Source organism: Columba livia, chromosome 6 (assembly GCF_036013475.1).
Source record: "Columba livia isolate bColLiv1 breed racing homer chromosome 6, bColLiv1.pat.W.v2, whole genome shotgun sequence".
In the NCBI taxonomy this organism is placed as follows: Eukaryota; Metazoa; Chordata; class Aves; order Columbiformes; family Columbidae; genus Columba; species Columba livia.
The window spans coordinates 4,408,613-4,552,791 of NC_088607.1; the positions used below are offsets into that span (position 1 = coordinate 4,408,613).

Genomic DNA, 144,179 nt, shown 5'->3' on the forward strand with positions numbered 1-144,179 from the left:
TCTGTGGCTTGTGCTCTGTCCTCACAAGTCAGGAGGAGAAGACTGGATACTTTGGAAAGGGAAAACAGAACATCTGTGAAATCGCTAAAATGGGATATCCAGGATATTCTTCTTGCCACTGAATGTAGAGAACAAACAGCCCATTTCACACACCATGTCCAGTGGGTCTCAGCTCCCACAGCTCCCCCTGTCACTGCACACCCTGCACCAAAGGGAACAAAGCCACCTACTCCAGATAAAACCACCTGAAAAGTTCGATGGGAAGCAGTTTTTCATTAAACGAATTTTCTTTTTAAAATACATAATTCAGTAAAGCAGTGAAAAAGAAAATTGTTTTTTATTCCAGTTTTAGAAAATTAAAATCCTAGCTTTAAAATAGAAAAAGTCTTAGTTTTCAAATTTTAAAAGAACATAAAACTGAAGAATGAAACTAGAATTTGTTGTGAAAATATTTGTCTACAAGAAAGGACCGCAAGCACAATATAATAATTCAATTTCTTTTGGGACAGTGATTTAAAAAGCCAGGATCATCACTAAATATATGGGACTGGATCACCCACAGCTGGAACTCAAATATACCAAAATATATAGATACTGAGATATGAAATTATGCTTATTATTATATTAAAGTTATGAGAAATATATGTGAAATGCAATTGCAAAAGCAGACTAAAGAATAGGGTAACAAATTGTCACAGAGACACACTAGAAGTCAACTTGGGCAACAAGCTCCAAACAGACTTTATTCTAACCAGAACGGTCTAGCAGAAAAGCAACTACAAACAGCGTTTATCCAAAATTATTCAGCACTCCAACAACATTATAGAACACAGGTTTAGATACTGAGTGTGAGCTTGGTTACTACTCAGCTAATTCAAACTCAAGGGAATCAGATCCCTGTGATGATTCAAAATGCACATTTTCCCATTCTTACAAGGTGGAGGACTCTCAAAGAGCACCCAGAAGATCATGTACCAGGTCAGTGAGGTGTCTCAGTCCCTGAGGAATGTCCCTCAGATGGTCAGTCTAAGGAGAACCTTCCACTGTAGACCTATTGCTCGGAGGAAACCAACTCCAAGGTGGTCTCCAGTGGTGACCCCATTTTATAGCCTGGTGGAATCTGGCTGTGGCCATCACAAGCACAGAATCATAGAATTGTTTTGGTTGGAAAAGGCCTTTAAGATCATCAAGTCCAACTGTTAACCCAACATTGTCAAGTCCACCTCTAAACCATGTCCCTAAGAACCTCATCTCCTTGTCTTTTAAGCCCCTCCAGGTATGGTGACTCCTCCACTGCCCTGAGCAGCCTGTTCCAATGCCCAACAGCCCTTTCTGGGAAGAAATTTTTCCTCATATCCAGTCTAAACCTCCCCTGGCACATCTTGAGGCTGTTTCCTCTTGTCTTATCACTTGTTATTTGGGAGAAAAGACCAACACCCTCTATGCTTCAACCTCTTTTCAGGTAGTTGTAGAAAGTGTGAAGGTCTCCCCTCAGCTCCTGTTCTCCAGGCTGAACCCCCCAGGTCCCTCAATCCATCCTCATAAGAATTATCAGCTGGCCTAATCAGCCAAGAAGACCTGAATTTCTCTGTTCACATCCTCGCTTGTCTCCCATACATGCTTCATGGTCCAGAATCTTCTTGGGGCCCCCTTAGCTGAGGCCTCTGTTCTGTTGACTGAGTGTCCCACCCCTCCTGCTCCCCCATCGGGGCGGAGGAGGCGGTGAGGAGAGGGTCATTGGGGCACAAAAAGTGTTAGAGCCATCAACTGCACCATTGAAAGATCCAACTGCTACACAGATGTGATGCTTTCTCCTAGATGACTGGACAAGGGCAAGAAATAAAATATACATGATGAAAATATAATCTGGTATTTTCAACACGGGAGTAAGGATCCACATTTCACACGAGCCAACTGCTGCACATTTCCTTCAGCACTGAAGGTTATTTTAGAGGTATGGAAAAGATGAAAGATAAGATTTTACTCTCAGATAAACTGATTCTATTAACAACACTGGGTTGCATGTGTGCAGCTGCTAGCACAACACATCCATCCCAAAAGTCAGGATCACTCCAAAAAGAGTGGGGAAAAGGGTCACTGATGAAAGCTGTCCCACCTGGTTTTCAGCTGGGCTGAGTCCAGGGAGCTCCCATACACCTGAGGAGAAACCTCTTATAAATTGGCACAGGCTATGTGTGGAGTTATATTAGTTATATATCACTAATAGATAGTAATTGGCACTAATACATAGTGATATATAATATATATTTTTATATATTCTATATATAAAAATATACATATATAGTTCTTTATGTATATATCTATATATATAACTAATACATATTTTTATATATTCTATAAACTAAGTGATATATAAACTATATATACTATAGTGCATATATACTCTATATATAGTATAGCGTATATATAGACACTATATATATTAACCAATACAAAGAAAGGAGGCTGAGATTTGTGCTGGAGAGGGATCCTACATTTTTACAAACTAAAAAGACCAAAAAAAATACCATGAGAGGGAATATAGCCCAACACATATGGAATGAGGATGATTTACCACAGCCCCACATCCCATGCAGCTTCGTGTATGCCCAGGGTCAAAGTCCAGGCAGGGCTCCGTGTGCCCCCCCCGCATCTGCACAGCATCTCCTGGGGGAGGGAAACCCTTTCATACACAGGCTGGGTAGCAAGGGCTGGCTGCCAAATTTATTTATGTTTTTAAACAAATGCTCTCTCGGATAATCTGCGTGCGGGGAGCCTAAAAAACTGTTGGAGGGTTTAGCGGAAAGTGTCTTGTAACTTTTTTGAGGGAAGCAACAACAACAAAAAAGTGAAAGGAAAACAGAAAAGCAGCGAGTTGACTGCTCTGCCGATCCCACCTGCCAAACGCCGGCGGAGCGGAGCGCTGGTCCGTCTGTCTGTCTGTCCGTCTGTCTGGCTGCCGAGCCCGCCGATCACATGCAGCCCCGTCCTGCCCCCTCCCTCCGCAGCCTCCGTCCCGCTGCGCAACTTCGGCAAAACTACCCCAAAGCGGCGGCTCTTTGCTGCTCCAGCCCTCTAGAAGGGGAGTTTCCCGGCTGCCAAGGCTCTCTGTTTTCCCCTCTTTCCAAATAAAGTTCTGGGATTTGCAGAGATTTATGCAAAAGCAAAGGATAATGATTGCCCCGAGCAAGAAAAACTCATGTTCTTCTCAGCTCTGCTTCGCTCTCTGCGCCTTTGGGCTGGTGCTGCTGGGGGATGTGTCCCAGGCTGTACCCATGGACGATCAGGATTATTACCTGCAGGAGATTAGCAACAGAGATCATTATTATTCCTTCCCGTATCCTGGTGAAGAGTTTTTTCCTTTCACGGAGCAACCTGGAGAGGAAGGACCCGTCCGTGCTGCAGAGACAGAGGAGCACCCAGGGTTCAAACCCAGCAGGAAAGAGTTAAAACCGAAGAAAAACAACAAAAAAGGAAAAGCCATTCTTGAAACTCCACCAGGTAACTTTCCACCTCCTCTCCCAGAGCTTGGAGTCTGCTGAATCTCATGCTGACTGTGACTTTTAGCATTAATGAATATCCAGTTAATGGCAGTCTTGGTAACAATAACAATTAATGTGCTCGTGGTGAGGATGATGACAACACATTAATTTTTAATATCCCACAGAACAGATCTGCTGAACTTCTATAGATTTTTTTTAACCCTTTCCTCATCAAGTAAAGACATATCAGAGTGGTAATGTATTAATTATGCTTCACTCTAGCTAGTATACAGACTTTTCCTTCTTAATTACACTTGACAGCTGGCTTGCTATTAAAGCTGCTGTTCTATAAGCAAGAAAGACCGATTCCCCGGTAAAAACTGGTTGTATATGGTGATGCTTTACATTATCTCTTGTCATTTTAACCTGAGAGGTTCCTGATTTAATTTTACTTATAAACCTGTGAATTTCTTTGAGATGTCACTTGACAGCCCTCCAGAGGAAGATATGTAAACAAAGATCTTCTTGTAAAAGACTAAGCCATAACAAGCTCAGTGTAATTATTGACCTGTAAAATAATGAAATTAAATAGCCACAAAAAAGCCTTATAAAAACAGAAAAGCCACCCTTAATTCCATTTTCTATTTTCTGCATTTGATTGGACGCAAATATGCAACGATCAAAGTTTGCAGAAACTTGATGAACTTCTACCATCCAGTTTTTCTCATTACAAGCTAATTGCACCCCCCCCTTGAAAGAAGAGTAATTTCTTTCTTTGTTTCCTAAATTAATGCTGGGTACTTTTTGGTTTGGGACACTTAGAAGTGAGTTTGGCCCAGCATTGTAAAATCTGAGGGCAAATCCCACATCCCTACAGCTGAACTCCCTACATCTGAACTTCAATGGCTGGAGCACATGGCTCAAAATTTGCAATTCAAAGCCGTTATTGCATGCAGAGAGCAAAACAGAGGATCAGGGGTTGTAGAGTGACATTAACTTTTCCCAGTTACATCTAAAAGAGAATAAACAAAGTACTTTCAATTTAATGTTAACACTAACAGAAATTAATTAGCAAAGATACGGGGTTTTATAATAATAAACAGTGATAAGAAAATAACGTTTCTGAAATCTGGGAAGCCATGTGGGACAGGCAGTTTGGATTGCTGGTGTAACTCAAGGCAGAAGTCAAGGATGACAGTAAATATATTAATACCTCACCCAGGGGAGCAGAGACAGGGGACATCTCCACCCTTGGCTTCCTTGGGCCAGCAGCAGCTTCCTGAGCAGGTACTGCCTGGCTTATTAGGTTTTTTATCTTACCATGGGCAACACATGGATTTCAAAGCTACTTAGTTAGATACCAGTCTTTTTCTTGTTCAGCATGTTGGAGACAGCACGGATTTCCAGCCTGTAGTGGGATATTCTGGGCTTCAGCTCTGTTTTCACCTTCCTTGGTGCCTTTTTCCCAACTTCACAGGCACCGTGGCATCACATATACTTCACCAGACATGGAACACTGTGACAGCGATGATGACAGCATCCAATATGTGAGGGCAATGTTCATTCATCTCTATAGACAGGTGTCTTTCTTGTTCCCCACCTGCACTGAGCACTTTACAGGGGCAAAGGAGGCAGAAGCCACGTGGGTAACAACCTCCTTCAGGGTGCAACGCTTGTCCCTTCCAAACCTGCTTGGGTGGATGCACTGGAGACAGAGCGGTACAGAATTCTAACTATATTACACAGCATGCTGAGGTCTTACAAGCAGTCTGAATTTGGTCATCGCCTAAGAATGTTTGATTTTACACATGGAATGGCACTCGTTTTTCTGTATAGGAAATTAGGGAATTGGAAAAAAAAGACCTCCTCAAACCTTCCTCGGAAAACTTCCTATTGTGTGCCAACTAATTGACTTGTGCAAGTTTTGTCTTCTAATTTGGTGCTTTTTGCTTTCCACTCAGTTCAAGGAGTCATTTCTGCATTCAGCCAGGTGAGGTCCTTCCTTGACCTCCTCTTCCTCGGCATGGCCAAGCACAAGGTCAAGGGGATCATGGGAGAGGCTCGTGATGCACCACGCAAAGTAGCTCGAATAGCTCAGTCCCTCCTTCCAGAGCAACCTTGTGCTCTTTTGACACAGCTACTGAGCTCTCACCAGCCACATGCAATAAGAGGTTTTAAAGCCTATGAGCTTTTTAAAAAAATAGCCAGAGGTACAATAAACAACTGATCCCCTCCACCAAACTTTCTCTTCTTGCTCAGTGCATGGAGGCTTGGCACCAACTCAACAAACTAGCTGTTACACTTTAATATGGGAAAATTCAGTGTATTTCCTTGGGAGCAGCTGAACTATTTTAACTGAAATAGCCATAATAAGCCCTAAGGCAAACACCCAGCAAAGAAAATGGTTACCATTTGTTAAAGATTTAAGGAAAACCAGGAGGTTTTTAGCAGGAAGCGTCAGGCAATTTTAACTGCAGACAGTGCTAAAACTTCTGGCTATAATATTTGGAATTTCTCCTTTCTTCTCTCCCAAAGGCAGGCAAGGGCCAGGTCCTGCCGGTGCAGTGACACTGATGCTTGGTACCATGTCACCGCGCGTCGCTTTGAAATGAATATCTGGAAATCTGGGCCCTTGTAAAGGTGCCAGAGGTGCCTAAATAATAATACATGCCTACAATTTCTCACATTTGGCCTGTTAAGGGGACAGCTAGAAATAATAATAGCAGTTGCCAAACAGATATCCATGAATAGGAGCTATAAACCTGGCTGTGTAAATACATATGTTGTCTCTCTATATATATTTATATGTTTGTACATATATCTGGAACTGGAATTAATTTATTGGGCATGCAGTAAACACAAAAATTTGCTTTTTGTGAGGCTTGCTGGCAGCCGGGGCATGCGGGATTAATTAGTTGTAACAAACAATAGTCTGGCTGGGAGCTGGGATGAAGAAAGCGGAGGAACGGGAACGTGTGATCTGCCCTTTGGCTGAGCAGCTGGTGCTGATCAGCCCCAGCTTTGAATCAAAGTCGAAATCAAACGTAGCAGTTCTGAAGGACACGGCACGTAACAGATGCCACGAACTCAATTTATTTAAGCTAATTACTGAAGGTGGTGAGAATATAGATATTTTCAATCTGTAAGATATTGATGTAGAAAGAAATCCTCTTGATGTCAGAGAGGTTGCAATGTGTTTTGGGTTTTTTAAGTATTATTAGAATCAATATTTGCAAATACTTGATTCAGGTAACAGTTAAAAATATCAGTCTGCCTCCTTGCCCTGTAAATGACTCATAAATGAAGTGGTACCAGGTCATCCTTGGGAGGTAAACGGTTGGATTGACAGGTTTCTGTATATACATATTTCCATTTTCTAATTCCATCCGTGTTTGTTTAGGCTTCTATCCAAAGCTCATTCAAATCACTGGAAAGAGTCTTGTTAACCTCAATGTTTTTCTTTTATGAGGCCCTTAATAGAGTTTAATATATGCCGTCCCAGCTGCCATCTGTGGGGCAGATCCCTGCAGATGCTTTGGGGTCTGTCTGCAAACATTCACCGTGCGGAGGTTTAGGGGGCTGCAATCCCCATGACATTGCTCAGTGCTTCACGTTGCTCTGGGTCACCACCCGACAGTTCCCACTGTCAACCCGATGGCGCCCAAATCAGCCACAATTACATCTGTAATTACTCTTCTATGCTTCTGTCAATTTTTGGTGTAGCTGCCGCATAACTCTAGAAATGCAGTGCTACAGACTCTTTGTTCCGTATCTCCTTTCATGGTTAATGTGATACCACGCTTGCCAAAATACTGCCTACATAGCTCTCTTTAGTCCAAGACTATCTGTCAGTCTCATGGAGAATGCAGGAAGTTGGGACCTACCAAACATTCCTAAGATACAAGTTTGATTTTTAAAACTTGTATTGCTACAGTGTTTGTGTTTTGGCCATGCCTCAATTCTGATTGCCTTTAGAAAATAAGAGAGTGATGTTTATTTATACGGCAGTGCTCAGAATGGGTTTACTGCACATTTCTTTTGTATTTCATAGGTCTTCCAGTGTTTGATCTCTGCACAATCCAGCATATGTGTGTGTGTAGTTACCATGATTTCCTTTGTCTTGTCTAATCTATTGCTCTCCTCAGGCTTGATGAAACTCTTCAGATGCATCGCTGTTTACTTGCTCCAGATTTGTTTGGTTTTGTGTAATTTTGCCACCTGTTCAACAATGTAATTCTTAAGGGTTTTGGTGTGTTTATTTATTTATTTTTTAAAGTTATGTAGTGCATTAGGAGTCTCTTGGATGGGTCGTGATCTCACTGTCTGAGGAGGAGTCAATAAGGAAAGGCAAAAAAATGACGAAATGGCCAATGCAAGCAACTATGTAAACTGTCTTGCAGAAATATTTTGAATGTATAAAAGTAGACTTATATTGCGTTAATTAAGATGCTTATCAAGATATGAGATAATGAAGGCTTGGTGAGAGATCAGTAAGTGAAAGAGGAGGAAAAGCTGAATCAGAGAGATGTTATTCAGGAAAAACTAGAAAGATTTTGGTACAAAATGGCGATGAAGACCTGAAGAGGGTGTGAAGTTAACAACATGACAAGTTCATGGTGTTATTGGCATTTGAATGGTGAATTTGTTGACTAGGAAGAAGACATGAGCGTGATACCTAAGGTATTGAACTAATAGCTGAAATCACTGAAGAAGTCACGTGGATACACCAGATTTCCAGCTAGAACAGATGTAAACATAGAAGAAAAAGGTGGCCAAAATTGTGGTTTTAGATGGGATTAGCTAAAGCAAAGATACAAAGAGGGGAGACTGCAAACAAGCAGACTAAAGGCGCACCAGAGAGCCAGGAGGAAGTCTAGCAGCAAAGAGAGTCATTAAATTCAAAGTTTTCCAAAGACATTTGAAGTCCAGCATGTTGAACTTTGCTGGCATGATGAAGATGGGGTGACGCCTCAGAGCTCTGGCTGGGAAGAAGAAGTCATTAGGAATCTTGGCAAGGTGCCTCGGAGTGGAAGGCAAGGGCTGAAAACCAGACGGGACGGGTGGCTGGTGTGGGTCTGCGGGGAGCAGAGCCCGCGGTGGCTTTCAGCAGCATGTTGAGGAGCTTGGAGGAAAGGTGTGGAGGAAAATGGGGCAGGAGCTGGGAATACAAAAGAGATTCAGGGGAAAAAGGAGGCTTTTGGGTGAGAGAACTGAATCAGAGGGTAGAATGAAGGCTGGGGATGACTGTGTGCATGGACTGGGTTTTAAGTGAAGGCTATTGAATCATAGAATATCATGAGCTGGAAGGGACCCACAAAGGTCATCAAGGCCAACTCCTGCCCCTGCATTGACAACCCCACAGTTGACACCGTGTGTCTGAGGACGTTGTCCAGTCTCTTCCTAAACACTGTCAGGTTGGGGCTGTGACATCTCCCTGGGGAACCTGTTCCAGTGTCCAGCACCTCTGGGTGAAGAATCTTTTCCTCATGTCCAACCTAAACCTCCCCTGGCACGTCTTCTTGCCATTCACTCGGGTTCTGTCATTGGTTGCCAGTGATAAACAACTCATATAGGAACTAAGAAGAAATAAGCACAGAATGATCCACATGCTCAGTTAATTACCAGTGCTGCTGTTTTCTATCCTGTTTTAAACCTTGTAGCTGGCTTGCACTTCTGAGAAGCCCAGAGAAAGTGGAGCGCTCCTGTGTCCTAGAATGTAAACTGTCATTTCAAAGCTTTTGCCAAAACTTCATATGCTACCAACTTTTACAAACTAACTCATTTGCCCTAGGTGTACATTCCATAAATTTTAATATGGCCTGTATCACGTCCTGATTGCCAGATGTGACAAGCGAAGATGAAAACATGTGGCTTTTAATGAGCCTTCTTTCATCTACCAGCATCTATTTTCTCTTCAGCACTTCTACAAATATGTAGGATTATGAAAAGTAACATAGCCATTGCATTTGAGAGCCTGTCCTTTAAAGAATGTCACAACAAAGGAGGATGAAGGATGACTAAGAATGAATAATGAAAAATGCCCTTGAAATTGGCCAGACCTTTTTGATTAACATTTTCCTTACCCATGGCTTCAATGGCTAATGAAACGAGAGAAAAAAAATCAGAATAAACGTGTTTTATTATGCTAGAGGAACCTGCTTTCTACGATAATTCTCCTAGCAGTTTTTTTCTGAATTCAGACTAATTTTTAAGGTGAGAAAAATACCTCTCTAAAAAAGAGATGGTTTCACTGAACAGATTTTAGTAGTATGAACCTGAATCTAGACTTGTACCTGAAATGTCAGCATATTACAAATCCCTCATTATTCAAATTCATTCCTGTTTTTTGATGGTATTCTCTGTTCAGTGAGCTGGCTAGACAGGTCAATCTGATGGTTCACAATCAAATTTCACTTATTTCTTTTGGTTTTGCAATGAAGATTTCCGTCAGCTATGTGAACTTAAAACCTGTCAAAAAGATGAAGTAATGGAAGTTAGGGTGCAGAAGCAATGATTTATTGAATTTTCAGTGTCTGAGCCTTTTCTTCCTGGAATTTTTGAGCCTTGCCCAATACATTTTCTATGTAAAAAGCAATACCAAAAGTTTTATTGTCTGGGTACAGAGCTGAGATTTGATTGTCCTATATACTGGTTTCATGTGCTTGTGTTATTATTATGCAAAAGATGCACCAGATTTGGTCTTCTTGTCAGGCCTCTGGTGAGGTTATGTCTTGTGATACTTGTTTTATAAGCAAGGCTTTCTGAAATGAACATACTTGTATGTGCCCTTAACACTAGGCTTTTGGGTACTCAAGGCAAACAGGAACAAAGCTCTTATGTAGCCAAAATTATTTACCTTTTAAAATGCAGTGATTAAACATGGAAAACACTCTGTAGCCTTTACTCAGCTCAAACAAACATTCACCGAAAGAAAACAGAGGTGAGAGAAATAATCACTCATGTTCGAAACAGACAATCACCTTTACTCTTTCTGTCCCCGGGAGCTGCCTTAATAGACAGTTTGGTCCTGTTTAATTCAATGGGTCATGAATCAAAGGCAGCATTTGAATTTGCTTCATGGTTGCTTTTTTTTTTCATGGCCATTATAGCTGTGCAGTTATATCTCCAGTGTAGGATTTACTTAGTAACCGGCTTGAATATACTATCCATGCGCAGGCAAGAATAAATTGCATGGAAAATGGAATAGAGGACATTTTGACCAGCCCCAACATGGGTATCTAACACTGCTAATGTCTGATTTTTTATGCAAGCACATTTCTAATTTCCTTGTAACACAGCAAAAGGAACATTTACGATCCCATTCCCCTGTGGTTTTATCATCCCTGCGCAGGGAAAAACAGGGTACTCTTGATTTCTGCTGTCTGCTAGAAGGGATGAAGCACCATCAGAGAGGAGCAAGGCATTTTACTCTTCGTGCATTCACCAGGCAGTGCTAAATTAACTTGACAGGTGTAAAAGGAAAACTGTTTCTCTCTTCTACCCATAGCTAAAAATGGGAACAAAAAAAAGGTGAGAAAAACAAGAAGGGGAATGACGAGATGCCAGATGGTGGCTCTGAGGGTCAGGGTGCCTATGGAGACATCAGGGGAAGTATATGGGGATCATTTAAAGCATCTTTGGAGTACTTGGGTTTAGCTGTTAATCCCTCTGGCCCTGTTTGAATTAAATTTAAAAGGATATTCTGGAGAATATGCTGATAGATATCTAAGTCGTCTTTTGGAAATAAAATAATTTCTTTCTGGTGGGTAACATACTGCAATTGGCAAGCAAGGATTTGTATCGTGTTACTGGGAGTTTGGACTCGATGATCCTCATGGTTCCATTCCAACTCAAGATATTCTATGATTATAGGTTAAATGGAGATCAGGAAAGATAAAGGCTTCATTCCTTATTTCCGCAGTGATCAACACAATTTTTCTAAATAGCAAGAGGCTTTGAAGTAACTTTCTGGTTCTGGAGGGGTGTTTAACAGAGCTGTCTTATAAATGGAAATCAAGCTCAATACACTGTGAAGTATATTTCAAAATCATGTCTTGTAAAAAATTATGTGAGGTACTGCTACTAGGTCAGAGCTGGAGAAACACATTTTATTCTTGGATTAGGCAGAGTGAATGATTTCCTATTCTGACACACAAGAGAGCCCCAAACCTGCAAACCTGTGGTGCATGGTCTGTGTGGGGCTGCGTCGCAGCGTGTCTGCTGGGATTTGCTATTGCAGAAAATCACACAAAAAGAGGCAAGTTTCAGTGGATCGTGGCAACCTCCAGTAACTATTGCTTGTGCATCTGATTTAGTAGTGAAAGCACGCAGATACCGTATTAATCTTCTATTTACGTGTGGTTATTTACGGTATGGGAAACCTCTAAATGTACAGGTCTGTAAATAATAGCAAATAATACCGTTCTACTGCTTTCACACAACCATTAGCAGGATGCTGTGTTTCTAAATTTGCTGCTGCATCCAACAGTCCAAGTGAGGAATGCAATCAAAGCTGTATACAGAAGTTAAACATATTTCAGGTATTGGCAGCTTATGCTTCTTTTTACTTCTTTCTGCTACACAGTGTGCTCACTGGTTTCCAGTTACTAATAATGAAAATATTACTTTCAGAGTGAATAGTGTACCTGATTAATTTAGCTCTTAAAGATCTATTTGGTATTTATCTTTTTCTTATATTTTTTTTCATTAGCATGAGTTGCCTGACAGACTTCTTGTATGACCATACATCAGCCCTAGGCTGCTTGTGAATTACGTGAGGTATGTACCTGGCAATAGTGTTGTTCTGCTATAATCAGCAGAATTCCCAAGGACCAGCTTGAACTAACATCACAACTTCAGTCTTTATCAAGTCAGTATTAAAAGGTTATGTGCATGTTTATATTTATAAACACCTAAAAATACAGGAGTTTTGAAAGATGTGTGGTCTTTATTTTCAAGACAACAGATTAAAATCTGAGAAGCTCCTGTCCTTAGAAATATAGCCATGGGTAGTGGTCATTTTGGTAATGGTGATTGAAACTGTAAATGATATTTTTCTACTTCATCCATTGGGAGTTAATACAAATATCAAAATAATCACCTCTCATCTAGCCCTTAGCTGGATAATCATGCTCATCTTTGTTTTCCAGCCCTGATTCAACTTCTTCTGAGCTTCATGAAAAGAGGAGTATCTCCTGCAGCATGGGCTGGGAACATGTGTGTGGCTCAGCTTCATGTTCAGCATCTTTCCCTGTAAAATATGTGTTCATGTCAGCAATGAGAGTCCTTTAGCCATCTGGGCAATCGTTTGAAGTCCAATAAAGGGAAATATCCTGTTCCAATGCCATGTCTGGTGGCCATGTTTCTCCCAGAGTGTGGAATACTGGACATGTTTGCAGTGGACTGATCTGTTCAGGAAATGTGGACAGAAAAATGCTCAGTTTTGAATCCTAGTACATGGCAGACAGGTCTTGACCATCCAGAAGGAGACACTACTGGATATGCCCCAAAGCTGGACACTAGGTACAGCCTTCAGCTGTTCTATGATGGGTCTCAGTTGGGCTTAAGCACCAGAGCCCTGTGTCCAGCTTGTTCTTTTGGACCTCAATAGCTCATCTAGACAACATCTAACAGAGCTTCCTAAATCTAATTTTTTTGCTTAGATTATGGGGCTTGAGCACTTCCTGTAGACAGTTTCTTCCTCACACTCCCACATACCACAAATTTATTACTTTTCTTGGCATTTCCCTTCTCTTTGACTCCACAGGGTTTATCCTCCTGGCTGGGACCTAAAAGGGAGCCTGAGGGAGAAGCCCAAATGTTGGGCTTGGCTTTCAGAGTTTTCTTTGGTCTGTGGAGTGGCTCAGGAGGTCTGTGGTCTCCATTGTCCCCAGATTTGCCTTTTGCCTGTTTCCTCATATGAACTTTAGAAAGCAAAACAGTCTCCCCTTTCAAGGGGAGTTATGTTTGACAAGAGAGTATGGAGTGAGGCCAAGCATCTCCTCCTTCTAACGCATCCAAGGTTCACTGTAAACTACCTGAGTGTATTAATCATTGGAGATGATGTTGTTTGTAATGGAAGCAACTGAAAACTCTCTTTGTCATTCTTTGCCAGAAATTAGAGTATTTTTATGTTCTCCTCTTCAGGGATACAGTGTTTTATGGTGACAGGTTTATGGCTTCTCTCTACTGTCAGGGTCCTCCTAAAACATCTGTCAAATCAAGGGAAAAATTCAAAGTATCTTAGAAGACCTGATCTCAAATGTGGAGGTAAGCACTCCTTACCAACACCGTTACGACCACCCCTTATGCCAGATTTGGGTTTAGCACACTCTTGTTTTCCCCCAAGATAATTTTCAAAAATATAATGAGTTTGCCCCATACTCATTAGACAGGATCTGAACACAGGACCAGACTTTAACCTTCTGAGAGATTTTTCATTGGCATAGAGCAGAAACTTTTGTTTCAGCAGAAATAAATCACAGAATCATAGAATGGTTTGCATTGGAAAGGACCTTCAAAGCTCATCCAGTGGCACCCCTGCCATGAGCAGGGCCATCTTCACCAGCTCAGGTTGCTCAGAGCCCCGTCCAGCCTGGCCTGGGATGTCTCCAGGGATGGTTCATCCACCACCTCTCTGGCCAACCTGGGCCAGGCTTTCACCAGACTCAGGGACAATTATTTCTTCCTCATTTCCAGCATGAATCTCCCCTCCTTCTGTTTAAAACCATCACCACTTGTTGTGTGATAACACACTCCTCTAAACAGTCTGTGGATCTTCAGGATTTCAGAATTGAGCAAGGAGACAAGCAAACATGCAATTTTAAGTTCACTGTTAACTCACATTTTGTATCATTTGAAGTTTCTGAGACACATCTTTGAATCAGTGAACCTTCTATGTGCTAAATGTTTAGCTTGTGATTATGAGCCTTTGCTGGACCGGGGCTGAATTGTTAAACAAAACAGAAAAGATGTTTAGACAGAATGAATTTTGGGAATCTTTTGCAGGCTACGCAAAGCTGCAAGATCATTAGGGAGCTGGAATAAGGAGGAAGGACCTCTGAAGACTCAGTCATTTGAGTTGGAGAGGTGCCCACTCTTGGAAATATTTATCTGAACCTTGCTTGAACTGTTTCAGCTCCCTCACATGGAGTTGGAGCTTCTTAAGAGCTTCCCTGCTGAACCTCCAGTTCTTCCCTCGGATCTGCTCAGAAGTAGCAAGAGCCATGTCTTTCTTGTGGTATTTTTAGCATTTTGCTTTCTGTGGGCAGGAAGCTCAGAGGCTTGTGAAAGTGCTGAGTGCACAGAATTTAAAAGATATTAACTGAGCTTTTAAAATCACAGAATCCTGGTGCTTGCTTGGGCTTGGGGTATTTTTTTAATTTTTTTTTTTTCGTTGTTGTTCCCTAAATCGCCTTTTCCATGACTAGCTTGAGGGCAGGTAGAGATAAGGAAGTAAAATGGATGGACTATGATATGTGCCATTGCCTTTCCGGCAATGAACATCGGAAAGCTTAAAAGTCATCTGGAAGCTGAAATCCCTTGGGAAGTGGAGCAAAAGCTCCTGGGAAGCCCAGCTGAGAAATCTGAGAAAAGGAGAGCCTGACTGCAGAGTGTGCGTGTGTTTTAACTCCTTAAAAATCATGCGTTTTTCAAAAATTAGGGAATAATAAGTTGTCTGTGCAAGCTGGGCTCTGTGCTTAGATATGCATCGATGGTGCATTTTCCAGTGGGATTCCTGTGCTCCCCTGGGGTTTGTGTCTCCAGAGTGAGCCCAAACACCAGCCGTAGCCCTGGTCGCAGGGGCAGCATCCATCATGCACCCCAGCAATTCCTCTAACTTCTGCTCTTTAGGATTTTTTATTTTTATTCTTTTTTAAGGAGGGTAGTCACATTTCAACCCAGGCCTGGATTTGATTCTCTCAAATCTTAGAGACTGAATTCTTTGTTGAAGTTTTACTTCCTTTTTCTTTGAACTCTTAAATACTTTGCTTTCAGGGTGCTTCTCAAGGGTGCGACAGTTTGGACGTAGGGGGCTTTAAAGGCAAGAAGAAAGCTCTGTTACATGAGTTCCTAAATCTTTTGCTTTTCAGGACTTCTGGGAATATCCAAAGGACCTCTGGTTATTTTCTGTGTGCACTTGGCCAATTCTTCATCCCTTCACTAAAACAGTTTTCCACTGTTTGGGACTTCGAATGTATCAGCCACTTCAGACTTCAGTAATGCCTTAGAGCTGAGCTTCAATCAACCATGCAATTAAAAGAAAGTCCATCAGAAAGAGATTAAGTGAAAAGCAAAAAGACAAGTAAACTTTTTTTTTTTTTTCTTTTACTGAGCTCTAGAAAGTACAATCTGATTTATTTTTCAGGGTTGGGAGGGAGCACAAAGTTTGAGTTCAGGTTAATTGTAACCACAAAACTTTCTTCCGAAATCATTGTCTGAGCAGTAGCTCCAGGCACTACAGTGACTTCTTTTCTTTATGAGAAGTGTTTGTTTTTATTCGTTCCTCCTATTATGCCATATGAAATAATAACAACAGATGTGATTCTAGAAAAAAAGTATATATGTCTACTCACTGCTAGAGCAGAGGCACCAGGTCTCCATAAAACCGAGACTTACACTTTATGAAAGGTTTTAAACCCGAGTTGGATTGATTTTAGGTATTTCCTGTCACAGGGTTCTCTATATAGGTCAAGTATTTAGCCCAGATGTGCAACCTGGAGGAGGGTTAGGCAGCAACTGAGACCAGCCTGTGCGGGATGACGACTCAGAAATAAACTCTGAGGTTTGAACTGTCCTTACCACCCACTCAGCGATGCGTCCTCACAGTTACTGCTGCGAGAGGAGGAGGAGGAATATTAATTGCAAGAGGTATAAGCACAGTTGGGTGCTGGGGGATGATGGTTGGCTTGGCAATCTCTGCTGAAGTGGTCAGCCCACCTTTGAGGGTATTCTTTCTCATGCAAGGAGGTGTGTTTGCAACTATATGTGTTTGTGTACATGCAGAGAAGGCAATTGTTAATGTCACTTCTGATTAGCAGCATAATCTTTGGGAAGGTTTAAAATTGGCAAGGATTAGTTTTTTTCACAGACCAGCAGGGGAGGAATGACTCTGGGAAGGATGATGCTGTGCTGTTCACCTAGGTCTCACTGCTACATCTATTCCACATGCTGTTGGTAAATGCCTATTTTTAGTTTTAATCATTAAAAAATGAAAGATGACATTTCCACTCCCAGCTAAGATGATTAATGTCGGTCCGCTGCCTAAAGGCATCACTTATACTACTTCATCATGCTGGCTCTGAACTTTGCTGGCTCCCACCAAGAGCTAAGTCAGAAAGCTAAACTGGTAGAAACAGCTTATGATGAAACCCAAAACTGCATAGCAAGGTGACTCTATCTTCATCCCTGATTTACCTGTGTTAGGCTTTGGACCGCTTCATCAAAAGAAACTAGTGCACCTGTTTCAGTACCATATTCAGCATGTTTTCCACTTTACAGAAAATAAATACAGTTTAGTCTATGCTAGATTTTATCTTGATTAAAAGTTGAATAATGTTAAGTATTGCTGACCAGGAAGTGGCTGATTTCAGTCTTTCTCAAGTGTAAATTTAGTTCTCAGGAGTGGAGGGAACTATAGTAGCGGGGATAAAATTTAATGGCTCATCAGTGCTAATGAGACCTCCTTTACAACCTCGCAGGCTGTTCCTGCTCTATGTGTGTGGGCTTCATGTGTGTCCTAGAGAGAAGGTGGGAACTGGGTGATGTCAGAGTGGTGCCACCTATTTCTGTACAACTGCACAGTATCTGTGCAACACCTACCTATAGATATAATTACTTCTGTAAGATGTTGATACTACAGCTTTTGAGCAGGCAGGGGGAAGAAAAAAATGTGACCACAAGCCAATTTTATACAACTGTTTTTATGCAGTTGTACTATCTTTGGTAAAATATGCTCAACTGGAATCATTAAACCGGTCAAACTTTAGCACTTTTGGGGTGTTTCATTTATTAGGCCAGGGTGGTATCTTAAGATAGTACCTGTTTTTTGTGTTTGTTAATGGTATTCCAAGTTTCAGTGTTTATTTTTAATGGCTAGACCTAATGTTCTTCTTGGAGAATCTTTGATCTTGCAGGATACCTCAGTGATTTCATATTTCAAAGTATTTCTGGCACGATGACATTGGACAGATGCGTTTTTAATGGTAATTTTAGTCCCATACCCAGCCATTGTGTGAGCGGTCTGTCTCAGTATTTTTCTCCATTGTTTGGCTAAGCTTATTTGTTTGGCTCTTGAAAAAAAAAAAAAAAAAAGGGAAGAAAAAAGGATGGTTCTCATTTTTGATGGCTGTGCTCAGTTTTTGTGGCTTTAGCTGGAATTACAGAAAGTCTTCATCCTGTGCTTCAGAAAAACATCACAGGAGACATTTTAAAATTAATAGCACAGAAGTCAGCCTTAGTCAAAGCTCATAATAAAAAGCTGAGAATTGATAAGGTATTTTTCAGGCTGTATTTTTTTGCCATTAAAGGGAATAATATGTCTTTTTCAGAGTGGCTAAATACCCATATTCTTTTGTAGAGAAAGTGAAGGACTTGTCGGGTTTGGATAAAAGTGAGAGGGTACCTTGTATCACGAGCATCTAGAAAACCTTTTCCTGGGGCTATGCCTAGACTGATACTTATTGCCTCCATATGCTGGTGGTCCATGCTGAATGCAGCTTGTCCTCCCTCTGAGCAACCTGATCTGGGTGAAGAGGTCCCTGCTCATGGCAAGGGTTGGACTGGATGAGCTTGAAGGTCCCTTCCAACCTAAATTGTCCTGTTTGTCTGATTGTTTCTTCTGTTAATGGCCTGGAGACCATGACCTCTTTTCTCTGCCTTTCTCTTCTCCTAAAAAGATGTGGGGAGAGAGAGATGAAGACAAGAGCTATGGACCGTGCTTCCACCCACCTGGAGGAGGCCGCTGCCTGCAGGCACCTATGGGTATGGTTGCTTCTTCCCTCAAGAAGAAGGAACAGGTAGCAAGAACCAGAGCCAGGAGAAACAATGGCAAATGCTTCTTGTGCCCAAGCCTAATGATTTTGTACCTGTGGGATCAGGCCCTTGTATTGCCCACATCATAAACCATGTCATCTCCCAGGTGGGCTGTATGATGGCAGCAGTAGGCAGCTCAGGGAATGTCATACAGTATCTGGAATGTAGATGAGCCTCTTGAGTCTGAAAGCTTGGCCAGAAATCTCTCAGAGAACAAGATTTCTGGAAACTCCTGCTTCCAGCTGTGCCAGGAACAACAGAAGCTCTTCCTGCTAAATGTGCTGTTTTGTTGCATCTAGAACCAGCCACAACCTGGGTTTGCGAGGAAGCAAAAATGTGAAAAGTAATTAAAGAAAAAAAAAAAGTGAAACAAAGTGCGCTTTCTCAATCTCAGAATGTTTAGTTTCATCTCAGACCTGACCTAAAGATAATTCTTACTGTATTCTTTATTTACCTTTAATCTTTCCTTAACCTTGGAAGGAGGAGAAGAGATACTTTCACATTCCATAGAGTCTGGACCCTGCAACTTTTCAAGAAACTGTTGTGCCCAATCCTGCCAGCTGGTGCTCAGTGGTGGTGTAGAGAAACCATGGGAGTGTTCAGTGCCTTTGTACAATGGGATGTCTTTGTGTGTCACTGGTATCAGACACAACTTTGGCGGCCTTGAAAGTGTCTTAGGGCTTTCACTCTGGTTCACTACCCCCAACTCCAGTGGTTATGGCTTTAAATCCACACCTTCCCTGCCCAGGACTGGCCTTGCGCCATCACACAGGAGATATTTGCCACTTCTCAGTAACTACCTCCCTTCCTAAAAAGCATCTCCCCTCCCCACAAGCTAAGAGACTTTCAAGACGCAGCTCCTTGGCCCTGGATAAGATGGTTGCAAAGAAGAATCATATCTCACCATCCAAAGCAGCTCTGAGATGCCAGATAGGTGACATTTGTGGGAGCCTCACTCCGGCTTTGCTCTCACCTAGAGCACATGCAAGTGTCACTCCTGATTTATGGAGGCCTTGAGTCAGACCCCTAACAGAACTGGCTCTTGTGGCTTTTAACCAAAAGCATTTGTGGCTTTTTATTTTATTTTAATCTTCAACAGCAACCATAAAGAGAAGTGAGAGAAGTGTATGTTGCAGTGCTATGATAAATATTGCCATTTCCATCTGAGAGAAGTCCCTGACATCTTAAACCCCCATGCAGTATCTGTTGCTTGTCCTAGAAAAATATACAGCTTTGATGCAACATTAGAGAACAATTAATGTTGTCTTAGGATAGAAAATTTTGGCATCTATTTAATCCTTTATTTGATCTTTGATCTGGGACTATAATTCAGTATTTTAGCTTCTATATAGGGGATTTGTTATAAGTGCACATTGCTTACTTTGTTCTTTTAGTACCCTGGGAATGGGTTTATAAGAAAAAGCAAACAAAAGCAAACTGTGTGTGCTTGAAGGACCTTCAACTGCCTCTACTGCTTTAATTAATCTGGGGTGCATAGGGGCTGGTGTCCTGAATTCAGGCCAGAAAAGAAACTGGAATGTGTTGCTTGCAACACTTTGGATGTGAACAAAGTCAGAGAACTGCTCAGACTGAAATCCGCGGACCTGTTTCCAGGGAAAAAATGGGCCATACCAAGTGTAGAGTGTGACTCATGAACATCTGTGGAAATTTCACACTTCCACAATCACATCGTCAAAACAGCAAAATTTAGCTAGACCGTGTTCCCCCCCCACTAATGTCCTAAGACTGTAAATATAACAAATTATTTAGAAAACTGAGAACCTTGTTCTGTTTCATTCAGCCCCCACAAAGGCTGTCTACCACAGAAAAACAATCAAAAGATCCTTTCAGCAAGTAGCAGGTGAGCAGAAATATGCTTTTACTGTTATTTCACCTTTCAGGTGCATTGCAGTATTAAAATACTTTGCATACTTGTGAACTAAGTGTTAGTTGAGATACAGGAATTACACTGCCAGGGTTTCCTTTAAAAGTTTCTGCTGTTGGGAGATGAATTATCAACCACACTTTTCATAGGAAAAGCTCTAAAGTTAGCTGTTAGGGTAAAATTTATTGTATTGACCTCTTTAAAAATTTTTATCCAAGCCCGTAAGAATAGTATGAATAGCATAAGAAGTATTAAAGTCGTCTTCCCCCAAAACAGATACATTCTTGTACCTGTATCAGTAGCTTCACAGATTTGCATTTTCTTTGTTAATTATATGTTTAAGTGTTTTGCTTAAACAAGGCCTAAATTCTGCATTTAACCTGGCATGGCCCAGAAAAAGAAACAGGGAATCAAAACCTAAAACTAAATCTGTCTTATTTCATGGGATTTCACCATGAAATACCTGATTGTATTGTGTTGGCTACATTGGAAGGGTAATGAGGTCTTCATATTTACCATAGTGATGTTCTTCTGTTGAGTTGGGTAGTGCAGGCTCAAGCCCCAAATGCAAAGCTATAGGTACCCACAACAACAACAGCAAAATCCTGGTGCTAAAATCATTCTCTGTGTAGAAAAATTTGTGTTAACTCACTGTCAGCTCTACTGTGACCTCTCCTTGTCTTCTCTGAACTGCTGCATCTCTTGCGTAACATCCTTTCTCCCCAAACAAACGTTTTGAAATGCAAGGAGATTATTATGTGTTTAAAAATGACAAAGCTCCTGGAGCTAATACACATTTAGAATCATAAAAAAATAAATAGTCAAGGTACATTCTGCCTCCAAATGTCAAGGAGACTGTCAGACTGCACAGGGCTGATATTTGAGACATTTCTAGGTCTGAGAATCACTGTGCGTGAGGAGTTAGACAAGAACAGACTTGCAGGAATTGAAAAGGATTATAGGTAAAGATTTTAAAAATATAAGTGAAGAGGAAACCTGATGCTTCTTTTCTTTCCATTTGAAAATCTGAACATATTCTTAAATTGATGGAAAATATTATTTAAATAAAACAATCATTTGTCTGCCATGCCTCCGAAAGAACAGCACAGAGTGATTTCCTAAATGCATCCTTATTAGATACAAAAGCTATAATGACAACCTATGCTTATCTGACAATCTTTATTTAGACCAGAAGAAAAGAAAATAAGTGACTAATTTAGGCAATGAAGATGAACAGGGTTGTTTTCCTTGCCCTATTTATACATTTATCTTCTATTTATGGAGCTAATATGTTTCTAAGAATGCCCATTCATACAGTTTTATCATAAAGAACAGCTAAGATTGCTGCAGAGCAGCTACAGTTACACTCCAGGTGTAGAGACAACCAAGCTGGCTCTGCAGAAGGTGGGTTGTTTTGATCAGAATTTCAATGGAAGATGTTGCATCAAGTAGGGTACAGCCATCGTGAGGCTGAAACTGCTTTCAAACCTGGGCCAACATCCTTGCACAGAGTTGCAAGATGAGTTGAGTTGATGTTGGCTTGAGATGGGAGCTCAGCAGCTCCTTTGGGTAGTGCTCTCAGTATTGGCAAACCCTAAATTGTAACTGGTAAGTTGAGGTTTCAAGAGATGAAGTTGTGGTTGAAGTAAGTCTCAAAAGTCTCCTCCTCATGACTTCAAGGGATGGGCGATTGCTCAGTGTCAAACTATCAGAGCTGCCTTGCTGCCCTTAGCTGGGATACAATCATTTCTCCGTCTAGCAGAAGCATAATGGAAAATAATGGACACCGAGGTACCGCCATTTAACATAGCTAATGGAAAGCTATTTTGAAATGGAAACCTCACAAGAACAGCGTTCAAGATACACGTTATTAAGTCTGAATCCAAGCCCTGTCTCTGTTTCAGTCTTGGAATTAATTAATTTGATCCAGATATTTTATTAATGGCTTGTTTCTAAAGTGAATACCTATTCATGGTTGAAAAATAACACACAAAATTGTGGTTGGATAAAGTCCAGGAAGAGAGAAATGTCCAGAACTCCGCTTCTTCCCTCCACCTGCAAGGTTAATGCCTGTTTTTTGGTCACTCTAAAACATAAATACTCTAGCTGCAGTTTGTTAGTAAGTTGTTATGTACATAATACGTGGATTTAAATGTCAATTTCTGTATTTTATAATGATTACTTTTTCAACCAGTTAAAGAAATTACCAAACAACTGGCTCATTTCCAGGTGAATCTATAAGGTATGAACTGCTCTGATTACTCATGATACCCAATTTCTGTAGCTTCTGCGGTGTTTTTCAAACTGGCACGGAGAATACAAAATCATTAAGACAGCCTCATTGATTGTGTGGCAATTTTCATTGTTATACGAAAGATTTCTTAAAAGATAAAATATAATAAAGCAATACTTTTAAAAGTACAATCTCCATGAATGCCATAAATCAGTTTATTTTCCTGTATGCCTTTGAAAAAATATGCTGTCCTAGTTATCTCTAGTAGCTTTAAGAAGTGGGGGTGACACACAGCAACAAAATAATTTATCTAAAATTAAATTCACAGTATGAATCAGGATTTTTTTTCAGTGGTGAAATGGCTTCTTTAGGTGGATTGTGTGGTATTATAACGAGTAACTTGGAGTCAATCAGGTGAGACCACACTGAAAAATTTGCCTCCACCATCTCTGTATATTACAGATTGATGTTTTGGTCTAATATATTCCTCTTTTCACCCTTTCATTGATGGTGGAATTCATAAACGTGTGGGAAAAAGTAATATTCCTAAAGTGTTACTAGTCAAATATTATGGCTATAAATAGGAGACCTAATTTCATTTGAAAGCAAAATCAAAGGTCTTGCCTTGTGGAAAACTTCACAAATCCCATACATCAAAGCTACTGCAAACAATAGGCTTGATGACTCCAAGAACATCGTCCTGGTTCAGAGCTGCACAGACGGAAACATCTAAAGGTCAATGGTCTTTTATGGAGAATCCTGCTGCTCCGTTGCTGTTTTGGGAATTCTTTCCATTAATTTTCAGTCAAGTGTTGGACCAAAATACTTGATTTTTCTTACCAAGTTATAAGAAAAAAAAATCTTTACATGGTTTGGTAAGTTAATGAAGTGACAACTTAAGGTTTAATTCACTTTGAGAAAAAGCAAGCTAGGTGCTCTGCTACTAATTTATGTAAATAACAGGGAAAAAAATCCTGGATACTGTTAAATGGATGGTAAAGATCCTAATGATCTCACTTGAAATATCACAAATCTTGAGAACGTTGAGAAAGGACAGTGTATTGTTAAGAACGTATTGCAGTTTTCATCAAAGGCATCTATATTGCATACTGTACTACTCCTGCCTTCTCTTAGAGCCTAATCTTGCCTTCATTGAAAACTCCTGTGAAATTGAGCATTTCATAATATTGACCTGTTAATCTGCTGTGTTCACAGACAACACAAATAATTTGTCTTTGAAAAATAAAGAGCAGTCAAGCATGTTTAACTGAGATCCATATGGACGATTTTGAGTCTATTATTAGGCTTCGGTTTCTCTAGAAACAGAGATAATACACACAAATATATGCAGGTAATTTTTCTCAGTCTGTAGATGCCCATCTTGCAGTCTAAGGAACCTTCCCTGAAGTCCACAGTTTTATAATAAATTATTAACATTTCAGTCTGAATAAAACCAAACCCACTTCTCGTGTGTAAACTGACAGGTGTATGTCACTCCGGGTAACTTCAGGCAGGTCTGACAGGCAGCTGTCAGGCTTAAAAATAGTGCTTTTCCTGCAGGTTTCATGAAAATAGGTCTTGTACAGAAGAGGAGAATGGTGAGGGAGTGTGGATTGTGCAGCCATATGTCCTATGGAGCTGGCTCTTCACTTTGTGGGAAATGTTCTGCCCTTTTATTAACTCCTAGCCATACCTGCAGACTAGTTCAGTATAAACATCATATTAAGTGATATTTTCTGAACTGGGTATATAAAAGCAGCTTGCTCTTATTTTCAGCTCAGACCTGGCACAGGTACTTCTAGGTGGCTTTTGAGCACCTGGGGATGGTGAGACTATTCACAGAGCAAAATATACCAAAGTGCACAAGAGTTTGCAGGATTACACTGTGAGATTGATTTCCAGACCTGTCCTGAAATTGTTAAAGAAAGGCAGGCAGTGCCCAGCTGTATAATTTACAACCAGTGGAGATCTGTCAGAGCCTGGGACTTCTTCCAGTCAGAGTACGATGAAAGATGAAACGCTCTATAAGGAAATGTGATTAAAACAATCAGCCACTGAAACAAAAATCCTCTGAGCTGCTTCTTCCTCTGACTTTCCTTATACATCCTGTCTCTTCTCTGTTTTGGATAATTAGATTGAAGGGTCTTTGAAATGAGGAACTGTCTACATTTTGTCCCTTGTGTAAGACTAAGATCTGCGTTGGTACTTCAGAAAAAACATTACTATTTAGGATTTGTCTTTACTGCCTCTGATTTGCCCTGGATTTGTGTGAGAACTTTCCTAAGGATGAACAAATACTAATGTGAACCGAGGGCACGTAAAGTTATACCTGAGGGGTTTCAGGTTGTCATGAGCTAAGGAGGAACATGAAAAATCTCATATATTTTGCCAGTTTGTGCTTAGTAATGCAAAACTACATGTCAAAGTTAGACTTGTCGAGGATGAGGTTCTCAGGTACATACCCTCATGATGTTTTGGTGAGTGATTAAAAATGTATATGTAAGAGGGCTGCAGGTATAAAACATGGGAGGGAGGTCTCTGACAATTCTCCAACAACCGTGGCACAAATGAGATGAGGAGGGATGGTTTGAGGACCAGAGGGATAGTTTGGGGACTGAAAATGTTGCCTGGGCTCCATGACTGGTACTTGGCCCCTGTCTGTGTCACAACCTGTTGTGCAAGTTACAACAAACCTCCCACACTCAACTGCAGAAAAAATTCTGGTCTCTACCCAAAACCAGAAGTGATATGGCCATGGCAGTGCAAAACCTAGTCTAACCTAACAAGTACCTGAGCTAAATATGAAGCATGACACTGCTTTCCACCTCTGCCCCATGTGGACTTTGACTTCAGGGTCTCTAAACTGTGCTCTGTTGTACCATTTAGCTGCTCCCAAAGTGTCTCCCTGTGCTTTTGTCCACCTCCTGCGAAGCACTGAGAGTGGGTCTTCCCCACCTCACCGTGGTATTTTGAGGATAAATATGCTATACATTTTGGGGAACTGTGGTAGCTGAGATCATTTTAGACCAGAATATTTTTCTGATAATCACCAAGTAGACTCTTTCCAACGTCTTATCTTCCAAAGCCAAAGCTCCAGGTTGTGATGTGTTACATTACTGGATAGTTGCGAAAGCAATGGCATCTGCTTTTCTTTCTTCAAGGCTTTGGAGCTCAGATAGATGGCCCCTTGTTTCAAAATTGCCCTTTTTGTGCTTAGTCACAACCTCTGCAGAGCTCAGCCGGTACGGTCCCCCCAGACCTCTGTAACAGATGCTATTGTGCAACATGAGGGACTGGGATTTGAGTTTCCAGAACAGAGTTTAATTAGAAACATAACTTCATACAGTAGCTTGGAATGAGTACAGCAGGGAAAAAAATCAAAACAAGAGATGAAAAAGAAAGTGCCAAAAGAGAGAAAAATAAGAGGCTGTTTTACTGGTATTCTGTACTGAGAAGCACTTGACAGGAAAAACTGCCTATCTGTGAAAAAAAAATAAGCTTATATCAAGCAGTAGTAACTATCTGAGATCCTCAAAAAGCCAGATCCTCAGCTAGTGTAAATCAGCATTGCTTCATTGATTTTATGAGAGCTGCCATTTCTCATTGACTTCATTGAGACCAGCTGAGGCCCACAGCCAGTTTGGCACAAGCAAAGTCCAGAAACTTTGAATACTTGTTTGTTTTCGTGTTGCTTTTCCTTTAATTAAGTTTTAATCAATCTTTTGTTTTGTAGATTGTCCTCCACTTGGTCTAGAGACATTAAAAATTACTGACTTCCAACTCCACGCCTCTACAGCAAAGCGGTACGGCCTTGGGGCCCACAGAGGAAGGCTTAATATTCAGGTAACATCATTTTTAATCCTGAGTGGGAGAATGGCTTAAGGTTGTGCCGTTGTATAAAGAGAACCAATGGATGGTTATTGGTTCTGACTACTTTGTCAGCTCATGTAATTCAAATGAAGGTGAAGCACCGGAATTATAGAAGTGAATAAGGTTGATGGATAACCTTTAGATTCGTGGGGTTTAGCTAGAAAAAAACCTCCAAACTTAGTGTGCTGAGTGTGCAAATCCAAACAGACTTCTATGAGGCAGCCCAAAAATGTTCCCTTCTCAGCTGTAGGAAATGGGCCCAGCTCCCTTAACAACCAGCCTGGAAAGAAGCTCACACAGCAAGTTGCTTTTTTGTTGTTTGCCTGTAGTTAATGACAATAGTTAATTGAAAGTGTGATTTTAAGCGAAGCACTTACCCTAAGGCAGCTTTTCAGAGGCGATGATTATGCTACCGAAAAATGCTTCAATTCAGAAGTCACTAGCATGCAATCTGGTTTAGATTCTTTTATTTAATATTACAGATGTGCTTAGGTGCTTTGCAGGACCAAATTCTATTTTCCCATTTCTTGTGGTTTTGTTTCCCACTTTATTAGTGCTGTTTTCTGAATTACAGTCTTTTCCAGTGTAAAAGTGTTACTTTGGTGTAACAAAGTACAATATTTAAAACTCAAAATTCATAAACGGGATGCGAGCAACAAGCCAACAGTGAAAAATCTCCAAAGTTTATTTCATTTATTACTCGTCTTTCATTATTAGACCCTCCATTATGTATTTTTTTTTCTTCTCCAGCTGAAAGGGGTTGCTAGTTAATGAACTAAGACTGGGTCTAGGAAGGATGAGCTCGAACCAGCTGTGTGATTCCACATGATGCCCATTGCAGTGTAATGGTGGGCAGCTGCTGGAAGGAGGGACCACTGTTGGTTAAAATCCCACTGTTTGTTTAGAAGAGTTAATTTTGGTCCAAAAGCTCAGTAAGCCAGTTTGCTCTGCAAACCCATAAGCAGCAGAGCCAGCTGGAGGTGGGAACGGGCTCTTCTCTTCCAAGTCATTGTGCAGGTACAGAGGGGTGAGGTCTCACCTGCAGCCTTGATGTTTAATTCCTTTTGAGATGTGAGTAAGGTAGTTTGCTTCTTTATTCTGTATTCCTTGCTGGGTAAAAAATCTCTCATGAACTCAGAAATTGAATGTGGACGATATTCAGGTGGGTTCTATAGGAATGTTTAATTACTTTACTACAGTTTTTTTTATATAGTGGTATAAAGCCTAGGACTGTGATGCAAACCTCTGAATTCCCTATTGGGTGTGGTTTCTCCTTTTTCATGCTGGTGTTGAAGTCTAGTTTATTTAAACGGAAGAATATTCATACTGGTTTCAACTAGCAGATCATCCAGCCCCGTGTCCTATCATTACCAGTAACACTACCTTAAAATAGGGAAGTGTAAGAGTCCTACCTATGGATGACGTTTCCTCTAAATATAGTCCACAGCCTCCAGCAGAAGCCAAGGGCATAGTCTTGCTAGGAAGCAAGCAGAAGCAAGTTGCCACTCAGCTCATCCTTCCCCAAATCTCCCAGGGCTCAGTTTAGACCAAGTGTGGGCTTTTTGGTGTCCTGTCTCCAGGGCTTCTCCCATCCTACCTTCACCTGCTGGGTAGCAGCCATACCTGGGTTTTCCTGGTTTTAGCTGTAATGCTTCTGCCAGTTCGGTGACAGCAGTTTCTTTTGCATGTTTTGGGAGAATAATGTCTCCACCTCTGCAGCGTGGGGGCTCTTGTCCCCTCACTGGAGTGCCGGGTAGAGTCTTTGATGTACGAACCCACTATCTTGTGCAAATTGCTTTTTTAGTCTTCTTTATTCAAAAGATGGTGCTTTTTGTGGCTGTGAACAAAGGCTTTACAATTTCATGCTTCTGCTTGATACAGACTTAAGTGTTGTCATTTTCCTGAGCTGTATAAATTCTGCATGGATCGATACTCCTTATTATCCAAAAGCTGGTTTTGCTCTGTTTTGGTGTAAGGACTTAATTGACCTCAGGACTGTGGAAGGCTCATATATAAATAACCCACTGTATACTATAAGTACAGTAATTCTTTATACACTTAGTTGCCACTATGGCTGACAGTGTTAAAAGTATGAGCTTGCATCTGTTTTTTCTTCAGATATTGCTTAAAATTTAGCTTAAAATTAATAGCACTTCAGCGTTTTTCAGAGCTACTTTGAATATGTGGTTCTCTTCCCTGTCATGTGGCTTTTGGTGTTTAATTATACTTTGCATTAAAATTTCTGAATTTCAGTAGTGCTTTAAGAATATATGCTTAAAACCAATGATAAAATCCTATTATTATGGGTCCTACAGGGGTCTGATGTGTCAGATGGGTGATGAGGTCCCTGATGATTTCTGTTCACCGCTCTGTGGGGCAGGTTGCAGCATGCTGGGGAAAGGCAAAGGCACTGGTATTTAAGCAGTTTTCATGCTGTTTAACACTGCACATGAAGAAAAACACTTTTCCCAAGTCAGAGAGACTCTGAGAGGCTGATGTTTCACCACAGCACTATGCTATGTATGTGGTGATGAGCAATTTTATGGGCTGCTGCCTTTGTGGCATGGTCTGGGGGATCACCACATCACAATATTCATGTGACTGTTGTGTTCTTGCCTGAAATAAGACAAAATCCAGTCTCAGTTTCATCATCTGATGTGAAGTCAGCTGAGAAGCTTATGGCTCACCCCAGGTAACTGGCACCACTTCGGTTTACCGGGAATCCACAGAATAATGAAGTTTTTTCAAAGGCTTCTAAGGCTTATTCTTTTCTGTTGACATTTTTTTGAAGCGTATGAAATTAACCAGTTGGTGTGTGCTTTATTCCAAGGAGGAACAGGCTCAGCAGGAGATACGACCTTATCTTATAAGGTATAAGACCTAGGATCTGCTTCTCCTGTGACCTGTGCTGTGTAGGACCTGGTTTTCCTCCCAGTCCTGTTTGGATGTGGTGATGAATGTGGGACCTCTGGAGGGCAGGAGCGATGTTTTGGGTTGTAGAGCCCAGTTTATTGAAGATCTAGCCTTCAACTGCAATTGTGGCATAACCAGTAGCAATTTAACATCATCAGGAAAAATAACAGCATGAAATAATATTTAGTGAGGAGCTCTGCCTTCAGGGTTAAAAGCCATTAGTATTTGTCACTTGTAGAATAACAAGCAGTGGTTAAAACCTGAAATAGTCAAATTGTGTTTCTTCCCCTTCCTTAATATCCTGGTTGGAGAAATCCAGACACTGAAGATTAACCAAGTTATACAATCATGTATATGCAAATAAGTAGGTTGCATTGCTTTTTGTCACTTCGGTTCTTTGTTTCTCTAGTGCCTTTTGAAAAGCTGTGTTATCAAAACACAAGCAAAAGACAAAATTATTCAAGCTCTTCTTTCAGCCCGTGTGTTTTAATTCTTCTCTTTCCTACTGGCAGTGGTTGCTATAAATACCTGTGATGAGTAATTTTTTTTTTCTTTTTCTCCCAAATTTCCTATGGCAAAATAATATTTATGATCACTCTGCTGGGAACTGAGAAGAATTTAAGCAGGAGCGGTTTGATATTAGGTATATTTTTACTGCTGCTCTGACTTGTAGCAGAAGACTGAAATTCTTCAGTTGGATACATTTAGGCAGTGAATCTTTCTCCTCATTATAAAAGAAGGCTTTTGAAACAGTGATTATGTGAGCGATTATTTATTCTGTTTTGCACATGTCTAACTCAGAAGACAAACATGAATTAAAGTCAGAAACAATCGAATTTGCAAAGGAATTGTAACCTTTTGATTTCCCTTCATTTTAACTTTTGGGTACATAATAAGCAGTTGGTTTGTTTTATCTGAATTACAATTTTACCTCCTCACATTTTTAGGTAACTTACTCAAGAGTGACAGAAAAAAGTCCCTTTTGCTAGGTCAAGACTCTGCATATTGAGAAATGTTTTTGCATTTGGCTGCAAGTGAAACTTCAGCTGGGTTAGAATTCGAGTTATTCTGGAAAATTCAGAGGGAAGAAGGGTTTGCTTGAGATCTAGTCCATCCTTTCAGTTTCCATTAGCTCCTTCACCCTCCTACTTATGAAGATAACGCAAGTGTTCAAAATATATAGCTTAAAAGTTATGTATGTCGTAACTTGAATCCATTATCTCTGTTAATTCAATGTAGTTTTTACTTTCAAGTAAACATCCTACTACAAAAAGGTATCTTGATCTATATCCTTTGAATACTTGATGATGATTGTTCTCATCTTTAAGGAATTAAATTTTTTTCAAAGAAATTTAATAGCAATTTTGACTACTAAACTGAGATTTTATAGAAACAATATTTAAAGTGCCCTTATGGCAGATTCAAAACTTCAGGCACCGTAAGGCAAAAAATACAGACTTGAAAAGAGAATTTTTGACATAAATTTATTAGAATTATTTTCCCTCTGAAATATTACTAATAAGAACTTCTCATTGATTAAACTCCTATTTTTCAAGTAGTACTCTGTGCTCATTATATACAGACATTTGCTTCTTTTTACCTAGTAAAATATTCTTTTAGCCTCAAAGAGGCGGCTGTCGTGAAGTAAGAGAGCAGGAAGAAGTAGCAGCAGTTTCTACTTTACTTTTTGGGGTGGTATCTTTGCCCCTATTTAAGGCCATAGTACTTGAAGTTGTGCATAGCTGTAAGCATGTCCTTTAGACTCCACATATTTGACATACAACTTAAGCAATATCTTTATTTAAGTCCAGTTGACACCATGGAGATTTGAGTATGTAATTTAGAGGGGTTTTGCAAATCAGCTCTTCTTCTCTCCTCTGCTTCCCTCTCCTCACTGTAGTGTTGAGAGGTTTAAACCCTGATGAGCATCACATCAATGGGAAATATCCTCAATTTGAATGAGGACTGAGGATCCCAGCTGAAGCAATGATATGGATACTTGGTCCACAGAAATGGGTGGAATTTCCTTGGTGTGAGGGGGATTAGAACGGGGCTGCTTCAAGGCGCTCTGTAGGTTTTAACACTTCCTGGCAAGCATTGATTTTAAACCCTAAGGCTACTTCAAACTCCAGTTCGTTTTGAAATGCAATGAAACCTCCTCTTGAAAAAGATAATAATTCAGGTCAGTGATCATATTTATATTCTTGTGTTTTCCCATTGTTCAGTTCTTCTCGAAGAATTTATCTTCCATTGTTAAGAGAGTTTTTCTCTGTATCTTGTACCTCAACTTTTATACAAACTTCACTTTAAAATATCAGAGTTAACGCATAGAAGTAAGTGGTTTAATGTAGTTTTGGTAGATGGAGGAAAACAAGTAATTTTTAAGCTGCCCTATCTCAGATTTTAATACCTGAGAAAACAAGAAGTTTTAGGGATTGAATCTGTGGATTAACAGGATGATCAACTGATCCTCTCTTTCTGAATTAGACCCACCCGACACCCATTTTGGTAGAAACCATCTGTGAAAAGGCAGTTAGACAAACATGTCCATCTCTGCTGCTGTAACCAGCTATGACTGTAATATCTGCTCATACTGCTCAGTGGGAAGCTGAAGGGTAACTCAGGAAATTTAGTTGATAGTTGTGTTCTTGGGTACTTCATTTGTGTTTTACATATAGACACACTCCAGCTGAAAATATACCACTGAACTGAGCTTTAAGATCTGTCTCTAATATAAACCTACAAAGTTCTCCAGATTCTTAATTTATACTTGGGAAATATTTAAGGATATCCATTCTTGGAATTGTATGGATGGCAATGATAAATCCACATGAAACCCAGATGAAATACCATAAGAATACATGTCACCCCAGAGGACCGTATGGAAAAGCTTCTGTGCTCTCTATGGTGGTAGCCAACTTGGTGCCAAACATTTCCTGGGCTTTAGTAATAAGATAAATATCGAAAGACCTCAGTTGCTATGCTTCCTTAAGTGCTATTTTAGATGTATTTGGAATACAGCTTACTCAAAATACCTTGCAGCTATTTCTTTGAAAGTGTTGAGAAGGCTGTTTGTTGGGGTTTTGCCAACATAAATTGGGGTGTAGATTGCTATACAAGTTGGAGTACACTTGAGCATTCCTGAGTTTTAACCTTTGACAACCTAGTGATGAAAATAATAATTCTGGAACTGAAAATTGGTGGGAAATAGTGTTTCCATATGCCTTATACTTTCCTTGGCTGCTTCCAGGGGAATTCAGATTGCTCCAGCACTGACCATTTTTTGCATGGGCTTTCATAACTCTGAAGAGAATTTGTTCTGGATAAAGGCTCTATCAGGCCACAGGTGCAGCCAGGTGGACTGAATTGATACTCTGTTTATGCTTTCTATTTTATATCTAATGGTTCTTAGGTTTTAAAGGGACTTTGCAGAATTTCTCTCCCCACTTTGAGTAAGAAAATAGCTATTGAGAATGACAATCTCAAGGGTCTTAAACTGGAGCCAAAGGAGTAAGTGGAATGAATGATGACTTCAATTGTTCTTTTCTTTGTCCCATGAAAGATTTCCAGTTTCTGATTTATGAAGATGTTTTTGCCTTCTTTTCAGGCAGGTGTTAATGAAAATGATTTTTATGATGGTGCTTGGTGTGCAGGAAGAAACGACCCTTATCAGTGGATTGAAGTAGATGCTCGAAGGCTAACAAAATTCACTGGAGTCATCACACAAGGAAGAAACTCTCTTTGGTCGTAAGTACACGCTTACATTTCTCCATGAGATTCTGAGCTTTCAGACCAAAGAATTCATGTCATAGTGTTTTGGTTCTTCAAGGAAAAAAGAAAGAATGGAAATGCTGTGTGAAATCAAATACTTGAGTGAAGGAACAGTAAAAGGCAAAGTGACTATATATGGCATAAAATACAAGTTTAAGGGTAGCAAACTTCTGTAGTCATTATCTACACCTGGCAAAGGAATCAACAAGATTACCATAGATTATTTACCTTGATGCTCACCTTGTCAAATTTGCGTGTGTTAAACTTTCTCATTCTTTTCTAAATTTAACTTGATTAGTTTGGATACTACTTTCTAGATATTAGTTTAGAATAACCACTTTGAGATTTCCTCATATATAATCACCAAGTAATTGGTAAAATTCCAAAACAACATGATTTATTATGAAAACCCACACAGTGTGTGTCGACCAGGACTGAAGTGTTTGGTAGCAGGCACGTTGTGTTGCGTTGATGGAAATAACTGTTTCGCACAGATTTGTGTGCATTTATTCATTCGTGACCTCCTCCTGAGTGCAGGTGCCCAGATTGCTCTATAATACAGCCAATGTGGATGAGGTGAGAATTGTAGATGAGGAATAAAGTAATCAGCTGGCATAAAGAGGAGCTGGAGGTGATGGTTTAATTTTTTTCCCCATCTTTACAGCGTTTGTTCAGTCTCTTAATTTCTTGTGACATCTTGATGAGCTATGAAAGCAAATAATCTCACTTGTGCTGCTGGACCTTTTGACTAAGTATGCAGAAGATGTACAGCCTTAGATCCACTCTGGCCATATCTCTTGCTTAATAGAATGAATGTGGCATATAATAAAAAGAAAACCAGAAAAATACCATTATAGCTAAGAAAAGAGTATCTTTTTTTCCTTCTATAGTTTAATTTTCTGGACTTTTTGTGTGTGTTTCTTTTAACATCACTGTGAGTGTAGGAGCCTTTTTGGCATTAAGGTTTCTATATTTATTCCACATTGTTCTGTGTTAGGTAAGATAATTACTGTAGCAAAGTCTTATTCTTTCCTGTATTCATACTCTTGACACCACTGTTCCCATCAACACCAGTGCTGCACTGCTTTGTCTTGTATTGCTATTTTTAGTTCAGCTCTATTGCGAGTGTACAGCAGGACTTGACACTCTATTTATAGTTGGTGTTCACAGTCGTCTTTTTCTTTGGTTTGGTTTTTAAATTACTGGATCTTGCTTTTTCCCCTCTTCCCCCACAAAGAGTTGGTGGGCAGAACCCTGAGGGTCTGCAGGAAGAGCAGAGTTGGTGCTGGGAGAGCAGGTCCAGGCTCCTCCTGGATTGTTAGTTGGTTTTGGCGAGAAACGGGCATGTTTCTACCTCATAGGAGTAAAGATGGTTTCAACTGGACCAGCTGTGCTGTGGGGCAGGCTAATGTTTTCTGGAAAATGTGTCCGGTAAAATCAAGCTCTGTCCTATGGAGGGGTTGAGGCAGTAGGAGGAATAGTCCCAGGAAGGGGTGACCTTGTTCCCCATGTCCAGCTTGCACTCAGGGGGCTGCTGTGGAGGTGGCTTTTCTTAACAGATTGTGATAGCCACCATCTCACTTGGTGTCTCTTGAAACAGCCTTAGTTGTGGGACTGGCTTCCCTGGAGTCCACCTTGTTTTTCTCTCTGCTTTCATCAGGTGGAACAGATAAAAACAGAGTAGTTCATGTTTGTGCACGCTCTGCTTCTCCAATGTGTAAGTCCTTAGATTTTACAAATAACTTGGTACTCCCTGAGGTACCAAAGTAGATGTTCATGCTATCAAAAGGTTTAGGGCTGATGTTTGCCGCCCACATCTGGGCCAAGAGTGTTGTCCTGGAGTTTCCAGAGTCTCAGCACTTGGGAACATCATACCTGGGAAGGTGGCAGATGCTGCTCGCTGAATTACTCATGTTGTTGCATCTGAAAGATTATCTTCTCAGCATGACTTTCTACCCCAATTCCCCCAGTCAAGAAAGCAAGAAGGAAATAAAAATGAAATCCTAGTGTGGAGAAGAACTGCTCAAAGGGAAATTGAATCGAGACAACAGTAGAGACCCTGAGCTTGGAGCAGAAGTTGCCTTAGGGTGGGATTCAGAGGCACTGGTGGAACCTTTGGTGCTTGTGCCAAACTCAGGAATCAATGACCTGACTATGGCCATAGGGCTTGCATAGAGTGATTTGCCTTTTGTGAAGCCAGACCAGGAAAAACAGGCTGGTAGGACTTTTACTGTGTGGGCAGGTTCTTTTGTGGCTGTTTTGCTGTAATGGGCACTGGAACTGAAGGAGACTCATTCGCTTCCTTCTTTTATACTTAGCTACTGACTGTGATGACATCAAAAAGGACTATTTATGATACAAAACTTCGTACAAAAAGATGTCATTCTGTTACCTGAGGCACTCCTCAACTTCCTGAAGTTATGCAACAAGAATATAGTGCTTTCATAACTAATAGAAATATATGTTGGAGAATAAGCTTATTTCAGGTAGGAAAGCCAAAAAAATACCCCTCTGATCTGTGTTGTATTAGAAGCAAAAGCCTGCCAAGCTTGAAAACCAAGGTAAGGCTTTTATTTAAGCCTTGGAGACTTTCCCAGCATTATATTTAAAAAAAAAAGATCAAGATGCTGAGATATATGCTAAATTCATCAATGCTTTTATGAAATAAAAATAGAGAATCAGAAAAATAACATTTTTCCCCCTTTTTATTGAACAAGAAACTTTAACGAAGTGGAAGAATTTACTCAAAGTCCTCTCTGAGCCCTTAAAGTCCTCTCGTGGTCCCCTTAGCGTCCTGCTGCTGACTTACTGAGGACATGTAGAGTGATACGGGAGGGCAGGCAAGGACACCCTGATGAATCCTGCAGCAAATAACTTTCCACCTCATTGCAGGGCTGCAGCATTTGAGTTATGAGCAGGCTGGCCTTTGTTTCTGTTTGTAATTCTGATGCTGTAGCCAGAGCTGCTGCGGAGGTGGAAGCAAATCTTTGCTCCTTTATAGCAGCCCTGGCAACCTTAGTCCAGTTCTGCTGGTGTCCTGCTCCACCCATAGACTCACATAAGCCTGGCTTATTGGATTTTGGGACTTTATGGGCAATGAATGAATTGAAGGTTACACTTGACACAATGCAAACAACACAAAAATGCCTGGGGCCATCAATTTCTGTATGCTGGCAGGAAATGATCCACCTTAGTTATTGCTCTCCTGGTCTCACTTGGGAAGTTGCTGTTTCTTGTCTTGAAACTCTTGTGCTTGAGACATGGGAGCCTTGAGGAGGAACAGGCCAAGGTGCAGCAACAGCTCTTGAAAGCGTGAATGACCTGATTAGAGAGAGAAGGAAACCATTTGTGGTTAGTAACGAATAGTTGAGTTGTTTAATAATTTCCTTTTTAAGGAAAAACACTTCTGACTCAAATTCTGTGCTCAGACTGCCTGGCTGTGAATTCTGTGATAGTCACAAGGAATCAAATCTTCCTGCCTTTTTGTTCTTTTTTCCTTGTGTAACAAGGAAAAACAGACTTTGAACAAAAACTCGTGGATTTGAGGAGTCCTTCTTTTTATCAGTCAAAGCATGTGGACTCACTTGCTGTTGTTGGGAAACCTCAGGCATTCTTGGGATACCTGGAATCATGGCAAAATGCTCTATTACCATCATAAATGTTTATATCATCCAGAAGATCTGCAGATATCGAATTTCACAGATGAAGTGGAGCCCAGATGCAAGAACCAAGACTTCTTTTTGATTTTTGCACTGAAGATATGCAAATCTGAGAAGTGTCACAAGTCTTGGTTGATATGAATAATGCCTTGACAGTGGGCAGAATATCAATTCCTTTGTATGAACAGAGAGCATCTGGAGATGAGTGTCTCTGGGCAGTTACCACACTGATTCACGAAGAATATCCAGTGGTGGGTAGAGGGACATAAGTGACATCTCTTTGCAGAGCTGTTTTATTTGCTTTCTCAGGCTGGAGAATGTTGTGTGAGCAATGTGCCCTTTTAGAAAGGCTTGTGACATCCTCCTCTGAGGTGGATGGTGCCATAGCTGGGCTACAAGAGGGTTTATGGCTGAATATTTGGGGGAGAAATACAGCATGTCATTCTTTATATTGTTGCCAATCGACCTTTCCGTTTTCTGAACTGAGTATCTTCTAAACAACTGCTCAAGGCTGCTGAGTGGGACACTGGAAGTGCTAGTGTGGAATTGTGCCATATATTTAAAGAGATGACGTGATAGTTTAAAATATGCAGTCTCTTGACAAAGGGGGGAAAAATATTAATCACTCTTAGCAGTTTGGCAAGAATCTAAAAAGCATAGGAAGCTTGTTTCCCACAACCCAAACAATCTTTTGATAATTCAACATCATCTTTTGTATCAAGAGAAATCCCACATGTCTAAATAGACTCAGTGTGTACTGACTGTAATATATTCTTTGAACTGTTTCAACACAGAGGATGTTTTGGTTTTTAGAAGAGGATGCGATGTTTCAGTGAGTAGGATTTATTTGTGACTTGATGTATTTTATTAAAATTAGTCTCTCAACCATGTTAAATTATGCACTATCACTGCATGTCATGAAATAATGAAATGACAATAATAAAAAGCATGGATAAAATAATCTGTGCTGAATGCTCAAATTTCGAAGCAAAATTTGGAAATTTTTTAAGTGGAGAAAAACAATACCAAAGAAACCCACAAAAACCAAAACAAACAATGTATTTCCAAGTATGTTGTTTTTCAGACCTCTCAGCCTCATCAAAATATTTATGATTTTAAACATTTATGCAAGATATGTATTTAAGAAAAAAGATGGAGAGGTGGTAATTTTCAAAATCTGATTTGGATAGAGGTTAGTCCATGTGCCTTGCAGAGCATAAAAAGGTTTTAAAAGGCTGGTTGGTTGGAGGAGACGACAAATCGATGGTGTTGCTGGGTGGAAGAAATAATGACAATGACTTACACACATTACTTGCTTCTAAACTGACCCACTTTTAAGCTGGCCATATTTATCCATCACTTACAAAGCTATGTTTTAACTACAATCTTGTGTAGACACTGTTACACACTCCCTTGCTTGACTTGTGCTACTCTATAGGGATGGCAAATAATAACTATCCAGTGGATTTGATCATGTGTCTGGTCATGCTTTTGCTAAAAAACAAGATATTTGTAGCTGAATAGGAGAATAACTTTGCGGTTTTCTATAGTACACCCTCATCTTCAGCCTGCTCTGCATGCAGCATAGCCCTTCATCATCCCCCAGTGCACCTTTTGACAAACTGTCTGTAGGGAATTGTGGGTCTGTAGTAAGCTGGGTACCTTCCAGAGATAAAGTGGAGGATAAATTTAGGTCAGTGCAATTAACTTTCTTCTAATTTTGGTGGTACGGCATTCTGCTCTTTCTTCAGTCACAAAATTAATGTATTGCCCCAAATTTTAGTTTATTGCTGCAGCCACTGGCAGTTTCTCAGGAGCTGAGATTTGTTTTTATGGGCGGTCTGTATGTGAGGATTACAAGGTGGCGAACTTCCTTGCTTAGAGAGGGTAAAAATCATTGTTTCTTCCTCAGTTTGTTGGCCATTCATGATACTAAGATAGTGGTCTCAGTAGTAAGTTTGTCTTCAAGAAGATGTAATCACATCAGCATCTTCAGTATTCTAGTAATCAGTGTATAAAGAGCAGTGATATCCCATTCAGTGTAAATACATTAGCATTTGGGAGTGTAGAGTGGTTACTCGTAGGTATTTGAGTTGTTTCTACAGATACTGAAGAAAACAGAATTTTGCACTGTATATAACAAGAAGGGACAAAATACAATAATAACACAATGCTGCATTTGAAAGTGTAGTAGGATAAATTCTAAATCCTGTCCAGCTCACAAGGGCAACAGACATAGGTGACATTGACTTTCAAATAGTGGTACCTCCTGTCCCCACACAGAGGCTGTGAAAACACACCCTGATGAAACTTCAGCAAATTCAATGAAAATGTCTCAATGCTTTATCCATATCATGTAATAAAATAAGCAGCTGCTGTGTGCTGACTTGCATTGTTTGGTGCGTTAAATCAGTACAAACTGTTATTTGCTCTGACTGGGTGAAAGGACTGTAGAGATTGTTACAGCTTCCCTGAAGTTGGACTATCACAGAGTGAATTGTTCCAAATCTACCGAAATCATATCAAGTATATGGGTGGGAGTTACAAAACAACCTGAATTTGATGCCCAAAAATCTCCCTTGATATATTAATGTCACTAGTTAGGTATTACACTAGGGTTTATGATTAGTTTTCTAAATAAATTATGTTTCCCTTTAACTCTGGCTTGGTGGAGCTGTCTCACGGGCGTTGCTGTTACAGCAGAGTCAGTCTTTGGCAGCTTCAGCCTTGAGTGCTCTCTTCTGTTTACCCAGCTTCAATTCTTGTCCCATGTTAATCTACCACCTCCATTCTTGTGCTTTACACAGGATTTTGGTGCAGCATTTGTCACTGCTGATGAACGCTCACCTGGCTTTGGGCTATTGTAGAATCATTTTGGTTAGAAGAGACCCTCAAGATCATTGAGTCCAACCATAACCTAACTCTGGCACTAAACCATGTCCCTAGGAATGTCATCTACATGTCTTCTAAACCCCTCCAGGGATGGTGACTCCACCAGTGCCCTGGGCAGCCTGTTCCAATGCCCAACATGCCCAACCCTTTCCGTGAAGAAGTTTTTCCTGATATCCAATCTGAACCTTCCCTGATACAATTTGAGACCATTTCCTCTTGTCCTGTCACTTGCTGCTTGGGAGCAGAGCCTGACCCACCCCGGCTCCAACCTCCTTTCAGGCAGTTCAGAGATCAGGAGGTCTCCTGTCAGCTCCTGTTCTCCAGCTGAACCCCCAGGTCCCTCAGCCATTCCCATCACACTTGTGCTCCAGCTCCTTCACCAGCTCTATTGCCCTCCTGGGAGCTGAGTTTGTGACCAGCTCAGGTAATCCTGTGTAGATGGAGTCCTGACAGCATACCCAGAAGTTTATTTATACTTTCACAAGTTTGACAAAAATGTCAAAACTGATGATGTTCTGTTGCGGGTGTGATTTGTCACGAGGTTCTTGCTCCAGTTCTGACTCTTGCCAAAGACTCAGTGACTCACTATGCAGGGCTGGGAGGGAGCAGGTCACTGCTGTCCCCAGGAGAAGGGCTCCTGCCCAGTTAACCATCACTTTGCACTGGGAAAAGGTGGCATTGTGTGGATAGAACCTGGTTTGTGCCATTGATGCTCACTAGGGGTGCTTAAAAGAGGGAGGAAAGGTTTTTAACCTCTACAGTGGGAAGTTTGAATTCAAGTGAGCTGCAGCCTTTAGGAAAAGGATACATCACATGTATGCAGACATCTGTTGCAACAGATTCACTGATTAATCACAGCCTTGACTTGTATATTTTGCATGTGTGTTATGAGTCGTTGCAATGAGAATGATTGTGTCTGGGGTCACCTCGAGGACATTGGGCAGATGCTCCTGTCCCCTCCACTCATGCCCTGAGGAGCCTTCCCAAACCAGCATCCCTTCTGTATGCACCAAGGGACACTTGGCCGCATCTTCATGTGCGTTTGGTAGATGTGAGCCCCTTCAAAATTTAAATGTGCTCACGACTGTGCACACAAAAGGCAGTATTTGCTGGTTACAGTCAGAGCTTTTCATTTTTCATTCCTTTAATATTCACAGGAAGGAGACAAAAAGACATTAGTGAGGCAGTGACTATAGTTCAGATTTTTCTCCTCAAATATGTGACTGATTCACAAAGGTGTGATAGGCATGAACAGGAATGGAAAATTAGAAATTAAAAAGTAATCACAGCTTGGTTGTGCGCAGCAGATACAGAAAATAAGAAAGGGGAAAGTCTGGTGTAGGAAGAATTTCAAACACACACAGATCTCTGCAAATAATGGCCCAAAATCACAGGTGTTAAGACCATCAAATCTCTGGGGCAGAGGATGTCTGACCCCACATAGGGGGCCTGGCACCTTCTGAATGTACAGCAGCAAAAAGAAACACATATGTCTGCCACCAGATTTTCTGGAAAGGTGAGGAAGTTGGAGATCAGTATCTTGTGAAAACCTGTCTGGGAGTGGCAGCCATTGGGTGGGAAATGCACTTGCAACCCCAACTCCTCACTGAGAAGAGAGCTTTGGAAAATTGGGGCTTAATTCATTCTGAGCAAGTGAAATTCTGGCTCTCAGCTTTTCTCTGTAGGGCCTCCAAAGAGCCACATTTCACAGCAGTATGTTAATTTAAGTTAGCTAGAAGCAATTTTAAAAATTAAACATTCAAAGATATTCAATTATTAAAAAAAATACCCCTGCTTGCTATTCAAGCTCCATCTCTTAAATCATGTTTATTTTAATTAGTTTGTAAAACTTGCTGGGCTACCTGTGGTTAGCCTGAGCATTTTTTAACTTGGCTTATTTTTGAAACTGTTGGGCAGTGGGTGATTTAAACTTTTATCAGCATAAATATTATTATAGAATATTAATATTAATGGCTTTACATTTAATTGCATGAGACTACAAATTACTTTTTTCTTTCAAGCAGAAATCCATTTAATTGCCAGCGTGCTGATTCTTTTGCCTGAATACGGTTTAATCTAAGGTTTGTCTAGCATTTTTTTGGTGGAGAGATTCTGCTGTTTCAAGTATTTTTGGCTTGTCAGTTTATATATAATGGGAGGATACACATCTGTGTGCCTGTCTCTTTCTATTCTCTATTAATTTTCAGGATTTCTAATGCAAGTAAATCAGATTAACCTGACAGTAGAAGAATAATATGGTCAGTGGGGGCCAAGTCCATTGCAGATGACGCCAACCTGAACTCTGCCAATGTTTGCTTCTTATCCCCAGCATCTCTACCACTGTGGGCTTGAGCTTCTGCTGACCAGCCCCTGCCAACCTTCCTTTTTTATCTCCAATCACGAGGGGTATAGTGATGTGGAAAAGCATCCTTAGAGACCAGGATAAGTATATCAGGTTTATTTCACTTGTTGCATATTCAGCTTTCCATAACTGAGAAGCTTGGCTTTGAAATATTATGTGCAGCAGATGCTGTTCAAACAAAATAAAACCGTATCCAAATAGTCAGAAGTCTCAGCTGATGTGCTTGCCTGCTGGAGGCTGGGCAGCCAAAACCCTGGCATCCCTCCCGCCTCTCTTTTGGCGCTCACTGTGTGCTGTGCTGAGTTGGGATTTATCTCCGTGTTCAATACACATAAAGAAAAGTACAAAAACTATTCTGGGGAAGGCAAGGCAGAAATATGTTTTGCTGTTCTGGTGCTGTCCTGATGTCTTTCCTTCTGCTCAGTAGCCTGATGGTGCAGTTAGATAAGGAAAAGCTGGTTCTCAGGACAGGAACCTGCCAAGGCTGTAGATCCACTCTTAATTCTCCCTTTTGATTCAAGTTTTCACTCTATCCCTAGGCGAGTCACTTAATCCCTCTGTTTGTCTTTTTTTGGATGGAAATGATCAAGCTGGACACTTCCATGCATCACAAGAAATTGAATTTAAAATCTAAGATGTCCAAATAAGCCTTGTCTAAAGCTAATGTGTTACAGACAAAACCCAACTAATAAATAAGAATAAGAAAACCTCACCACATTAAGTAAATTTGAATTGTATTTGATTTTTGCATTTACTTTCTGTGAAAAGATGTGATTTATCTTGGCAATAGATACGGAGCTTTTTCAAGTAGGTTCATCCTGAAGAGATAAGGATTATTAATGGGAAGCACCTGAATCCAAATAGTTTCTGTCAAATCTGTACCTCATGATCCTTTTCTAGCACTGATGAAATTTGTGAGGCAGCAGTGGTAAAAGGAATTTGTGCTGGAACATGAGATACAGGTAACCTTGAATGCTTTTGAAGGTACTGCTATGTAATAATTTCTGTATTGCCTAGTTTACTGCAAGAAAGAGCTTGATAATTAATGCATTCTTTTTTGAATACTGGTGTAGGTCTTTCTCTGAATTATGTCTCCTTGGCTCTGTAAAATCGACAAGTATTTGAGGAATATAACTGTAGGTCCAGACAGATTTTATAGAGTGAGTTCAGAAGAACTTCTCTAAAACAATGGTAGGCACGTCCCAAGTACTATAAAGTTTTATAGAATATTTTTGGTTGGAAGAGACCCTCAAAATCATAGAGTCCAACCATAACCTAACTCTGGCATTAACACGTCCCTAAGAACCTTATCTAGGTATCTCTTCAACCCCTCCAGGGATGGTGACTCCACCGCTGCCCTGGGCAGCCTGTTCCAATGCCGAACAGCCCTTTCTGGGAAGAAATTTTTCCCAATATCCAATCTAAACCTCCCCTAGCACAACTTGAGGCCATTTCCTCTCATTCTGTCACTTGCTACTTGGGAGAAGAGACCAACCCCCTCCATGTTACAACCTCCTTTCAGGTAGTTGTAGACAGCAAGAAGGTCTCCCCTCAGCCTCCCTTTCTCCAGGCTTTCAGCTTTATACAGACAGCTTTATCATTCAGTGCTGATGGGTCCCCAAAAGATTCCGTGTGATGTGCTGCAGAAATTAATATCTGCAAATCCCAAACCCAATGAGCTGGATATTCCCATCATCAGGTGACAGCACAGATGATGTTCCCCAATACTTCTAGCTCAAGACTTTGCTTTAACTGTCATGTTTCTGTGGTGGATTTCCCCAGAAGCTTTAGATTTGTGTCTACGTGAATAAACTGAGCACCACGTGTGTATTAAACTCTTCAGTTCCAGGAGTCGCCGTGCCGACTGTGAACAGCCTGGCTGCTGGTTCGAGCATGTGCAACACATCCGTAGGCTTCCTGGGAGCACCAGACCTCCTGCGCTGCCCATGTGTAGACAATCTGCAGCTTTCAGGAAGATTTAGTGTCTGAATGCTCCTCTGGTCTGTATCTTTAGAAACGTCTCGTATTTAAAGATAATCTGCTGCCTGATTGGGATCCCTGTGCTAAGTTTTCGAGGTACCCTGAGTACATGAATACATGCAAAGTTCCCCTTCCCCACCACAGGGAATGTGATTTTAAGGCAGAAGGTGCCATTTCGGAGGGGAATCTGAATTTACAGCAGCCTTCTTAATATTGGCAGAAGCTGTTTTTCTTATGATGTTGGGGGAAAAAAAGGAGGAAGAATTTAAGCCCCTTGAGGCAGTTTTGCATTTAGTGCCAGTGGGAGGAGGATCTGATCACCTGTGATGGTTTTATTCTGCATCTCTACAAATGCAAATTGGATGCTTGTTGTGTACAGGCAAGCACAGTTAATGGGGTGTGGTGTGTGACCTCATATCTTAGCCTGATTTATCTTGTCCTGTGACCCTCTCGTAGTCCTTCTGTACTGCAAATGTACAAGACCAAATGTAGTCCCATTTGTATTTTAATTGGCAGACTGCCTCTGAAAAGCAGATTACTTGTCACTCAAGATGGAATATGCATGACTGATTATTATACATTTTATTTTGAGAGAAGTTTGACCCTTTGTAACTGTAGGGAGTGAGAATATTAAAATATGGTAAATAAAAGTCCTAGATTGGAAGTATTAGTGTAACAGTAACATCTTCTTATGCCAATACAATGAGCTGGTTCTTTTAAAAACTGTCTGTATGTGCCATGATTTTCTTACATATATCTCAATTATACAGAATGTCCACTGTTGTTTTGTTTTCATGCGGTTGTGATATTCTGTTTGAAAATCTTTTTTCAGGCCTAGAGTAATGAATATGGATGTCTTGTGTTTGTCCTCCTAATCTTATTTGTGCAGTTGAAGTAAAAAAAAAAAATCTGTAATACTTCAGAAGCAATAATGTCTTTTTGGTTTGTAATATTGCCTCACAGAGTTGGCTGGGTTGGAAAAGACCTCAGAGATCATCAAATCCAACCCTTGGTCCAACTCCAGTCCATTGACTAGATCATGGCACTTAGTGCCATGTCCAATCTCAGTTTAAAAACCTCCATGGACAGTGAGTCCAGCACCTCCCTGGGCAGCCATTCCAATGCCTGACCACTTCTTTTGGTCATTTACTGTGATTTTGAAAAATGGCCAAGAATATAAAAACAAACAAGCAAAACCAAACCAAACAAAACCACAACCAAAAAAACACCCAACACCACCATTTAACGTGCAATGAATATGTACACAACCACCCCCATTCAAATCCAATGTTTTGCTCTCAAACTTGGTTAATTTTTCAATCAGGAAAAGTTATTTTTCTTCTTCCTAGAGTCTTGATGTTGGCCATTTCCAAAGTTTCTTATTTCCCCCTTTGCTAGGTATAAATCTACCTTCAACTTACAATCACAGTGAAATCTGGTGCAACTGCCAGGATTTTGCAGAAGTTGAGGGAGGAAAGTAAAGTATTTTACAAGAGTTAGTAGAAAGTTTTACAATGCACTGAAATCACTGTCTATTTTGTTGTAAATAATTTTACTGCATGAAGATCTGAGTTGCCAGCGTGGCACTTCACGGATCTCTGGCAGATTCCCTACCCCAGGACGTTTTCTGCTGACAGGCAGACAATTAGTGTTTTCAGAAAGCTGCTAACTTGTTAAAGCTGTTTAACAAATGTTGAAGTAGTGTTTGCATTACAGGTGGCAGATATATTAATCTTTTCAATACAATAATAAAGAGTTCAGTCTGCTTGGCTATAGTCAAGATTTTTCCATTTAAAACAGCATGAATTAAAAAAAAAAAATCTATTCATTGAAGAAGGCTGGTGAAAGATTTGCAAAAGACTGGTTTAGTGTGTAAAACAGAGCTGGATTTGTCCACTGATTTTCTTGAAATCTTGTGACAACTCATCTTTGACTTTTGAGGGTATTAGTAAATTACAACCAGAAGTGCTTTTCTAAATTCTGCTAAACACCTAATCTTTGGTTTATTCGTGTCAGTGTAAGTCTGGACATCAGTTTGCATTTTTTGTGTAAGTGGGACCACTGTTAATCAGAAAATTAAATAACAGATGAAAATCTAAAGTTATGAATTTTCTGCTGCCATGCACTGATTTAGGGATTATCTGATGGTCTCTATTTTGTAAAGCCTGAGTGAACTTGTGCTGGGCTTGTGGGTGATGAATTTATTCTTGTTCCCCCCCTGCCCCTTTTTTTGGTCTTCGCTAGAATCCTGACTCTCTTTTACTGGACATGTATAAGCTAGTTTGTCTCTTTAAACACAGTGAGGTCAACATGTGTGTTCATAGGTAGTTTGATAATATTTGTTGATTTTAAAAGAAAGAAAAGCAAAGAAAGCAGCATTAGTATGGGTACAATACAAGGGGAAGCTTTGCTTAGGTGTGTCTGTCCTTCCAGATGATCCCTTTTCTCCAGTCCATATGCTCTTCCATAAGTGCCCAAATTGCTCCTATTCTTTCTAGTCCCAAGAGATTCTTCTTTCTAGTCCCAAAAGCTTTCCTTATTGTGGTTTCATTCCCAGCAATCTGACTGTATAGCTTAGGTGAGAACCCGTGTCCAAAAGCAACTGCTCTGGAGTGCTGCTGGTTACGCACCATCAGTTTATATACGTGAAAATAGAATTTAATCATCCTGGACTGACTTGATGGTACAAAGATACCTCCAAGCCACAACTCTCCGCCAAGTCACTGCCTATTGAAACCAGCAAGGTGTTAGGGAAAAAAATTACTGCTGTGGTTTCAGACCAACAAATATGAGAAGAGAGTCAAGGCATCACCTTCTCTATAGCTGTATACAAGTTACCATGGGGAATGCCCAGACATTACAAAAGCTACAGAGCTTTAACTCCACTCTTAAGTTAAGAAGCAGCATTTTATTTCTCCTCATACTCTTCTTTAGTTGAATGCAGACAAGACATAAATTTAAGTTTGAATGAAGATTTTTGCTTTTTTAGATTAAAGGGGATTTTGCTGTAAATCAGATAACAGACCACTAGAAAGATCAGCCTACTGAAGATTGATCTAGAGATTGTAGTAGTGCGCTGGTCCTGTGATCAATTGGACTCTGCTGTGCAGAGACAGAATTATCTCTGTTCCTGTCTATTGCTAACAAATATGAGAATGACTGCAGGCTCCAGTCATTCTTGTGTTGGAAGAAATGGAAATTTTGCTGGTTGAAATCCACAAGCTTTTCATCCTAGAGGGCTTATTATTTTTTTCCATCTTTTCTGATAATAACAGCAGAATAATAAATTTTCTGTAGCTGAAAAGGTAAGATTTTTGAACACTGGATGTATCTGTTCTAGATAAACCACTTATCCCCAAATTTGCTTATAAAATGAAAAGACAACAGTAATCCCACACCTCCTGGAATCCCAGAATATTGTCCTGTTGTTATTTTGCTTCAACGTGCCAGGCTTTTTTAATTATCTGTTGAATCTAGATTTGCATGTCACTTTTTCAGCCAAGTGTCGACATGACTTTGCCAAGTGGAATTTCCATTGCTTGCAGTCTTCCAAGCTTTATTACATTAAAAATAACTTGCAGTCATTCTAAGTTATGAAAAAATAACTTAGATACTCTTTGTCTTTTTCAAGGAGTAACTGGGTGACCTCTTACAGAGTATTGGTGAGCAATGACAGTCATGCATGGACTGCTGTCAGAAATGAATCTGGAGATGTGGTGAGTATCACAAAATAGATGTTTTGTGAAGATAAACAGAGGTGGGAAAGTGAGGGGTTGTCCATGTGGAGTTTTCATTTGCCAGATTCGTCAGTATAAGGCTACAAAGCAACGTCTCTGAGCGATCCCACTAATCATGTAATACAGAGGGGAACCCAGAATATCCTATGCAACAAATCTATGTGTCTGCCTATGGATGCAAATGCCACCCTGGCAGTGATCTTGCCTGTGATGAGACATGTTTCTTGTTGCATGGCCTGTACAAGTGTTAGTGTCAGTCTGCTGGTCCCTGGGGACATCTCCTGCCCATGAGGTGACCTGCCTGGACACCTTCCTGTGTAACCTCATCTGGGTGTTCCTGCTCCATGGGGAGATTGCACTGGATGAGCTTTCCAGGGCCCTTCCAGTCCCTGACATTCTGTGATTCTGTGAGGAGGGAGGGTTTGAAGCTCTGGCTCCTTTTCCCCTTTATCAGAAGCATGTGGGGGGATTTTGGTCTTTGAAGAGCAGCTCTGGTCTGAGCCACTATCAACCTGGGGCAGCACCAGATTACTTCATTTGTTTCTATTACCAAAAGTGATAAAAAACTTTTTGCAGAACTGATCTTGCCATTTCCATATGTTTGGCCTGCATAGATTTTTGAAGGAAACAGTGAGAAAGAGATCCCAGTTCTCAATATGTTGCCGGTGCCACTGGTTGCACGTTATATCCGTATAAATCCTCGGTCCTGGTTCGAAGAAGGCAGCATCTGTATGAGACTGGAAATCTTAGGGTGTCCTTTGCCAGGTAAGAGTTTTGCTCAGTTTATGTTGTGCCCAGACTCAGAAATTTTATTTCCTTTCGATAACTTGCTTTTGATATCATACCTGTCTTTAGTGAGTAGAGTTATGCAAAAAGAAACACAAAATATTTGTCCAGATACATGGACAATATCAGGATACCTCTTCCAGTGCAATTGCACAGTATCAATAAGTGGCTTTATTTATATTGGGCTGAAGTGCAGTGCAATTAATCTTACTGCAGGTACATGTAGTAAGGAGGCAATAGAGTTACACACCAGGACAGTCACTTGCAGATATCTTAAGCTTCTAGGCCAGGAAAGAACCATTATAATTATGTAGTCTGATTTTTTTTTTTTTTTCCCCTTTTAATTATTATTTCACTGTGCAGGCCATAGGACTTCCCTGAATTAATCGGAAGGCAAATGCTGTGGCTGAACTGGAGCTTATCCTGTACGGGGGAGGGAGGGGAATCACAGATGTAAAGAATTTCTAACAAATTTCAAACATTATCAAATCCAGCATGACCCCTGGTAGGTTTCAGGTGAAGGTAGATGCTCCTATCCTTGGTTAAAGACTCTGGAAAAGACACAACCTGAGGTTAAGCATAAACTTTGGATATTAGCTGTTTCTCTTAACATATGAGTGCAAAATGCAATTAAGGTTTTGCTAAACAGTGTGTACAAAGTGAAACCTTGTATGAGGCCACTTAAATAAAGGGGGGTGGACATTCGGTACTGAAAATTATGGCAAAAATGTTCCTATTAAGCACATTATAAATAGTCTTATGATGGATTTGTGTCTACATATGTATGCATGTATATAAATATTGGAAAACCTGTTTGTTCAAACCTTTTCTAAGTTGCCCACTGCTCATTCTGCACCTCTCATCTGCCTTTTCTTTTCCCTCTTTGGTCTTAAAATTCTGGCACTTGGGGATAGCTCTCTCTTTTTGTTACAGGGGGCTATGAATAGTATTTGCAGAAATATTAAAGCCAGAAAGAGAACTGCCTTTTCCGAGCCTGTCATTACCACTTTAGCTGCTCATGCTGCTGCTCAGAGACTCGCTGCCTCCAGTTCCATGTTGATGTAGGGTCTTCACATGCCAACCAGAGGTAGCCCGATTTTTGTCCTCAAGGTGTTTAAATACTCATGAAAACAAACAAACAGACAACAAACCAGTCTGGGGCAAGAAAAGGACAATTTTCTGATGAAGAGAAGTATGGGGCAAGTACTGTCATCAAACTTAGTCTGCAGGTATTTTACGGTTACTCAGGGGAAGTTTGGAGTACTTAGAAACTGCATTTCTGAGGGTAGCAAGTATACCTTGGCCTCGAGTGGCAGTGACCAAGTGTGTCCTGTGTATGTGAATATTCATGTTTTCAGTAGGATTCTGATTTATTTCAACTGTGGGTTTAGGAAGCTTCAGCCCTGTGAGTTGCTTGTTTCTCACTGTACTTTTACAATCCTTTCCTATTCCATGAAACTGTACTTAGAGGAAAGAGCAAAAATGTTGATATTTGGACAGGTGATTTTTATTAAGTGCAGCAGTTATTCCTACTAGATTTTAATTTGGTATACACCCCTACAGGGCTAAACTCTGCTTGGCAGTGTCAGCATTTGTCACCCTTCAGCTTCACGTGGCTGTATCAGTGGGTGAAGGTGCTACCGAGGTACAAACTTACCTGCAGTTCCACCAGCGTTGCAGTGGGTGCAGTGGTCATTGCCACTCGAGGCCAAGATATACTTGCTATCTTGTCACAGGTCTTGGATTAGATTGGAAACAGCATCAGTGCTTCTTCTTGGTAGTCATTTATGGAGTTAACTGCCTGCAGTGGCTGATTCAGTTTATTCTTGAAAGAAAATACCAGAATCATTCATTGAGAAACACAATGGGAATGGGATGTGTTTATTCAAAATGTAATTGGACTGAAAGAACTAATAGGTTTTGATAAGCTGCTGACCCATCTTTTTTTTTGCTCAGAAAGAACTGACATTTCTTTCTTCCAGCTCATTTTATTCATTGCACGCGAGGCGCTCAAAACAAAGCTGTTTCCCAGGTTGCAGAGGCCTTTCCGTGCATGTTTTCTTCCTGTAGGACGTGACTTACTTTTTGCAGTTCCCTGTAAATGGGCTTCTTCTCCCATTACTGGTGTCATCTTACTTCTCCCGGTTTAGATGACTGACTGGTTTGGCCACAGGTCCAGCCCCTTTGATAGAACTGCTGTATCACGCTGTATTGACTGTGTGACTAGAAACCAAGGGTTTTTTTTTTCCTAACAAAATTTTCCTCTGTAAAACTGAGCAAGTCTCTTAAATTCATCAAAATCAGGAGGTGGAGCTCTAGCAGTTCACACTTCATCCTTTCCAAAGCCCCATTTAAAAAGTTATGTGATGCTCAGTTTCCTTGGATACTTGGTATGTTTTCTATTGTATTTGTACCTTGAATGTGAACATACAAGAAATCATGTTTTCAGTAGAAGCAGTTTGGTCATCTTTTTGAGATCCCATGCATGTGTCCTCCTGAGTTAATGACAATGCAGGGACAGATGGGGCACAGGGAAATACTCAAGAAAAAAAGTGGTGTGGGAGGAAAGTCAGTAATTTTTCGTACCTGCAGATTTATTTTCATGTCTTTTAAACTTGTAATGGTAGGTTTTATGTCTTTATTAATCTCTGCATAAATTAAGTGATTTGCATTCAGTCTATACTACATGTCATCTTTCCATCATGTAGGCTCACAAGGGAGGGTAAGAAAGGAATGCAAGATAAAGAAGAAACCTGAATAAGATATTAATTTAGCACTGACAGAATGTGATGAAAACGGTTAAAGGCAGCTAGGACCCATTTAGATAATTGGAACAGAGAAGTTAATTGATTATCCAATCGGTATTATATAAGATGATTGTAATTTTTTTCAGCGAAATGTTTATATATATTATTCATAGCATATGTTTTTGGTGTATTGTGGGTTAGTTTTGACAAACAACTTTTTCTAGACTGCTGTAGTAGCTCTACAAAAGAAGCTGTATTATCCAACCATGTCAGTACTTTCTTTCAAGCAACAGAAATGATTTGCTGTTGCACCAAGGGAAAAACATTTGTCTGTGAAGTAAAGATGCCAGAAAGCCCTACCTATAGCAGCAAATAGGTGCTGCCACTTCTTGCTGGGGAAAAACAGGACAAAAGCACCAGCATTTAATTCCCTTTCCAGTTTCCAAAAATGTTGGTATTTACATCGATGTAGACTGACATGTGCAATCTTTTGCAGTTGCCTCAGAGGGATGGATGTACTTTCCTTGCCTGTTCTTTCTCAGACCTAAAGAAAATCAAAAAGAAACTACCTATGATCAAAAGTGCTGAGAGACAGGAGAGAGGAAATTAACTGAGCTCTTCATGCATTTATTTATAGTGTAGAGTATTCATGGCAATAGTCAATTATTTTAATGGAATACATTTGTGATTAAATTTAATTTTTAATAGTTCTTATATAGAAAACTATCACTGGTATCATGATTATGCCATCACTTTCAACCCAAGATAAAAGACGAACTGCTCTGTAATGGAGTCCTGTGTTTCGCAGTGGATGCATCTTTCAGTCCCGTTTTCATTTCTTGTCTCTTCTTGCCAGGCTCCCTGTTTAAGTCTACGAATGTGCTCGTTTTGCATAAAACTGTAACTTTCTACAAGTAATTTTCACTACAAGTGAACGTGCACATAGCAGGACTAAATTCAGCTGATTAGTCCTGAGAGTAAATTTTTACTTAGAGTGACAGTCTGTCCTTGTGTTCTGCTTTTATCATTGCAAAGCTAAAACTTAATCTTGAGCAATTGAAAACTTTTTTTCTTGAAGCTTGCTTGAGCAAAGACTGAATAAAAATGACACCAATTTCAATAACTCTCCTGGGAGTTATTTGCAATATATTGGAGTTAAGGCAATATATTATGTTTCTCCGTAGTCATCAATACAGATGTGTAACATCCCCCAGCAATGCAGTCGGTGTCATTAAAGGTTTTCTTTCATATTTTCTTTGTACAATGAGATGAATACTATTCTGGAAGACTATTGCCAGGCCTCAGAATTACCATTATTATTAGAATCAAACTGTAAGAAATCATTAGAAACAACTACCACAGGTTAAGAGTTTTTTTCTCTTACACATTATTATCATTCATTATCCTTAACTGGAATTAGTTGTGCAGTGTTTGAGTACGCATCAACATATACAGAAGAAAATCCATATATAGTTGCAGAATATTCACAGTCCTCTGATATGTCTGCCAGCAGATGTTTTCAAGATTACGCGTGTGCTGTCTGTGACATGTTCGATTTTATGAAGATGAGTCAAATTCACTTATATTATACGGAAATGAAAAAAAGGCACAGTGAGGTTTTTAAGGCAGTCTAAAGGATTTAAATTAGACTATTCTTTTCATTAAAAACTAATCTAAATCACTTGGAATGACTTAATTATCTCATCCATTTGGCATATGTGAGCCCTGTTTCTGAGCTTGCAAGCTCCATCTCTGTACAATTTCTGTGAGGATGAAGCAGGTGAACAAACCGTGTCGGAAACAGATGCAAGTTTTACTTAATAAATGAGAGTATTCCAATCATATTGTTTTATGAGTGTTGATTCCATCTTCAGGTCATGGCAAAGCTCATTTCGTACCTTTCCATGCAAGTTAAAGGAACATTTTAAAATTAAGAAGGTCAAAAAGACCAATAGATGTTGTTGTTGTTAGCGTAATAACTGGAAACCCACTGGAAGCGTCAGGGCTCCACTGTTTCAGGTGGTGTCTAGAGCTGTAATATAACAGAAAATTCCTTCTATACGTCAAACTGCTGAGCTCTATGGTACTTTTTGTAGGAAGACCTCAGAGCTCTCATGCTGGAAAGTAGTTGGGCATTATAGAACGAGATCAAACAGAAGGCAGAAAAGTCTTCTTAATCATGTGTCCATCTGTATAAAGAGTAGAAGTATGATGGTAACAAGCTACCTTTACTTGCAAAATTAATCAACTCTACTGGTAACGTAAAGTGGTAGAAAAAACTAATATATTCCCCTATATAAATGAGAGCGCCACACATTTGCAGGATCTTTTCTCCTTGGAAGAAAGAGAAACTGTTTGAGGTATTGCCATGAATAAATGAGTGTACTTCAAATTCTTCTGTGGTTTGAGATTTTTGGTCTCTTATTCTCTGTTTTATGAAAGAACCAGCTGCACAACAGATCCTTGTGCCTTTCTACGTTTTAGCTTTTAATTTGCTAATCTTTATTCCTGCTGCAGTAGAAATCTCAGTGTTCCAAGCAGACTCACAGTGGACCCTGGCAAAATAGGAGTGTTAATTCTCCAGGGAGCTGGCAGGTTGCGCACTGGTTTTGAGGGTGAACCAGAGATACAATTGTTCTCGCTGGGCAACTTTTTGAAGTTTCCACCAAGTCTACAGCATTCACAATCATTCCCATGATATTCATGTTTGATGTATTGAAAAAGTGCCAGACTTTGAAAGGAATGGGATTAAAGTATTATGAAAAAAAAATCGGTTGCTGTATATTTTGGCTCGTGGTGATAGAGAAAGCCTTCAGCATCCTGGCAGTTTTATGATGTTTATTTTTATCCTTTTACAACACAGAGGTATTTTTACAATGCTGAAGAGATTTTGTGTGGCATTAAACACACTGTGCATAGCTAGAAGCATTGGATATTTTATAATTTCCATTTCTCAGTCATCAATGTAATAATAATAATTTCTCAAATTAATATGGGTTGACCTTTAAGGGTTTTGATTGGACTAGATGATCTTTTGAGGTCCCTTCCAATCCCTAACATTCTCTGATTCTGTGATTCCAGAGTCATCTGCAGGGTCACCGCAGCATCACTGCCATCAGTGGATTTGCATCAATTTAGCCTGCAGTTAGGCTGGAAGTAAGACCTAAAAATGCAGGTGCATTATGTGAAACTTAACCCTCTTGATTCTTCAAAACTTTTGTTTTATAAGCAAAGAAATCTTGTTTCCTCACCCGATTAGGTTCTAATTCAAATCTATTTCCAGGTGGTCTTGCTATATATAGAATAAGTACTTACTGGAAGGCACAGACTGTATTGAACAACTAGATTTTGTTGAGGGATTATTTTTTTTTTTTTACATTTTTCAGTAATATTTGTAGAGTAGCATTCAACTGACCTTCCAGTATTTCTTCTGTAGATTAGGGAACAGAAGTAGAGACAAGCATGTGAATGAAGAGTAAGTAAGTGGTAGAGAACATGGGCAATGTTACAGTGAAACTTAATGGACTTTGCATTTTTTATTTCATAAATAACGTAAATAGTTCAGAGTTTGCTTTCCTGCCACATAAGAAAAAATTTTATAGCAAAAAGAAATTTGAGTATTTAGAAGGTTTAACATCAGAAGTATGAAGCTTAAATGTCTTCAGTATTTTTATGTGTTACAAGTTTTCAATAATTTGTTTGTCATTGGAAGACAGTACCTATGTATTCTTCCTAATAATAATTATGCTTTTCCTACCCACTGAAAAATTGCAACTTTTATGTGGTACTGTTTAAAAAAAATCATTTTTCTTCTCTAGGGACTGTCTTTTGGTTGTGTTGCAATAAGACTGAATGATATTTAGGCTTTGATTTTCGTCTTTCTTTTTCTAAAAAATTTAAACCAAATGAAGATGATTTTGTGGAAGGGAAGCAATTTATCATAGCAGCCTGACAGCCACTGGTTTGACAAACGATTACTCAAACTCCCAGACATTCCAGATATGGCAAATTAAGGAATGTTTCCAATGTTTCCCAGATAGATTTGTTTACATCTAAAAATAAATCAGAATAGATCAAGTTTAGGAGTATATATATTTGTCAGGAAATACAGAACTGGGCCCTAACAGTCTTGGCTGGTTTTTATCTAGGTGAATGGCCTGGAAAGTCAAGGAAATAAAAGTTATTGTTCTATCTACATATTCTCCTTTGAGTCTTCAAAATGCAAACTATAACTTATATCCATGTAGAAATAAATAAACTAATTTTAAAGTAACAAAGACCTCTGACTCCAACTGAAAATGTTTAGGAATATACTCAGGAATGTTTAACATTCACAGTAGATCCTTTCTGTATTTTGCAAGCACTGCATAGACTCTAAAAATACTCCAGAAAACTAAAAGATAATTCTTTATATCTTATAACAGTAATTTAATCAAGTAGACACAAAACATTTACTGGGGCTTTTTCCTCCGGTGTGACTTTTTTTTCCCCACTCTTTTATCTTGCATCTGGCTCATCATTTTCCAGCATCTTTTGCCCTCCTCTGTAGCCTTAGGATGCTCTTCTGCTTTCTGTTGCAGTTCAGTTGGTGCCAAGCAGCTGTTCAGCAAGCTGATTCCTGCTGCCTCCTTGCTTCTCTTTGAATCTGTATGAGCTGATTTGAGCAACAACCAGAAATATTGCAAATTTGTTGTTTTGCTTTTGAAAACCTGTTTTGAATGCATGTAGAACAGTGGAATTCAGACTTCTGCGTTTCTTCATGCATTGTGGCTAAGCATCCTTATATTCAAAACTAATAAATGGATGAAAATTCTTTTATTTCTTTTCTCAGACCCAAATAATTATTACCACAGAAGAAATGAAATGACAACCACAGATAATCTTGACTTTAAGCATCACAACTACAAGGAAATGAGGCAGGTAGGCAAAGAGGCCGGTGCATCACCTCCTGGATATGATGAATGGGTGCAGGCTTATGGAATCTGAATTATACCTGTTAAAAATTATATTAAACAGTGTCTACAATCTATTTATTTTTTTCTCTTTTAACCATTAAAATCCCAAAGGCTTAATTTGTACATCATCCAACCTTAAACAAGTGACACTCCATGACATAGGGAGCATTTACACACAACATGCCATCACTTTTCTTCCATGTATATTTGAGTTATGAATGTTCAGTGGTTTCTTCTATCAGAGTTGACCCTGACTTAGCCATCAGAATTCTCCTATATTTCAGTGGTTTTGGATAATCGGAATAAACAGAATCGAATTCTGTATTTGCAGTTGTGAAAATCTGCAAAAACTGACCAAAAAAAAAAAAAAAACCACTAGTAAAAAAAATCCTGTTAGTATAATTTTAAACCTACAAACCAGCCTTGTTAATCTTGTTCCTTTGACATCAAGTGGGTTACCTTGTTGTTGTTTTTATTGTTGTTTTTAATCTTGCTTCGTATCACCACAGGCAAAGGTGTGGGTTGTACTAAAGAAATATTTCTGCCCACTTGCCCTTCAAATATAAAGAAGGACTTGAAGTGTGTGAATCATTTGCCGCATGCTGAATTTTCAGTGTATTTATGCTGCATGAATCACCATTCATTTTTATTGAGCAATTGTCTACTGAGTCACATTTATTTCGGCAGAGATTTTGTGGCCTATACTTCTTAGTACAAAGATTAGACAAGTATAAACTCAATTGGCATAATTACTGTCAAGAACAATAAAATAAAGTGTATTTCAGATCCTCATTGCAGAAAGACAGGCTGGTCAGGTATCTTTGGAAGAAAAACACAGCTTTAAAACAGATTTTTTTGTCTACTTTTCTTGCAAGTAGAAAATTTTCAACTGTGGCTGGTCAGTTGTGAACTGGTTTTGACTGTGCTTTTCCAGTTCCTGGTTTTCCGTGTGTCAAAATAGTTAATTTATTTAGAGCTCATTGGATTCTAATTGGGTTCTGCTGCTGGTAGGCAGAAGACCATGTTTTGCCTTGTGATAAGTCTTAGATCCCCGAAACTATTCTTAGAACTTAATAATTTATTTTCTGGGTGTAAAATGGAAGAATAACTGTCAATTTCCAGAGTCAATTAAAAAAAATATACTGTGCATTATTGTCAGTTTTGCTAGCTACTTCACCGCCAACCACCTTAGAAAAATGCTGTTCTTTGGAGTTATTTATCATTAAAATTGAAAACGGAGGAGAAAAATGTGTTCCCTGGGCCATTTTTGGGATCATCACATTACATTGCAATATGTCAAGTATTTCTGAGAGGGAGGGATCTTCTCTGTGTCACATTATCTTAATAGAACTCTCTGTTTAGGAAGATGAAATTTATAGTACCAATTTTTTCTTTTAAAAGAGCATTCAAGATTCTTCTTTCAGTCAATGGGAACACTCCCTGTATCTTGTATGCAGAAGGCAGGATTGTCTTACAGTCCGAAATATTTGCATTCATTCTGTATAGGAAGCTGTTAAAATAATTTATAGATATCCCCAGGAATAGTTTGAGATGGACATTTGAGTACAACTCTGTCTTTGAAATAGTTAACCTGGTCATATATTAGGAAATAGCAATGTTAATTTTGAAACACACTTAAGTGGATGTCACTCATATCTTCGGACAAGCCAGACTCTGAGCAGTCCTGAGGTCTTGTGTTGCTCTACAGGACCAGCTGTATTTATGAAGTGATGTAATGATAATGCAGATAATTCTTCTGAATTAGAGATCACTGTATATGTTACTAGTTGAACAGGTTTATTTTAGGGCGAAACAACCAAATGTAGAAGACTAGAGAGATACCCAGTGAACATCCAGGTTGCATGCAAAGCCAGATTGACCGTCTCTGTCTGATAGTCTCCAAGCTCAAGGAGGAGGTAGTTTCTTGTTTTGCGCACAGCAGAACAAGAAATACAGAGATTTCCACAGACAGTATAGTCTTAACCTGAAAGGCATTGACTGAGAACCCTTTTGCCTCCTCTAAGTGTAGACGGCACTTAGACCTGGGTTTAATGTACCTTTTCTGTGAAGTGGACCTTCAAGAGACCAGTTTTGTGAGGCTTCTTTGAGGACTGTGTGCGGTCTTTTTCCAGGACACTAATAGGGTAAATAATTGGTAGTGACAAACAAATAGGAACTGTCAACTCAGAACTGTTAGAGAACATAATTGTGGAAGTGTTTTACAGTCCTGCTGCTTGCTAATAAAGCCCTGACTGACTGTTACCATCAATTGTCTTTGACAGTTTGTGCAAAGCGCAGAGAAAACACTGTGACATTTTAGGTGACCTGTTGTGCCCTTTGTAGGAAATGGATATGAGAAAAGCAAATATGAAATATGTTTATTTTCAGTATTGCAGTTGTGTATAAGCATTTAACTACGTTACTATATGCATAGTGTTATAAAAGAGGCACAATGAGGTCTGCTACAGATGCCATAACTCAGGAAAGGATCTTTGACTTGGAAAGTAATCCCATGCTTGCAATTAAAGAGATGATGGGGAGTTTTCTGAAGCCAATATGAATATTTTCACTCATTGTAATGCACTTTGAACTTGATTCTAGGCATTTTTCTCACTAGTGATGAACTTTTAACTTAATTTTAACTGCTTTCCTGAATCAATGCTGCAGTGCCAGGGATTTTAGGAAAAGCTTCAGCCCGGTTTCAGAGACACCCCTGCAAGAACGGGTTCATCTTCGCTATTTCATGTCTTTGGGAGCTGCCTGGATGCAGCGACACATCAGCCAGGAGGGACTTTCCTGCAGTTTGAGGAGAGTGTAAGGAGAGGAATTGGTAAACACAAAGCTGAGACTAACATTATTTATACATTATAGAAAGAGGGTGTCAGCTGGCTAAAATAGACCTCCTTTTAATGCAATATCTGTACTCATTGGCAGAGTGAAAAAAGTAGTATTTATCTCTATTGGAGAAAAACACTGTATCTGATCTGATAATAATCCATTTAACCCTTTTGTCAGTAGGACATGAACTAATCATCCCCACACAGTAGACCTTGGATAATTTTTGGTCCGTGAGGCTCCAGCAAGAGTTCTATAGCTCCATATCCATTGATAGTATTTTTGGTTCATTATGAGCCGGTTGACCATGAGAAGTTTGTCCCACAAAGTTAGTAATTGACACATTTAAATCAAACACTGTAAAATGTAAAATACTGTCCTCTGTTTTCACCTTATGTTTCAGCCAGGACAACAAATGGTGACATATACACTTACGTATGCCCAAAACATTAAAAAGACTTCCATGGAAATAGCTGGGTAACCATAATACCAGCACACTGATATCATGACAGTGGTGAAAAAAAATAGATATGGAATTAGACAATACACTGAAAGAGCATATCTGACTGTATTTTGCAGATGAATGCCTAGTTTAGATTTGCAAAATAAATTCTCATATGTATAAAACCAACGTGTGAGATGAACAAACATACAAAAATAGCATCTTTTCAGTCTCTTTGCAACATGATTATAAATAGAAGTGAAGCCTTCTATGAGAGGAATTTTAATGATGTTCTTTCCAATGTGAATCTTGTTTCCACTTAGATTTGGTAAATGGTGGCATGGGAATCAGACACATCTAATTATGGCATTTTTTAAATCATCAGCCTTGTTATCATCCAATATTGTTTCTAAATTAACACTGTGTGAGCAAAGAGTTTTATTATGCTACAATATTTCTTCAGTAATGTATGCACCCTTGTTTGTGAAATGATTGTCTAATTAATAGTCCCTAGGGTTCCAATTTACAGTAAATTCCTAATTTCTTTCTTTAATGCCTTCCAATGGAGAAGAAAAAAACCCACAAATAAATTCTTGTCATTTAAAGCTATTTGCAATAACAATTTTTAGTCTTGTTTGTAAATTTTAACGTTCACCTGACATGTCAAAGTGAAGTGTTTGTGGGACGATTTAGACTCCAGATATCCTTATCTGCATGACATCTGTGTAACTCAGTTGAAATAAAATTCTATTGGACTTCCCCCTCAGGTCCTTAATTTAGTGAAAAAATGACAAATACATCTCACGTAAGGAAGATCTTGAACCTCACCTACGCTGTAGTGTTTCAGCAGACACGATTCAGCTTGTTCCAGCTGAACAAACATTTTGTTGTGTGACAGCAAAGCTTTAACTCATGAACTAAACATAAAACTTTTATATCTAAGAAGTCACCAGAAAAGAAAACGAAGAGTTTTTGCTGCAACCAGTTTGAAATGAAATACTAGTGGATCTGTTTTGATGCTGTATTGTCTAACTATATGCCACTTTTTTCGTTTGCAGTTGATGAAAACTGTGAATAAAATGTGCCCGAATATCACCAGAATTTACAATATTGGAAAAAGCAACCAAGGACTAAAGCTGTATGCTGTCGAGATTTCTGATAACCCCGGAGAACACGAAGTTGGTTAGGATTTAGTCTAACTAAATCTGTTGAAGGGTGTTGGGTTTTGGCTTTTTTGTTTAATCCTCGTTCTCTGTATCTGCAGTAATTATTACTGATGGAATTATATTCACGGCAGCAAAGATTTCAAATGTATGTGGGAGGAACTTCAGCGCTATATTTCTAAATTGGGAAGAGGAGGCTGAGCACAAATAGAAGGCAGTTTGAATGTGGGATCAAATTCTTTAATGATAAAGAGTTTTATTCTTTACAATAACAAAATAGAAGTGAATTTTAGTACTGGGGAATGGATTTTAGTTGTGAGGATTTATGTGGCTTTGGATAGAAATTTGCCCTTTTTTTATATGGGGTGAACGCATTGCAAGCAAGGACAGGTGAAATCTTCCAAATCATCGTTCACCGGTGAGTGTCGGGGTACAATACCCTACAGTGGTATAATTCTTGGGCATAGAAACTTACTCAGTCTTTGATATGTCTGTGGAGAAAAATAAAAACCTCACTATGATTGGGCCTGGGGCAGCTGTTGGAATAAAGGCGTCTTGTACTTTGCCATGTACATAAATACCCTGATACATGTTCATCCCACCCAAGGAGGAATTCTAAGACGTGCTCCTAAAACACTTCTATACTTTGCCATAAGGGATGAAGCACAGTAGACGTAATCTCTCAGTAGACTTGGGGCTGATCTTAACCTGCACTCTTTGAGTCTCAGATATTAACAGCAGAATAATTAATCTAATCTGCTGTGTCTACTTAACTGTCTTCAAGAGGCCTTCAGAAAACAGTGTATCATGGGCCAGACAACTGAATTATGGAGCTTCTTTAAAATAGCTGGCACTATTCCTAATCACCTCTAAAGCAGTTGACTGCAAGTATTGTGGCTTTCAATATAACCTAGGAAAATATATGTGAACCTGTTATTTGATGAGTGAAGTTAAAGGAGTGTGTGAAGTCGGAGATCAATTACTTGCAGTAGCTGACTTAACTTTTAAGAGCTTTAACATCTGTCCCACTGAACTACCAACAATTTATTTTTAATGTTATTTTTAGACAATCAGAACTTTAAAAATCTACCTGTGACATGCTGAAATTGTGAGTATAATTAAAAATCTGTTTAATGGAAAGTGAGTTACGGAGATTTTACACAGTGGCTTTAGATATCATTGATACATAAGCTTGTTCCTCTAAAATAACAGCAGAAAGTAATTATTTGTTTCTGTAAAGCTACATTTTCACCTATCATTTGTTCAGTTAAGGCATTTCTTCAGTGAAATGTTGCCGTTGACACGGAATAAATTTAGTTGAATATTGATATACTGCTCTGACTGCACTTCTGCCCCATGTGTCTTCAACAGGCGAACCAGAATTTCGATACATTGCAGGAGCTCACGGGAATGAAGTGCTTGGCCGTGAGCTAATCCTGTTGCTAATGCAGTTCATGTGTCAGGAGTACCTGGCTGGGAACCCGCGCATTGTCCATCTAATTGAAGACACCAGAATCCACCTCCTGCCCTCAGTCAACCCGGACGGATATGACAAAGCTTATAAAGCGGTAATATCATTATGAGCATATCAAGGAATTATTTTAGTTGTATTAGATTAATGAAACATGCTCCTGTTGTCATTATTTTTTTTCAAAGGTCATATTTTGCAAGCCATGAATACAAACAAATTAAAAAATAAACACATCAAAGCAAACATAAGCTACTGAAACATTCAGAAAAAAAGCTGAAAGAAACAGTATTTGATGTGACATTGGCTATCGGGAAGATGTGTATGGAAAGGAAGGTCTCTAAAACTGCCAGAACAAACCATACTGAGGTGTACAGATCGATGGGAACACCATTATGGAAAATGGAAAATTCATGCAGTATGTTTCTTATGAGAAACCAAGCTAAGCACATGAAAATTTGCATTCTTCCGTAGCTGAAATTTAATAGTGTGTCTTTAAGGAGAGCACGATGTGTTGGGCATTGTAATAATTCAGTCTGAAAGAAGACAGACACCAGGAGGAAAATTACAGGGTCTGGTCACATGCACTGGAAAATCTTCCAGGTCAGTCTGTAGAAGACTAGAATACAAAAGCTGGACTTAAAGCCATGGAAAGGAATATATGGCATCCGTATTGCAACCCAGGGGAAATCCAGTCTTAAGTAGAAATATTGAAAATAAACCAGAACATTTTGGCTAAGCCCAAGTAATTTTTCATGGATTTTGCTTCATCTTATTCATGGTTTCATACAAAATGAAAAAAAAGCACCAGTTATTAGTTTCTGTTAATGAAAAAATTCAACCTTTCACTTTTCTGTGTAGAGTTATCTCTGACACAATCCCACTTTGCCGAGGGCTCACAGGTTGTCATGTTCTGCATTAAGTTTTTTCATTTTTTTTCCTTTTTTTTCAATCTAAGGGTTCAGAATTAGGGGGCTGGTCTTTAGGACGATGGACTCAGGACGGCATTGACATCAATAATAATTTTCCTGATTTAAACTCTTTGCTCTGGGAGTCCGAAGATCAGAAGAAAAGAAAAGTTCCGAACCATCACATCCCGATCCCTGACTGGTACCTGTCCGAAAACGCCACCGTGAGTAAGACCCCTAAGAAATTAGTACCTTGTAGATGAAGTTACATACCTGGTCTAAGCTTGTTAGTCAATGGAAATAGAAATTACTGTTCACCTCCATATTTTAGAGGCAGCCTTTGGGAAGGGAACTGCTTCCTGGAGGATCCTCCTTTCCCTGAGCTATTGCAATAACATGGGAGAACCTGATTTCCAGCTTTTAGGTGGCAACAGACAGAAAAAGTTAAGCCCGCCACAGAGCTTCACAGAGCCTGTGAATCGAGCTTCTCCCTAGTTTTGAGGCATAGATAGGCTCTCTGCAAACTCATTCAACATACAGATTTCTCCTGGGGTTTTCTAATTGCTCTTATTTGAAAGACATTGTTGCAGTAGGGCAAGGGGTAATGGTTTTAAACTAAAGGAGGGGACATTCAGACTATACATGAGGAAGAAATTTTCGACACTGAGGGTGGTGAGAGCCTGGCCCAGGTTGGCCAGAGAGGTGGTGGATGAACCATCCCTGGAGACATCCCAGGCCAGGCTGGACGGGGCTCTGAGCAACCTGAGCCGGTGAAGATGTCCCTGCTCATGGCAGGGGTGGCACTGGGGGAGCTGGGAAGGTCCCTTCAACCCAAACTGTTCTGTGATTCTATTATATTTTTATTTGAAATAACAAATGCTGAGGCATATGCAAAACCAATGCAGTGGCTTATGCTAAAGTCATTTATTGGATCGTAGTGCCAAAAATTTAGCTTATTTTTACATGGTCTTTTAAATATAATGGCAGCTATTTATAGTGGCTGAGATTCCCTCAGTTTGAGGGGAAGGCAGTTAATTGGGGCAGTTCTGTGGGCTTTACAAATTTCTGTGTTAGAAATCCCATCTTTCAGAAACCCATTTCAGCAGGGGCAGCGCTGTCAGGCTCTGACATCTTTATCAGTTGCTGCTCTTGGCCTCGCTGTTCAAAGAGGTTCCTGTTGCATAAATTACAAGCTTTAAGGTTTTGTTAGTTTTTATGGGCTGTCGGTGACCTCCAAAGAAGGGCACTGCTGAATTTAAAGAAGCCCTTCTCCTTGGCCACATCTTTTATGCCAGCTGCTCACTCCATGCTAAGAAACTCAGGAGGACTCCGTAAACAGCAGGACTTTTGCATCTGGTCTACCTTTGAAACAAAATTATCAGGTTTCACAGGTCACAATAAAGCTGCTGTTTCTTTTTCTCCCAGGTGGCAGTCGAGACACGGGCAATAATAGCCTGGATGGAAAAAATCCCTTTTGTGCTGGGCGGCAATTTGCAGGGAGGAGAGCTGGTGGTGGCGTACCCCTACGATATGGTGCGGTCGATGTGGAAAACCCAGGATTACACACCTACCCCAGATGACCATGTCTTTCGCTGGCTTGCGTATTCCTACGCGTCCACGCACCGCTTGATGACAGATGCAAGGAGGAGAGCGTGTCACACAGAGGATTTCCAGAAAGAGGATGGCACCGTTAATGGAGCCTCCTGGCATACCGTGGCTGGAAGTAAGCGCCTGTAGAAGCTGTAATTAGCATTACTTTGATAATTGGCCAAGAGGGCCAACTGTGTTTTGGGGTGCGTCAAGCACAGCGTTGCCAGCCGGGCAGGAGGGGGATTGTCTTGCTCTGCTCTGGTGCGACCTCACCTGCAGCACTGTGTGCAGGTCTGGGGACACAGGATAAAAAGGATATAAAGCTACTGGAGAGTGTCCAGAAGAGGCTACGAAGTTGATGAAGGGTTTGGAGGGGAAGCTGTATGAGAGTGACTTGAAGTCACTGGGTTTGTTCAGCCTGGAGGAGGCTGAGGGGAGACCTCCTGGTGGCTCCAGCTTCCTCACAAGGGGAGCAGGATGGGCAGGGCTGAGCTCTTCTCTTTAGTGACCAATGACAGAACCCAAGGGAATGGCAGGAAGATGGAGGTTTAAGTTGGACATGAGGAAAAGGTTCTTCACCCAGAGGGTGCTGGACACTGAAACAGGCTCCCCAGGGAGGTGTCATGGCCCCAAGCCTGACAGTGTTCACAAAACAACTAGACAACACCCTCAGACACATGTGAATTTTGGGATTGCCCTGTGCAGGGCCAGGAGTTGAACTCGATGATCCTGGTGGTTCCCTCTACACTCAGGACATTCTATGATTCTATGAAATATGCTGATGCCATCACTGCCTCGTGTCCATTGCAGTGGGCAATGGTAGTGAAATGTGGACTGAGAGGAATGTTTCCACTTCTGAAGGTCTGCTTGTTGCATTTCATCAGAGGATTGAAGGAGACTGTGTCACTGGCCGTTTCCTTTACCACTGAGGTTTCCAAAAGTGCCCGTACAATACATTAGTTTTATAGATTCTGTACATTCAAGATGATTTCTCAGGAGAAAACCAACCCACTCCAAACCCACTATCGGGGGGCGCTTGTCATCCTTTGCCCATTCAGTGGATGCCGACAGAAAATTACTGCCAAATATCAAAAGTAACCAGTGTCAGAAGCAGTGACTCCCACACTGGTCAGGAAGCCCAGGGAGACACCCTGGTGGCCCTTGGATAAGAAAATGATGATTTCAGCCTCCTACTCTCTGAACTCAATCACAGATCAGCCCCTACTCACACTTACTTTGAGTTGTAAAAACATGCCATGAAAAGCTGCTACTTGCCTGCTACCATCCTATTAAAAAACCTCAACACGCTTACACTTAAACTTTGCACAGGCTCCATAGGCATTTCTACTGCCAGAATAAATTACAGATTGCATCGTTCACCACATGCCCAAACCTGTTGCCCAGTCAAGGAGCATGAAAGGGAGACCAGGTCCTGTAGTGTAGAGAAAACATCAATTTCCAGGAAAGTCCAATTAAAAGCACATTTTTAACTGCAGTAGGCGCAGTTATCTCCATGGCTGTACATTTCGAGCAGACTTGGAACAGGAACTCTGCTGATTCATCACAATTCTGCTCAAAATCTTTGGTTTTTTATAAGTAAATCGGTTAGACAGTGTACTCTCTGAAATTTAGGAATGAGCTGTGCATCTGCCTTCACTTGAATGGCCATAGGAACAACTGCAGCAGTAATGGCAAACAGATGCAGACCACGTTTTTATTGGAATTGGCTCTTGTTTGTAACTTGCAGGTAGCTTCACTGCATAAACATTTCTAAATTTTGGACACAACTTTTATCCTTTTACATTGGCATGTGTGAAGTTAATGCTGGCCAGTCTTTAAAGGCTAGAGCCAAGAATTAACTTTTCAAGTATTTCTTCAGGAGGTTCAAAAGTGCTGGGTGAATTCAGAGGGAAAGACTGGACTGCTTAGATCACAAGGCCAGTGCCTGACAATACATTTCTAAACATTTCTGCAAATTCTAAAAAAAAAAAAACAAAAACAAAAACAAACCACTGAATGCTAATTTGATGGCTTAATTATCTAATTTATTAGTTTAGTTTTCCTAAGTGCTGTGAGAAACATGATTATGAATTGATCCAGAAAAGATTATATTGGCCATGTCACTAACAGCCGTCACGCCAATTTACATTAAGTAACGATGTACAATATAGATGCTGAATAGTATCTTGATTTCTTAGTAACAATTGCATATTGGAATTGGTTCAGCAGATTTGTTTTATTGCTTTATGATGTTTCTCATTATACTTTACATCCTGTTCTCCTCCATTATAATCAGACTTCCAAAATCATCTTTGAGAAAAATGCTAGAATATTGAGTTTACTTTCAATCCTTTATACCTTGCACTCCAGACTAAACTTCAAAATATGTGTTTCCATTTGGAAACCTTGCGGCTGTCCAAATATGATTCTAGATTTGGAGACAGATTTCCCTTGTGTTTTTTCACTCTGTAACTATACAGATGTAGCTGACTCCACTTTTTCTCTTTATTTACCTTTTAGATAATCATGTAACACTCGCTTCTCCTAACCCCCTGCTTGCCTAATGTCTGACCTGAAGGTGACATACCAATTGCAGAAAGCTGCCCCCCTGTCCTTTGGTGTGGGTGACATCTCCTTGCTGTGCCACAACTTGAAGCTGCCCATCCACTCGCTCCTCAGCCACCTGCTTGTGGTCATGCACATAAACTTTTCACTGCTTACACTATGGGAAAATTTGTAAGGGATTTTTCTGATTGCTTTTCTACACCACAGAGTCCCCAGAGAAGTTTGTGCACCACAGATATCTTGCACAGATATCAAACATCTCTGCATGCCTTTGAAACCCAGCCAAACTGTTGCCTGAACATATTCGGGACCACAAAGCGTGCGAGTTCTTCAGCAATGTCACATATAATATTTCTATGCTGGGTGAACTGCACAAAGGCAAAGCACAAATTAATATAATTTTACTTCTCTTTTTTTCAAGGCTGGATTTGTGTGTTTCAGATGCTACATGGAGAGTTGCTTTTGGCAATGTGAAACCATTTTCTTAAATATATATATTAAATCTGAGCAATTACTATGTATTGCAAAACATTTCACAACAGATGAATCAGGATGCAATACAGTATATGAGGGGAAAATAATTGTGACTGTTTCTTAAATGAAAGGGAAGCATGTTCATGCAGCGTAGCATATGCCACTGTCTGATATTTGGGCTTTCCCCGTCAGAAAAGTGGAAAGATTAACATCTGTATTATATAATCATCCTGTTCTGCATCCAGAAGGCACTGAGGGCTCGTTAAATACTTGACTACTGCTCTGTGGTAATTGGATGAGACTAGATGGTTTTTTTAACTGTTTTCAGCCAGAAGTGCTCGGTGAATGCATTTCCTGCTAATCTGTGCCATTTAAAATATAATAATAAACGATCATTAATAAATGCTCTCTGTAACGTGGACTTATACTGCAGCTCCTCAGTGGTCAGAGGCACTAAGGTTAGTGGGTTTGGATCAGGACACATTTCTAATGGAAATCTCTATTTCAGAGCAGCGGTGCAGATTCCAGTGCTCTGCAAAGCCATAATAGGGAAAACCCAGAATAGATCCTTTCATTCCTTACAAGCTAACAGACACCATATATAACTTAAAGGAATTTTACTACCTTGATTTTTCTGGCTTTTCAATCATTTAGATTACTTACATGGGAAAACATTTAGACTGAGAAACTATTTCAGCAGCTACTCGGATAAGTCGTACATAGCAGTCACCGTGTGCGCATTACTCTGCATCCTGACATTTAAGGTTCAGTTCACTTAATGGTCCCACATCCATGGAAGGCAACTTAGACCATCCCATTTCTACCCAGGGCAAGCAGAAGTGAGAGCTGCTCCATGGGCATGTACCCAGGATTAGTGAAGCTCAGTACTTTCTTAAAATCCTTTCATAACATCTTCCTGGTGTGCCCCTATCTTCTCCATCAATACCATAGAACCTTTATCTGGAATGAGCTTAAGTTTTTGTTTGTTTGTTTGTTTAGTTTGTTGGTTAGGTTGTGTTTTGTTGTGTGTGTTTGGCCTTTTTTTTTCTTTATGATTTACAGGGGTTTTTGACCATAATGTACAAACTTTTAATGCGAGAGAAACATTCATGGGTTATATTTCTCCATTTAATTTTGTTGACCCAAAAAGGAGAGAAACACAAAGTGAGGGTGGATTTTATTTGGTGTACATGAGATATGCCGTGAATTATTTTGCTGAGCTTTATAAAACCTATGGTCCCTGTTTCTCATTGTCCATTTACAGGAGTTTATGGCCACCTGCCATAGCTGCCTTCAGACATATTTAGATGTTTACTCCAGGAAAGCCTGATATGAGAAACAGATTATACGTTAAACCAGGAGCTAATAGTATCTATATCTAGAGACAGTCTTCACTTCTTTGCAGACACGCAGACCTGTAGATTATGTGGCAGGGTACCCTGGTGAGAAAGATTTTCTGCTAAATCTCTATTTCCTTTAAGTTTTGTGGTGGCAGAACAATGCTGCTCTTTGCAGCAAAGAATTAGGGATGTGCTGTGTCCGTCTGTTGTGTTTTCTGTTTTGAATGTGTTGATGGGATGCTGTCTTTAGGAAGTGGGGTTTTTTTGTTAAATGTACAGCTCTGATGTTACTTTGATGCTTTGTTACAGGATACATGGCATTTGTAAATAACTTTTGCCCTGCCAGATCTGCATGCTAAACCAGCTAGAAAAATATCCAGTTTGTGTTTAAATAAGTTCCATTGCTTTGCATAATATAAACAGATCTGATCAATGCATTGAAAGAGAGTATAAAAGTGTTTCTTTTTTACCTCCTATTGACAGGTATAAATGACTTCAGTTATCTGCACACAAACTGCTTTGAGCTATCCATCTATGTTGGCTGCGACAAGTATCCCCACGAGAGTGAGCTGCCTGAGGAATGGGAAAACAACCGCGAGTCCCTGATCGTTTTTATGGAACAGGTATTCGACAGAAGAACAACTGCTGAATAAATTGATGGCTCCTTTCAGATTGAAAGCGAGCTTCATGTTTCTGATCTTTTTCTTGCATGGCTAATTAAGTGATTATTGGTATTTGTGATAGAAACCTTACTGTAAGCAATACTGGTGTATCACTTCAGCCAGACTGTTTTAACTTAGGAGGAAGACAAAATAAAGAAGCTTGCTGAAATTTGCCGTGAGTGCAGAGCTTGTTAGAAATGACCGATTGCCAGAAAACAAAAACAAACCAAAACCAAACACACACAAAACCAAGCAAACAAACTAAAACAAAACCAACAAAAAGCAATGCAAACCAAAACAAACAACCCCACAAAAAAAGCAAACAAAGAACCCCAAACAAACTAACAAAACCCGTTATGTCTACCGGTTTATCTGCTTTTTATCTATCTTTTGAATTTGATGCCTCAGGAATCCTAACAGTAAGGTGGTTCAGAAGTAGCAAATGCCTGGAAGGCTGATACTGTGATAATAATGATATTTCTAAATCATATGAACCATAAAGTAGGAATAGAATGCATTTAATTCATGTATGAGATTAATGATTTGTTGTATCTTCCTAATGATAGCACTGTTCATTGCTGTGCAATATTTAGTTTTTTGCTTATTCTCTCAACAGGTACATCGAGGCATCAAAGGCATAGTAAGAGATGTGCATGGAAAAGGAATCCCAAATGCTGTTATTTCAGTAGAAGGTGTTAACCATGACATTCGCACAGGTAAAAAAAAATAATAAAATAGCGGTGCAAATGAACAGATTAATGGTTTAATAACAAAATAAAGAACTTCAACAGATAGTGCAGAATCCAAGGAGCACATTGCAGGAGGAGTGGGTCACTTCTTTCCATGGTGCAGCTGCGTAGACAAGAACAGAACTATGACTTTCTTCTCTGCTCCTCTTCCTCTTCTTCCCACGTCTTTTAAAGTAGTTAGCAAACAGCCTTTTGTCTGCGCCAAATCAATAGCCTGAGACTTATTGCTCCTTTTCTCATGTAAGGGTAATGCAAATCTAACCCAGAAGAATTATGGCTCTGAAAGACAAGGGTGTAGGTGATGCCGGGTGGGTGCAAAGAGAGTTTCTCTGGCTGATAACAGTTGTAGGACTGTGAATGTGTTGGAGATGTGATTTGGAGCTGTGACCAGAGGAGGAACAGCTGTTGTGGGGAAAGGGAGAGTTTCACAACCTGGAGTCTCCTGCAAAACATCACGGCTTTATAAAAGATTATTTCATAGGGCTCAGTAGAGACACTGCTTTTATGGGTGAGTTTCAGCCCAGAGAATTACTTTTCAATATGTATAGTTTAAAAAAAAATAATGCACAAATGGCTGTTTGCCTTGTTAGCACAGTCTTGGTCTATACCCAGACACATATTTATACTTGGAGCAAACTCCAGGCCTGTTTAATAGCCTAGAAAGCAGTTATGGCACTAAATAAAGAACTGCTTTAAATAGACACTAGCAACTACAAGATTAATAGTAATACCTAGAAATTGTTGTTGGCAGTTAGCAGACAGGATAGTGTTCAGTGGCCATTGTGTTTGTGTATGTATGTACTGTGATTTAAGACACACAGTTGTCTTAAATGGAGAAACAAGAGGGTGTAGCAAGGAGAGGAGAACGTGGAAAGAAATAGTAAAACAAGACGTCAGCAGGAGTCTTCAGTGATTGCATTCAGTGCTGTTTGCAATAGGTTAACAAGGTGTCTGTTGCATGTTTACAGAAAAGTAGCATCGTGATGAATAACCAGACAAACCATAGTGCTGTGTACTCTAGGTTTGATCTAATATTAGTAACAGCAATTGTATGTATTTTTTACATCCTGGCTGACATTCTGGGTCATTCATTAGCTGTCACTTTCACTTGCTTTGCCACTAAGGTATGATATGTCACGCTTTGACATGTAAACTGATTTGAGGCTATGGAATGTCATAGAGCTTTAGATAAGAGACTTAGGAATCTTTAACATTTGCTAAAGTAGATTATCTGAGCCAAATATGAATCTTGGAATATCAAACTTAGTTTTTATTTTATTTCAGTGCTACTGTGTGTCTGTTGTAAAAGAAAATATTGAATGACAGATATTTAATTAGGTAATAAAGATTCTGCCTTAAATATTTTAAAATAGTACCACTGGGAAATGATAGGAGGAATTAAAGTAGTCAGGTGGTTTTCCTTGTCTTGGAAGCCTCGGCAGTCTTGAAAGACTGCCATAAACTGTAAGTTGTATTACTCTGTCAACAGAATTAATATATTGCTCTGGTTAAGGTCGAGAAAATGCAATAAGTGATTGATCTCTAGCTCTCAGTATGCTGGATTGCCACCTGAAAGAAAACTTAACAGTTTAAAGGCAGCAACCACGCACACGGGAGCCCTGGTGACATGGTAATAGTGGTGTAGGAACCCAGAATCCACCCTGTAATGCTTAGGGAAACTTTAGCTATTTCCATCCAGACTCAGAGCTGAGATTCTGTGGCTCGAGGCCATCTGCAATTGTCAGTAAAAATAAAACTTCTTATTTCATTCTTTTAAATTCTATTCACGATGAGACATTTAAGCTGACACTCTGTTTGGGAATCACTTTGTAGGTGGGAACGTTAAAGTTCTATCTCATTTTATATTATGCAGATAACAATGTATCTCTCATTAGTCTTTGAAACTGGAGAACTGATTTTGGATCCCAAAAGCTAAAATGACATGTATAACTCCAGAGAAAGAAGGCAAATTGTCAGCAGTCTTCTTTCATTTATACCTTTTAAAGTGAAAAATGTATCCCCTTAAACCTCTGAGTTGCCTTGATATAAAAATATACCTGGCAAGAGAAGAATTACGACCTCTATCTCTATTTATATAAGTTTTGTTTAAAGTGAGCTAAGCTGTAAGGTATCTACTGTTTCTTTGATACATTAATGTGGTCAACTACCCTGTATAGCCAGACAAATGTTGTCTCTAAATGTCCTCTAATAAAATTTACTTGTTTGAGAAAATTTCTCTGCTTCTTCCCATGGCCAAAAATGTGCATGGAAAACAATTTGTTTTTCACTTTCTCTTGAATGTACAAAATACCTTATGGGAAGAGAGGGTTGCTGACATAATATTAATGAGCTAATTGAACTCATTGATTCTGAGAGAGCTTTATGGAAAATTATTCCATTTTCTCTTGATGCAGATGTAACTATTGATTGGGTCTGAGTGATTACATGTTGTTCTGGTTATGTGGCCTGTGCCCTATGAGATAACCTTTGGAAAAGAGTTCATCATTTCGATGTACAAGTGCACCTGGACACCTTTTTTCTTTATGGTGCAAAGGCAATTTTGTGAGTCACTTCCTCTAATTGCACATTTTGGAAATCTCAAAGCAAATCTTGATGAAGAAATGTAAAGTGTCACAGCCAGTGTTTAAAGACAAATGTACTTTCTTTTGTGATTTTTTGCAATAAAGCATAAATAATTTAATTTCACACAAAGTTCAGAGAAGGTTTTATGAATATTTTGGTAAGTTTCATATGATTTCAGTATACATGATGTAACCAAGCCAAAATATTTTGAAGTAGCATTTAGTAATATTTAATAACATTAGCCAAAGCTAAGCATAATTCTGGTATTATAACTCTCCAGACTAATTTCTGGCTGCCTGTTCAGTAGAGAAAAGTTACGTTTTAGTTGCACTATCGCTAGCTTTTCTGGAGAGTTTTTTGTAGGTAACAGTGTATTGGGGTAGATTTTTATAATGTATTTCAGTTAGTAAAATCTGGTCCATTTAAGTGTAAATGTGTAAAAAAGGTGAAGCTAAAAAGAGTGTCTCTCTTAATTGAAGTGTTTATGGTGTCATCTGACACATTTAATTTATAATAATGCTGTCTTTGTATTTTTATGCATTGTTATTTTATCTAAGCAGACATGGCAATTCTCTTCCAGACTCAACAGGAGGAGATAGATGTAGCCAGTCTCCAGCCTTCTCTCACTGGAGCCTATTCTTTTAGCAAACATATTACTTATTAAATTTATTTGTATTTTTAATTGTGTTTCTTTTGCCATCTGCTCTGAAATTTTTTACCTACTGCATTTAATCTGATTTTTAAAAAACAAAACAAAAACCAAACAACACACAACCTTTTAGTCCGGTATTAAATTCTGGGCAATGACAGCTGGCAGAAATACTAATGTCTACTTGTAAATGGAAAGGAGGTAAAGTGCATCCTGCTAACAGCTTAATACCCAGCTTTGCAATAATTTCTCTGTGGTGTGTGAATGTGTAGGGTTTTTTCTAGTCTTGTGCGGGGTTGTATGAACCGTCTGTTAAATGTGTCAGAAAAATGTGGGTCAGTTTTGAACTCCAGGGGCTAAATAAAGCCGGGCTCTGAGCAGGGATGCGTTCACAGCCACCCATGGGGTGATCTGTAGCCTTTTGCCAGCCCTGTAGTATCACCAGAGCATTTATAGCTAAAAACGAGCCCTTAGGGATAAATTCAAGAAACTTGGACAGCTTTTTGTTTCAGCTTTTGGTTAAGGTGCCAAGGGATCAAATAGTAATGGAGAACTGAATAAAGAGCTTCTCAGAGACCCCTTTCTAAATATGTCTGAGTCCTGAGAAACAGAAAATCTGGACCTTGATCATCACCGCAGCTGGGGTTAAAGTGGCTGAAAGAAAAACCTGAGCAAGCTGGTAATGCAAAAATTAATTTGGTTGAGCATGCTTCTTGTACACAAGTTCACACTCATGTACTGAGATTGCAATATGAGGTTATAGTTGGGTATCACTATTTTTCTAATGCCTACTGTTTGCAAATGTATTCACTATTTCACCAAGCCCTGAATTAAAAGAATATTTCTCTAGTTAGTCTGATCTTTCCCTGAATGTACTATTTTCATCTAAATCATCTTTAGTTTTTGCAACACACTGCACTTCAGGCAACTCAAGACTAGTGATAGTAAGGTTGTCGGTTCTTGTCAGTGTTAAAAAAACAACCCCTCTTCATACAAGAGTTGCTGCATTTCTATTTATATACAGAATTACATATTTGAATATGCACTTTCATCCCACTGGGTTTTCCCAGGATAGAATGCAAAACTTATATTAGATATTAGTGTTTCACCTTTTCAGTTCACAGCTAAGCATACTTGCTAGTTACAATAATATTTAGAAGTCTGAAACAATCCTTATGTTTGTATGGGTAACATGAGGTCATATATGGGGGAAAAAAAAGAAGGAAACAAAAAGTCCTGCTTCAGTGAGGTGTTAAAATACGTCTTGCTTTACACATGAGTAGTTTAGTTGAATATGGGAGTGGAGCTCTGTTCATGCATTTCAAGGTAAGCAAGTGGTTAAATACCTGGATGAATTACAGTTTGGAGGAAAATTAGTATAATAAAACTCAATGTAAGATTTTATGAAAGGGGATATTTACTTACATCTTTAAGTGAACTGACATTATGCATTCACATGTTTGTATACTAAATAGCACCAAGACACACATGTCCAGGTGGTCTGGCCAGGATCATAGTGTGATGTGGGTACTTCTCTGGGTCTTCTCTTTATTGGCAATGACAAATTAGTTTGGGGAAGGTCTTTTATACCCTTCAAGAATCACCAGCTATTACAAGGTGGCTCTTTGCTTCAGGATCTTTGTGACTTAAACTGACAGAAATCTTAGGTCAAATTGAAGCCTGTTGTCATTTCCTTCATCATTTGGATAATCTATTTTAGGTTTGTTTTCCTGTAGGGTTGGCAGGAAGAGGGGTATGTGTAACTTGGTGCTCGGTGCTGGTAAGACCCCACCTCGAATCCTGTGTTCAGTTTTGGTCCCCTCACTATAGGAAAGCCCTTGAGGTGCTGAAGCAAGTTCAGAGAAGGGAACGGAGCTAGTAAAGGGTCTGGAGCCACAAGTGTGATGGAGCGGCTGAGGGACCTGGGGGGGTTCAGCTGGAGAACAGGAGCTGAGGGGAGACCTTCTGATCTCTGAACTGCCTGAAAGGAGCTTGGAGCCAGGGGGGGTGTTGGTGTCTTCTCCCATTTAGCAAATGACAGGATGAGAGGAAATGGCCTCAAGTTGCGTCAGGGGAGGTTTAGATTGGATAGCAGGAAACATTTCTTCATGGAAAGGGTTGTGAAGCACTGGAACAGGCTGCCCAGGGCAGTGGTGGAGTCACCATCCCTGGAGGGGTTTAAAATATGTGTAGATGAGGCTCATAGGGAGATGGTTTAGTGCTAGATTTAGGTTATGGTTGAACTTGATGATCTTAAGGGTCTCTTCCAGCCAGAATGATTGTATGATTCTATGTGTGATAGGGGACAACCTCACTGACACACTCCTGGTGTGAGGATGCAGGGTTGCTGCCTGCGGTGCCATCTAATCCACATGCAGGCATTTCTGTATCCTTCCTCACCTTCCTCACACCTTCCTCAAGGGGAAAGGGCCACTGTCCTGAAAACCATCTCTTTTCCTACCAGGAGCCGATGGGGATTACTGGCGCCTTCTCAACCCGGGGGAATACGTGGTGGGTGTGAAGGCGGAGGGCTACACCAGTGCCACCAAGACCTGTGAAGTCGGCTACGACATGGGAGCGACCCAGTGCGACTTCACCATCTCCAAAACCAACCTGGCGAGGATCAAGGAGATCATGAGGAAGTTTGGGAAGCAACCGATCAGCCTGTCCATGCGGCGGCTCAGGCAGAGGGCCCGGCAGTGGCGGCAGCGGCGATAGGTCCCGGTGTCCATGAGCTTCTATCAGCCTGGCCGTAGTTGTAGTGAGAGTTACATAGCCCATCTCTTCATACGTATTTCTCTGCACAAGGCCTTTCTGTTAGCGGAGCTGGACAAATAGTGGGGTTTTTCAGTTTGGCAAAAAGTCGGAAAAAAAATGAAAGTGTAACCAAAATCAGCCCTGGGTTGGGTGGACAGTCAGGAAGAATGCAGAAGGATGTCTTGAGTGAACCTGGAAGGAAGTTTTTTGCTTGTTGAGTTATTTAATCCTTTGTAAAACTGTTTTCTTTAAAAATAGAAGAAAAAAAAAAGATACTTATAAAGGAAAAGTGTCATTTTGCATGAAAAACTGAAAAATGTTGTTTCTAAAGTATAAAATTGGTATATTTTTACAATTCAAAAGCAGTTGTGATGCTCTTTACATTTTAGTCTCATATGGGAGGAAAGCTGAGAGCGGACAACTTCTGCTGAATATCTTTAAAATTTGTGTCAGAATTTCAGTCCCCCTTTCCATGATAATCCACCTTTTGCCAACCACCATAATATTTGGGGAAAAAACCTGAAGCGAATAACCCACCTGTGCTTTCCTGCTTGGGTTGTTCATACTTAAGGGTATCTTGTGATTCTTGAGTTTAATGCCAGGAGTGATTTCTCCTCTGGCTTTTTAAGGCTGTGTTTTTACTCCATGAACTAAACCTAACAAGAAGTGCATGGGACAAAGACCACTGTGGTGTGGCAGCCTCTCTCTAACCCGGGAAAAAGACTTGAAGCGAAGCTTTTCTTGCGGATACAGCTGGTTGTATCACGTTTATATTAATAAGGGGAGAGGTTTGGTCACTGGTATGTCCGTAGTTCAAAAAATCCACCTATATATATATATGTATTTTTTTTTAATTTTGACCTGCCTAAAAGTGCCTTTTGTGCTCATGCACACCTTGCGCCACTGTCTTCCATGACGTGCAATGGATTTTGTGTTCTCTGCACGGTCTGCTCATCTTGCCACTGCAGCTGCCACTGCTTTTCTGGCCTTACGACTCTATGGGGGAAGGATTTGTGCTTTATTATTGGCTTTTCAGCAACAAAAATGTACAGCAGGATAGGAATGAGGTTCAGGAAAGATGCAGATCAGGTCTGGGAAAGAATGAACTAAACAAACACTGGACAAAGTATCAGCTGGTGAAAAACAACTTTGCTCCATTAGCTTCAATGTTATGACCGTAGTTATACCAAACGAAGGGCCAGCTGTATGATTTTAGACAGTCAAAAGTCTGTGGCTAAATAAACATCTCTTAATATGCTTGGTAGAAAGACTGCGGCATACACTTCCAAATGCAGTTCTGTTTAAAACATTTTAATTGCTATTACAGTTTTTGTCTATTTGATATGGTTCTTGGAAAAGACATTCACCAAAGTATCATTCAAGACTGAGAAAAAATAAAGTGCAAGTAGAAAACTTACTGTTAGAATACCACATGCCATCTGTGTGAAAAGTTTTTTCTTGTCAACAAATCTTATAAACACATAAAGGCAAAAGATTGCAGAATTAAGAGTCATGAACCTTGCTTAATAAGTAGTCTTATTCTTAAATTTCTTAGACAATTCCAGCCCATGCTTGTTCTGCAGATATCATTAAATAATAGCAATGTATTTGGCAGCAAGGGCTCAAAGAACATAGAAGAATGTGTACATAATTTTCTATAACTGAAATTATGGAACTCAAGCTCCCAGACAGCATTTGTTAAATTAAGTAATAGAGGTAAACAAATAATCCAGTCATTACATTAGCATTTGGAATTATATTTTACTTATTTCACTCTGTTTACCACCCTTACAACGTTCTATATGCTACATATTTTTGTATAGCAAATATAACAGCAACTTGTCAAGAAGTGTTTTTGGCAGCTGAGAAGGGATTAACGGTGTCTGTGTTCAAGTAGCAATGTGAAATAATTTTGGAATATGAAATAATGACAGCAGACATCTTGTTAGCAGTTTAATTTGGCTTGTTCATTGACATATGTAGATTTTGTTACCACCACAACAGATCAGGGCCATACATGATTTTTTTGTGTTATGAACTCATGGAGTTTCTTAGGTGGCTTCTAGGTGGAATCCCACAAAAACCCCGGTCCTCTTGCTGGGGTGGTTGCCATACACAGGCAGACAAGGACCTAACCAGCCAAATTTCAATCACTCTGATAACCAGACTGAAGGTGGAAACCACTGTCTCAGTCCTGGCAGGTCAGTACTTTCCACCTTGAAATAACATTTCAGGCTGGTTTGAGATGAGATGTACTTTACAAACCTAGAGATCCCTGTGCTTTGTGCGTAGGTATGAGGTTATCTCAACGCAAAGTTATTTTTTATTTGATAGCAAGAAGTGGATTTGATGGGAAATTCCTTGATGTCTATTAGATAAAATTAGATTGACTGTAATTGCTGAAGACCTCAGTAAGATCACCTGCTGAAGACAGTGGTCTTGGTGTTTTTACTGGCCATGACTAGTGCTTACACATCCTTCGCACAGCAGGACCAGGACTAATGCAGGTGACCTTACTCCAGTTTAGTCCAGGCATTATTAAATAAATGGCCTGATAGCTGTCAAGTGTACTTGTCTGTGCAATTATTTTGTGACTGTCCAGCACCTTTACACTGGAGAACACTCGAGTTCAAAGGAATTTTACTAGGAACTTCAGATGTGTGAACATCTCATGCTGAGAAAAGATGCTTATGCCTGACCTGAATATAATAATATTGAACTGATGTGTGCCCTATTTACTGCTATTGTTATGCACTCGGGAGTTAAAATGCTAATTTTCTTTCAAATGTGTAGCACTGATATTTAACCTTTAGATAGATCCAAACCACAAACCAATATATCTGGATACTGATGTTTTCTATTTATCTACCTTTTCCAGGTCTTTAGAACAGGTATTTTTTTTTTTTTTTTAGTAAAGTCTCTGCTTTTAATCTCTTCTTTTTGGTGTTACAGGAGATTAGGCAACCCTGCATAAACAATGGAAATAAAACTTGGGGATGGATAGCGATACTTTTATAATTACAAATCCATTTTAACAGCTATTTCTGTGAGAACTCTGCTAAATTTTTATCATCCCTGATATAAAAGAAGAAAATACAATCCCTTCCCAAGTAATAAGAAATTCAGCTACACAATCTCACCCATACTGTAGAGGTTAAACAAATAGAAGGTTAAACCAGGACATATTCCACCCTCCAACCATCAGTCATCTGCTCCCATGCAGAGCCCTGACAATCATAAAATACAGTGGGAGCTGGCTGGCTTCTCCTTGGCTATCCACGTCATGCTCTCCAGCTGTTTATTTTTTATCTGTTTAATTGTCATCATTTTTTTCACCCTGTATCTCAGTTTTTCTCATCCATCTTCCTAACTACTGGTATGGTAATCTCGCAAAGACCAGTCTTGGTATCTGCAAATCAGCGTGGGAATGCTGAAACCAGTGAAACTGTATCTACTAAAATTATATCTACTTGTTGGTATAACTGTAGTGAATCTTGGTAATCTCTAACCCAATTTTAATCTGCTGACTGTTAGGAGTATCTGAGGGTCACTTTTACCAGCAGGGTGAGCTCTGCATGGGTAAAATACACTGATATAAATGAATGTAAATGAAGTTGTTGACTCTGCTGGTGAAGAAATGCAGTTTTTCATTGGATATTTTAAGCCTGTCACATATCTTCAGCTTCTGTCACCAACTACTTTACATTATTTTATTCATGTGTAGTTGTGGTTTTTTCCTCTAGCTTCAGCTCATTATTTTCAGTGCATTTGGGACATCTTCCCAAAGTGTGGATTTCGGCAGTCAGCGATGGAGTTATACAGCCAGATTTACTTGCCCCTTTTATCATGGTGTGGTAGGTGGTTGACCTTTTACAGAAACACAAGGATAGATATGAGTTCATTTGAAATAGAGTACGAGTGGTTTTACACCAAAAACTTGGAGTAGTTAACATTTAAAAGTTTACATTAAACAGATCTGCCATGGGTCTGAAAATGCCCAACTTTGGAGGCAAAAGGGCATCTTTACCATTTATCAGCATGAATTTAGGTTGCAGCAATCAGCCTGAGGGAGAAAGGGTAAAAGGACATAAAATTGTATAAATAATGGTGGCATCACCTGCTTCTGTTGATGGCTACACCAGCATGGACACAGCCCAAAGAAGATCTATTTCACACTCACTAGGAGGATACAGCTTTCCAAACGTCTTTTTCCTTTCTTACTGGAGTAGTTGAGTAGTTGGAGAGAGGGTCAGTGATTTTTACAGTTGATTTAATGGATAATTTAATACCACTTTTGCCTGTGCTTCTTTGTCCTGTCACAGTGGCAAGCAGTTTTCTCAGGCCTTTCCAGTCCTCAAAAAACAGCTATGAATGCTTTTTGGCTTCAGAAGTTTTAGGACTTTATTTTGGTATTTCCTTAATTTGGCAAGTTTAAAGCACATCTGTACACTTAGTCTAATGTGCTTATTTGTCTTTAATTTCTTTTTGAAGGTCATTTAGCTTGAGCTCACATTTTTGTGTTTCACTGTAGTATTATAATATTATTTTTGTAACAGCGATATTTATGTTCAATGAAGCCATCATGGTGAATACAATCTTGTGCCCGGAACCATTCTCTGCTATTTTCCACTGATATAATCACCGTTTTACAGCACGCGTAGACAGTTTATACCTGAGACGTACAACCCCACCAAGTTCACATTCAGATTTGCAGGACAATTTGGTGATCAGTTGTGGTGGCTTCTCTGTCCTCTTTACCTGACAAGTTATTAAATTTTATTTGGATGGGGATTTGGATTACTGCTTCAGATGAAAATTTTGAACAGTGTTCTTTGCTCATTAAGCAGAAAAAAGGATATTTTTATGCCTTTCGTAAATTTTAGATGGGTGGTATTGACTGGATGATTTTTGGTATAACACTTCAGCTCATTACTACCTGGAATGAATACATTTATCAGTAAAAAATGCCAAGAATGGGAAGAAGCCTGTAAAAAAAGCTAAGGCAGTGAACATAAAGGTACTTTATAGCTGCATGTTTATGTATTTAATCTTCCTTTTCAGTTATATGAGCGCCTTCAATGATCCGCTATAGTGTCAGGTTAAATCCGTCTTCCCCTCGCCTGTGTCTGGTGGTTTGTACAGGCTGGATTAAACAATATCCCACGGTTTTCTGCTCAGCCTGCTTTGCTTGGCTCTACTGAACTGACCTTCAGAGACCTTTCCAGAATTTACCTCTCCCCATTAGCCAGGCTCCCAGATGAAGGTCCAACCTTCATCTGCAAAGGTCATTGGAGCACAGCTGGAGACCCAACATCACATCTGGAGGTGACACTTGGGCTCTCAAGGTGCGTTGGCACTTCTGAATGTAGGTTTTTTTCAGCGGAATACTACAAAGGAGCATGGCACTGCTCTGCAAATGCCTACCATTGTAGTTTAATACTATTCTAAGAGGTGGTGTGGGCAATTTAGAAAGCTTTGTTTTCCTGATCAGGACATAGGTAAAGAAAATGCTGAAGGACTGATGAACAGCAAATGTTGAAAAAATAAGGTTCAATGATAGCTCTGTAACAAATACTTTGCATTCAGATTTTATAATTTCTGCAAGATTTTATGAAGAAGTTATAGATATATTTATAGCTGGTTTGCAACACCTGTGAAGTCCATATGAAAATAAATACTTTTCTCCCGTGACTTAAATAATAAATCATCCTTCCCTTCACTTTATACTGAGGAGTCGCAATGTCCAGGGGCTGAAAGCAGCTGAAAGGTGCTTTCTCAGAGGGTAAAGCATCAGTGTGCACAGTGGGTTTCAAGGCCAGAAAAAGCTATATGGAATGAGACATACAGATCTAAAGGAATATATAAATGTAGAGACCCAGGATGTATCTTCAAGCATGGCAACTTGGTGAGCATCCATGTGGAAACCATCTAAGCCTGTGACAAAAAAATATGTAGGATGGGCTGTTCCATGAGAATGAGATGCAAGAAAACCAAAACAAGCAAAATCCACCACAACAAAAAACCCACTTTGTTACTTTGCTTATTGCAAGCAAAATAAGCAAAAAACACCTCCTCTACTTGTTTGAAATAATATTTATCAACAGTAATACCAAATCCCAATTTTGAACAGAAAGCTTTCTCTTTTCTGTTGAATTCTTTTGCATTCCAAATCTGTACTGTATATTCTGAAATACTGATGTTGTTTAGAGAAAGGAGTTAGTAACAATTCCCACCTATTCTTACGTGAAGTAATATCAAACACCTGATATTTTAATTATTCTGGTTATTAACTCTCATGTAATTTGCAGCAGCTGCTTTCTAGAACTCAATACACGACTTATGTCAACAGCACAGTCATTCTTATTGACTCTGTATTAACCCAAGTGCAACAAAAAAGAACATTCAGAGTAAACCATCATTTAAAGATCCAACAAAATCCAGGCAGCCTTATTGTCAGCAAGTAAAAATATGAAAAATGGAATTACTTTTTGTGGTTTAGATGTGACAGAAATTCAATACGTGGGTTAATAAGGATCAATGGCAACATAATCTCACTTGAATAGACCAGGGGGATTTAAATTTGAGATCTATTTCTTACCACAAGGATCTGGATCTGATTACATGGCTTCAATGTAAAAGGCATTAAAATCAAATTCCAATTTATTACAGTTTTGTGGGTCCTCTAACTCACAGGTGAATGGAATCATCAATCTGGTTGTCTCCTGTGGCCACAGCTCTAACCCAGCTCGCTAGCAGAAGTGGTAGTTTTATAATACATTCTGGAAAGGAGTGGAATTTGAACAGAAAACCAGATTCTGCTTCTATGATCTACCCTGTATTTGCCTAAATGCGAAAGATTATTTTTCTATATTTGGCTCTGTAATGAACATAATGGTTTCTGTTAACATTTCAACCCCCTGTGGTTGCAGTGAAGGACCAAGAGCATCAACAGCTCCACCAGCAACAATGGGTAAGCTGTTAAATATACCTATTCTGTTTAAGTCAAAAGGTTTTGCTATTGTTTGTTGCTATATTTTCTTTTTTAAACACCAAGTTCCTTGTATGTTAGAACTTTGAGAGTTATTCTTCAGAGACACATGATACCTGGTTTTACTGAAATTTCACAGCAGTGGTTCCTTGCACTTTATAACACTTTTGCCCTAAGAAGGTCATCAAGGCTCAGTTTAATGACTCTGAGTCACTGTAAATTTGAGTACTGATAGTACTATATTGGCAATAACCATGCCACCTTCAGCATTAAGTGGTGCACAGACCATAAATGATTTGGACAAAATCCAGTATTATAAAATCAGTTTCTTGCTAATGAAAGTGTTCATACAAATTAATTGCTGAATTTCCATCTTGGCTTCAGAAGCAATCTGTCATTCTTAAAGCAGTATGAGTCTCCAGAGGGTACTTTTCAGATTATCACATCCTTTAGATGTATTATTAATTCCTTGATTTGCTGTTAGCAGACTGAAAATCAAATGTAATAGGTGCTCGAGAATGACAGAGTTTCACCTGGCTGCTTGGTTGGCAAATTTTCCCCATGTTTGAAAATGCACCATTAATACTGATTGATAAGAATTACCATAAGCCAGGTCTGCACAAAATATAAATCAATAAAGCTTCCCTGGAACTCATCGTTGTATTCTGCAGGGAGCACGGAAAAGAGGATTCAACTTGGGATCTTCTCTTCTCCTACTTGTCCTGCATAATCCTCTCTGAACTTTTTCCTGAATTTTCAAGCAGTCCTTGCTTTTGAAGAATTCAGCGAGATGATAAACGAAAAACAGCCTAAGTGATGGCATTTCAACATTTCCAGTCCAAGCCAGAGAGTTCAGAAGCAGATGTTGGCATACTATTTTTCCCCAAATATTGATAACTTCAGTTATTCAAATAACAGAAAATTACTTTGAATTTTCAGATCTGGCAAGAAGCAGACAGTATTTTTCATATCGAAGGAACTGGAAGAGCGCTGGTAAAAGCTCAGAGCATGGTCAAAGGAGCATTCCTTTGATGAGTTTGTGTTTTGATACAAATTCCATGTTTGGTATGAATGAGGAGATGGTGTTACATCCTTTTCGTGGCAGGAGGATGGATGTGAGAAATAAACCAAACCAGGGCTCCATTCACCTCCTGTTGTCCAGAATATTTGTCCCATGCCAGGCACAGCTCCAAATCATCACTGTCCCATAGTAAACAAGCTGGAGAGAGGTGCTGAGGTTCTAAAAAGATACCATAGAAGTATCACAAACTGCTGAGGATGTTGAAATTATCCATTCCCAATTGAAAATGAAATAGATGTCTGTTGTTAGAAGGAAAAAAAAATAGTGATCTCTGGGAGGAAGCTGCAAATAAGGATGTGAAAGATGGTAGAGAAGAAATGAGTCTCTGTGACCCACAACAATACTGGTGCATGTGTTTATGTGCCTTGTGTGGGCATGTTGTATAGCTTCATATGTTTACTTTCAGCAGATAGAAGCAATTAGGAGGAGAGGCAGCCCTCGGGGGGCATCAACACTGCCGAGCTGCCAATTGTTTGACATTAGGAAAACCAAACTGTACGAATGTGGCCTTATTATAGTAACAATCAGAGCAGAGTGTAGGAGGCTGGAGTATTTATCAGCTTTCCTGATTATATCTTGTTGGATTTGTTTCTGTGATAACGCTGCAGCCTGAGAATTCAAGATGTAAAGTAGCGGTTTTAACATTCCTCCCACCCTCCAAAAAAAGATAAAAAGGAGAAGAAAAAGAAAAGAAAGAAAACATAAATACCGCCCCCCCCCCCCCCACACACACTGCTGTGACTTCTGTATATGAAAATGCTACCTTGAAATCTTTAGGAACTTGCCTGTGGTTTTATATGTCAGGTTGTAAAGAGACTTTAGAGAGGAAACAAAAAATTCTCATCTGTTGAAGCTACACAAAGCCTACTGACATCAAGATGGGACAAGATAGGACAAGGGGCAATGGGTACAAACTGGAACACAAGAGGTTCCACTTAAATTTGAGAAGAAACTTCTTCCTGGTGAGGGTGGCAGAGCCTGGCCCAGGCTGCCCAGGGGGTTGTGGAGTCTCCTTCTCTGCAGACATTCCAACCCGCCTGGACACCTTCCTGTGTAACCTCATCTGGGTGTTCCTGCTCCATGGGGGGATTGGGCTGGATGAGCTTTCCAGGGCCCTTCAACCCCTGACACTCTGTGATTCTGTGATTTTTTTTTTCAGCAAAATTTGTGGCCTGTCCGCACTTGAGTGTTTTTAAAAGGTCCAGCACATTGCATGTGCTGCCGTAAACAAAATACTAATAAAAATACGTCATTCTAGCTTTGCCAACACTGTATTTATACACATGTCCCTGGAAGAAATTCAGCTTTTGTTTTTATAAAAACCTTCAGAATTGCAGAAGGAAGCTAAAGATCAGAAGTTTGCAAGCATCTGAAGAAACCGTGGGCAAGTACCAATTGCATTTTTCTGGTAATTTAATTATTTTTAAGCTGAACTCATGACTTTTCATGAGCCAGGCTACAAATTTTTAAGATATTGAACTGGTACTATGATGAGGATATTTTTGTTTTCACTTGTTGCTTGCTAAGATAGGTTTTCTTATAGGAACTTTGTGTTTAACATTAATATTGAGCTTATAAGAACAATTAATCTGTTTAGGAGATCACTTTAATCATGGTACACACGATACCCTGTTGCCTTTGCCTCTTCTTCCTCTCTTAAATTTTATGCACAATATCTTAATCAATAAGCAATCTGCCTCCCAGAGACAGACCCATAGTCTGCTGAAAATCACCCTGTTTTGGTAAAAAACAGTTTCGTCACATTTGGCAAAAGGGAGTAATGGAGAACAACACCAGTCCCAATAGAGACAAATGTCACAATGAGGAGACGTGGGGATGGATGTGGGTAACTGGCACATCCAACTTTGTACATTTGTTATGGATTGTACAGAAAACTCCCTGTCATTCAGCTGTAACTGCCTCCCTTCATCAATTAGCCATCTCCCAGTAGCTGATCACTAATTTGCGGTGGTGTAAAAGACTGAGGGAAACTGTATAAAGGGCGAGAAGATGACAAGAGAAAGCCTGAAAGAAACACCCTGCAAAACCATGCAAAACATCCCAGAGGGAGAAGAGGTGAGAGAAAAGAGACTCAAGAGCAAGGAAACGATGTCCTTGTTTTTCATTCCTCCTGTGTTCAGGCAAACAGTACTCCATGTACACATAAACTCAGCAGCATCACTAGTGCTTGTTTCTATATTTTTTTCTTATGAATGCAAAGTAAGCGTGGAGGGCATGGTGGCAGCAATGTTCGCAACAGTGTGTGCTAGTTTTCAGTTCACTGATACGTTGTTCCAAAAGCCAAGGCACAATTTTCAAACTTCTGCAAGCTAAATTAACTTTAACACTGCACATATCTGCATGTTATAAACAAATGCATGTTGGAAAAGCTAAGAGACTAATTCCAGAACAGTACTGTATTTCTTGAGTAGAGCTTCATGGGAAGCATTCCTGAATAGGAGATGCCTTCTTAAATTTATAGAGCCTTTCAAATTACCGCTGACGCACATTTCTTTCTGCAAGGTAAACAAACAAAAAGATTTCTTGAAACCTCAATATCGAAACATGTTCAACAGTTTAAAAAACAAACAACAGAGCAGGAGAGGTCTTCGTGGTCAGTGTGGTAGCTAATACCTTTTTCTTATTACTGATTCTTAAGGAGCACAAGAAGATATCTGAGGTTTCTGTCTTCATCCCTTTGCTCTAAGGCAGCAGCAATGCACATGTATACCCTCTCGGTCCAGGAAAGAAACATAAAGCAATCTATTCTACTACATTAAGAGGCTGAACGGCTGCCTGGCTGCTCCCTTGCTTCATGCACAGCCAGTTGGACCAGAAGACTGAAAGGCGTAGTATGATGAGACAAAAATGTACAGTCTCTACATAAACAGAAGTCAGGACGCATATCTATTTTGATGGCTTAATGCTTCAGTGCTCTGTCCACCAAGGCTGCTGCTGCCAAGTTAGCACTGAGGCTATTTCTGTTATGCTGCTGCTGTAGGAATGCTATGCAAGCATATTTTAATGATGAGAAAAAACTCTGATAGCCTATAGCAAACCAGGCATGCCAGCAGCTTAGGTGCTATTCTGCAAGGTGCTCCGTGGCATTTCAGAAACTCTATGCTCAGGTCAGCTCACTGTAAGCAATAGTGCTCATGTGCCCCCTCAACCCAAAATATCTGAAATACCTTGAACTTCAGTGACTCAGCAGCTCCTTAAAACTGTGGACAGGCAGGGGACGATTTGGAAACAACAAACAGGGCTGAATTCAATCAGCCGTTTGCAACAAGTAATTTGAACAGCTCTGTGTGTGCAGTTAAAGCAGATAATGTGAAAATTATGGCGAACACACAATCACTTTAATAGGATGATTAAGAACTGCAGGCTCCTGGGGAAAACATCTCAGCAGTGTGTGCACCTGCATCTATTAAAAGAAGCAAAATATATGGATTAACAAGCAGTAACTCATCAACCCGTATGAAGGTCATGGCACAGGCCGGTAGGAACTAAGAGGGAAAGAGAAGATATGTTGTAAGGCAGCCTGGGACGATGTAATGAAGGTCTTGAGCATAAAGCAAATAATAAAAGGATGTTGCTGGTCCAGGCCATGGTATGGAAACTCTTTAAAATTGATGGAGATTTTGGAATGCACATCAAATTTTGGGTTATGGAGCTCAAAAAAGTAAAATTAGAAAGTCACAGGTAATATCTTCACCACCTAATCAACTTACTACCTAAGCTCCTCATTTTTACTATAGAGAAAAATATGCCTCAGCCCCTGGAAGAAGCCTGTGCAAGTTGGCCAAAAAATAGAGGAGAAAACAATCTAAATTAATCAGAAGTTCTTCTGAGATGATCTCACTGCCTATGTATATTCATTGTTTGCTGGTAGGCAGCAATGTTCTTTGGGTCCTCTTGACACAGGAGAAGTGAAAATAATTATAATTTCAAAATACTATTTTTTGGGTAAAGTTATTTGACTAATTGTTAACAGATAATAGATTTTATTGCCTCCTGTGGAGGAATATATTTGTATTTGTGAAACACATACATATTTATATGCTATATAAATACATAAGTATATAAATAAGAAAAATGCATAGGTATACATTCCCATCCTCTTCTTTCTTTTGCATTGCAAAGGAGGAACATAGTTTGAGTAGAAAATATCTTTAGACAAATACTGCCTGGCTCTACAGAATGATCGTACATTAGCGGTTCCAGAATTCTAACAACACAAGCTAAACAAGGCCCAAGAATCTTATTAACTGCGTTTATACACACCCAATAATTCATCGCTGGAAAGAGGCTTTTAGGCAACTGGCTGGTGCTTCAGCCAGCAGTTTATCAGACCTGACACACAAGCTTTTGCTGATGAAACACTTGGACTGCACACATGCCCTGCTTTCTACCCTTCTTCAAAAATAAACCTCTTTTGTAAGTCAGCACTTTGCTGGCCAGACCTCCTGCCCTGCTCCTCCTCACGTTCTATTGCAGGCACAGAGACGGGAAACTGGGGAGACCTGATTTTTCCATTGCACTTATTCACATGACACTTTTATTGTGATGCTGAGCAGCCTCCTTGGGAACATGTCCTAAAATGTCGATGATAATTTTCCTTGGCTTTTAGTCCTATGTTTATTTTCCCCGCTGAACTAGAGGGCAGCTACTGCTGACTCGAGGTACATTGCAAATAGCCATGTTAAGGCTACCAAGGTCGCAGAAGAAGGTGGTGTTTTGTGTGATTACCAGTGAGAAACATCAAATCTGATGTAAGTTTCTTGATAAGCAAAATTGTGAAGATGGCCAGGAAAGTGAGACAAAGGCTTGCAGTACATGGAAATTGATAAAGTGATTTCTCATTCAAATCAAGAAGGCAGGTACATCCCTTCTATATAGATGTACATCCTTAAATTATCAAGCAACACTTCTTTAGATGGAACATCTACCTGCTGCTAAATACACCATTATTTAGAGAACTGTCTGAGTTCAGCATAATTTGCATTTTCCTTTAGATTTAGGTACCATCTGCTGCTCTGTTTTCTTTTGCCTACCGTCACAGTCGTAAGCATGTAATTACCATACTCCTACTCGTTTTTTCTTGTTCTTTTTCATTACAAGCTTAATTTCAGTCAGTTTTTGTCTTTAGCTTGCTTAAAACCTGCAATTATTAGAAGACACTTAATGAGATCAACGACAATGTTTCGTGCTGCACAGATATTTTTGAAATGGATTAAATGAGGACAGACAACAAAGTGCTGAAAGCAATCTTTCTATCAGAAAAATAGAAGAAAAAAGACTTGGAAAATTAGCATATCATGACTTTGGATGTATTAAAATCTTTAAATGAACTTTTTTTTTTTTTTTCTCATACTGATAAAACAAGAATTTGCAATCCTGAGAAAGTATACAGCTTTGTAAATAATCAGTGCAGCAAAGTGCTGCCCTGGCTCTTGCTCTTCTCTCCAAGTTCAGAAAAGACTCAACTCAGATCAATCCCCAGAGCGCTGCCAGGTTTGCTGTCAGCTTCTGGTTTGTTCTGCTGTTGGCATTTTTATTAGGTTGTATGTTGACTTTTGCTGCATCCTCTTTCTCTGAATCCACAATGTGCAGGTGGATCTTTTTCTAGCAAAACACCTTGTGAGAATGATTGCGGTAATTGTCAGCATTTTACAATTTTAAAAAAAGGCACCTGCTTTTCATAATTACTATTTTCATCTCCAGAATATCCTGGAATTTTTAGCACCTGAAACTGCTGGGAGGTTGATCTGACAAGCAAAGGCAGCACGAGAGCAGGAATTGACTGAATTTGGATTGAATGTAGAGAAACGGCTGCTTAGACGGTGATTCTGCAGCATCTTTGTCCTGGGGACTGTGGCACACAGGGCTGGTTTGGGGGAGCAGGATCCTTGTCCCCATTCCCATTGAAGGGATGTGGTGACTCTGTCAGGCATGTGGCTCCTGGAGGACTTTGGGTTGTAAATCTTGGAGATGGTTTCTGCTTCAAGTCTTGGAGATGCTACTACTCACACTTATAAAACAGAGGGGTATGTAGATGTTACAAAAATAAATGGAACTGGGGTAAAAAATATCCTTTTAGGATATGTTCATTCCATTCAGACAAGAATATCCACCTAAGAACAACAAGGGAGCTCTTGAATGACATTTTCAGAAATGAAAAGGACATATGTTAAAAAAGCACCAACCTGCCAGCCTTGGTAAATAAATCTTGTAGGTTATGTATAGTTATGCATAGTTTATATAGAAAATACCATCAAAAATTTTCATCTGTAGGACACTGAGTGGGCAAAAGATAATATTTTTACTAAGATTTTTATAACCAAAATTTTAAAAATGTGGGGATTTGGGTTTGTTTCTTTTCATATTTCTTAATGTCCTGAAGTCTTCTCAAAAATATCATTTAACACTGTTACTGTTGACTCATTAGCAGCTTGGAAATAATGCAGCTGAACTATGCCAGCAGCCCATCCATCTGCATGGAGAGTCTTATTGTGCAACTGTTTATCTATTTCAAAGGGGTTTTGCAGGAGAAAAAGGCTGGAAACTTTATGCATTTTTTTTTCTGAAAGTTTCCTTTATATTTGTGGGTTTTGGTTTTGGTTTGTATGTGAAGCTTTAGCTCTTCAAATTCTCACTTATGAAAGTGTTTTCTCCCGTAACTGCACCTGCATAAGGAAGATTAAGAGCTTTACAGTTAACATCAAGGTTTACAGCAATGTTAGATATTAGAGAGGATAAACAAATTGTAGGAACAGTAAAACTTTGAAATAATCTGGAGAAGATAGAGGATTTGTGGAACAACCATCACTGGGAGTTTTAAAAACCAGATGAGACTAACCTGTGCTGGAGCTGGATTAGTTATACCTGAGCCTACCTGAAGACAGGGAGCCCCAAACACCTGATTCACTGTAATCTTTTCCTTAAGGATGATTTTCTCATTTTCCAGTCCAAAGCATTGCAGCTGGAAGTCATTCTGTTGGTGTACATACGACAGATTAGCTGTGATTGTGAATCTATTGTTTATACTTTCTTAATTGCAAATAGGGAATTTCATAGTCAAACTCTTTCAGATCTGGGACTTCATTCCATGGTCCCCTGGACTCGGTGGAAAGTCTCTACAATATCCTGTGAGTCAGGTCCCTTCAGGTTATCTCAGGAACATTCTGTTATCATTTCCTCTAACATTTTATTTTGAATACTTTCCTGTGGACCTAGAAGAATTTTAGCACCTTAAACACAGTTATAATAGAACTAAAAAATCCCCAAAATAAACAAATTTCAGACAAAAAATTTTCAGCAAACTTATGGAAAGAAAGAGTATACATTTTAACATCAGGCCATGTCATCTTACTTCAGAATCTTACTGTGTCCAGTATGAGGGTTTTGATTAATCCTCTGGAAATGCCTGTCTCCATTGATTGCAAAGCTGTCCTAGGCACTAGCCGAGACATATCACCATATCAGCTGGCATGAAAATCTCCCTGGCAGAGAGGCAAAGCCAGAGAAGCGAAACTCGCTGCTGAAAATGAGCCTACAATGTACTAACAGACTCTTCTAAATAGCAGTGAAGGCTCTCATGCAAGTGCATGCTTAGTAGACCAGATTACATTAATCTATTGAGAAGTATTAAATTCCCTAAAGGTAGAAGGAAAACTGGCTTCCTAAATTATCAAGGCACTGGTCTTCCTGAAGGTATCCAAAATGTTTATGGTTGTTGGCAACTCTTACACCAAATAAGAAAATGAAAATTCATTTGACATATTTTGTCCTTTTCCACATCCATCTGAACAATGACACCTTCAGAGTGGTGGCTTGAGGACTCAGTGATGCAGGTAATGATGGAATCGGAATCACAGAACAGTTCGGGTTGGAAGGGACCGTCCAGCTCATCCATTCCCACCCCTGCCATGAGCAGGGACATCTTCACCAGCTCAGGTTGCTCAGAGCCCCGTCCAGCCTGGCCTGGGATGTCTCCAGGAATGGTTCATCCACCACCTCTCTGGCCAACCTGGGCCAGGCTCTCACCACCCTCAGTGTAAAACATTCCTTCCTCATGTCCAGTCTGAATCTCCCCTCCTTTAAGCTTAAAACCATCACCCCTTGTCCTACTGCAACAGTCCCTGTTGAAAAGCCTGTCCCCATCTTTCTTATCAGCCCCTGGGGCAAGTGTGGGAACATTGAGGGTGACTGACATCCCTGGAGGGCGAAAATGCAGGTTCCCTTTCTGAAATCCAATATTTGAAGTATACTTTGCCTAAAAGATGATAACTAATTGGACTAGAGCAAGTTCAGATGCTATCATTTTGTTGGGCTGGCTGTTCATATCATTAACCTTCTTTATGGATGGTGTGAAGTTGTGTGGATTCCAGAGAAACTTGCTTTTAAATGAAACAGTTTGATTTTGACAGTTTGCCTACCAGGAGTGGAGGATTTACAATAGAAAGAAGAAGGAATGATGAGATAATAGTACAAACATTTTTTTAGATGGATCTTGCTCCAGTGGGTCTTGTCCTCAAACACGAGCAGAATGAGGGGTTTATCCCAAGATGTTAGTGAAATCCTGTGATGGTCAGTTTGATCAAAAGGTAAATTTAAGATTTTTGAGAGTATTAAATTCAAGCACACAACCTCAGAAACAGGTAGAACAGAACAAATCAAGCCAACATTATTTCTTCCCATATGCCGTGAAAGTTTGGCTATTTATACATAGCAACAGGAATTACTGCTGTGTAGAAATAGTACATAATTATTTATTTTACAGTTTAAGAAGCTTACAGTACAAACGAAATCAAAAGTGACATATATGCAGATATAGGAAAATGCGATGTAGCTGCTGTTAGTATAATGGTAATTAAATGTGATACCTGGACAGCAAAGGTGCAGAATTAGTTTTTAAATATTAAGTTGGATGTAATGACAAAACTATTAGGAAAGATGTCAGAACATAACTTGTCATCTTGGAAAGAGGTTCTCTAAAGCGCTTTCAGGAGGTGATGAAAAGAAAAAGAAATCTGAAAAGAAATATTTGCAATTTAAAGTGATGAAACTCCTCATGAAAACCCAAAAGCAAATAGCATTAGCTATGTCCAACCTCAGCTGGAAAGCTGTATTATTTAGGTTGCTTAAACTTGGAATGATATGCAGTGTTTTCTCCTCGTTTTTCCTTCAGCTGCAGCCTCTGTGCGTGTTCAGAATGACCAAAGTTAATTGATCCTAATTATCAAATATAATGGTTTGATATACACACGTTCAATTATGAGGCTTAAAGATTAATAAGGTAATTACCTGGAAAATGCTGTGCTGAAATATCTGAATTTGTAGAGTTTAATTTGAAAAACAAACAAACAAACCAAAACAAATAACCAAACAAAACCCCAAACATTCCTCTTGAATGCCTTTTCTTTCTGTTGACACAACACTAAATGTGAATAGCTGTTTGTTTACTGCCAGATAACTGGTTTGCTTTCTTTAATTTTATCTTTCATTAGAGTCTTTCTGTCCAGTACGCTGGGAATACTCTGGGAGAGGTACTAACACAAATAATCCGAGTTAATGGCACAGATATGGGTATTTCTGCATTGTTTGCATGGCACATCTGCACATGCCCATTGGAAAACAGACTGTACAGTCACACACGGGGATATAACATCAGTTTAGGCTCCTTTTCTACATTGTACACGCCACTAAATACAGAAGAATAAATAAGTAGTGTTATTTTTTGATGTGTCTTGCCATGCTGGACTCATACCCACTGCATTGTTGCCATTACAGCTTGTTTCCTTTAAAAGTCTGGGTAGCAGAAGTTGGCATGAAGCTTTTAACTGGGTCCTGGCATGATACTGGCAAAAGAACAAAGTATTAAAATCATGTGGATGGTGAGTCCTTTGAAACAAGATTCATTTTCCAGGATAATTATTCTGTCTCTGCTAAATCTCCAGGCAAAACTTTCCCGGAATTAATATTCCTTTGCATGAGCCTTTGTCATGTGAAAGGCAATATTTAGGTCCTTCCTAAGGGATAAAAAGAAGCGGTTGTAGTGGAGACCAGAGCAAAAAAAACCTCCCACAGATTCAGAGGGAACAGCCTCCCAGAATTTCTCCCATTGTGTCAGCAGGTTTCTTTGGGGTGTTTGTTTTAGTCTGGAGCTCAGGAGGGATCCATGATGCTGGGAAATGTCTTCCCCGTGTGAAAGAACATTGTGACATTGAGAGTTTGCAGAGCCAACGTGTCTCCAGCTTCTTCTCCCAAGGAAAACAGTGGAAGCTTTGCATTTGGAGCCTGATTTATGCATTTCTCAGTAAAATTGTGAGGTCAACATGAATAAATTATTTACCTTGTCCAGCCCTGCCAGCCTTTCTAAAAGTGAGGTGTTAATCTGTGGAGACCATCTATGTGTGTGTGTACCAAGAAGGGATGGCACGCACAGAGAAAGTTGCAAAACAGAAGCTTATTTGCTGAGCTGTTTAAAATAAAGGAGGGAAAGGGGAACCAAAGACATAGCACTAGGTAATCATGTTGGTTTCATCAGAATTTATTCCATGTCTGAGAAATCTGAGCTCTTCTGGGGTCTCCTCTGCTTTTCTACAGCAGAGATTTAACATCTGTAAGGGAAGCAAAAGAGCCCTTAAGAGGCCTAATCTGTGCACTGGAGTGGAATTTAATCTTCAACTCGAATCTGTGTCTAGAGATCACAGGGAGGAGATCGGCGATATCACTGCTGATTTCGATGAGCGTCTACCTACAGCTGAGAATTGAAGTTATGATGTTGTTATTAAAGCACAGTTAATGACAAAACCCTGTGAGTCAGCAGAAGAACGCAAGAATATGGACCTTACATACACAATAAAAGGATTCTGCTCTGTGAGGACTACCAGCTATTCCCTCTGCAGGGTATGCCTTGTGAGCGGTGGTCAGGATGAGTCTGGAACCTCCAGAGACCTTTCGGTGGGTGGCTCTTGGGTGGGCAAGGATGCTCAAGGAGCAGGAAGAGGGACCCCTGCACTACCAGCTCCCCTGCCCAAACTTGGTTTTGCACTAAGTGTGAAACCTACTCAGGGTGTCAAGGAACAGGTAAATTTAAGTAGGACCGTGTGTATTAAGACCGGACATACGTGTTAACACTAGACATATGCTCCTCTTGTGAGGAGTGGCTAAGACCCCTGAGGGATTCAACCTGGAGAAGAAGACGCTGAGAGGAGACCTCCTCACTTTCTGCACCTGCCTGAAAGGAGGTTGGAGCATGGAGGGGGTTGGTCTCTTCTCCCAAGTAGCAAGTGACAGAATGAGAGGAAATGGCCTCAAGTTGTGCTAGGGGAGGTTTAGATTGGATATTGGGAAAAATTTCTTCCCAGAAAGGGCTGTTCGGCATTGGAACAGGCTGCCCAGGGCAGCGGTGGAGTCACCATCCCTGGAGGGGTTTAAAAGATGTGTAGATGAGGTTCCTAGGGAAATGGTTCATTGCCAGAGTTAGGTTAATGGTTGGACTCAATGATCTTTAGGGTCTTTTCCAGGCGAGAGGATTCTATGATTCTACGGTTCTTCAGTAGGGTCCAGAGCAGGGCCATGAAGTTGATGAAGGGTTTGGAGAGGAAGCTGCATGGGAAGCAGCTGAAGTCACTGGGTTTGTTCAGCTTGGAGCAGAGGAGACTGAGGGCAGAGCTCATGGGGCTGCAAGTTCCTCAGCAGGAGAGCAGGAGGGGCAGGGCTGAGCTCTTCTCTTTAGTGACCAACAAGTTGGACATGAGGAAAAGGTTCTTCACCCAGAGGTGCTGGACACTGTAACACGCTCCCCATGGAGGTGTCACAGCCCCAACCTGGACAACGTCCTCAGACACACAGTATGAACTGTGGGGTGTCCTGTGCAGGGACAGGAGCTGGACTCCATGATCCTTGTGGGTCCCTTCCACCTCAGGACTTTCTAGATTTTATGATACTAATTATTTCACTTGTGTTGCTCATATTGCAATGCAGTAATATTCTATTGCAATTGACTTTGTAGTTGTTTTCCACAAGCGAGCAGGACTGATCAAGTCACATCATTGCAATGATATTACAGGCTTGACTTTCGCAACAATGAAGTGAAACAGAGTTTTTAAAACATTAACTTTTATATTAAAAAATATCTCACACCAAGTCATTTATCATAATCACATTTCATTAACAGTAAATTTAACAAAATCACAATATACATATATAGTATATATTTATTTGTATATGTCACTGTATTAACCATTAACCATTAACTCTATGTAGTAAAAATATATTACAATGTTTGATATGTATTCACAAAGTGCAAGCCATTGTAAACACAGCACAGGCCTTGTTATTCAAAAATTTGAAGTCAGGATTAAAATTTATTCTGTTGTATTCCTTTAAACTGTAGGTACTAATATAGGAAAAAATTTATGTGTCTGCTTTTATATGAATGAATCTGTATCTATGAAATACCTGTTGGGAGACTATTGCAGTTTAGCTGACCAGGGACCCTGAAGTCCATGTTAACACATGGGCACTCTAGAGCAAGTTGTAATTACAGATTGGTCTGTGCATCTCTCTATCCATGCAGTTTAGAGAGGTTCTATTTATATTGCCATTTTTTCCTAAATAAATAGCCCCTGCAATTATATTATATCCCACTGTTATACAAAAAAAGTAAAATGCAATAAATTATAATGGTATATTTATAATAATATAATTAAAACATGCCATATCTGTAGCAGCTATTATTGTTACAGTATTTTGAAACTATCTTTCTCCAGACTGGCTGGGTGCTCTTTGAAATAAGAAACCATCTCTTTTTGTTGTTTGCAAAATAGAACAAGAAGGTTTAAATACACAGGCTGGACCTTTTATACCTCTCATTATATGGATGGTCCCTACTCATCCAAGCAAGGATTTGTAAAACCAGCCTCTTACTTTTTTGTTTTTTCAAAGGAAATAATCATCTAATAATCTAATTTAGGGGAAGATGTTTATATCTAAATGCATCTGTAAAGACTGGTAATACATTATATTCCTGCTAGAATTCAGGAGGACATGAACAGTGATTGCCAAATATGTGGGATTTTTCACCCTAAAATGATCTTAAGAAAATAAAAACACTGTGAAAAAAATCTAAGGTTTAGAAAAATGCCCTGTGTATAAATAAAGATAAATCAAGGCACCTTTTAGTTATCTATTTCTATTTTCCAAGGCAATCTGTGATGATTTTTCAAATGTCTTATCTGGGAAGCCCTATGGTTTCTGTTATAAAAAGATCCATTCTTTACTCTGGCCCATGCAGGTAACCTTACTTTACTTGAAAGAGACTGAGCTGGATGCCAGAGCATGGAGAACTTGACCCCAGCCTTGTCACATGTTTGTTGTGTGACTATAAGGACACAGAGTATTTTACTGACTTTTTTCCCTAACAAAAGTAATTTGCTTATTTATTTATTTATCTATTACCCCCTCTGTTGCTAATTGATTGCATTAGCAAAGCAGGAGGAGTAGAAATTACCTGTCTTCGCATAAGGATTTTGTGGTCACAAGGTAATGTAAAAACACTTTGATATCCAACAGGGCTATTTTTTTTTCCTTAGGACCTCTTGCTGGATCCAAGTCCCAGGAGGATGGAGACTATAATTTTTTTGCTATTTGTATGATTTTTAATAAAGGTTTACTTCGAAGTACTAATGTATAACTACAGTGATTGGAAACCAGTTTCCAAGTATTCAGTAATAACTGCAAATGGAGATCATTTTCCTAATATCTCTTTGTAGATTATTAATCAACTATGTGGACTCATGCCTTTGGGAACATTGAAACCATGTGCAATAGTATTTCTTCAACAAAAAAATATAATATTTTACTACAGAATTACCACACACATGCTGTCATACACCTGATGCATTTGCTTCTCAATACATGTATTTCTGAAGTGCACTTACAGTCTATAGGGCTAACCATCTTTCTTATAAATATAGACATGTACGATAAACTACAGCAACCTCTCTTGTTCATTAGATCAGCAGTATTTGCTTAAAAACCAACAATCCTAAATACATATTTACATGGTACACGCCAGGACTATAGGTAAGTAATAGACATTTTACAGAGATTGCAGCAGCTCTTTTCTCCATGTAAACTTTTATACCCCAACAGGGACAGCTGCCTTTTTGACCAGGATGATTTTCATAAAGAAACTTAACCCATCAAAGACTTTTGACACATTAAATGTTGAAAGCACACCAAAAAAAATCAAATAAAAAAAATAAAATTATTTAAGGCTGAAATGTTGTCTTCACTTATCCAGGCTTCAATAGGTTACAATGGTATAATCTCTGATTCTGCAAACACATAAACCTGTGTTTAGCCCTAATTATTCAGGGCTACCTGCTGAAGCAAACACATAGTGACCATAGGATCAGGATCTAACTGAGCTTTCTGTGCTGTGACGTGCTGAAATAGTGACTTTTAGATTCAAGTAAAAATGAGCTGACATAGGTGTGTAATCTCTGATTCTGCTTTTAGGTTTCAGTTAATTACAAGGACATTTAGTGTGGGAAGAAGACAGCTCTAACAGTAATGAAAAGCAAGCCATTTCCAAAGGATTGTTTCAAAGGTATTCACTGCACAGACAAAAATATATAGGACAAAATATTCAGAGCCTTCTTCATTTAGCATTAAGAGGAGTAAGGACCTATGAAACCTTAACCATGTAAGTCCAGAAAGAAATTACTTTCCACAAGGTGTTTAAACCTCCTGGGCTTTAAGAGTTAAACTGTCTCCTAAAGTAATGCTCAACCAGGTGTAGGTGATTTCTGATCATTCAAATCATGTGAGTAGTTTCCATATAGCCCAGCTGAAAACCATTAGTGTCTTCCCAACCCAACCAGGATCCTCCTGTGCAGTCTCTGCTGCTCTTGCAGCCTCAGCTCTATGGCAGCTGCTGGGCTTTGATGGAAATATTACCTTTCTTTTTGGGGTAAGTGGAAATCTGAGAGGTCTCTGTGTGGAAATAGGTCACTAGGGAAAGGCCAGTTCAGCCAGGGTAACACATATTGCAATGGCAGCAAAGCCAGTTTATAGTTCCCAACCTTTCTGACCCCCGGCTTCCCGTTCACAATTATTTCTGCCCTAGTTTTTTAACCTCTAAAATTGTTCTGATGCAGCTGCTTTTGAAGTGAAGTCTAAGATATCTTCCCAAAAGTGTTTTGTTTTGTTTTAATAATTATTTCTAGGAAGAATTTATTGATGACCTACGATCACTTCCCAGCACTATCACAGAACAAATGATGTGCTGGCAAAAATGAGATGTTAAATAACAACAAGAGACTGTGATGTGCCACTTGGGAGCTGGATAAGTTGATCTCCAGAGGTTCCTTCCAATCTCAGATGGTTTGTCATGCTGTGATACACATGGCTACTGCTGTAGCAGTCATCAGGCTTCATAAGGATTTGTCAGAAACTTTCTAAACATCTAGATTTGGGTTTTTTTCAGAAATAATAGCTAGAGAAAGTCTGATTAAGAGCCACCAAAACCAGGTTGGTGGGGTCTTTTACTCAAAGAGTGAAAACAGGGATAGGGCTTATTTAGAGAAGAATCATGTGGTTGCCTGACATTGCAAGTGGGCGTGTAGGAGCTCACTAAATCTTGTTTACACCTTTCAATTTTTAAATACCATGAAAATAGGGCCCTACACATTTAGAAGACAGATCAATAAAACCTCGATATAGCCATCTAATGGGACCTGATCATCAGGTGAGACAAACAACTGTTATATTGATTTCTATTAGGAGAGGACCTGGTACTTGTTATTTACTCAATAAACTCTTATCAGTCTCTCATAGTTTTGGCCAAGCACAATTATTCAAATCTTCACATTCAGACTGGGTCATAAACATAACGTAAAATGGGATCCTAGTTCACAGTTAGGGCTCTGAGATTATATAAATAACTGTAAAATGAGCAGAGGAAAATCTCGGAATCAGCAAAATGACAGTGGACTAAATCCTCTTAATTGTCTGCCAACGTTCTGCTTGCCAAATTTACGAGATATGAAGAAAATGTTAATTGAACATGCATGTGAGAAATAGATATTGCATATGGATTGCAGATACCAACAAACTGAATACTGCGTATTGCCAAAGCAGCTGCACAATTTTTGCACATGCAGTTCTGTATTTTGGGCACATATTGTAGCCATACTTTACAAAATTTTTCAAAAATATTTAAAGAACTAATGGAAAAATCCACTCCCCCCTCCCCAGGCATACATGCGCATTTGTGTTAGACAAGAGAACAGTTCTGCTTCATGGTCAGAGATAATAAATATTGTGCATTACGTTTACCATCATTATTCTAACTCACTCGAGTGAAAGTGTTGTATAGTACATATAATACTCAGCAGACACAGTTACTCATATCTACATTCATCACTGAGACACACATTTTAGGAAATTTTGCCTGTTGCCTGTAAGAATTCAGCTGAATATCTAGCACTTAACGAGCCACAGTATCATATTTCTAATATCTTATAAAATGTCATCAGGAAATGTTAGGTTATTACTTTTATTTTGTACACTGAGTCGGTTTGCCAAGCACCAGCATTTACAACTCTCGCTTGCTTCAGATGGTAGAAATATGACAATGTGTCAGAGAGCTGATGTAAGTAGGGAGAAATTATATTTATTCTCTGTTATAAGATTAATTCTAGAAGAAAGGCACCATGAAGGAAAGACAAATTTTTAAACGCATACAAGGGGAGAGATTTATTGCTCATGGTAGCACATAAATCAACCGGGGACTGACTGTGATACACAAGCATAATGAGACAAGTCCAATGCTGTATTCTTCTCCATCATTTACTATCTATCCTAAATGTACTTATTTTATATATATATATATTTTTGTATATTTTTTTTTCTGGGAAAATATCTTATTCTACTTGAATAATTAATTTAAAATTTGATTTTTTTCTGGGGCTAGGTTTATCAACATACAAACCTCCCATTGACTTTGGCAGCAGCACCACATATAAGTTAACAGCTGTGGATTTTAACAATCATTCTGTTGCAATTTGCTAAAGTAAAAGAAGTCTTACTAAAACATAGAAGACTGATATAGAGCATTTTATCTTCTTAAACTCACTAATAATCAACTAATATCCTTTCAAAATACAATCAAGCCATCAAAATAACTTGAATATCTTAAGAAACAAGTAGTAACTGGCTGTTTTCACCTGTTGAACCTGAGAAAATCATGTTAAGCCTAAGAAGTAAAATGATTAAGATGAGGTAGACTGCTTAATCTGGCTAAGGGCTAATTTTAAATGTAGCTTTGTAAAAATTTACTTAAATTCTGTAACTAAATTTGTGTATATATCTTATTGTGGTTACGCTGTTCCATAACTTTCATTTCTGATGTTAATGTGCTGTTGTCTTATGGACTTTAAGTCACTTTCTGGAGAAAAATGTCTGCAGAATTAAGGTCAGAATTGGTCATAAGTCTCTTGCCAATCAAAGTATAAATGTGAAACATTCAAAAACAATAGTTTTTATCTGAAGAGAATTTCAAGAGTTTATGAGATGATACAGTTAGTGGTTTACGAATTTATTATTACTAAGAGACAGAAATGGTAATTGATTACTTATTGCTCTTGATAGCCTACATCTTAACGAGAAAATACTTAAAACTGTGTTATTTCATAGTGTTTTCACTGCATTAAGAGAGAACTCACTGAAAATTGCACCAAGGAAAGTAATTCTTCATGAGTCATGGGAGCATCACCTGTCCATGTGACAGTTATGAAGCCATCCACCAAATGTATTTAGAACGAACTAAATAATGTTTACAAAAATAAAGATACGGTGGTAGCATCTGAGGAAGCATGACATGTAGGATTGTCATGGTTTTGCAAATTTTACTGGTATTTAGGTCTTTTTTAGCTGCAGGCTGAATTGGATGCATGGTAAATGTTAATAACATTACTATGCAGAGCTACAATCTAGTGCTATAAAGATTTGTGTTGAAACCTCCTGAAATTTGTACATTTGGATTATTGGCTGCACTTTCATGGTGGGAAGGAGGTCTATTATTTTTGCCTCATTTGCTTTGGAAATAATACTTTTAAACTTAGCTTTAGGCTCCTCTTTAAGTAACACATATGTAGAAAAAAGAAAACTATTAATAACACTTCAGAAAAAGAGGGTTTAAAACTTTTTTTCCCCTGGGCACAGGGCCCAGTTCTGCAGCTGTGGGCAAAGTCCATCACTTTATAGCTCAGCTATACTGGAAGGTAGGCAGGAGGCGTCCTGACCTTTCCAGCCTCTCTAGCATTTTTATTTTTCTGCAATTTAATGGGGAGAAAACTGATGGGATTCTGTGGAAGTTACTTAAAAAAAACCCCATAAGAGTATGGCTGAGCACAGTCTATAGCATACTTCAAAAATTATTTTGCTCTTCATTCATTTCTATAGGATTGTTCAAAAATTTGTCTCAAAAGAGATTGAATGCTATGTTGGGCACTCTATGAGTATCTAGGTAAAGATTTTTCTATTAAGCTTTTCTATTAAGAGTTTTTCTATACAGGATCTACTCAAGCAAATAGTTCAGGGCTGTTTTTGTAAAGTCAGGTTGGCAGCTCCATCAGACGGAGCGTTACCTGCAGTCAGTGAAAAATACAGCACAAATATCCCTGTGCCGCTTTTTAGAGCGATCTTATGATGGCACCCTTTTGCTCCCATTACTTTCACGAGTCCTCCTGCTGAGGTCCAGGTTCTCACCCTATGGGTATATGTAACTGCTGATGGAAATCAATGGGAGATCTGTATTTGTGAAGCCTATCAACAGCACTTTTGTCTGGAGGCAGGAGGTACAAAGCAGCCTGTCTCCCTTAGGTGTTACATGGGCTATTGGAGGGACACGGGATGAGCTTCAACCTGTCTGTGACTGCCTCCCAAAACCTTGACAGCTGAGAATAGCTACTAGGGATAGGCCAGTTACTTTAGTTTCCCATATGTTATTTCATTGGGTCTTCTAGGTCTCATACCAGGCTCCTCATTCGTTCAGCTGCAATATATTTCGATTGTGCGATTCGCCTGTGAGGGCAGAGGAATTGATGGAGCTTCTTTTGAGGATCTTGTTTATGATGTCTTTCCACGTCTTCTTGTACTGATGCCGTAGCAAAGAGTACACAAAAGGGTCTGAAACAACTTTGCTGTAAGCTAAGCACTTGGAAATGATTCCCCAGTGGGAATTGATGTGAACTACAGAGGATAATTCAACGAGTCTGTGGAAAGAGGAAGGTTGAAAGAGTCAATAGCCATATTAAATACATGGATCAACAGCACAAGTGTAAGCCAATGACACCTCCAAAAAAAAAACAAAAAAAAAAAAAAAAAAAAAAAACAAAAAACAAACAACAAAACACTCCCATTTATTCCTGGGCAATTGCAAGAAAACAAAAGAAAATCAATTTCATGAAAACATTGGTGTAATGTTCCTCTTATACATTTCTAAGACTGCAGATGTAAACTTGAGGTCTGTTTTCCAAGAATGGGACTACACAGTAGTCCCTATTAAAGTGTCTTGACCTCCCAACTTAAAGGCATCCTTGACTCTGTACCTTTACTGGGGCCGGAAGTGGACATTGGATGTGTTGCCTCAATAGATGTTGAAGAATACAGTGCAAAATGGAATAGCTCCAGCAGGATATGAGGCAGTCTCCAAAACAGCCCTTTTATTTGTTATTGGAATGCACCTTTTGGAGACAAAAAACTGTCTCCAAATCTCTGATGTGGAGCTGGGTTTTGAACTCATCTGCCTTACTCAGGCCATTGAGATACTTAATAAAGGGACATGCCTCTCTCTAGAGCTCTGTAACCCAGCCCTAAATTTTCTGTCTACTGAGAACCCTGTTTAGGATCATAAATAGTCTGAGGCAGGCAGGTCTACAATTCATAGGAAGATTGCTGCTGATGAAAAGTAGCATGCAGCATCTATTGATAAAATAATTTCCTACATAACCTACCCTCAACCATAACAATTTTAGCCTCTATGCCAACACTAATCTATATGGACTTTGATGACTCTAGGTTTTTCAGTCCTAGTAAGACCTCTTGTTAGAAAGCAAAGTTTCTCATTTTATATTTCACTTAATTTTTTTTCATCTAGTGCTCTTGTTTTGAACATTTTTCTAGTCATAACATCATGTTTCTGGCAGTTGAAGTTCATCACAGACTGAATATAACTCCAAAAAGAATGAAAGGAGTATAATCTCTCCAGGTATGTTTCCTTTTGACTTTCACGCTTATTGTCATCATTGAATCCATCATGACAGCAAATTTAACCACAAGTATTATAAAAAATAATTTCTGCCTAGCTTAATATAATTTTCTAAGTATTAAGCAAAACCTTATTTTGAGCACTGAAGTTTGAAATCAGGACACAAAGTGCCAGTGCTTGGTCTCATGGAAGTTGTATTCCCCTACCATTAGCTATCTAAAAATCCAACATCTAGTCCAAACTCATGGTTCTAAATCCCCTCTGGAGTATCTGAGAAAGCATCTTGCTCATGCTATCAAGCGTTTTTAGCCAGTCCAGCTCCGAGAGAGAGAGAGAGAGTTCGATGCCTTTAGACAGTTTGTCTGGGTCATAGGAAAAGCACACAAGGTAAGAAAATCCATCATAAAGTATCTTGAATTTAAAAAACTGGTCAGTTTAAGGCCAAACATATCTATTTGAAACAAATGTAACAAGGCAAAACTTTTAACTGGTTAGGGGAGGGAGGGAGAGAGGGCAGAGCTTTATCTACTCCTCATACTTACACTAACACAGAGAGTTCATTTGTACTGAGACTTAGACTATTTTTGACAGTGAAATACTGATAACTCCATAAAGTTTTCTTTCCCTGTGCCTCTGAGAAACACTGAAGGTCAGTTCTGCTCAATATGTCTGCACAGCTGTTGAGAAACTATTGATTTTTCTAGAGAGGGAACAGCCACGTGTGCTGCTTGAGAGCCCCATTGTGCGATGGCAAATACGATCTTTGCTGAAACTGTTTTCAACAGCAGGTGCTCCTAAACCTGCCTGGAAAAATACTTCATTTGCTATTGTTTCTTTAAATTAAATGCCATTTCCAAGGAGCGTTCTAAAAGGTGGTTCCTGCAGCAGCAATTACAATAGTGTTGGTACTTCCAGCAGTTTAGAGGTGAGGATTTTTTTTCCTCACTCATTTTATGCTCATTCCATAAACTTTCACTCCATCATGTTGTTTAAAATAGCACTGGCAGATGGCATGGCCCAGTCATTTCAGCATGAAAGTGGGACTAAAGAGCCTTAATTTGTTATACCACTGACTACAAGCTGCTGTCTTCTCTCTCTGTTCTGGTTTGTCCAGCCTGCAAACTCCATGGCAAAAGCTCAGTCTCTTTCCAGATACGTGAGTTGGACTTAGCACCATGCAGCCAGTGCGACGGCTTAAGCCACTCTCACAGTATTGCTAATTCTAATATTAAGCATAATTTTGTGTGCTTTGTACGAGCAATTTGATCACTTTGTGTATCGCTTCCATTGGAAGCGAGGTACAACTGTTCAATGATGCTTTTAGGGATGGTGACTGTAGGCAAACTACGCTTTGGGCTCACAGATTTGTGAGACATTTGAGGTGACCAAGCTAAGTTACATGAAAATACTTGGGAATTGCCCTTGTCGCTCCACTGGTGCCACTTCATAGAATAATAGAATGTCCTGAGTTGGAAGGGACCCACAAGGATCACCGTGTCCAGTTCCTGTCCCTGTATAGGACAACCCTTAAACTTGGCTCAGCTGATCACCTGAAGCAGCTTTGAGATACCAAAGAACCACCATCTGTCCCATTTCTCTCTCCTTTCACGTCAACTGAACAAATGTTGTTCCTTCAGCCTCTCCTATGGTTGATATCTTACTTACAAAGTAGGATCCAAACGCAGACATAATTATCATCTACTCAAGCTGCTGGAGTGGTCTCATCTGGTGTATTCTCTCCTGTTTAATAAAATGTATCTTATGACACCCATGTTAGTATGCTCTAAAATGAGAACTGACTATTTGGAAATTGTTCATCTACTGAGTCATATTTACTTTGTAATCTACCATGAGCCATTCTTCTTGTTATTCTCCACATATTTAATGCCACCTTTGCATTTTGAATTTCATCATGTTTAATATAATCTGGTTGATTTACTTTTATCAACTGCTTTACAGATGAGAATTTCATGAAGTTTAATTAAATTCAGTGGATGCCTTCAATGACTAAATATGACAAATTTGTGTCTGAGTCTCTGTCAATCAATTTTATGAGATGTTGACAATCTCCATTTAAGGCATATCAAATAGGCACTTCAGGTTTGCAAGGCTAGACTTGCTAATTTTACCTTCATTGACTGATCAACTGAAAAGCCTACACTTGTATCAACAACATTTTAAATATTTTCTTTTACTATGTTCCTTAAGTGTCCTTGATATTGACACATTTTGTTATTCTTTTGTATTATGTTTTATAGTAAATTACACTTGCAGTTGTCAAGCAGCACAGAAACGCAGACCAACCCTAAGCTATGCAATTCTGTTTAATGTAAAAACAATTAAATGTCAGTCTTTCAAGGCATGTCACATACTTCATTGCCTTTGACAGAGGGTTTTGTTTCTCATTTATGAGGAAAATCACATGCATAGCTTCAATTTTCATGAAAAGTTTCAGCCAAAAAGAAGACATTTTCAGTGAAGGAGCATTAATATTTCATTGCCACCTGTAAATGAAATTCTGCAGTATCAGCTACATAATTCCTTATCTTGCTTTCATAAGCCACTCTTCTGCTGTCTCATCTTCAATACGTTTTTATTTCGAAGCTGTGATTTGGTGTGATGCTTTGTTAATATTTTAGAAACTAATAATTTTGTAGCATGTGTCATGTCAAATGGCTATCCAACTATGTTATTTCATTTTCAGTAAACAAATGAGAATTCTATGTTGAAGGCTAAGACCTTGATCTTTTATGCAGATTATGCACACTGAAAACCCTTTATATATATGTGGAATTTATCTCTTTAGTAAAATATTTTACTGAACGTGTATATGTTCAGCTGGAGACTACTACAGTGACATGTCTGTTGTGCTTTGCTTAAACTCGAGAACTGAACTGAGTTAGGGAGAAAATTCTAAATAGACCAGAGTCTCAAACAAACTAAAACATCTTGTTGTTCAGGAGTGAAAAAAAGCTGATGCTGCATTTTAGAGCTGGTAGATGATGAAGTTCTTACAAGGAGAAATTCAGTATCACAATTAGACCTTAGTTATTTGTTTTGTCTCAATGATATGAATAAGCTGACCATGAATTTTCTCTTTATGTTGATTTTACTTCATTTCTTGATAGGCTGAGTCTTTCGTATTCTGTCTTGTTAGTGAGAAAGCTCTATTTTAATGGCTGCTTTTTGAAATAAAAGTAACATCACGATGATTCTTAGCTGATTTACCCTTGGCTGGTTTTGCCTCTTAAGTGGTGCGTATATTACAGCTGGCCAAATTCTGCAAGGAAGCAGACTTTTGTAGCACATCATGCAAACTGTTGGTTTGAGCTGTTGCTGTTCCCCAGAGCTGCCGGAATCACCTGTCAGCACAGAGATACAAGGACAGCAAGAAACAAAGTCCAGCTCATACTAAAAAGCTTTCCTAACCAGAAAGAAAATATCTCCACCTCTCTTCAGCTGAGGCTTTTGACATAGACTAGAAGGCCACTTTCTTCGAATATGTCAAGCTAAGATTGCATAGGAAAATCTTGCATTTATATCTGCAGATGGGCAAGAACATAACTTGCAGAGGAATCCTGAACTTGCTTGTCTACCCGAGCAGGATCCGCATGCAGAGCAACCAGGTTAAAAACACAGTTTGTTTCCACCTTATCCCCCAGAGATGTTACAAGAGAATTTTAATCTTCTTCTACCTCTTCCACCATCATCCTCTGTAACCCGAGGGTTTGGGGCTATCAACTTCTTTCTGATATTACTTCAGGACTTTTGATCTAACACCAATTTTCTTACACATTGACAGAACTTATTAACTTCCATGAGGAAAGTTCTGTATTTCAGTATGCAACGCCTGGAGTTGGGAATGAATATAAGAAATTGGTAAAGCTCCTTGGAGAAAATAGCTTTTAAACAATGTTATTTAATCGCATAACAATAAGTATAACAAAAGAAAAGATGTGTACTAATAGAATTTTTACAAGCCAAGAAACAAGCTATGCCTAGAAATAAATAATACAGAGTAAAACATCTGTCATATTGGTACAGTGAAGACATCGAATCAGGAAGAATCAGATTCTACTGATATACTACTTAAAGTCAGGCACTGAACTAATCAGAAAGGTGTTTTCTTGATAAAAGAGGTGCCTAATCTGATTTTTACCTTAATGTACCCTGAAAAACTCTGGTTTACCCAGAGAAGAATATATCTGGCTGGGTTTATAAGCACAACTTCACTGGCTCATGGAATTGCTGGACACAACTATTTGTTTTTAGTGTGGAAGCAGAGACATGTTGTGATAGTAAAACCTTGTGATTTGCTGATTTCAGGCCTTGTTTCATGAAATATTGAAGGGCATGTTTAATTTAAGCATGTCGCTTATTATTAGAGCTGGCTGTCCAAACGAGAGGCTGAGCAGCACACTTCATTGGCTGTCTTCTGTTCTCTGCCCTGAAGTGTGATTGATTGCTTCTGTCTTGTGAATGCAAAGCACTGGACATAGTCCAGAAAATAATAATTCCTTACATAATTAAGCTCAAAAGCCTCCTAATCCCTTTGGTTTCAGCACTCTCGGCTATATGTTTGAGGTAAAGGGAAGCACAGTAAAGTAGGTCCATGTGGTGCTGTGTCCAGCAAGATCCCTCAAGTAACTAAAGAGGGAATTCCCTCTGGTGTGCAGTGATTTCCCAAGATACATCAGAAATTAAAACAAACACCAGAGAAGTGACAGTCTTCACCCTGGCATGCAGGCAAGCATCTTCATGCATTCAGGACCCTATGCGTTGACTCTTCTCATCATCACTCTCGGTGGCAAAACTATTAGTCCTCAACAGACTGAAGAAGCAGGAGAACATTTAAGTGATCTTTGTACAGACTAAAAGAGGGAGGCTTGGGATTTTTCTAACCCCTCTTCTGTATCTCAGGGCTACTGGGACACAAATTAAGGTGCAACAGCACTAAGAGGAGGTGGGGAGGTGGTGCCCGAATGGTGTGGAGAAGCACAAAAATACTTCTGACAGTTCTAGTGAGAGCACTCAGTGTCACTCAGGATGCAGCCGTAAGCTATTCTGTGACTCTGATAATTTTCACTGAGTTCAGAGAACCAACATAAAATAAAAATTAACCATTTGCAATGATAAAAACACTTTAATATCTTATAGCTTGAGAACTAAGGCTAAATGTTCATAATTTTAAATCCTTTCATACCCTTTTAGAGTGTGTGACATGGAGTGTCTTCTTGTGACTACTAAGTGAAAGGTAAATCTAGTAACACTGTTGCAAATGTATTGTCAACATCACTACAAATAAACAGCATGAATCAATTAGCTATTATTATCATGAGCATAAAGTCAACGTGACATGCAGGTTTCTATTTTTACCAAAAGACTACAAGACCTTCCTGTGAAACGTTTAGTTAGAAACAGAAGTTCAGGATATTATACTGAATTAGGAAAACTTGGTGTTGGCTACATATCCGCTTCTACTGAGTTCTAATTCAGCGTTTTCTATGATTTTTTTTATGATGGATCTGTTGGACTGAAATCAGCCCAGATAACTTCTATTTGATAGCAGTGGAATAGGAGATACCTAAAAAATAGTTTTTTCTTTCTCTGTTCTGCATAGCAGTATTTAATTTTTTTCAGGGTCTTTTAAGAAGGAAAGCAAGTTGTAAATTTCCTTCAACAACTAGATAACGCTTTTCAGGATATACTCACTTTCTAATATTTTATGTTTCATAACATAATTATGTTTCATAGGAGTAATTTTGTGTTTCCCACAGGAGCCATTTCCAAAGATAAGCTCATAGATAGACAGACATCTGACCATAAATCACAAGAATTTTTGTTAGTTATGAGCCAGAACACATTTGATATTTGATGTTTATGAATAATAAACTCTATCCACTCAGTCAAAACTATCGTTTAATTCTGTAGACCGTGTTCTCACCTCAGCTGGCTCTTGTTGGCCAGATTTTCACAGTCTGACCTATTCAGATAAATGTCTTGCCCTACAGAACACCCCCTGAAACCTGGAGGCAATTGGAGGAGTAAGCACCTACTTTACCTCACAGGAGACCAACATATCAGCTGGTCTGACTGAACAGACTTTGGCCCACAGACTGTGTCAGGATTGTATTGGAAAAGCGTGATGGCATTTGTCATAGTTTTGTTAGCTCAATAAATCCAATCTGTCATAGGAGTGGAAACGTTGCACAAAGTTTTCACAGGAGACTGGAATAATTTTCTGGTTCAGAGTGCCCTACTTCTCCAAGTTAAAAGTGCATCTTGATAGTCTTTTCCAGTATGTAGGATCACACTTACCTTGTAATTACGTAAGGTGCAAAACAAAGTATAAAAGTACCAATAAAGGTACTTATTTTCTTTGTTGCTCGCTGCCTCCGTCTCTTTTGTTCTTCTAGACAACGCTCTCTTACGCTGTGTGACATTCAACACAAACAAGAACATGAATCATAATATCAGGTAGCAGATTTTAACCACTTTACTTATGGAATGATGGAAATCAATCATTCTAGTAAAAGTGCGGTGTTCACGTGAGCCAATATCAGGTGCACTGCATTTATAGGGGACAATACCAAATATTAGTGTTGTGTGATCATCTTACCCTCCAAAAATGATTACTGAGGAAGACGTTTATATATTTTTATATACACACCCCTATTATATCTATTTATATATAGTCAAATTTGTGGAATTCAGCCTTGAATTCAGTTGTGGCTCCTTTTTTAAGTACTATAAGCTGTACTTGCTGGCTAGAGTTCACCTCACAATATTCAGAGATTTAGAAAATATCCAGAACTGGGTAAACAACATGTTACTTCCCTAGAAACAGCAATTCAAACACCGCTACCTTAGACATGAGAACCTTCCCAGCAAGATAAGCAATAAAATCATAATGGGAAAAAACATTCTCTGAACATTCAGCTCAATATTGGAGCAGTCACCATGTCCCAAAGCTGTGAAATGTGTGGCCATAAATCTTCCAGCAGCCACTGTGCTGAATGCTCTGCTAAATCAGGAATCGTATAACAAACCCACAGCGCTGTGATGCTCTGGGCAAGACCAGTTGTACCTCCCAGATCTATCTGTACCTGAACTATTCCTTTTGGGAAAGAGCGAACCCACAACCAGTCCTGAAATTCCTCTCTACCCACCTCATAGCACTGCTACGTGTTGACTTATTGCACAGGTCCCATGGTAAAGCAACCACATCTCAAATTGAATGGTCTGGCCCATGTGCTGCATTTTGTAACTGCTTGGCTTTGTCCTCTCTGTTTTTATCACAAATTTACTCACTCTCAGGTTCCACACTCATATATGTCAATAACTCTGAGGTTTATGACCATGAGCTTACATTGTTTACTGTACCTGCAAATGTTTGATTATCATCTAACTATGTTATGTCCTGAGGATCTCTGTGTGCTTTAATGGTCTCTGTGGCAGTGAGTTCTTATGTTACATTTTGATCAGGTTAAAGAAAATGTGTTTCTTTTGATCCATTTTATATGTGGTCTTACATTGCCAGTCCCCAGAGCAGCTACCATGGTGGCAAAATGAACAAAAATACTGGAGAAAAGTATTTTTCTGCTTGAAATAACAAATATTTTCTCTCTTAAAGGATATGCCTAAGCAGAGTTAAAACACATATTAAAGTGTTACATGCTCTATGACCAAGTTATTTGCAGCGAGAAACGACAGCTGATAAGGGAAATAATAATCCACCTTTTCAAGGGAACCTGTGTGTTTTCATTTCTGCAAGAGCTGGACAACTTGGAGTATTTTTAAGTGCAGATGGATGATCTTAGAGGTTCAACAGCTCCTCTTAAGACCTGTGTTATTAAATCCATAGTATCCCAGGCACACAGCAATATAGGAAAAGATATCTTCAAAGCAGGTTCAATTAGGGTGTTGTTAAGAAGCAGAGGGTGGTGTATTTTTTGACTTGAACAGTATCCCTAGTTATATATTTTTCCTGCTGTCTTTGACTCCTGGAACTCACACAGGTCTTGGGAAGCCCTGATAGACTTCAACCAATTTCTTTTGTTCAGCCTTTCCAGATGTAGCTAATAAATACCACATTACAGCGGAAGGTATTTTATCTCATGCCTTCACATGGACAGTGTATACAGATGGGTACTTTGTTTTTGCACACACTTTCATGCACTAAGATAAGAACATATATGCAAGTTCCAGTAGTGACACTAGTTACAGAACTGGATTATTGACTAAGCTTTCATTTAAAGATTTAATATCCTGGAAAATACCCTTTGAAGGTTTGGTATTTTAAACAAAGTTTATGAGATACTGGACCTTAAGATCTGTAAAGCTGGGTACACCAAAAAAGATAGTATAGACAATTTGGGTGAAGAAATACACGAGTTAAGCACTTAACTGAAGTCTTGGCCAAACCTCTCACAATATCTAAGATATCTTGGTCTTAAGAACAAAGTCAAGAAAAAGCAATATCCAGTAAAAATGCCTGAGATAACTTGAAAGGACATGTGCCCCAAACATTCACACAATTTTGTGTGGTATTTAGAGGTTTCCTCCATACTCGTCTTAAATGATCTTCAGAAGATCACTCGTGTCTTTCCAAGTCACAGGTAATAAAGCTATCTGTCATAACGCCTGTCACTAGACCCCCTCGCGGGTGGATTCTGAGTCATAGGAAGCAGAAAATTGTCTGTACACATTTCTCAGTGTTAAAACTAGACTGTGCGAAAAGCCAGAGAAGTCAAGGTGATCTAAGGTGGGATTACAAACTTTGTTCTCTCAGGTGCCTTCACCCATCATCCACATCTACGCTGTTAGGTACTACAGTAAACACTGAAATTCCCTGTATAGATACCACTTATGTAATTCAAATGATGCTCTTTTTTTATGTCAGAGCTTCATGAGCATCACTGACTGCTCCAGGAGACCTGCAGCCATTGTGTAGCTCTCACAGTAGCGAAGGCAACCCGAGGTTTAACCCTCTCGGCAGTAATAGCTGTCACCACCACGGCAGCCAAATCAGCCACCACTTCTGTAGTCTGGGAAAGAAGGTAAAACTCCTTTCTTAGACAGAGGCATTAGAAAAACGTGATGCAAGAGGTAAATAATGGTTAGTAACACAGGTTACTGGCAGCAAAGTGCAACTCTGTCTCTGAATAAAGGTGTCATCCACATAGCCCTATTGAATCCACCTCTCAGTGAGATGTTTACAAAATGCAGAAATACCCTCAAATTAACCTAGACATAAAAAAACGCAGAGGAGGAGAAATACCATTGAGATTTTTGCCTTGTTTCTAAACTTTGCTCTGCAGTCCAAGCATACTTTAAGCATTAGGCAGAAAAATTGCTATTTCAAATAGCCCTATGTCAATGCTCTGTAACCACCACATCTCAGAGTGCGTGCAGGAGCTCAGACCAGTCAAGGTACACTTTAGCAACCAAACAGCACGTAGGGCAGGAGGGCGTTCTCTCCTCTATGTGACTTGGGGGATAAGAAAAGATTTATACATGTTTTTCTCAAAAGCACTAACAGGACTTGCCTGAAGTTCTTGGCCCACATTCTTGGTCAAAAGACAGATCAAGCAGCTTAACTGGAGAATTTTGAGCAAATGTTTCTGTTCCTCTAACAGTTTGCTGTCCTGCCCTGATCCTTTCAGTTTTATTTGCCCTAGGCTTAGGAATCCCCAAAATATGACCTTTTTTTGAGGACAGGCACATGTGCTTTAGTCCTGCAGCTCTGCTCCTGGCTGGCTGCAAACAGAGGCAGATGATGTTTATCTCCAGCTTGCAGAGCTGTGGGGGTCAGGTGGAATATCTGGTGTGGGACCATCCTTTTCAGCTGCTCCTGGCTTTCCTCTCTTCCAGGCAGACTTCTTCCCCCATATCAGACGCCTCCCTGCACTGCCAGCTGCCAGCATTTTTTTTGAAAGACATTTCCCTTCCTTTCAGTCTCCGACAAAGACTGTCTGAACCTTAAGATCCTGTCTCTGACTGTCTCCCAAGCAGCACACGCATCCCTCACAGCCTCTCTGTCACACTATCTAGCCAAACTGTTCTCTCCCTTTTTTCTAGGCGAATACATCAGACCTTTTCTTTCTAATCACCTGCTTCTGCCACATTGATCACTAAGACAAACTAATTCCTCTGAGCAAACTGTGCTGATTTCTTTCCACACTGCAACTGGTGCCTCTGGTTTCCCCTTTCCAGAACTAAATTGTTGATCCTGCCTCCCCATCCCAGATATAGCTGGTCTTAGAGCATCAGTCATGGCTCATCCGAGCCTCTCAGCCCTCAGATCCATCAGTCACCCTGTCCTGCTCTGTACTGCCTCAGCTGTGCAGGTTCATGTGCTCCGTTCCCCCTGCCGACTCAGGGAAAACTGCGTCTTCCACCCTCCCTCCATCAGCCAAATCTCCATCCCTTCCAGATCCAGACGTAGCCTATCCAGGCAAGATTTATACTTTGTGCATAATCCCCGGTCTGAGTCTTTTGCACGGCATCCCAGCACACATTCATACCCGTTCAGTGCTTGTCTTTGAGCGCGTTATCCTCCCAGCCCCACAGAGACTTTTCTCCTCCTGTTCTTTGAAATGAACTTTATATAATCTCTTGATGTCATATTAACATTGTCACTGAAGTCTCTCTCACTCTGGTTTAAATATAGGCATTCTAGCATATGCATTTTGCAAATGTTATTTCCTTGCAAAGCTGCCTTCAGGAAAGATAAAGTTACGGAGAGCCCAGTGATAGGGAAACTGATGGGGAAGGAGCAGCACACAGCGCCCAGCTTCCCCTCAACTCCAGATGGAGGGACAAGTGCAGCCTCAGCCTGCTCCCTCCTGGGGATCCGTCAACGTTTTGGGTTGACGGTGCCAAAACAATGCAAGTCTATCAACCACTAAATCCACCTTCCGAGACAAAGGGTAGTGATCTGATCACTATCTCAAAGGGAAAGTGCACGCTCAGCTAAAACTGCCTGTTTCTTTTCTCTCCCTCCCAAAGCAAGTCCTGAAGCATAACAAAAAAAGAGTTGCTTTTACAGCCTGGAAAATAAACACAAGTAACAAGAAACATGCAGAATAGAAACTGGAAGGAAGGATGCTTGTTTTCTCCCCCTCCCCATCCTCTGCTGTGATACAGATCAGACTGTATTTAACATAACACTGAACCCCATCCTGGCTTTCTCTGCAGCGAATACTCTCACTTGCTGAACACACAGACACCTTACCTGGGATGGATGTCCACAAGCAGCACCAGGGTCTGCATAGTGATCACGTCAATCCGCTTACAGTGGAACCGTGCCACCTTCAGCACTTTGAGATATGTGAAACACAGGACTATAAGGGAGAGGAGGAAGCTGAGGGTGTGAAAGACCCCAGTGAAAATCACAAACTGTGTCCTATCCTCTGGTCTCTTGTTGTACAGGGTGCAGGAGGCATAGAGGTGATGGAAACCCACCCAGGAGAGAGAAGCTGCCACTATCGGGAACGACACCGAGTGTAACCACGTGTAGCTCAGTATGAGAGCAGCGTCTCTGTACCTCATTTTGGAATGATAACTTAGAGGGAAGACCACAGCAATCCACCTGTCAATGCTCAAAGCTGCCATGCTCAACATGGAGTTCGTGGTGAGAAATGTCTCCAGGAAGCCCACAATGTGGCAGATCTGATCTCCTCCTGGTTGACTCTTGTAAATGATCCCAGCCAAGGTCAGGGGCATGTTCGAAACAGTCATCAACAGGTTGCAGAAGGTGAGGTTGAGGATGAACAATCCCGGGACCTGCTTGCGGATGTCAGCGCTGTACAGGAAGCACATCAGCACCAGCACGTTGGCCAGCAGGGCCACGAGCATCAGCACCACCACCACGAAAGCCAGGATCACCTCCCAGATGCTCATGGTGCGTCCAAGTCACAGGAGGGACATCTCCAAAACTGCGCCGCGCTGGCACCCGGGGAACATGGTGCGAGGCGCGTTCACCTCGCCCTCCTCCCCAGCCTGCTCACACTCTTGCATGCCCTCCGTATTTTTAGAAGAGCTGCAGGTTTTGGGTGTTTTTTCCTCCAACCTCCCCCTCCTCGCTGCTCCTTTCCACGTCAACGCTTTCCAAGACGTGCACAAAAGCACTGGGAATGCCCATCAAACTGCGAGGAGGGCTTAAAAAATATCAGCAGGACTGAACCACTGTCTCCATTCGGTCCATTTGAAGGAGGGAAGGTTATTCTGAGAAATGCTCTCCTGAGATCCCTAATTATCAGCCCGAAGCTTGCATGCAATTCACCGAGTGAATTGTGCTCTCTTTCTCTCTTGCTTTCTGTCTCTCTCTCTCTTGCTCTTTCTCTCCCCTCCCCTCTCCTCCAACCCTCACTCCCTTCCAGGCTGAATGTAACCTGCTTTTTATGATCACAGATAAAAACCCCATTAATGGATTAAAGCATGCACACTGCTGGTGATTCGCAAACGTGATTATGTCATGCCCACCCCACAACCCCTCCCCTTCTCTTTGCGATTGTGACTAGACTTTCCTCAAGAGAAATCCCATGCTTTCATTTAATTGATTTAGCCATTAATTTGCAAACAGCCATGTAACTGAATTCCTGCAGTCCACTGTGTTTCCTATATTTTGGTTTATCGCTTCCACAGTTGCTGCTTGCTTTCAGCCAGGGCAGGGGCTTTCTCTTCTCTCTATTAGTTGTGCTCAAAAAGATGGGCAAAAATTGATGTATCCTGCTACTTGTCTGGAGCTGTCTGTCATTAGGCTACCAGAATGGTTTTGCTGCTCTAGTTCAGCGATTTGCGGTCCTGTATCTCCAAGCATGGTGCATGAAAAGGAAAATTATTGCCTCTCATCCTCTTTTAAAAGCAGGGAAAACAAAGCCCCAAATGCCACTGTCACATGCCCAAGGTCACAGAGCCGGTGAGTGGCAGAGACAGCAACGTCCTGCCAGCCTCGCTATTCAGTCACGTTTTCCCCACTTCAACAGCCTTTCCTTCTTCCTAATCAAAGATCCCTCCCTGTGAGGGTGAGCAGCCTGTGAGATCAAACCCAAGAAGCAGCTTGACAAAAGCAAATAGGACCGTGTTTGTATTTCACATAATTAGGTGTTAAAATTAAGTCTCTTTTAAAGGACAGAGGGGGGAACTGTTTTACAGTTGCCTTTCTGTCTCTTTAAAACAGTTTTCACTGGGAATACTGAAAAGGTTGCGAGCAATCAGAGCAGCTTTCTCATCAAGGCAGCCGAGCCTTAATCCCTGCACAATAAGAAGGCAAAAGATACCCTGCAGCACAGTTGTTGTGGCTCAGTAAGTGCCTCTGCACGTGTGCGAGCGCTAGATGCACAGACGGATTTTTCCCCTTTTTCTGGCAGCCCTTGCTGGAGCCGTTCATGCTCGATTTACAGCAGCTATTCCTTGCAGAAACTTGGGCTCATCCGCCCAGCAGCAGAGCTGTCACCCTGCACGGTATCAAGAGCTTTGCGTGTTGTCAGAAGACCCCTTCACTTCCACTTTTGTTTCATTTCCTTAAACCAGGTTTTAAAGGGTGGATAGAGACAGAAGGCCGACACCAGAGATGGTTCAGACTGTCCAGGAGGTTTTACCTGGTGTGCAGATTGTCTGGGCATGCACTCAGCAGGGGACGTGCGGCTCAGGGTGCAGAGCCTCAGTCTGTCTGTCCATGAACCCTGCAGGCTCCTTGTCCCCAGAACACAAGTACATATCTTCACACTGGATGGATGAGAAGCAGGAGATCAGCATCTGGTCTTTTCCTGAGGCAGTGATCCAAAGCCACCTGAGAAGAGCCTAAATGTGACCCCTTCTTTAAAGAAAAGGGGTCTTTACTTTCTTAGGAGAGGTAGGCAAATGAGATGAGAGAGAAGATGCAGATCTTGCTTCAGCATGGCACCAGGATGTCAGTGAGTTTCCTTCTTGTATAGGAAGCAACAGCCCTGTCTGAGGAAGATCCTTGCATCAACAGCCTGAGCAGGGTGTCCATGTTATGGTACCTTAAAGCTCAGCAAGCAAAGACAGCTGCAGACCCCCAGAAAGAAGCCATATGAGCTGGGAGACACTGAGAAGACAAATGTGGGAAGAATTGCTGGGAGACTAGGAAGGACAGGGAAAAATGAGAGGAGAAGCTCGTGAGATAAGTACTCACTTGGTAGAGGGGAATCTCATGCCCACCTGGTGTCAAGGTGATACCTGACTCCTCCTTCCCACACTTAGCCTCCTCCCTGGCTCAAATCAATCCTGCAAGTCCTCCAGCTGCATAAACCATTCAATACCCAGCAGCACAGGCACTGGGTAATTTAGCCATTTATCTTGCCATGCAACACCTGGAGCTATGGGTTTATTAGGATGATTTCCTGAAGAAGCATGTTATTTTCCCTTTGGTGAGCTATGGTGCCTCCTGGATTCAAAAATTCTACTTGTGAGTAATTAATGGATGTGACAGGAGGTCTGGTATCAGTGTCAAGTCTGGGTGGACAGGGAGGGAGGAAATTCATGTCTGAAGAGAAAGGTTTAAGGATGACGGTTAGTAAAAGAGGATTCTCCCAACGTGGTGGATAGCTGGGAAATAATGGGAGGCAGAATGAGATAGTTAGTGAAGCAGTGATGGAATATGAAAGGTCATATTTGGGGCTGGCATGGGTAGATAATGCAGTGGCCTTGTTGTGAGGAATCCAACATGGAGCTGATGTTGAGGATGTTATGCTGAATAAAGGGTAATGGTGGACATATCCTGAAGGACAGAAGAGTTTGGCAAGACCATGGACTGGCTCTGAATCTCTTTGCTGGGAAGCAGAGAAGCATACAGCAGGATATACAGCTAGATAGCTGCAGGATTGTCAAGAGAAGACCTACTGTCTCCCCTCGTAGCCTTTTATGAGAATGTAGCAAGGTGGATGGATGATGGCAGAGCGGTGGATGTGGTCTACCTTGACTTCAGAAGCCTTTGACACAGTCTCCCACAGCATCCTCACAGTTAAGTTGAGGAGGTGTGGTCTAGACAACACAGTAGAGAGGTGAGTTGCAAACTGGCTTAAGGAGAGAAGCCAGAGAGTGGTAGTCAATGGTGCGGAGTCTAGTTGGAGGCCAGTATCTAGTGGAGTGCCTCAGGGGTCAGTACTGGGGCCAATATTATTCAATATATTCATTAACCATTTAGATGAGGGAATTGAGTGTATTATCAGCAAGTTTGCTGATGACATGAAGCTGGGAGGAGTGGCTGACACACCAGAAGGCTGTGCTGCCATCCAGTGGGACCTGGACAGGCTGGAGAGTTGGGTGGTGAATAACCTGATGAAATTTAACAAGGGAAAGTGTAGAGTCCTGCATCTGGGCAGGAACAACCCCAGGTTCCAGTATAGGTTGGGAAATTACATATTAGAGAGCAGTGTAGGGGAAAGGGACCTGGGGGTCCTGGTGGACAACAGGATGACCATGAGCCAGCACTGAGCCCTTGTGGCCAGGAAGGCCAATGGCATCCTGGGGTGTATTGCAAGGGGGGTGGTTAGTAGATGGAGAGAGGTGCTCCTCCCCCTCTACTCTGCCCTGGTGAGATGCCATCTGGAATATTGTGTCCAGTTCTGGGCCCCTCAGTTCCAGAAGGACAGGGAACTGCTGGAGAGGGTCCAGCGTAGGGCAACGAAGATGATTAAGGGAGTGGAGCATGTCCCTTATGAAGAAAGGCTGAGGGAGCTGGGTCTCTTTAGTTCGGAGGAGACTGAGGGGTGATCTTATTAATGTTTATAAATATGTAAAGGGTGAGTGCCATGAGGATGGAGCCAGGCTCTTCTCAGTGACAACCAATGATAGGACAAGGGGTAATGGGATCAAGCTGGAACACAAGAGGATCCACTTAAATTTGAGAAGAAACTTCTTCTCAGTGAGGGTGACAGAAGGTGGAGACATTCAAACCCGCCTGGTCATGTTCCTGTGCAACCTCACCTAGGTGTTCCTGCTCGAGCAGGGGGATTGGACTAGATGATCTTTTGAGGTCCTTTCCAATCCCAAACATACTGTGATACTGTGTGACACTGTGACTCGATGCACCTGCTGCCGGCTGGACCCGTGGAGCTGTGGCCGCTGCCTCGAGGCGCTGGGTGCTCCATTGGCCCCAGGTTGTGGAGCTGGGGTGGGAAATGAGCAATAAAGGGAGATGAGATTTCCAGGCAATTTCTGGCCAGTGTACTGATTGGTTGGTTGGTTGCAGGACCAGGGAGCGCAAAAGCAGCTGCCCAAGGTGCACCCAGACAAGGGCAGGAGGGTCCCTGCCCTGCAGTGCCTTCCTGGCATTCTGGGGGTGATTTGGGGTTATTTTGCTGCAGCAGGGAGGCGAAGCCAGGTCTGTGGTTCCCAGTGCCCCCTGCACCCCTCCCCACACAGGCACAGAGCAGATCCAGAAAAACAGCATTTAATGGAAAGAGGAAAAAAAAAAAAAAAGGTCCCATGAAAGCCACCCCAGCCCCCCTCCCAGCTTAAGGCAGCATCGCACCCTCCCAAACCCCTCCAACCCCCACCCCCCGCTGAACCCCATCCCCTGCTCTGGGTTTAATCCCCCCCTGCCACCCACGCCTTGCACTTGCTGGGGGGCTCAGACTAGGGGCTGTGCCCCGCTTTGTGCCTCCGTTCGCACCCCCGCTGCTCTGCCGGGGCAGCCTGGCACCGTGGCAGCTCCATCCCTGCGCCCCACAGCTCGGGGGGCTCCGTGCCCAGGATGTAGAATTCCTCCATGCTCAGCACGGCTGCTCTGATCTCGGGGACGCTGTAGTCGGGTGTTAGCAGGTCCTCAGGCAGCGCCAGCGAGCTAAAGTCCTGCTGGGGCATGGTGGCGATGGCAACACCGGGCTCATCAGGCTTGGGTTCTTCCTTGCTGACCCACTCCTTGTCCATGGAGCAACCAAAGAGCTTCAGGGCATCTTCTAGAAGGATCTTGTCGGGGACCGCGAGGTGGCTTGTGGGGTCCCCAGCAGCTTTGTTGGGGGTGGCAGCCGAGCAGCTGGGGGGCACATAGCCGCCTAGGGGTGTCCCTGCCGTGGTGACCTTGCTGGCGACGCTCAGATGTGCGAATTGCCTCTCAAGCTGCTGGTAGCCTTGACTTGGCAGCACTGGAGTGGCTGCAGCCACCGCTGTGCCCTGGTGGTTGTAGGGGATGGTCCATTGAACGCTGAACACTCTGGGGTCAAAGCAGCAGCCGCATGGTGCCCTCTGCAGCCCTGTGAGGGGGAGGGGGAGTTGTCATGGGCTGGGGGGACCCTCCATGGGCTGGTCCCCATCACTAATGTCCCCTGGGTCTGCCGGTGGCCGGGACATCCCCATGGGGTGAGCTGCTGTGCAGGGAACAGGGCGGCAAAGCATGAGGAGACTCCGTTCTGGAAGGGGAAACAGGAGAGATGGCCCCAGGTACCGGGGAAATTCTCAGAAAATGAGATTTTCTGGGCACATATGACCCAGGGCAGGGCCGCTTGGCCATGCTGGCTGAACCCTCATGCCCGATGTGCCGGGAACAGGGGCGGTGGGTGCTGGGAGTGCCCAGGGTCAGGGATGGCGAAGGGGCCGAAGGTGCCGTGGTGTCCAAGCAGACAGGGTGCCAGGGGTGCCATACCTGCTGGTGGGGCCTGGGGGGGCGCCCAGGCTGCAGGGAGGGGCTGCTGCTGTACGGGTGGTGGGCACAGCGGGGCTGAGCCTGCAAGAGAGACAGGAGCCATGGCTGGCGCTCACCTCCGCTCTTGCCCCCATGAGCGTCCCGGGCTGCAGGGGTCGGGGTGGGTTCCTACCTGGGGGAAAGAAGACTTGGGGGAGCATGAACGGCTGTAGCAGCCGTGGGACCGGAGGGACCTGGGAGCCGTACGCTGGGAACATCGTGGTGGCTCTGGCCGTTGGTAACTAAGGACTCTTTGGGGTGTCCCAGGAAGGAATGTTGGGGCTCCCAGTGTTCCGCCCAAGAGCCTTCCCAGCTCCTCCTGGGCAGGGAAAGGGTTCATGGGGGTGGGTGGGTGGTGGGTACAAATGCTTTTTGCTTTAAATATTATTTTTCAGGGGGAAAAGGAACAAGTCAATGCAGCCGAGCTGTGTGTGTGGACCAAGCTGCACCTTGAGCCACACAGTGAACATGTTTGTGACTATTGCCTGTGTCTCTGCGTGCTGGAGTGATAGTGAACATGTTTCTGACCATTGCCTGTGTTTCTGTGCGCTGGAGTGATGCAGAGACAGGAAAAAGGGACCTCAGGGACACGAGGGGGTGTCACACAGCATGTGTTTTCCAGACCTCACTCCAGCAGTCCCCTGATCAGGAAACCCAAGCAGCCCTGGATCCCCCTCGGAGGGGCTGAGCTTTCCCAGGCAGGTGACACTTGGGAGGAGACGGAACCCATCATTGTGTGCTCCCCAAAAAAAGGGCTGGATGCTGCACATCTGCCCAGAGGTCGAGGTTGGATCTGGGCAACAATTTGTTGGCCTAAATGAATGAAGCATTCCTAGTACTATGCTGTGCAGTTTGCTCATTTATTCGCCTTTTTTTAATCAAGCTCTTCTGTGTTATACACACTTCTCGGGTAAAGAAAACGTTGTTATCAACACCCAGCGTTTACAGGAAAAATGTAGCAGCTAGAAAGGGCTTCAACCTACAACCAAGAGGAAAGGAGAAAGCTGAAGTTTTCTCTTGATGAGTGATTTGAGTCTCAGTGTGTATGTTTAACTCTAAAGGCCCAAGTACTTTACATAATTGATTCCCCTGTTGGTAATCCCTGCAGCTGAAGATATTTGCTGATGCTTCTGGATTTATTTATCATGCACAACTAAGAAAGCATGATTGATCCATCAAATAGCTTCATTTTATACAAAACAGGAAGAAAGAATATGCCGTGTATATTTTATCACTGTAGAGGAAATAAAGGTGTTGCCTGTGAGGTCCTAACGGCAGGGTCTGCAAATTTGGTTTGTAATATTTGAGTGACAGATTACATTATGAATTAGCAATAAACCTTACTAACAAATGCTGATTATCACCAGTAAACTCTGACAGTACTAAGTCTGAGTTTAAAAGATCAGTGCTCCTTTGGTGTGTGCTACATTATCAGGCACACAAACCACAGGACTTTCTGTTGCATGTTATACCTATTAAATGCAAAGGTGGCTCTTTGAAGAGAGAGAGCAGATAGAGCAATGGGCTTCTAACCAAGAGACCTGAGTCCTGTGTGACCATGGGGACACCTGTTCATTAAACCTCTCCCATCTTTGCTTTGTCCTGTAATCTCATGTACACAGCCAGGCTTCGACTGTGAGCCTAAAGGTCTTATCTTAATCAAATAATGATTTTTATCCACAAATGACTAGTTCTAGAAGGATTACACAAATCTCTTGCTGTTCTTTCACAACAGCCTATGGCTAATGAATTTGTGGCCTACATACCATATGCAGTTTACTCTGACAGAGATATGATTTGTGCTAGTATTGTACCAAACAGGAGATGTATTGCAAAAATATGAAACTCCTCTAGATAAGAAGTTAATCTGTTGCTTTCTATGTAGTAATTTGTATTACATTTTTGTCTATATTTGGCAATGGGCAAAGGTGTGAAGCTGATTAAACCATCAATATTCTGAGTAAACCTTTCAATTTCAAAAAGTTTCTACAGCATGTGGACAGATATGTTCACGAGGGGACAAAGCTTTCCCACTGAGACTTTGCAATAGCTTCTTGGTATAAATGACATTTTCAATGTCCAACATATCCTATATAGGAGGCTATTTTGATGACACAGCTAAAATATCTAAGGCATTAATTTCACAGGAAGCTAGTGTTTAAGGCTTTATACCACTGAGAAAGCTACTTGAGAATCTAACCAGGAAATGCATTTGAGGTCTGACGCGTTTCCTTTTTACTGAAGGTTGTAGCTCTTCAATCTTTCTCTGTCATATTTGGGAATCTCTGTTTCATGCTTTCACTGCACTTTTCTTCTCTTGTCTCACCTTTCTCCTTTGATCAGCAGTGTACAAACTTTACACGATTTTTAATAACAGGAGAATTGACACACGGGAGAGATTGTTTCTCCTTTATCTGTGTCTTAGCCAGTTCATAGACAACCAGTTTCCCCTGGAAAGCCAGTGTGCCTGCAGACAGCCCATGGGTATTTCCTCCTACCTCCATCAACTTTTTGCTTCACAGCTGTTTGGAGAGTTTGCAATATTTTCATGAGCTGTAGAACCAGGTTGTTTCACTTTATTGTCAATTAAACTGAATTTTAGTAACAGTGGTATCTTCAGTCTGATTATTTGAAGGTCAAGTGTCACATTGGAAAAAACAAAGTGTTATCCTCTTTTGAGTGCATGGCTTGTAAAATAATTGTTCTGCTGGATCAACACTAATGCCTCACTGACTTCAGCTGTCAGAATTTCTGCCATATATGTATAATAGGGATAATGTGAGTAATGACTTGTGTAAAGTCCATATACTTTGTCAGGATGGCAGACAGACCTAGCAGGGCAGCTGGCACTGGTAGTTCATTGAACCATTAACAATGTCGGAAGCATTGAAGAACACTTTTCCCTGTGCATTTGCAAAATCGTAACTTTGGAGTCACTGTAAGAAAAGCAATCCGAGCCTTTGGTCACCATGCCAGGCTTAAGAAGAAAAGACATAATGAAGCTCTTTAAGTGCTCCTGTGAGTTGACTTCAGTCTATCTTCAGCCCAGTATCATGCAAAACCTCAGCGACTTGGCTTGGTGGAGAGAGAAGGTGCAGCTCTGTCCCACTCAGGCCCTGGCAGGGTGTCATGGTGAAGAAGTCACTGCTACACCTTTTCTGTCACCTTCACTGTCCAAAGTTTCTTTTACTTCAGCCTGAATTCTTCCTGTTCTCCAAAAACTAGCATTATACTGAGTGGCTTCTTGCCCAATTCCTTGCTCCCTGGTAGGTGCGATGTGTTTCATGTAGTGAGTGCTGCAGGGTGTGCTGAGACTAACTGGGGGTTACTGGCCAGCAGGATGGTTCCTGATGGGCCACCTCTTTGGGTAAATGGGGGGAAAAACTCTCTGCTGCTTTGCTGCAAGTTGCAAGTGCCTCGACAGCTCCAACAGCTCGCAGAGCCCTCCTGGTGAATTATTCATGCTCAGGTTGTCACTGTTAGTTTGCTTTGTGGAATTAAAGAAACATCAGGTCCTGAGGCACATGGCTGAAGCCGGATGTATTTTTAAGGGCTCTTAGGGCAGCTAAGGAAACCAAACCAAGCCAACAGCACCAGCAAACCAAGTGAAACTTTGAGTCGGGGGCTTTTGTGGGTGACTGTGTGTGCAGGTGGAAGGCACAGCTCTCCCTTTCCCTGGGCTCTTCTGAACCAGGGCAGAGCTTCCTTCCTGGGGACCAATTAGTGGATGAGCAAGCTCCATCACTTGGTGAGAGGAGGAGAGTAACTTGATCCCTCTGTGATAATCCTGCAAACGCAAGATGTTAAGAGATGTATTCCAGCATGGTTTGGGGTTCACAATGTATAATGTGGAATCACCCTATGTCATTATCACAAATGATGCAGATAGGAGGTCTCAAATAAAAGCTTTGTTGATAGTTTTTTGTTTTGTTTTGTTTTGTTTAAGTACACTACCATTTCTCACAAAAATTATCTTTATTAGCAAAGAATAATTTGGTTTATTTCAGTTTTTAAAAATATGGAAGAGCCTTCTAGTTTTGTTTTCTCTTTTTTTCTTTTTTTTGTTCTCAAACTGGTTTTACTCCTCATTCCTTTTCTTCCATTACAATGAATAAAAGAGTGACTAAACTGAAAATGAATACCATTCTTTGAGAGATGTCAAAAAAATCAAAGTAAAATAATAAAACCCTCTATAAATTAGTATTAAACTAATATATCCATAATTTTGCAGCCTATGGAATAATATCAGTGTTTTGAGGGAGGAGAAGTAAATTTTTTGGTCAGCTCTTTTACCATTAATCTTCTGCAGAGGTTAGAGCTATCCAGTACATTCTAACATACTTTCTGACCCAAACTCTGGAACGTGTTTCTAGAAAGGCTGATTTCCAGATTCCAGGAGCTATTGAAACATTATCTAATATGGTATATGCAGAAACTGAATGAGAGTTGCCTTCTGAAAATTGGGAAAAATGAATTAGTGCTTTTGAAAGTCTCCTTAGATGATGCCATCATTATCTGCAAGCTGCATAGCTATTCTGACGTTATTCACATGAAAACATGTCAATCAAATATCACCCGAATTTAGAAAACTGTTATTATTGCTCTGAGTGTCTCTGATGTTTTCCTGTCACTGTTGTCATAAGGATGGGAGCAAACTGATGTGCATGTGGAAGGGGCTCTGTGAGCACCCAAGAGTGTTTCTCCCATGAGGAGATATAACAAGGACTCCGTCAGATATTGAGACTCTATTGACAAGAGCTCAGCCATTCAAAACTGATGGTGACAATCTTTCCTTTTCCAGGCTAGCCATGAGGATGTGACGCAGTCCCTCAAAAAAGCGGAGCTGCCTGGGGACTTGGTGTAGCAACCGGAGCTCAGGTAGGAATGCACTCCAGACTCATGGCTGGCAGAGGTCCAGCATGGGTTTATGGCTAATGAGGGTGGCTTTGTCATCTTGATTAACTTTAGAGACTCATGTTCATCTTACTGTGTGGTTGATTTGCAATAGCAATGCTAGAGGCCTCCAACAAATCCAAAGGCACTTCGTCTTAGATACACTTGTGTGTAGGCTGGAGGAAAGCTTTGCCATGAGAAGTTTGTGCTTGTGGAGTTCCTGACAAGATTTGGAGACTCTTGTTCAAATGGGAAGGCAATGCAACTGGAGTGGTACTCATTTAGGGAAAGAAATTAAGCTTAGGAGTGACCTCTAATGCACTGCTCATTGTGCCACTTGAGATGTGACAGTCATCCTGGGATTTAAACTGTCACGGGAAAAACATTGGATATTTGAAATGCAGGGAATACATTTTAGAAGAAGATGGACAATCATTAATTAAAAGACCAAAAATATTCTTGGGTGTCTAAAGACAGGTAAAACAAATATTTTCCCTATGTTTGTGGAGGAAAGGCAAGACTGAATTGACTGGGTACTCCATTTTATATTGGTCTTGTGTTTTGCTAACCAAGTGATATCTGTCACATCTACACTCTTCTAGGCAGAATTTGTCCCCTTTACCTTGTAGTTCTTCAAAATGTCAGAGCAGAAATCACTTTTGTCACACTTGTTCTTTTTAGATGTGCAGTATTTCAGTTTCCTCTCATTTTAAACTGGGCTGGCTCCTTCTCACTCAGCAGAGACAAAAATAGAGGCTTCCAACAGAAGGTTTTTAGAACTATACGTAGATGGCAGTGCATGTTTCTATATAAAAAAATCATATATGAGCACGCACTGTCATAAACTTCCATTTAGCATTTAACATTTAGCTAGGTATTTTATTTTTTTTATAATTTCTTCTAGTGTAGTGATTTTAAGGGGATTTTCATATCTATTCAGTTTTTTGCACAAAATTATTAAAAGTATTATCTTGTGATTGAAATAAATGATTTTTGCATCTTGTTTTTCTGCTGAGCAGAGTACTATTTCTGCTCTTTCTAATAAGTTCTGCAGGAGAAAACATTGTTATACATATGGGGATGCTATAACTAAATATGTCTGCTTTATTAACGAAGGATATTTGGATCTCTGCCTCAGGCTGGGCAGAAGAGTTTGGGTTCAGAAATGTTTTTAATATACATGATCCTATGTATTTTTATACACAGCTTTCTTTGGTCCCCTTACTGTGCTGGAATTGCGGACTTCAGGGCTCAACTAATCCTGTATCATCTGCAAATTCTCCACATATTTTCAATACACTGGAGGGGTTATTAAAGTAATTCCAGCTCAGGGAAGGTAACACTCAGTTCATAGGTCTTTAAGAGACTAAAAGACTCATTGCAAAGGAGCTTATTTAATGCTTAAGTTATTTCCCTTTAACAGCTCTTCTGGGTTTGTGATTCCTTTGAATTTGTGATATATTGATAAGGTTTTTATAATGCTTCTTTTAACTGGGAGCTTTCTACAGGTCCACTAGCTCTAAGGACTTTGAAATTCTAATTTTGATTATTACAATAACTGGCTTATCATGGTAATGAAGGAATTATGCAATTCCTTCGATAAGCCGAGGCAGACTTTTTAAAATAGATACCCTATTTCCAGGCCCATAGTTTGGGAAGCACTATCAATGAGGTACAGTATGCCCTTGCTATCAGTTCTGCCTTTTAATCTTAAAATGTTATTAGCTTAAATGTTTTTAGTTATACTAGAACCTGAGAAACTAAGTCAACATTTTAGAATCAAAATGGAGGGGGCAGAAAAAGAGGTAAATATTAAACATACTTGGTTTCTGCGTTAATTTAAAATAATCATTGTACCATCAACCACAACCAGCAGGTTCTTAGTGTCATGTGAAACTACCACATATGAACTTTATCAGCATTTGCTTTGTAGTCAAGAGGGATGGAGCACCAGTTTCTGTTCAAAAATATTCTTGCCACCTTGCATCAAATTTTTAAGATCATGATAAACCAGAAGAGCTGCTTCTATGATCTTGTATTGACACTGAACCGGACCTTATCTGTGAGATATGCTATCTGTTGTTTCACCAATTGCTTTCTACAGCTGGGAGCAAACACAACATTCACCCTATTGCAAACCTTGTGCGGTGGCTCTCCTTGGGCTCAGAGCAGAGCACGTGCCAGAAAAATACTAATACAGAACTAATTGGTGAGAGAGTCCCTGTGGCTGATATATTGAGGTGCTGCAGCCTGCCTGGAGCAGCAGGAGGTGTATCTGACCCACAAGTGCTCACACAGGTGCCGAAGTCAAGAAGTCAGAATGCTCTGCAGCACTGTAAATGAATTTAAGCAAAATGAGAATGCAAGGCAATAATGTGATAATAGCATACTGAGTTGGACAGGGATATTGCTGAAGAATCAAGCAAAATCCTCTGGATTTCTGTTGGGCAAACACATACAGCAATGTGTGTAGATGACTGGATCAGAAAGCTAAGGATCAAGGATTCGTTTAACTTGCTTGGAGATTAGTGCCTGCTAAGAAACAGGGAACACTAATTTCTTAAATTTCATCTTGCTTAATTTCATGTGGCTTTTAAGCTATCATTTATGTACATAGTCAATAAAATATACTGCTATTGATTGATTAATATTATTACAAGTTTTATATTTAAAAGACTACCTCTTCAAAATTGCATGGTGATGAAGGAAGCTTCTAATGTATTAGTGCTTTTTGGAAAGAGTACCCTGTTCATCAGAAAATAATTAATCACTTGATCAAGGGCTTCAAACCCCCCTTTTTTTTTTTTCCCCTCCAGTTTTCATTATGACCCAAAGACCAAGGATGACTTAGCCATCCAAACTGCCTTTCCAGGTTTGGTCTCAGTCACAAAAATGAAAGATGTTCTGAGTCTCCTCTTGGTGACATCAGTGGTCAAGCATCCATATATTTAATAAGATCTTGTTTTCCTGCTTGTCTTGAAGTGAAGTAGGCTTACAGACGGGGTGAATGAGAACACGGCAATAAATACAAAAACTGATTTACTTTTATTTAGGTTAACATTACCAAACAAGAAGAAACAGGAGTTAAATTTCCAAGAAAAAGCTCAGTAAGTGACCAGTTTCAAAACAGTAACAATTTTGGAAACTCCCACCAAAACAGGGTATCATATCCATCTACCTTTTTTCAGTGTAAAAGTCTCACATTAAAAAAGAACCAGTTCTGTAACAGGGCAGGCACAGCAAAAATGACATACCACCACCCTTCTTCTATCAATATGTGTAGAGCATATGGATACAACTCCTCTAAAAACATCATAACCTTTCAGTCAACTATAACTCTGCCTTGTCATTTTTATTTATTTATTTTTTTTAAGATGCAGTAAATGTTTAAAATAAACTCAAACAACAAAGTAGCAAGTATTGGCTGTTTCTCCTGTGTTCTTATCAGTCAGTGTACTCCATGTGGGTTACTGATAATCAAAGAAAACTTATGTAAAACTCCTGCAGAGAGATGGAGTCAAACTGGCCTCCAAGATCAGCAAGCCACTGATGGAACAATTTGGAAAATGACCCAGTTCACAGTAGTACTGTGCAATTATTAGCTGTAAACAAACAGCTACAGCTTCAGTTTATTTTTAACTAAGGACTTCTCAGGACTCATCTCAAGTGAGTTCCTTTCTGCAATGGAAAAAGTGAATTTAATCCACATTCATATAGATTATTTTCATGAGTACTAGCTAATACATTTGTCTTTTTAAAACATTCTTTTGATAAATGTTGAGAGCAGCCAAGAGAAAAGAAAAAAGCAACCACACAAGAAGATTTAAGATTTGCGGAGGGAGCAGGTGAGGACAGAGACCCTGAAGTGATCTGTTATATCCTTTATATCATAATATTCTAGAACATCTTTGACTTTTCTCATATTAAATTTCACCTGGCAGTTGAGAGTCTAGCTACAAAATCTAATTATAAAGCAGAAAAGAAGAAAGTGATGAAGTTTTGTCTATGTCCTTAATCACTATTTGATTTTTATCAACCCTAGGCGTAATAAACATCGCCTGCAATTATCTCCCACGCAGAAAGATTACTTCCTTTTGTCATGAATACCTGTCATCCAGACCCAGGAGCCCTGGGTTGTTATTACTCAGGGCTCAAGGAACACCTGCATTTTCTTGGCAAGCTCTGGAAACGATAATGCTTTAGCGGTATTCATGTAAGAATTTCCTCTACATTCATGAGTATCTCATTGATCTGGTAGCTATAAAGAAAGAAGAACTAAAAGAGTTGCTGACGTTTCACAGTGCTGGGGATCTTCCACTCTTCATCATGAGTTTTAGATGGATTCCATTATCGCAGAAAGTCCCCTTTTGTTATTTGTGGGAAAGCTGAAACCTCCCAAGGATTTTGGCAGAAAACTCCAAATATGTTTTCTCTTTCCTGAGCATGATGTTTTCTCTTTTGTGAAAGAAAAAAAATCTAATTATTTCTAAAATATATATGTGTATATATATGCTCTTTTCACTTTAAGTTGGTATAATTCAATTAACTTTGAGGAGTTGTCCATTCTCAATGTGCAGACCCCAGGAGGTGAAGAAGCACTTGCAACCAGGAATATCTCCACACCGGGAGACAGAGGTCACTTCAGCCCTATAGCTAGATGATGCTGAAGGTTTTCCTCTCTTCTAGATAATTTTCTTTAAACTGAAACCATGTCTTGAAAATTGTCTCTAAATGCAGAGAAATTGAGCTTGTCTTAATACATGTCCTCTGCAATATTTCCTCATTTGCAAGCAGTATTGCTGCTTTGGAATTCCAGCTATCATAATTTTTCTCCTCCGTACATAAACTTATTCCCTTTATTGATACCAGCTCTGTAAGGTCACAGTGATTTTTGAGTTCTGTTTCTTCCAACCTTTCTTGCAAGTTAGAGGAGGGAAAAAAACAGAATTTGAAACTCTGATACTTTCCTTATTCTTTTTCTCAGTAGACCTTTTTAATATCTGACAAACTGTCTTTGTTGTTACCTTAAGGGAAGGAAAGAACATTGCAATGAGTTATATTGGAGAGCACGCGCAGAGAATAAAGAATTCAATCCAATTAGTATAAACTGAATGTCTGCCCCTCAGGAAAACCTCTAACATATATTGTCGGGGCAGAGATTCAAGTGTCAGTGACCCCTTTCAGATAAAAGACCTTTCAAAGCAGCATTTCAGATCTAACTACCAAACTGCACCCTAAGTCTCTTAAACAAGAGGATGTCTGCACTGAGTCTTGCCTGTATTTTCTCAGCAAGGATTTTTGTCTGAAGGGTCTGGAGAAGGACCAGCTTGTTGGCCATGCTCATGCTCTGGAGGAACTTGGTAGAGGTGGTCAATGCATGCAGATATTTGGAAACACCACTGAAGAAGCTGGCCAAGAGAGCTCAAGTGTTCCATGAAAGAGGTACATGTGGACACACACTGTCTGGGTTTTGAGGCAGATTTGGCCAGAAATGGTGCTGATGCTGGACATTTGAGGTGAAAGAGGAACGTGTGCTTCAGGGTATACGAGTAAGCCTGTCCTCTGCCTCCTGGCACTGAAGGAGCTGTTATCAAGACCAGGTAAAGGCCTCATTTATAGTTTCAAGGAAATCATGACAACACTCAAAAATCACTGAAAAATCATTGTTACAGCTGTGCCCTTTTCTTCTGGCCATGACCCTAATGTGTCCTCCCTGCTCAGTGCAGGTGAACATCTGCCTGCCAAAGAAGACTTTTGGGCTGCCAAAAGAGAAAAGGACCTGTCCTGGGAGCAGGATACAGGAATGCAGCACTGTGGGAAGGCCTGTTTTACATACACAACATGCATTTTAGTCCTCTTAGTGCCAATATCAGACCAGAAGATCATATTTAGTAATACCTGTCTGTGCAGCACTCAGCCTGCCTCCCTGGTTGCATCTAATATAAATCAGTTGGAGAGTATGGTACCAATCTCTATTCACATGTGTGTGAATTATTTCCTTATACATTACTCAGAGATGTCAAGGTGATTGAAATGGCAGGAAAATCTGAATCTTTAATTCCAAAAGGCTGGGAAATTTCTGTTCCTGAATTCCACGTGGTCCCTGGTATGATTTCCAGAAGGAAATCTCATAAGAATTTGCCCATCTTAGGGGCAAGTATAATAAAAACTGCCTTAAAAAGACGCAATGGACTATTGCAACTGGAGGAGATGATAAAGCGATGTTGAAGCAAATGCGGGTGCATTATCTACAAGCAGCTTGCTTGCCCTAAGAAAATGAAAGTGTAATTCTAGAGGCAGCGCACCTCTCTTAGCAGGAAGGACTCCAAGCCATGTATTCCCAGGGTTCCCAAAGCATGATAAAAAGCTCATATTTATCTGCCGACTCATGAATCAGCTAAAATCAATATTTTTATTTTAAAGTAAGGTTTGGCGTTTTTTTTTCTCTATAAACTTCACAGGATGAGGATTGCACTGCTAAATCTCAGCTTTAGAATATTTGTTTTCTGACAAGACTTGCATCACTGGAAATATGGGTCTGTAATGAAAGTGATGCCACAAGTTTATAGCACTGCAAACACAAACATGCAATGACAATATCTCAGAATTATACTCTTATTTTTACATGTATGTTGTACAGGAGACCCATGACAGCCTCAGCTTGCTCTCGGTTATCCAAAGAGATCCCACAATGGAGAAGGCAGAAAAATCACCTCTTGTCCGTTCCTGAGCTAACAGGAAAACTGGATTTGTAATCTAGTTCATTCTTCTTATACTTTTCTTTTTCCTAATAGAAATACAGCTATTTTTTTCCAGGGCATGATAGTAACCCTTGTTTCTGTGATCTTTCTTGGTAAATTACTATAGATAGATAAACAGAGATGCAAATAGAGATACAGGTAATATCCATGGATATACCAGGATATCACCTTTATTCACCAAAGGATAGAAATACTTGTTGTGCAACTTTATTTAGCACAATATTACAGGACTTTCACCAGGGAAAGCTGTATTATAACATGGGTGAAAAAAGCGCAGGACCTACAATAAAAATTCTAAGAGACAATACATTATCTAAACTGAACTTTAAATTTTCTAAGAGATTTTGGTAACAAAATAATCTCTCTCATTTATTCCATTTTTTTATTGCCCCATTACAGGATCCCATACTTTGCATGTGGAAACCCAAGGAGGCATTTTCTGATTATCTGATTTTCGCAATAACATGGAATATATCATCTCTTTAACTCCCAGATCAGATGTATCATATTAGCTCCAAGAGAAATTAAGAGATGGATTTTACCTATGTGAATATTAAAAGAGCGTGAATTCTGAGAAGGATGGTGTTTATATGATCATGTGTATGTATAGGTGGGTACGGGTTTTGAAAAGCACGAATGGGGAATTGTGATGTACCTTACAAAAACCATAATCTGCTCAGAATTTCAATTATGTGAGCAAAATATATTCTAGCTACGTGCTTGGATCACCTGGGATCTCTCCTGACTGCAACCAGGCTGCAGAAAGGGCACTATTTTATCTGTTGCTGTCTCTACCAGAGGAAGATGCTTTTAATGTATAACCCTCATTATTTAATATATAGGCCTCACTATTAAGTTCTCCTTCAGTGATCTACTGAAAGTAGATCAACATCCTTGTTCTGCCATGTTTGCCAAGTGTGTTAGCCCTAAGCATTTAATTTTCAGATGAGTGTGGTAACATTACTTGTTTCATCAATACAGCAAGATAAAAGGGTCAAGCAAAATGTATAATTTCCTAATAAGATTGAAAAATTATGGTTTCTGGGTTAGGGTTCTTTTCCTTCCAAAGAAAAATCTCATAGGTGAGAAAGACATGACAAGAAAAAAGGCTTTCTCAACTAATACGCTGAAGAAACTGTTCAGGAACAGTTAATCCGCCTACAAAGATATTTCTTGAGCAATTCTGGAAAGATTAGATAGGAAAGACTTTTACTTATGTGTCTTGCTGTTATTTGCAGCATGGGTAGGAGGTGTCAAGACACAAGTCTGCTGGGGTTTTGATATTTTAGGTCATTCATTCTTCTGTAATCAGCATTATTTCTCATTTGTTTCACTTCTTTTTCCCAATATTCACTTTAGACTTTGATCCCTATGGCATACAGTGTTTAAGACCTGATCCTAACCTTGCTGAAGTTAGTAGGAAGAACAATGGAAAGACTAGTGGAAAGACTCTGAGGACTTTTAATTAAACACTTTTAAACTTCTCAGTAAACAGGGAAAAGCTTCTCAAATAGGTAAAAATAACCGAGTTTAGTTGCCTTCCTCTATTACTTGTGAAAGGCTACCTATGAGTACTTCTCAAACTGACAGGACATGCACCAAGTCTTGAAACTGTAGGCATGGCCTTTAGGTATATTTATACCAAGTAAAATGAAAAAGTAAACCAAACAGTTAGTACACAACCCGTCAGTCATTCATGAAAAAGAGGCTGAAAAGCTATGATCAATGGTAACAGAGATGTTTGAATTGCAGATTTATATCGTTGTGTGTGTGATGCTGTCTTCTATGCACTGGAAGTATGTAGAATATGATCTGTTTACTCGGCACAACCACTGTATTTATGCTTCTTGCTAAAGATAAAGTATAGAAGGTCCGGACAGAGATGAGAGTCCAGCAGATACCAGTGTTCTCAAGGATGAATGTTCCATGACCTTTACTGGTATGAGATATCACAGGGCACGAAGGTATATATGATCCCAGCCATCCTAAAGTAGATAAACCAGCACATGGAGTAATCAATTCACCATGGAACTGCAGAGATTTTTTTGTTACTGAGTAGTCTGTGATGTGATTGACCAGGAATTAACTGACTGTAACAGATAAAACTAATAAGCTGTAAAGGGAAATAAGGTAGAAGTCATGCAAAAGATCTCCTTGTGTGTGTAGAAGTGGGTCTCCCCTGAGTTGTGAAAGCCCAAAACATGAAGAGGTTGTTACGCTTTCAAGAGCCATGGAGATATTTCTCTGCGCTGGACTCCTGCACCACTATTGTCTCTTGATGGGACTGAAAGATGAGTGACAGCCAATCCCTGTAAGTGTTTGATATAATGACTTCTCCAACTTCCAACATATCTTTCTCAGCAAAGTGTCTGCCAGCCTAAAGGGTTTTCTTCAATCATTTTTTACTTTACTTGTTGATAATTGAAAATCTTCAGCATGTATCTGTGAAGATCCCTCAATTTTTCCATTTTCCAGGGGAAAATTATGAGAACGTGTCTCAGTTCACATCTCTTGGGTCCTTGCAATCCACAGTGTTCTCTGTACAAGCTCAAAATAAATTGTGTCCTATGATTACACTCTAGGCTCTACGAAGTGTAGCTAAAACACCGTGACCACTGGATCACCACAACCCTCTGAGATTAGTCTTAATCTTTCCCAGCTATTTTAAACCACATTAGGCACAATAAGCCAAGGATAGCCTGATTGCAGAAGTCTCAATGAGCTCACATAGTAGGACATGATGTTTTCTTTCTGATATAGTTTTGCTACCCAAATAACCAGTGTTCTCTACATGATTGTCCAGATGGGGTCATCTTCATTTTGAGTCTGGAGCACGGAAGAAATTAATGCCTTTGGAGCTGGAGCAACCAACCAGTCATCAACCTTGTCCCTCAGAAAGAGAGCTCACTGGAACTCACTAAGATGCTCTATGTCTGGGTCGAATTAATGCAATCAGGGATATGAAAGTAAGGACCAATCCAAATTTGAAGATTAGGCTGAGACCCCTTTTAGGAGTTTGACTTCTTATTCCTACAAAATGATCAAAGGAAAGCACAGTGTTCATATCTGCTGTGAAATATAGCTTATCACATTTCAGAAAGGAAGTAGTTGTGTTTTCATGCTTCTAGTTTGCTTATTGCCCCGACACCCTGAATTATATAGTGTCATGGATTTCTGTAGTACTCTAATTCTTAAAAAATTGGTTTATGTTCATAAACATGAACAAACTTCCTAAACAGCAATTATTCCTTTAACAAAAAGAGTTTTATATTTGTGTGGCCTTCTTTGTTCTAGTCATGATTTTAAGTATGCTAAGAAGAGTGTACTAGATAAGACACATTACAAGCTTTACAGATAATTTAGTTAGTTTAATTATAAACACATATTTTATTCAGCTTCTTATCTGAAATTTATCAGCCTCAAGATACTCCGTAGCCGAGGTGATCATTCAATATTTAATAAACTGTGTAGGCATAGACTACCATTAGACTTCAATAAGAGTGGTATTTCAAAGAGCATTTTGGATAAGGGCTTATCCACACCCAAGTGGTTTGTGTGACACAGACATGAAAGGGAACTTTTCCACTTCTGGAGAATAAAACAGGATTAGAAAGGCATGGCAAATTGTCCAAAATGGGGTAGAAGTCCTCAACATCATGTCCAGTTTAATATAGGCTTAGCAGACAGACTGGTTTAAAGAACCAGTGGTTCTTCTCTCAGCCACTCACCTCCTTCCTGAGTCTCCACCCTTCCTTGTGGTGGCCGTAACTTGCTTGGGAGGGTCAATTTTACTATTATTTACTATTATTTTACTATTATTATTTATTTCCTGGACTGAAGAGGAGTGACCACAGCAAAATCAGCTTGATGTCTATGAACCATCATGATTCCAGGGAAACAACATTCAGATGTTGTGGGCATCTGGTGTGAAACAAGAATGCAATGCAGAGTTTAACGAATCCAAATGAAACACTTTGACTAGGGCATATCCAAACCTTTAGCTTCCATTTAAAAAGTTAAAACCAAATGTTTTGCCGTATGCGTGCTTTTTTTAAACTTTCCATCCTACAAGTCATTCATCTTGCTGACTTTTCAGCCCAGCTGAGGAAGAAAAACATCAGGCTTTTCCATGGAGTGGAAAAAGAGCTGGGGAAAAAAAATGCTTATGCTAAACCTAATTGGCAGCAGGGAATAATATCAGATTTCTGAAAAAATTAAGAAGTTTATGTATGGCAACCCTTGCTGTTTAACTGGCAGGCGGCTGAAAAATGCAGCTGGATTGTGTTCCAAACTCCTGGATTTCCTGAAGAAAGTGGCACCATGACACGAATGTCAGAGTGACAGCAAGGAGAGGACCATGGTGCCTCGAGAAGGAGCAGGACATCCCGATTGCTGACAGTTTTGCAATGTTTCTGCTGAAGAACCAAAGCAAAAAGCTTTTAGTCCCCCCCAGCTGCAGCTTTTCCCCCCACCCAGCAGCTGATGAGCACTTTTGTCCCTTACAGAAATGATTCTACTATTGGAAGAGGGTTCAAAACTACAGATAGAAATTCCAACATGTGAGCCATGTACCTTTGCATTTTCCTAAGCCTAGAATTAATGAGAGGATTTCTAACAGCAGCATCCCTGTGGTCTGTCGAACCTCACACTGTTCCTATTCCATATGGAAAAAACAGCCCAATGTATTGAATCCAATTAAGTTTGCTTTTAAAATTAGGATGGGGGGAAAAAATGGCAGTGAAAGTCTGGGAAAATTTTCAGACAGAAAAGAAGTGATGGGTTTTGCTGTCCCATAAACTTGATAAAGGCTTAAATATCACTATGCTCTAGGAGAGCTTGGGTAAAGTGTTGTGTTTGATTCCCAAAAACCAACATGAAAATGATATTTGCAAATAGAAAGATTTTTGTTTCCACAGTGAAACCCTCAGCAAACATTATCCTCTCTCCCCCTCAGATTTGTGTGACAAGTTCCACTGGCTCAAATAAAATGTATTTATTTCCAGAGAACCCTTTCAAGAAAATTATTTCAAAATGACTTGACTTTGGTTGTTATCCTACATTTTTTCACACTTTATTAACTTGACTCTTAACAGATGGCATTTAATGAATAATTACACAGTAATGAAAAAAATATTTTGCATTTAAAGAAAGCTTTATGCAGATTAACTAATCAATTTAGACACTGTATCTCATTTGTTTATAGTACATCTCCCAGTTGGAATGTAATTATCTAACTTTGTATCTATATTTAACCATCTAAATTGAAGGAAATAAAACAGAGTTGAAGTAACTAATTGTCAGCATTACCCACTGATTTGTATTGAAAGATTAATCAGTACAGAAGAGTATGTGAGCTTAAAATATTCTAGGCTTTTATAGACGCTGAAGAATAACATTTGTGAGTGCTTGTCTCTGCTGTGGTTACTCCATTACACAGTACTATAATCTACACCAGCCACTGAATATCTGTTGAAACGTGCAATTATATCGGAAATACCACAGTCATTTTTCACAGCAATAAAATAGTAAATGGAAGCTAAAAAAGAGACTTTCAGGTACTGCAAGGCATGATGCACCTCACTGTTTAGCACTGGGAACTTATTAAGATGACAACCCTAGCCTGGCTGCCTATTGAACCTCTGGAAAACCTGACACTGGGTATATAGATTTTCCCAAATTTGGGAACAATGTTTTTCAGCTCCTGGTGAGTTTCTTTGCACTTACACAAGCACTGACCCCCCAGTTTCCCCATCCCTCAAGAGCCGCTCACTGCTTTCCCACCTCTCCCTCCCTTTCCCTTGCTTAGGTCTCCCATAACACTTCTGTGCATTCTTCGCCCCCATACACATATCTATTAATTTTTAAGCTTTCAACTTGTAAACCAGAACTAGCAAATCACTTCGACATCATATTTGTCACAGAGCTCAGCACCCTGCAGTCACAAATTAGGTGCCCATGCTTCCCTGTTACGTGCTGCAAAGGGCACAGCAAGAATCAGTGCCAACGTGAGGAGCTGCAAGTGGAGCTGATTTTCTGGGGCTCTGAGGTGTGTTCAGGTTTCACAGTCCTTGCGTGTTCTCATGACTCTCAACTTCTGCCACTGAAGATTTTCCATTCTTCTCAGCCCTTTGCTTTTCCTTGAAATGAGCTCCTATAAGGAATACTGTCCTGTATGGATTTAGGAAAAAACATTTTCAAAGCCCTTTAAAAAAAATCAAAAGGAATGCAAAAGCACTCAATGAGCACTCTGGGGCCCTGGCTGGTGTAATTTATCTTTTTTCTTTATTTTACCTACCTATCACCTCCCTACTCTGTCTATCTTGACTTCCATATTCTGAAAGATCAATATGCTAAATCTTTTCCATCCAGCCCAATGCATCTTAAACAGCCATAGGGTTTGGTGTTCTGTGTATACTCATTTTGGTGTTCTGTGCATAGTCTCCACATATTTTTCAGCTCTAGAAGCAAATTGCAGAAGAATTTAGGACTAATACCTAGGTCACTTCAGCTCAGTACATGAAAATTTTAGGCAAATAAGTGAAATTACAGATCAGTTCTCAGCTGGTCCCTTATTTCTTCTAACATTTGAGATGGGTTGGAAGGACTGAGGGTTGTTATCTCTTCTTTTTAAAAACAAACAGACAAACAGCTGTTGTACCTGATCTGAACAACTGTTAGAATAAATATTTCAAGCCAGTTTGTTTTTTTTTCTGATTTATAGCAAAACAACAAAGATTAAAAAGCTTGCATTGTTGCTGTTCTGAAATGTGTTGCTGATATTCCATATTACACCAAAGAGCACTTTCAAAAGGTCATTTAACACATTAAATAAATTTAACTGGATGAATGTCTATACTAAGAAATCTGGACAACCCCAACAGCATGTTCTGAGTAGCAGTAACCTCTTGCTCCCTGGTTATAAAATGTATTAAATGAATATAAATAAAAATCAGTGAAACAATTTGCTTACTGTGACCTGCTATGCTTGAAAACTACCTTATCTTCCTTTTTTTTTCTCTTACAGTCCTCCAAAATGTGTTAAGGAATGAGCAGAAAGCTTAATGATAAGGAGGGAAAAGGTATTATATGCCATAAAATATCATCACCCGAGAAAACCAAAGTATGCCCCCTGTATGTAGTATAAATATATGGATAGAAATACCTTTTTTAGTTATTATCTGCTACCTCCTGTGGCTGAAAATACTTGCAGTTCAGTAGGGATGGTTATCATGGGAAAGCCAGGGAGAGGGCAAGTCAAAGAGTTCTAAATTGACCCAGATGGTTTCAGATGTAGAAACAAGAGGGAAAACGTGGTAATTGTAAGTGATAAGTCTCTTGACTGCCTGTTGCCACAGTTGCTCTTTGGGTGACAAGTCACTTTAGGGAGGAAATCTAACTGTTCATGGCATTCTGCCTACAGGGAGCAACTCATGAAGAACGCAAAATGTCAACCTGTAGGAAGGAATTAACTCTTCTCCAGGAGGGAGGAGTGTTAATCACCAATGGAGAGCAGGGCAAGAATAACAGGGAGAAAACCTCTTAGCTAACAGTCCATTTTGCTGTCACCAATTTTTGAAGATTTGCTAAAGGTTTTTCTGCCAGCTCTGCAAACCCAGAGCCTGTTCAGACATTTATCCCCTTCCAAACTCATCCTACTTGCTGTTTATCAGCTCCCTATTCTTGTGCGACAGCCTCAGAGACAGCACAAAACTGGAGGAAAGCTGTTCTGCAAGGCTGCTCCAACTCAACCAGGGATGGTGTTCTTTCTGGCCTCAGACCACAGAGGTGGCTCACAAAGCCCTCTCTTATTGTCCTTGATCCTTTAAGAATACATACAGAAACAATGGAGAAAGAGGCCGTGATCTGCTGCTCATACTTGTGGTGAGCCACAGATTTCAGTGAGTGAGATCAACTATGTCAGGCTTGTTTGATTATGAAACCCAGATAATATCCCAGAGGAAGCCATGAGAACAACTCTCTCCATGATGTGATTTCAGCGGGTAATTCTCTTCTACAACAGTTACATGAGAAAAGTTGTTTTTCACTCAATGCATCAACTGCCTGAAAGGAGGTTGGAGCATGGAGGGTGTTGGTCTCTTCTCCCAAGTAGCAAGTGACAGGACAGGAGGAAATGGCCTCAAGTTGTGCCAGGGGAGGTTTAAATTGTATATTAGAAAAAATTCCATTGTGTAAAGGGTTGTCGGGCATTGGAACAGGCTGCCCAGGGCAGTGGTGGAGTCACCATCCCTGGAGGGGTTTAAAAGACATGTAGATTAGGTTGTTAGGGACATGGTTTAGTGCTGTAGCTAGGTTATGGTTGGACTGAATAATCTTGAGGGTATCTTCCAACCAAAATGATTCTAAGCCTGAGCTCAGTGCTTTATTGAGAGCAAAATCCTAAAATGGGGGGACCGTGGCCTGTCCCTGTAACACCAACACCTCGAGGTGGCCTGGCAGGGCCTGGCTAGGTAAAGCCGGCAATGGCTTGCCGAGCTCCAGCCAGGAGAGGTGATCATCCTCTAAAACCTTTACAACCAACAGTGATTGATAAAGAAAACTACTTAACCCATGAGGTCTGGATACTGTAAGGGAGTAGAAAGGATTTTTTCCCCTCTGTGCAATTTGGCCCCAGCTGATGAGGAGACTGGGGGCAAAGACCTAATGTGCTGGTTGTAGAAGTAAATTTGAAGAGTGGAACGTGAGCTGGTGGACTCTCCCTCCTGACCCTTCTCAGCAAGCCACGATGCTCTTTTTGTTTTCTGTGATGAAAAGATCCACTGGTTATACTATTAATAAAAGCAATACTCATCAGGGAGAAAACAACCTGTATGTCTAGATGATGAAATAGCAGGGAGAGGATCTGGTTTTCAAACCCAAGCCTAGCTACTGCCTGATTAGCATCTCGCATAAAGTGCAGTAGCAATAGTTATGCCTGGTGTCAAAAGAAGGACATAATGAGGCATGAGAGAAGATGGCTTTGCTCTTCCCAGCCTGAATTTCTTCTCTTTGGGAGACTCTGCAGCAACCAGCACACCAGAGAGCGGGGCTGTGGATAGGAGCGGGCGGCAGCACATCTCATTGCGGATCAGTTAATTAACAGCAGGTTTCATGACTATCACTTCTCACTAGATTTTCTGCCTCCTACACTCCCCACCAAAACACCCCAAAGCTGGTCATTCTCTGTGGGGAGGCCTCTGGCAACATGCCCCTGCAGCCAACCAGCTGAGGCGATGCAGGAGAGATTTTGGAGAGGTATATTAATAAGCTCTAAGTGATGTTGCTTTAAATCTGCAAGGCTAGAAATTTCTGCGCAAAGCTTATTTTGTTCATAAGTTCTGCTTATTTGCAAACGTGTTTTAAACAGACACGCTCCTATTTTAAAGACTTCCATAATAATTTGATTATATGTGCTACAGAAGGGTGAGATTGTGCTAAGATGCTGTGAATCAGTTTATCTTGGCAGCAAGTTTTACAAAGTATATACAAAGTTATGAAGTATTACAGTACTATTTTCTGTCAGGAGCTTGATGCAGGATGAGATCTTATGGGAAATCATGCTAATAGAGAGGTAATTGCCAAGTTGGATGAAAGGCTTACAGCTGCAGAGAGCTGGCTGCCGTAGGAACGGAGGAGAGGATTGTCAAAGGAGCTGAAGGGAATCAGACACACAAATCCTAGTGAAATGTAGCAGCTTTGGGGTGTCTGAAGCTTTGGTAAAAATCCTAACCTAAGCAAAGAGCATGATGATAGATTTTTTATGCTGCAAAAGTGCCTGCTGTTTGAGGTTGGTCCCATTGCATGTGAGGTCCCCGGAGGTCCCTACTGCTGATGGAGAAGTGGGTGCTGTTACCAGGTAATGCCATCGGCAATCACCAGCTTCATTTCATGCAGACAGACCATTTCAGGATAGCAAGGCACCACACATTATCTGAGCACAGATATTATAAGGCAGCCCTTGAAAGAGGCAGCAAATGCTCCTAAGTTTAGAGAAAGCTGGGTAGGAAAGCAGAGAGATTGAATGCTGGAGAA

General features: G+C 40.2%; 3 protein-coding genes across 3 annotated transcripts; 1 reads left to right on the plus strand and 2 right to left on the minus strand.

Moving 5' to 3' along the window:
* Window positions 1-2,669: 2,669 nt before the first annotated feature.
* CPXM2 (carboxypeptidase X, M14 family member 2) lies at window positions 2,670-77,921 on the plus strand. The gene is made up of 13 exons (XM_065066773.1): window positions 2,670-3,501; window positions 26,367-26,476; window positions 33,024-33,163; window positions 47,712-47,796; window positions 48,432-48,582; window positions 56,182-56,270; window positions 60,641-60,764; window positions 62,117-62,313; window positions 63,172-63,345; window positions 64,547-64,844; window positions 69,574-69,713; window positions 70,369-70,468; window positions 76,198-77,921. The coding sequence occupies exons 1-13, from the start codon at window positions 3,156-3,158 to the stop codon at window positions 76,449-76,451; spliced, it is 2,208 nt and encodes a 735-aa protein (XP_064922845.1). The 5' UTR covers window positions 2,670-3,155; the 3' UTR covers window positions 76,452-77,921.
* Window positions 77,922-103,469: 25,548 nt separating this feature from the next.
* GPR26 (G protein-coupled receptor 26) lies at window positions 103,470-116,896 on the minus strand. Its single transcript, XM_005505786.3, has 3 exons — window positions 116,083-116,896; window positions 111,165-111,278; window positions 103,470-103,851 (listed from the first exon to the last, which is right to left on the minus strand). Exons 1-3 carry the CDS (start codon window positions 116,748-116,750, stop codon window positions 103,620-103,622), a joined length of 1,014 nt encoding a protein of 337 aa, XP_005505843.1. The 5' UTR covers window positions 116,751-116,896; the 3' UTR covers window positions 103,470-103,619.
* A 4,505-nt stretch (window positions 116,897-121,401) lies between these two features.
* On the minus strand, window positions 121,402-122,752 carry LOC102097339 (proline-rich protein 22-like). The gene is made up of 3 exons (XM_065068639.1): window positions 122,630-122,752; window positions 122,458-122,538; window positions 121,402-122,068 (listed from the first exon to the last, which is right to left on the minus strand). The coding sequence occupies exons 1-3, from the start codon at window positions 122,712-122,714 to the stop codon at window positions 121,452-121,454; spliced, it is 783 nt and encodes a 260-aa protein (XP_064924711.1). The 5' UTR covers window positions 122,715-122,752; the 3' UTR covers window positions 121,402-121,451.
* Between the last annotated feature and the right edge of the window lie 21,427 nt (window positions 122,753-144,179).

What these genes read in the sequence shown, in the direction of transcription:
- CPXM2 (XM_065066773.1), top strand. Translation starts at nt 3,156, where the DNA reads ATGCAAAAGCAAAGGATAATGATTGCCCCGAGCAAGAAAAACTCATGT. An exon ending in CATTCTTGAAACTCCACCAG is followed by an intron (nt 3,502 to 26,366) that starts GTAACTTTCCAC and finishes TTTGTTTTGTAG; the next exon opens with ATTGTCCTCCACTTGGTCTA. An exon ending in TAACCATGACATTCGCACAG is followed by an intron (nt 70,469 to 76,197) that starts GTAAAAAAAAAT and finishes TTTTCCTACCAG; the next exon opens with GAGCCGATGGGGATTACTGG.
- GPR26 (XM_005505786.3), bottom strand. Translation starts at nt 116,750, where the DNA reads ATGAGCATCTGGGAGGTGATCCTGGCTTTCGTGGTGGTGGTGCTGATG. An exon ending in CTTGTGGACATCCATCCCAG is followed by an intron (nt 111,279 to 116,082) that starts GTAAGGTGTCTG and finishes AATGTCACACAG; the next exon opens with CGTAAGAGAGCGTTGTCTAG. An exon ending in GCACCTTACGTAATTACAAG is followed by an intron (nt 103,852 to 111,164) that starts GTAAGTGTGATC and finishes CTCTTTCCACAG; the next exon opens with ACTCGTTGAATTATCCTCTG.
- LOC102097339 (XM_065068639.1), bottom strand. Translation starts at nt 122,714, where the DNA reads ATGTTCCCAGCGTACGGCTCCCAGGTCCCTCCGGTCCCACGGCTGCTA. An exon ending in CCAAGTCTTCTTTCCCCCAG is followed by an intron (nt 122,539 to 122,629) that starts GTAGGAACCCAC and finishes TCTCTCTTGCAG; the next exon opens with GCTCAGCCCCGCTGTGCCCA. An exon ending in CCCCCAGGCCCCACCAGCAG is followed by an intron (nt 122,069 to 122,457) that starts GTATGGCACCCC and finishes TCCCCCTCACAG; the next exon opens with GGCTGCAGAGGGCACCATGC.